Source organism: Zootermopsis nevadensis, unplaced genomic scaffold, assembly GCF_977971745.1.
Source record: "Zootermopsis nevadensis isolate Lab colony 2312 unplaced genomic scaffold, Znev_1.0 Znev_ptg000010l, whole genome shotgun sequence".
In the NCBI taxonomy this organism is placed as follows: domain Eukaryota; kingdom Metazoa; phylum Arthropoda; class Insecta; order Blattodea; family Termopsidae; genus Zootermopsis; species Zootermopsis nevadensis.
This window is the reverse complement of record NW_028259142.1, coordinates 8,539,830-8,665,498: the sequence shown is the minus strand read 5'-3', so window position 1 is coordinate 8,665,498 and position 125,669 is coordinate 8,539,830. Positions and strand designations below refer to the sequence as shown.

Sequence of the window (125,669 nt, the reverse complement as noted above, 5' to 3'; positions counted from 1 at the left end):
TGAATTTAAAATTCTTTATACCTCTTTTTTTTAACTGGCCGCAAAAATAGTTACTTGATGGAATAGGTAAGTATTATACGAAGCAACGCTTAAATTTTCTTATCGTTGTATTCTTTGCTTAAATTGTTCAGTTAATACATAAAATGTCCGAGAATTCTGTCATGTGTAACACAACGTGTACATTGTATAGCCCGTGAATCACACTTACCACTTGCCACTACGTATTAAAGAAATTTCTGCACTTGTAGCTGAACCACGTACTTTGGCCGTCAGCTGAGAACAAACGACGAAGTCCGAAATAATCTTGCTTATATTCAATTTTCTTGTCGCTGAATGAGGGCACTGAATTGTCACTTTTTGTAGTGCTTTGGAAAAGAAGTTATCCAATAATTTCTCCACGGCCACTGTTGTTTTTTTCTTACATTCTGTGTTTTTTCATGCTCACTAGTCGCCTTGTTACTTACTCTCTTAATGACAGTAAACTGAAATACATCGTGCTCATATTTCAGTGTTATGAGCTGGAAGAGTAGGGTAAATCCGGAAGAGATGCAGCGGCAGGAGTGTCATCGCATTCTTTAGTTCGGTGTTTTCCAGTGATCCTTGGCCGATATCAGTACATGTCCTTCTTCAGTGAGCCAAGAAAAATGTTGTGGGTGGACGCATTGAAAATCAGTGCTGTTTTGCAAGAGTTATAATTGATTTTATGCAGTGAATTTGTTAATTTTATGCTCAAAATTGTTTCTATTGTTCATATTATTAGTTCCATTCTAAGTAACTATGAAATCACGATACGTTAGAGGTTTCCAGCGTTATTGGTCTTGATTTCACACGATGTGGCCGCCATGTTGATCATTGGGTAAGGTAAGCAGGAGGGCGCGGCGTCTCTCCCTGAAGATAAGGAGAGTTGCCGCAGGAAATTAAGGGAGAAATGCCGCAGTACCACTTCTAATTTAAAAAAATCATGCATATACATTAAAGAGTACTCAAAAATGCCTGCTATATTGCATTATCTTATATTATCGAGGAAGATTAGACCATTGTTGAAAATATCTAGAAAAACTCAACTGCAAGGAGCCCACTGGCTTCTGTCCTCACTGAAACAGCTAACATAGAGGAAAGGCCAAAGAAACAAAGAGGAAATGCAGTCAAAGAGCAGGGGAAAAAGACAAAGGCGAATAGTCCGAGTACTTCAGGTCTACAAGTTCGGAAAACTTTAAAAAGAATAAATCAATAAAAAATGTTTTAGTCAAGAGACCCCTGAAAATTGTAACACTAACAAGTGCTGTGAGCGCTGGGAAAACTGTTGCAGAAACTGGTTGCATGAGTTCTGCTCTCCGTACAAATTTCATTGACTAACACATAGACTCCAAATTCACTGGTTTACACTTAGACTCTAGCAAACTCTGGAACACTCTTTTTTGAATGTATTTACTTAGTAATTAAAAATTCATTTGAATATTCATTATCTTTTCAATTTTTATTGGTATTCCAATATTTTTTTCCATTTTAATGTTCACATTAATTCATTACTTTGAATGAAGTTCATCAGTTTTTATTTGCATATGTTTCTCTTTGAATTCTAGGATGTTTTCAATGAGCGGAGTCTCTCCCGGCATGTCCGGGAGAGACGACGCAAAGACAACTTCTCTTTATCGCCCTATAGCTCTGAGAATTAATTTGCTTTAGATTTATTGTTTGTGGATTAGTATAATAGAGATCTTAGATATAATATCCCTGAATTTTCAGCCGTTTTGATCTTTTCCGGATTGAGTTAAAACAAATGTTGCAAAAAGTGCGGCATCTCTCCCGGAATTACCATATATTTGAATGTAATTTCATAGTTATACCAGATTTAAATACTTTGTAAAAACTTCGAGGAATTTTTAAGTGCTCTGTCCGTACGGTGATTAGCCCTTTACTGAATTTTAAGCTTAAGAATAGAATTACAAAGGGCAGTTTCTTCTGTGTGTTCCTCGTAGTTGTAGAAGGCAATTACAAGGAATTTTAGTGTTCAAAATGGAAACAACTGACGATTATTCCTCTTCTTCTTCTTCATCTTCAATTCTTTGTTCCTTATTTTTTATACTCATATTTGACTATCATTGAGGTTTCCGACTGACCTGGTCAGCAGGCTTTACTGTATTAAAATTCCAAAATAGTTTGATTTCTCTCTGAAGTCCTTATGTATTTCCCAAGAATTTAGTATAAAGTCATTAAACTAGACTACCAACATTTATATCCAAGGAGGCTCATAACAATAAGTTCGTAAGTATTACAATCTACTGCATAAATTTCTCAGTCGTTAAAATATGTGGTGTGAATCCGATGTATTCCGATTTGCTTGTTATCAACATTAGTTCGAGTTAAGCAAACTTTCATAAGAAAATTACGTTAGACATTTTTATTACCTTAAATAAACAGTATTCTGGAAGACGGCTAATTTTCCGTCTACAGTAAAATTGTTTTCTTTCATTACTTTCTTATTTTGATTAGAGTAGCCACTGATGAAATCTAACTCGCGGCCTTCTGAATACTGGGCTTGTATGCCATTACACTGTATTCCTGTGACCCATGTCTCGTTTCTTTTCATCACTTTATATGCCGTTGTTCCTTTGGGCAAGTCCAACCCCCCAAAAAATAGGACACCCCCTGTCTTTCATCCGCGCTGCTTATTACATACGTTGGCAGTTTCCCCTCATATGTCGAGAACGTCTCCTTCCACAACTCTTGATGTCTCTAGCTGTAGTTTTCACAATTCTTCGTCGCTTTTTCACACTGCACACCTCCTCATCAGGCATTCTTAACATTGCACTAGCAAACATCTCTTGTTTGGTTTATTCCCCGTTATTTTAAAGAGTTCAGCAATCTTAAGAACTAGAAAGTATATATAAACGTAAAGGCGTAAATCAAATAATAACAAGAGGATTAAATAACGTATGTCTTCTGGGTTGGAGCGCCACATTCAGGTTGGTTTCTTCACCTTGAAAACTTTCAGTTCTCCATTCAGATTAGATTCGCGTTTAGCTTCACCCTGACATCGGAGAGCGCTCTTACATCCATAACCAGCCTCACACGAAGCGTATTCCCCGTAACACTTAACACGAATATCTCCGTTTAGCAAACGAACGATAGATGTCTGGCTGTTTTCTTCCAACATTATCTTTAACTTTATAACTTTCCAAGTCGCAGAAAGTGACGGTATCCAATAATTACGCCACTTTTTTGTGGTTGTCAAATTAGTTTCTTACATTGAAGAAAGAATAGAAAGTACAAGTGACTGGAAACAGTGCGCCAACGAAAATATATCTTATGACTCTAAAATTGCAGATCAAGTAAGCGATTTAAGATTTTATAGTGGCTTAGAAAGCCTTGCCTTTACGCCTTCGTCTTCCGAGCGGTCTTCTGCCTCCGAGCTTTGCAACTACAATTGCATAGGCTCTTCTACCCTCCCAGTCAATTTTATAACATTCAAAAAATTTGCTCAAAAACTTGCAGTTTCGAATATAGTTTATTCACGAGCAGAAAGTGTGTTCATTCTCGAACATTACTTTGCACTGAAATTTTTGTTGCAGTTGTAAATCACTTAATAATGCGCTTCCTGACAAGGACGTACCGAATACAACAAATTTAGATTAATAACAACACTTTCGGTCGCAAGACGTTTCTGCGACTGAAAACATCTATTTTAATTAATTGTTTTGTTATAGGAGGCGGTTGGGCACATGTAAGCCTAAATTGGAATTGCCAGGCATAATGTTATGAGTAAGCTAGCTACGTGAAGGTACCTTAAAAGGGTGGGGGATTACTTGTTTAGCGAAAGAAGCATCAATTGCTCAAGAAAGCTCATGAATTACGGAGATGTCATGATGGAATTTTTATATGGTCTCTTGATATGTGATTTTTGTTGGAAATGAAAAATAAGAAGAGCAGATAAGAAACAGTAGAAACATAATGAGGAGACATTATGTCAACGCAGGTTCACGGCAATCGACTTTTAGTATGAAAACGAGACGAGGAACAGGTTCATAAAGCAAGGTCGCTCGAGCAGTTCCTTTGATTGCGCCAGCAGCAGCTGTTTATGCCACCAGAGGCGGGTGAAATCCGGGGTCCAAGTATGGCGACGTATTTTATTTAATTAGTTATCTTAGTTTATTTAACAACGCTTTTTCAGTAGCTGAGACTATGTAGCTTTCTATGAGAGGATGATAGTGAGTAATGAATTCGAAATAATTTGAAAGGAATCGGTCGTGGTCCAATTTATTCCTGCATTTGCCTAGATTAACTGGGGACAGCCACAAAATCACCAGTGAAAATAGCCAGTCTACGGGCCGAGATGTGAACCCGGGGCCTCCTAAATAACACTTGACCACGATGTTCGGCATGATCCAAAAGTTCTACCGGGGTTCCAGTCTTCTTATCGAGGGTGGAACTGCTTTCATGGGCAAATTACTGGTGGAGAATTTGCTTCGGTCCTGCCCAAACCTCAGCAGCGTCTACAAGCTGGTCCGAAGCAAGAAATGTAAGGGCGCCGAATCGCGTCTTGACGACTTCTTCAACGATCCAGTAAGTAAAATCTTCTGTGTCGTATTCCTTCATCTATACAAGGATAAAGCTTGACTACCGACACATCAGATCATGTCATATAAAAATCTCTGGACCATTTCGAGTGCTCACAATCTTCCACAGTTCTCCAGAGTGTAATTAATATTTTTGATTTGTAGTCGAGAGATTACTGAGTCGATTATCGACCGACAACTGTCACGACTGTTTGATACCTCTCTTGAGTGTTCCTATTTTCCATTCTAATACAGAGATAATGTAACGAAATAACAGATTGAAATTTATTTTTCGTTTAGTCCGCCGTTAACAGTTCATAATGAACATTCCATGCATATTTGCACTAATTATTAAAATAACTGATACAGTGTCATTATAGAACTAACCTGCGGGTATTAACGTCCAAATAACGAAAACATGTGCACACACACTAGGAAAAATCGTCCATATTAGCTTTTTCAAAAATTAAAAAATCAAATATTTTCCAAATAACATTTATATAATGAACTCCTTAATAACTGAAATGGCATATAATGAAGCCTCCGAGGCAGTAGGTCCATCTATACCTCTGTAGCAATGTGTAGCAAACAAAGTGAGCCTATACAACTTGTTCTTGATTACGAATACAAAAAAATTAATGCAAGAAATATAAAAAATGCCGATGTGAACCTGTTCACTACAGGTAATCAAATCAAGGCAGCTGCCAATCCGCCACACCCTCGATGGCTTAGTCAATCAGATATCAGGGCAGCCTTCAGAGTGACAATATCCCCAAGTATCGTGGAACGGGCAGAGTTACTTACCAGCGCAGCAATAATTTGAAAACCACTAATAAAATGCACACAGAAATTTGGGCAGGGAGTTGAATGCCAAATGCCCCGAGGTATGGAGCTTCATCCTGAAATTCTTTGAAGGGGATATGGGGGGAAGAAAAAAAGAAGGAAATGAGAGAGAAGAGGGGAAGCTGGAAAGGTAGTGTTTACAAAGATGACATTACATGGTGACCGAAAAGCGGTTTCCTTCATTTTATAAAATAAACAAGTAATTACAGAAATTGACATTGGCGTCCCTCGGATAGCTTAAAACTCAAGAATTATGTAAGCTCTTATTGAAATCAAAGTATACAAACACCACAATTTCTATGAAAAACCTATAACCACACACGGAATTACATGGAGTCATATCTCAGAAGTTATACTTTCATCATCAGGGCAACGAGGCTTCATCGCCCTGATGATGGATGCAGTAAGGATCTCTGAAACGTCCGTAAAGTTCTACCACACATCATGGAGCAAAAACTCAGAAGTCAGCATCTTTAATATAATTCTTTTTTCTCAGGTTAGTGAAGATCTATAAAAAGATCATTAAGTTCTGCAGTGTCTTATCTTACTTCTGTAACCGTAAGTTGAAGATAACAGACAACATTATACAAGGACTGTGTGAGAAAATAAATGAATATGACAAAAAAGTGTTTGACTATGATATTGATGGCCTTGACTGGAATGATTTTTGCTGCAATTGAGCCTGAGGAATCAGGATATACACAATGAAGGAAGACCTCTCCACAGTTGCACAGAATTTCGCAAGTCAAGAATGCGCATTAACCTTTTATAATGCAATGTTCAAGGCACAGTCAAGGAAAGTTTAAGAAGACTTGCTACCTGTGTAGTTCACTTACAATAACAGACCTTTGTACATAATCATATTGCGGTCTGCAGTAGGTATAATTCTGCTTTGCGAACATATTAGAGACGGCATAATTGCACTCAAATTCTTCAGACGGTATTAAATTTAGTATTTATGATGCAGAAAAATGTTCCAAATAGTGATAATAACTGAATCTATATATTATTATTGTTATTTACTTGACTGCAAATGGGTTTTTAACCGGTGGCAGTGGTCCTACAATAAGACACAAAACAATAAGACACAACAAAACATAAGACAACAAAAACAATAAGAAACAACATAACAATGAGACAGAACAAAACAATAAGACACAAAAAACATAAGACAACAAAAACAATAAGAAACAACAGAACAATGAGACAGAACAAAACAATAAGGCACAAAAAAAAACATAAGACAACAAAAACAATAAGAAACAACAGAACAATGAGACATGACAAAACAGTAAGACAAAAAGACATAAGACACAACAAAAACAATAAGACACAAAAAGCATAAGGCACAACAAGAACAATAAGACACAACAAAACAATGAGACACAACAAAACAGTAAGACAAAAAGACATGACACAACAAAAACAATGAGACACAAAAAACATAAGGCACAACAAGAACAATAAGACACAACAAAACAACACACCACACTCAAAATAAAACAACTCATATTATTACAAAACCATATAACCTAAAGTACATAACTTAAAAATTAATACCAACTAGACATAAGACAGTAACAGCAATGAATCACACGTTTCATCAGGACCTTCTCTTCACTTCACTACACTTATGAAGCCTTCCCATCCTCACCCCAATTTACCCCCCTTCACTGCACCCACCCATCTATTCCCTTTACTTCACCTCATTTATCACTTTCCTAACCTTCTTCCTAAACGTACTTGGTTTACAGGAGAGAGTCTCTAAAACCTCAGCAGGTAGCTGGTTCCAGAGTTGGATGGTTCTATTTACAAAAGAATATTTTCCGATATCTGTTCTTTGTTTTCTGCTCCTAATTTTCCGAATATGATCGACCCTGCTCAGGTAGTATGGCCTTTGCAATCTGTCACCTATAGCTTTCCATGCCCGATCTCCCGTGTACGCCTTGAAGAGAGCACATATTCGTGCTATCTTTCTACGCTGTGCCAGGGTTTCCCAGTTCGTATCGCTCCTGTGATATGCAAATTTACATGCTTTATTTTGCACCCGTTCGAACGCATTTATCTGCCTCTCCCTGTAAGGATCCCAGCACGCCGCCCCATATTCCAGAATCGGACGCACTAGTGATGTGTAGGCTAGACTTTTAGTGTTATTATTCCCCTTTTTGAGAACACGCATTGTAAAATGAAGTGCCTTCCAGGCTTTCTTCACCGTATAATGTACTTGATCAGCCCAGCTTAAATCGCTGCTTAAGAGTATTCCCAAGTATTTACAACTGCTCACTTCCGGAATTATGTCATGTGGTCATATTCACACATTCAGTTTTTTTTTGAAAAAAAATTAACTTCTGTTCCTAGAGTGTTACGGAATATGTGATTATGTCACTGAACTTCAGTTTTCAGAAAAAGGAGAACCATAATGCATGTATGCAGAAATGCACTTAACTATATAGTTAGTTTTTTCACTGAATGAATATTATTGCTCTTTATTGACAAAATTATTTTTACTTGAGCCTCCTGAGAATACCACGATGCACATATATTAACCTGTTGAATTTTTAATATAGCACTTGTAAGTCCAGAGATTCCAATTTTGCTTTATGTTAGTGTGTAAGTGGATCAACATGAATCAAATTGAAAACAACACAAAAGTTGTTGTACGTAGCGCATACTCAATTTAATTCAGATGCAGAGTCCTAGTGAGTCCTAAGCTACGATTTATGTACTAAGTTTATGTTTTGTGTTGGTTGCTTGTCAGATTACGCTGGATGCAAATTGGACTAAAGGCTCTTTTTATGATCGTGGAGTTGAAGTTACTTTGGAAAGTATGGAGCATTTTGTAATGAAACAGTTGAAACTTATTTGATCCTGCTCTCTGCATATGAGAGGCAGCACACGCTTATTGGTTTAATGTCATGATGACTCTTAATAATGACTCACATTTATATGTTCATAATACACGTCTACACCAACTCTATCTTATTATTTACAAAAGACTAAAGAATAAATATGTTTTCTGTTTCAGAGAACACTAATTTTCTGAATGAATTTTCAATTTTCCCCTCTGATTACTTTTGTTAGACATTATGGCACATAAATTTCTACAATTGTCAAAAAATGCCGTTATGAATTATAATGTTGAGATATATAATCAATAAATATTGTGTAAGTGTGTGTGGAGTAATAAATAAATTTCCCTTGCTTTTTAAAATAATATAGGGGAGCAAAGAGCAGAACAGGGTATCGGATTTATTTCATCTGTAATGTATTGCGATCTATCGGAACCAGGTGAAATACCATTAGCATATAGAACAGGGTCATGTCATGTCAGTCAGCGCCATTTTGTGGTTACAGTTATTGATACAATCACCCATGTTGGATTTTGCTCCTACATTTTACAAAGTTTTCTCCACTTCCAGTGAGCCCTATTCATTACTCATATCCACTTTGCTGAATGATGCATGTTACAAGTCGTTTTCTTCAAAGTCTTAAAGACAATATTTTTATTTAGTTTCATGATGTCAATTTTGGTGGGACAATCCTAATTTGGAAGAGTATACTCGGGACAGGATGAGGTAGGGCAGAATGGGGTACCCAGAGAAGAGGATCAAACGACAAGTGCCTCTAATGTGGCGATGTCTATTTGCAGTCTGTTGAAGGGTGGATCCTGTATTCGTCTTGCTTGAAATGATCCCATAACTCATGTGCAGGTGTTGATAGTCACGATTATGAAGAGGTGCACAAGTGTGCCGTCTGTGTTAGGCCTAAGTAGATATCAAATATGTAAAATTTTGACATTTGACATTGTAAGCCAAATAATTGTTATATCCTACGTCATATGTATTAGATAATCTGTATCTTCACAACACTTTTCATACATAATATCAAACATAATCCGTCTTGCCCCGGCACGGACAAAATGAAGCAAGTTACATTCCTCTATAAAAATTAATATTTAAAAAACTATAACTCTTAGAACTAAACTAATAACTCATTATATATTTCAAATAGACAATAAATCCGCACAATGTTCCTCCACGTATTTGTCTTTATTATTGTCCTTTCCACATGCCTCCAAAAATTAAGTTTTCTGTTCTGCCCTGGGCTTCCGTACTATGTCATAACCCACTTGAAATAAACACTATTATTCATTGTTGATTCTATATGTTATGTTACATTTAATATTTTTATTATAATTTAGGCATTAACAAACTACACAAACATTTTCTTCAGCTAAAGCTATGTAATTATTTATGTACCGACAAATTATTCCTTGAATAATTTCTAAAGCAGATTTTTAACTCCACATGAAATATAGCAAACAAGATGAGGTGAGACATTTGTTTAGTAGAATAACATGATTACTTTTTCTAGTAATAATATTTACTATTTTGTGACAGTCTTTGTGACGCTGATTGCATAAGTTGACTGAAGCAATGGTCAGTCTGAAGGTCAAAGTGGATAAACATTGGTTAGTAGACATTAGAGTGCAATTTTACAAGCAAAGCAGTATTGATTGTGTTTGACATGTAATGCATAGATGTAAAACGTGTGATTTTCTTGAGCAAGAGGTTCGAATGAGACGCATTTCATATCGCTGCTAAATGATATTGACTCCCAAGATAATAATGTACCATACTAATCCTAGGCTCGATCGATAAGCTTAAATTAAACTTCTCAAGAGACCGCGTCATAGACTCAGATTAAAATGTCTATTAATGTTCGTGACTATGTTACGTGGGTCCTTGTCAACACGGCATGGCGCATCCTCAGGTTGCGGGGAATGAAGGCCACCGGGTAGCTGCAAATTTGTTGAATAAGAAGTTGCAAGCAGCCGAGAAAGAGTGGTCCTGAAATTTTGGGGTTGGGCGTGGGGCTAACAGCTCTTCACCGTAAAAACTTTATTTTGTTAAGAAATTCCTCAAAGCGCCTCGGACTTAACCAATTTGAAAGGACACGAGATTTGAAAGTCGAATATTGGGGAAGCTTCAATGAAGCCAGTAGCGGGAACGTTCATGAAGTGAAACCTATATTTCGTGAAAGTACAACAGTTTAGGTGCGAAGGGGAGGGATATCAAACAGCAGAAAATTATATGTTTTTCTGTGGAAAAGGGAATGTTAATCACAACTTAGGAGCAGGACTTTTCAAACATAATATGATTATTTCAGCAGTTAAAAGCGTAGAGTGTTTTTGTGACATTATGTCTTATGTAACACTAAAGAGTTCTTAGTTTTATCTCATTTTATGGCATATGCATGCCCTAACAGAGGATAAAGACGATGACACAAAGGGCAAATTCTACGAAGAAGAAAACAGGTATTTGGCCAGTTTCCTAGGTAATATTTGAAAATTTTGCTAGAAGATTTCAATGCAAAGATAGATAGGGAACACATTTTTAAACCGATTAATGGATTTAAAACTATACATGACGTTACTAATGATAATGGAGTCAGAGTAGTATATTTTGCAGCTTCAAAAAACCCAGTTGTCAAAAGCACAACAATACCTCACGATGACACTAATAAACATACTCGGACTTGAAAATATCTGATTTGATCGCTTTCATGACGGAGGCAGTATGACCTCTGAATCGTTGGTAAACATCTACCATACTACACAGCGCAACAACCCAGAAAACAGAAATTTTCATACTCACCGCTGTGAAAACCCCAAATCATACATAGGGCTCGTCCTGATTGTGTCACACGTTGTAATTGACAAAGAACAAAACTCCTATAAATCAGATGCCACATCGTTATGAGGACCTTTCTGTGATACCGACCATTTACCTCGTAGTGGCAAAATTAAGGAAGAGACTTTCAGTGAGGAAGCAAAATCTGCTTTTGAGAAACTAAATATTGTAGAAGTTAAGGGAAAGCACTGCACAGAAATCTTCAAAAGATTTCCGGCTTGAGAGAGAAGTTAACAGTTTGGATATTAATAACGCATGGGAAAGTATTAAGATCAATGTCATGACCTCAATCAAGGAGAATCTAGGATATCACAAGCTAAAGCGTAGTAAACAATGGTTTGATGATCAGGGTTCAAACTTGATAGACACGCGGAAGCATGTTAAATTACAACTACTGCGTAAACCAAGCCAAATAAATGGAGATAATCTGTAAAATTCAACACATGAAGCCAGTAGAACATTTCGGAAAAAGAAAACGGATTACCTGAAAAACAAAATTAATGAACTCGAAGCTAATTACAGACAGACAAATATTGTAGATTTATACAGATGCATAAATTAATTTAATAACGGTTAGCAATTTAAAGTTAACATTATCAAGTGATATGAATGGTTATCTGATCGTAGCTTTCCACACTCTTTTGAATAGTTGGACAAATTTCTTTAACTAGATGTTAAATGCCCACGAGGCCATTATATGACGCATATAGATGTACACGCCACTGAGCCATTAGTGCCAGAACCTAGCCTTATCGAAACTGAGACTGGTATTGAGACATTGAAGAAGTACTGGTTAGATTCCGGCCGAATTGATCAAAGCAGAAGGAGAAACGTTGCTCTCCGAGATATGCAAAATTATTTGCTCTTAATGGAATAAGAAGGAAATGCCACAGTAATGGAGGGAATCTATTATTCTACCGATTCATATGAAAAGCGATAAGACTGACTGTAATAATTATCGAGAAATCTCCCTCTCATTACCTGCCTACAAAATTTTATCCCTCATTCTTCTGGCGAGGCTGGCTACACATGGCAATATAATTATTAGGCATCTTCGGTGTGAGTTCTGTCATAATAGATATGCAACCTATGAAATTTTCTTCATTCTCCAGATATTAGAAAAGAAATGGGAGCACAATAGGAAATTACATCAACTATTTACAGACATCAAGAAAGGCCATGTCTCATTTACATCAGCACCTCTTCACAATACTTCACTTTAAATTGGTGAACCTGAGAAGCGATTCAGGCTAATGAAAATGTATTTAAATAACCCCTCTAGCAAAATTCATGTAGACAAACACTTGTCTAACACATTTCCTCTTCAGAGTGGCCTAAGGCTGGGCGCAGACCAATGTAGCAAAGCTGCTTTTGGCAAAAGCGCTTTTGTTGCAACGTGCTAAAACATGCACGATGGAGCTGACCATTGCTAGCTCGTAAAACAAGATATAGCATTTTGTTGTGCGCATGCGCCAGCTGCTGTTCGTCATTTGTTTTCTACAGTGTTGTGTTCTGATCCGTTCTCCAGCTGTAATTTGTCCAGGTCTGTGGTTCAATTCCCGAACGGGCTGAATCTTGAGATGAAGGGTAAACCAGGATTTGGCATATTAATCTGGTTTATATAAACGAAAAAGGTGTGATTAGATGATATTTTAGTGCGCCTTACTTCATCCAAATTTAAGTCATTTTATTAATTTTGGCAATTTTAAATGTATTAAATTGGGAAATAGTGGCGACGCTCAGTCGTGTGAAAGTATCTCCTACCGACATTCCGTCTAACTGGAACGAGACGTAAACAAAGCTTTTGCGCTCACAAAGGTCGTTTCGCGGGGAAAATTTCTCCCAACAATACCACAATAGCACAGCAACATCCTCATCATCTTCAGCCATGACGACGACTGAGGTACAATGAGCAAAAGTGCTTTTGCTTTGATTAGAAGAAAGATGTAGCAAATTGCTTTCAATGGAAGCAAGAACGCTTCTGCATAGAGCACACGTGCTTTTGCCAAAAGCAGCTTTGCTACATTGGACTGCGCCCAGCCTAAGACAACGAGATGCTCGATCGCCGCTGCTTTTCAGTTTTCCTTTAGAATATACCATCAGGAACACCCAAGATAATCAGAGCGGCTTAGAAATGAATGGGACACATCAGGTTTTGGTCTATACTATTGATGTTAATCTGCTGAAAATAATATAAATACTGTAAAAACGAACACAAAACAACTCTCTGGGTGGGATGTTGGTCAATATATAAATACAGAAAAGACAAAATATATATGATGATGTCTCGGCAACACAATCCAGGACAGAATCCGAATACAAGGACAGCTAATGAATCGTTAAAAGATGTGATAAAATTCAAATACTTGAAGACGATACTAAGAACCCAGAATGATATTTATGACGAAACCAAGAGCAAATTAAATTCAGGGAATGCTTAATATCATTCGGTCCAAAATATTCTGCCCTCCCGTCTCATGTAAAAAACTAAATTAAAATATACTTAAATGTAATTTTGCCAGTTGTGGTATATGGGTGAGAAACTTGGTCTCTCACCTTGAGGGAGGAAGGTGGATCATGCACAAAATTGCATGATGATTAGCTTCACGGTTTGTATTTCTCACACGATATCGTAAGGGTGATTAAATGGAGGATGGGGTTGGCGGGACATGAGGCAAGCATGAGTGAGGAGACTGGCGTTCACAGGCTACTATTATGTTTTTCAGCGGAATTGGCGATTGAGTTGAGTTCTGCACTTTGTGAGAGACCAAGCAGCGCAAAGGAGGTCTGCTGATAAGCAGCTAGACCTCAGTCTATAAAAAAACCGTGATAGAAGCATCGGCAGCCGCATTGAGCTGTTGCCAGTTCTTACGTGTACTTTGAGTAATGTTATAACCTTGTCTCCGATGAAGAAGGAAAGCGTGCATTTGCATAGCTAAGCTCGCAAATTAATACACAGTATTCACGAGTATTTTAAGAGAGAGGCCGAAAACAGAGGACCACTCACACTCTTTCCGGAAGTTCAAGATGGAGTTGCTGCGGCGTGTGGTATTGGAAAGCGAACCGACCAAAGAATACTACAAGAAAGTCGCCGTTCTGTCAAGAAATGTGGATCTACTTCGTTTGTTACGCCTAGGAAAATTATAAACGCATGTAAGGAAACAACTTGACTTGATTCTTTTGACTCAGATTTAATTAGAAGAAAGGTATTTGATACATATGCTAAAAAAGAATATCCAACTCTAAAATAACTGAAGGCTAAACTGGAATTTCAGGGATCTATTAGTTCAATGTGGAGGATATTAAAGTCAACAGGGTTTAGATGTAAGGCTAAGACTGATGGCAGAAAAGTTTTGATGGAAAAGACAGATTTTGCAACCGCCAGAATTATTTTTCTGCGCAAAATGCACAACATTAGGTATCCAAGAGCAGAAGCAACAAAGTCCATTATGTTTTATTAGGATGAAACATGGGTTAATCAGAATCATTTTCGAAGCAAAACATGACAAGATTCGAATTATAGGAGTGGTCTACAAGTGCCCATAGAGGAAGATGGAAGAGTAATTGCCTGTCACGTTGGGATATCTTGCTTCCCCGAAGGATGCAAATTAGTTTTGCGGCCCAGGAAGAAGTCCTCAGATCCTTATTACCATACTGATATGAACGCCAGTGATTTTAAGAAATTGTTCTTTCAGTTCTTAAATAAATTAGACGAACTAAATATTCAGAGAGCTGTGATCGTGATAGATAACGCTAGTTACCGATATCGTGTCGTGGTTGGCAGGAAAGAATATTGGATATGACCCGAACCAAACTCGATCTGAACTACTGGGCATGGTGCGATTGACAAAGCCGAAATGTGTGCGTTATGATCTTGATGCTATCGCTCACACTCGTGGTCATACTGTTGTGAGGCTGCCGCAATTGCATTGTCAATATAACCCCATCGAATTGGTATGTTCACAAGTGAAACGTGAGGTAGCTGATAAAAACGCCACTTTCCGGCTTTCAGATGTTGAAATTTTTATGAACATTGCTCTTGACAATATTACAAAAGCTGTTTGGTAGTCTTTTGTTACATCTTGCACCACTCTATGTTCATTCCTCAACTTCTCGGATCTCCGCGTCTCTCTTTTAATGATTCCGTTCTAATTCCCATAAACGTGAGATTTAGCGTGTTCGCCATATTATTATGAACCCATAACATTTTAAGAAATCACACTGGTTCTCTGAAACTTATGTTGTTGTTTTTTGCCGATCTGTCTCCAAGCATCAAATACGTGTCATTGCTTCCGACTCGAACTTCTTAAGATCGTCATCCGGGTACCTGATAACATTTTATACATGAAGGAAGATGCGGCAATTAAAATGTGGAGGACCTACGCGTCATTTGCAATGAAACCAGCTTTAGCTACTGATTAATACTATGAATGTTCGTTCTAATGGGACATGAGAGTTCTTAGAGCCATTTCTTTCTCAGAGGTTTTTCGACGCTAATAATAAAAGAATCTACATCTCCTTTTTCATATTGTTGTTTCTGCCTCCCAGCTCTGTTCCGTCAGCTGTTCTGCTTGCTGAATATAATTTTCCAACAGTGCTAGCGTATGAACATCGCTGACTTCTGGGTTGTAGCTCCGTGTAGTCTGGTAGAAATTTACAGACGTTTCAAAGGTCCTTGCTGCCTCCATCATAAGGACGATGAATGACTCATCGCCCTGATGAGACTTCTACTAGACTACACGGCGCTACAACCCAGAATACAGCCAACTTCAGATTCCCGGTCTTGAAAACCTGAAATCCTACTGCTAGTGTTGCCTGCAGTTGGAAGGAAAACTACATTTTTACCTCTATTCTGAAGTTTTTCGCTGCTGTAATTCAATGTACAGCTTCGACTTTCTGGTGAGAACCTCGTCGAACGTTTGATGTTAAGCAACGTTTCGTCACACTCTACAGTTGCCATTTTCAAGGCGGTTGAAGTGGGCCACTCAACCACAAATGTAATTAAGTGAGCGCTCTTGCGCAAGCCTAAGACAGCGTCTGTTGCTAGGCAACACCGCTCATGCGTTTGAAACGCATTGCTGGAAACGGTAAATAGCCCCTTGAAGCTGTGACGATAATTGGCTCATGTTAACCGGAATTTTGTCATGGTGAAAGGCCTTGACTTTTCAAAGCAGGTGCTACTGCTGCTGATGGGGAGGTTAGCATATCAATCAACTTGGAATTTGTGAAAATTGTTTTTATTGAATTGCTCTGTCAATTTCAAAATAAGTGTTAGGATCGGTGGGAAACTAAATAAAAGAACTATGGACGGAGTCCCACACAAGCGCAAGACAACTTTCCGTGCCAGGAAACGCCATTCCAGCGTGCCAAACGCAATGCCGGTTAACAGAGCCTTGAAACTACAATTTATCTCAAAGTTTTCTAATGCGGCTGAAAACCCATTGTTCGGCAACTCGGGAGGCAAATATTTCGGCCAATGGCTGACTCAGGACACCCGTGAGCAACCGAGAGGAGGGGGTTGACATTAAGCATGCCAGCCGAATTTGTTCCTGTAAAGTCGGCACAACGAGTGGTCCGGGAATTCGGCTAACCTGACTGAGGTTTTCCGTGATTTTTCTCAGTTGTAAGGCAAATGCCAAGGTATAATTTAATTATTGAGGTCTTTAGTCGAAGGGTTTCCCCCCTTAAGTCGCTGAGACCTCCAGGCAAAATCACTGCACCATTTATCTCTGGATTCAAACTCCGGAATGAAATCGAAGAAAAAGTCTCCCGCCAGTAGCCCGTAGTTTTGAAAAGTCAAGGCATTCGACTGCGACAAAATTTTGATAGCGCAAGCGCACGCCAGATTTAGGACGAGGCTCTGTTTAGCTTTTCCTGCGATGCGTTTCGTACGCGGAAATTTTGTGAATCCAGCAAGGGACGATGGGTCGCTTTGTTTATCCGTTCTCAATTTGATGTGAATGTTTTGTCCCGGACGTCGTGCTCCAGTGGTTAGCACTCCTGCTTCGTATTCGGGTGGTACCGGGTTGAAATCTAGGTCCGGAGACCGGATGTCCTGACTGGAATTTTTCGTTGTTTTCCACGGTCACTCCGGGCAAATTCCGGCAGAGAACCCTAAATTATGCCACGAACGCTTCCTTCCACATCCCTTCCAATTCACTATTATCCTCTCATTCCACACTCTATCGTTTGAGCTACTGAAGAAGCATCGTTAATAAACCATACACGAAAATAAAACGCATTGTTACTTACGACCTAAACTCTTTGAAATTACAGCGAACCACGTTTTGAGTTTAATGCCTGGAAATTTTTTACATCGGTAACAAAATACAATTCACTACACTCCTTTGCTTCGAAATATGTTGGTACATTCGATTTGGTGACTTCTTTCAAATAATGTACAACTGGTTAACATACACTATGCTTAGGGGACCATCCACTTGCAAATTAGCTATGAATAGTCTTGAATACCATTCAAGTAATCAACGTCAAGTCACAAAATCTTCCATTCCATCTGCAACTAATACTCCACCCGTCATAAAGACGCTTTTTTGTATGTGTAAAAAGGACAAGACACATTAAGGCCCGTTTCGCACTGTCGACCAGTCGCTGAACGAACAAAACCATCAGTGACCAAACGACTAGACCAGCAGGACGACCAGCGCAGACAGAGGCCTCAGCCTCAGTACTTTGGAAGCAGTCAAGCAGTATGGACGTCGGGGAGATCACTATAATGATAAAAATTCGTCAAACAATTCCACAACCTCTTCCCATTAATTTTTTTCAACACCTTGTTTACATCTTCTCTTAAATCTATAAAAAACTGTCACGAACGCCCCTTTTAACAGCCGTGAACTAACAACGGGTGTGTCCAATACTTCCTATTGCGTTTTTTAAGGATGTATTCATAAACGAAATAGGCAAACACTACACGTCTTCTTCTGTACACATCCATTTTGGTTGCCATCCAATCTAGTACTGGTGAGAGTTTTTCGGCGTGCTCGCAGCGATGACGCTACGTGTGCACTGTCACGGGTTTCCTCGCTGCGAGTTCGCTGCGAGCACGCGCGGCATTTTCCCGCTCGTGTGCATCGAGATTAAGCTCGTACTTAGCTTTTCTACCTAGAGGTCGTTCAGCGACTGGTCGCCGGCGACCGGTCGACAGTGTGAAACGGGCCTTAACTGAGAACGAATTACTCAGTACTTGGCTGTGATTCGAGAAATACTGCAAGAGTTAAAGATGCATTTGATGCAGTAACAACTTTTCATATAATGCAGTGCGGGGTGACTGTTGCTGATCACGTTTTTAGAGCGTGGTGGTACTATAACTGATTGGCAGAAAACGGGTCCATGAGAGCACGTGTAAGAAGCGATCGGGTCTCTCAGATTTCGGGTCCTGCAGACACCAGGTACTGCAGAGACAGGGTAAGGACGGACTGTGCCCGGCCGAGAGAGGATGTTCAAAATTAGGAAGAACTCAACATTTTCAAAAAGAAAATAATTAGAACGTTGCAAACCGTTCCAAAGCGGAAAAAACTACAAAGTTTTCAAAACTTCATACAGTGAAGAAATTGGATGCAATTAGAATGGAAGAAGTATAATTAGCTTTGCTAGATACTGAAGAACAGGAATAACCTATATAGGATGGTGTTAACTGAGAACTCTTCAAATATGAAGGTAAAACCTTAAAACTGAGAATATAAATAAGCACACAAACAACTATTAACACTATAAAAAAGACACTATTGCCATACGCAGTTCAACCTCAAAAGGTCATCATGAGTGGCATCACGGAAATCAGTTCATTTAATTAAATTTCTCGAACTTGATTTATAAAATAAAAAATAAATAGGAAATTTGACGAAAAGTATTATAAGCGACACTGCACCAAATGTTGTTATTCATAGGAATAGACTCTGAAGTTAGCTATTTATCCGGTGATCCGGTGCCGTAGCTGGTCTGCGGCGAGCTGTAGTTGCGTCGTCTATACCTGTGAACTTCAAAACGGTGGGTGAGAGACTATCAGTTGGAATGCGTGGGTATATATAAGCTTGAAATCAGAGTGGCCAACTATTAAAAATTTACTTTCTCCTGTTTAACTCCAGGTTAAATAATACGTTAAAATCTTGAGTGTTTTGTTCGTTAATGATGGCTTTGTGTTTATTACTTTTGTATATATTGTATGAGTCCGGCCGTTACACTAACCTGAGTGAACAGTTTACGTGTTCTCCTGGCTGGAGCCACCTTGAACAACCATCTCTCGTGATAACAAGAGGTCCACTGTCGCCCAACAAATAACCGGAACAAAAACAGATAAAAGAGAGAACGATTACAATGTGATGGATGGGATATGTAGCATGAATGGCGAGTTAGGAAATAAAAAGACTAAGAAGACTTAATTTAAACTATGGACGGAAAGGACCACTAACTAGAAACATAGGTGAAATGATGATATTCGAATGACACTTAGAAGTAGGATATCAGTAACTTTATGATTACATTTATCTTGCTAAGCGGAAGGACCAGTGGGAATATGTCCTGAACACATTAATGGCCGTTTATTCTTTTTATAAAACTAGAAAACAGGGTGTGGAATAGCTGAGCGTTTACTAACTTCACCAGACGTCTAATAAAATTGTGCTTAAATGAATCCTGTAGCAAAATTTGTATAGGTAAATATTTATATGTCTCATTTTCCATTTAGAATGGCCACCGGGGAAGTCCACAATAAGCGAAAGGGTTTGCAAGTTAGTGGGACACATCAGGCATTGATATATGCTAATTATGTTCATTTATTTGGTAACGTTATAAATACAATAATGAGGAGCACACAAGTTTTACTAGAAGCTAATAGGAGGGTGGGCCTAGAAATAAATTCTTCTGCACGTACCAGCCAGGTGGCTTAGGGTACGTACAAGACGGAGCCTAGAAGGTAGCCTAGCAGGTCGCTGGAGGGTAGCATGGCAGAAACAGAGGGCGTACATAGTGACTCTTGTTTCCGGCTTATCATACCAGCTCACTCATTTCAGAGACTGGTATTTGTCGACTATAGTATAACTCAACCGAATGTAAATACTGAAATGCTGAACATGGGAATCGTATTTTACATTTATCTGAACAGAGTTACATAACATTAATGATTGTTAAAAACTCAGATTGCTTGTGGTAAACGGAAATGTAAGCTTACTGAACAACTGAAAACTGTAAAATGAGTCTTAATTTAATCTCAATTTAAACTTTTCGTGTGCGAAGATAACTCTCCACTGTAATCTGTGACCAGAGGGTCGAATTAAACTGGTTCTGTGTGTACTGTTCCAGATGGCTGCGCAGACAATGAATCCGCATGCTGGGTAAATTCGGGAGAAGGGATGCTCGTCGTGTACGTCGGGCTGTTTTTAGGTCTTTCATAAGCAAACGGATGTAACAAGTCTTGAACATTGCACCGAAAATGCAGTTTTCTCCACGACGTAATTTTGCCAACGTGAGGCAGTAAATTTTCGAAAAAGCTTACATTTTCATTGGAAGACTAGTGCTATTTCCTTCCTTTAATTCTTTAAGGTAATCAAGTCTCTGTTGTTCGACGTTTATTAATGCTTCTCCAAGTATTGTTTTGGGCCGCTTGCGATAGTGAAATACGTGGCTCACATTCCACTTGTTCACCAGTAAATTTACTTGCAGATGCTGGCGACACAGGAACCTCTTCCTGTGTCTCTGGACGAAAAGGTTCATCAACAACAAAAGATGCACTGCAGTTGTTAGATTCGCTGTCTGGCTGCGTGGCTTGTAAATTTGCCTGTGAAATTCTATTCTTAATCTGTTCTTTCAGAAAGAGCAGTTGTTTATAATATGGTCATGTTGGCCGTATATTGTTGGAAGCATCTCCTGACTGTGACTGTGGAATTTCGACATGTTCTACACGGAAATAATCCCTTAAATATTTCCACTTCTTTTGTACAGTAACTTCTGTAACAATATATTCAAAATAAATCGAATAAATTTCATTGCCTACGACTGGTGAGCATCGCTGCTTCATGGCGCTCACTTTATTTCCGTCAATCTGACAAAGGATGGACACATTATTGTGAGCTTACTTATCTTTCTTATCTTCTTCTTTTTACTATTTATCTTCCCCTTATAAAAATTTGTGATTAGTCGTTGTCATCAATAAATTACGTCATCAACAATGTCAACTATAAACAAACTCGGCATTGTTGTGGAACACAACAATGCCGAGTACAACACAACAATGCCGAGTAAACAAATAACGCTTCACTACCGAGCCAGTCGCATTATCACTACTCCAGAAGAAGCACGTGGAATCGCATTATTGATAATTTTCTGACAGTTGTCCTAAAACATCAGGAAAGTGAAAGAAGACGTTATCAAGTATTTGAAGTACCTATTCCAACAAGGTAAAGTGATACTCATTCGATATATTATGATTATGATCGATTTTGAGACAGAGATTTGCAAGGGTGGGGCTGGACGTAAAAAGTTGACTGAACAAGAACAGTTGGCCTCTGAACAGCGACGTAAAGAAGTACTACATCAGACCTATTTAAGAAATAAAGAAGAGCGAAGTAAAACTTACATTGATAGACGAGACCATATTAACGACACACGTAGAAAGACTTATTCGGTAAGAACAGAGGAGAAAATAAAACAAGACGCTGAAAAGAAAATTATTAGATATTAAAGTAAATTAGTAATGAAGAACCGAGGAAGACTGCTAATAGCAGCACATTTTATGAACGACGAACATCAACAACATTATCTCGGACCTATGAACTATGAATGTATTCATTGCAAAGCGCTTCACTGGCTCGATGAATCGACTCAACGTTCCAGTAAATCGTTTTATGATTGTTGTGCACATGGAAAGGTTGTGCTTGATTCGTTGCCTGAATATCCTGATGAACTTAGAAAACTCTTTTCTCTTCGACATTTTCGCAACAAATGTCGTGTTTACAACAACATGCTTGCATTCGCATCATTTCAAGCGAATCTCATGGACTTCGGAATTAATCGACCAGGGCCATATTGTTTTAAATTGCATGGCCAAATTTATTATAACATGAATGCGGCATCTTTTCCGAAAGATAATGAGAATTCAACTTTTGGTCAACTGTTCATGATCGACGAAGAAGAAGCCGTCAAACAAAGAATCGAAAATGCACGTCAGAATTCGAAAGGCGACACCAAAGATGACATCAAAGAAGAAATTGTCACGAAATTAACTAATATAATTTCGCGCATTAACGTCCACGCAGAATCCTATCGCATGATGAACTACCAATACAAGCTTGAAAAAGAAAACGCTGAGCGTAACAACGAGTCTGAACCGGAGCTAAACTTGGTTATGTCGATGCTTCCTGGAGACGACAAAAACAGGTACAATCCGAAATGGAGCAATGACGTCGCTGTTGTGTGTCCTAAAGCCGACGACGGTGACATTCCTGATTCGTATATTGTTGTTTACAGTACCAAGGAGCAAAGACTCAGACGTCTTTCGACAATGAATCCATTCGTTGAACCCTTTGTCTATCCCCTTCTGTTTCCTTACGGCACAATGCAATGGCATAAAGACCTGAAACTGAAAGATGCTAAAGTTCTTGATCGTCTAACACGAGGAATGTTCGCTCGCTATAGAATCGCTACTTGCGAAAAGGAATTTAATCCAATCACAAAAAGTGGGAAACTTTTCCAACAATACTTGATTGATACTGAAATTAAACGTGAGAAAGACGTTATCAACTACTTGAGGTATCAACTCCAACAAGGTAAACGTGTAGATAAGTGCAGTAGTTTGAAAGCAAACTTGGAAAAGCTTGCAAAAGAAAAGAAGAAAAAACTCGGGCGCATTAAAGTTTTGAACTCATCGTTCGTTGGATCGCCACGATACATGTTGGAACTGTACCAAGACGCAATGGCAATGGTCGCTGATTTCGGCACGCCGTGTTTGTTCATCACCATTACGACCAATCCTAATTGGAGCGAAATTTGCGAAAATCTCGAACCACACGAAACACCACCAGACAGACCCGAATTCGTTGACAGAGTATTCAAGTTGAAACTCAATCACTTGATGGATTTGCTGACCAAACATTCAGTTATGGGAAAGTCGCTTGCTTACGTGTACACAGTTGAGTTTCAGAAGCGAGGACTTCCGCATGCACATATCCTTTTAAATCTCCAAGAAGGATCAAAAATTAAGACTGATGAAGATGTTGACAAATTCATTTGCTCTGAACTACCAGACCCCGAAACACAACCAAATCTTTACGACTTTGTTACGCGTAACATGATTCATCAATGTAGTCCGTTTTGCATGAAGGGAAATGAGTGTACTAAAGGTTTTCCCAAACAGTATTCTTCTTGCACAATAATCGTCGAAGACGGTTATCCAATCTACAAAAGACAAAATAATGGACGCACTTACTCAGAAAAAAATGGATTTTTTGCAACAAATCAAGACGTTGTTCCATACTGTCCGTATTTGATGCAGGAATTAAACTGTCACATCAATGTTGAGTCTGTATCATCGATTACTTCAGTAAAGTACCTATTCAAATATGCTTTTAAAGGTGGTGATTTGACAAACTATACAATCATCGAAGGAGATGAGCTTCACTACGACGAGATCACCAGCTACCAAGACAGTCGCATGATCACTGCTCCAGAAACAGCACATCGCATTCTTGAGAATGAAATGCACAGGCGCAGTCATGCAATCATACGTCTACCTGTGCATTTGCCGAACGAACAAACCGTCGAATTTGGAGAAGAAGCTTCATACGAAGACATTCGAAAAGCAAATGCCGGTTCAACAATGCTCCTTGAATATTTCGAATTGAACAAACAAGACCAAAACGCACGAAAGTATTATTATTTCGAAATTCAAAAGCACTATACGTGGAGAACAGAAATGAAAGGTATCGATGATGAAGAAGAAAAGGGAGCGTCCACTGTCGAATACGAACAAAAGACGAACTTGAAGAAACAGAAGTCATGGTTTCCACGAAGAGATGGTAAACACACAATCGGACGCGTTTATAGTGTGAGCCCTAGAGATCAAGACACATTCCATCTTTGTGTTCTTTTGATGAATGTGAAAGGCGCAAAAAACTATGAGGACTTAAAGACTTACGACAATGTCACTTACCAAACATTCACAGAAGCATGTTTAGCACGTGGACTAATCGAAGATGACGCTGAATGGAAACGTTGCATGCAAGAAGGTGCGATCTACCAAATGCCTTATCAGCTACGTGTTTTGTTTGTTCAGATTCTAATGCATTGTCACCCATTGCACCCCGAAGAGCTTTTCAATGATTTCATCGATATAATGGCGCAAGACTTTAAAAAACAAGATAAAATTTCTGACTCTGACGCACGTGACAAAGCTCATGCTAATATTAATGAATTGTTAATTATTGAAGGGAAAAGTTTGAAGGACTTTCCAACACTGCCTCAGGAAATTAAAAAATTACAGACAGTAAGTAACAAAGAATTAACTGTTGATGAACACATTGGAATTGGTAGAGAAATGTACAAATCATTGAACAAGAAACAAAAGGAAATCGTTGACATAATACTTAATCATATAGACGGAAAACCAACTGTCAAAAACCCGTACTTCTACATTGATGGTCCAGGAGGATGCGGTAAAACTTACACATATAAAACATTGTACCATTTGTTAGTAGGACGACAAAAGAAAGTCACTACGATGGCTTATACAGGTATCGCAGCAAGTTTGTTGCCTAAAGGAAACACTGTCCACAGAGTAGCCGGGCTGCCCGTTCCTGTTTTGCCTGACTCTAACACCAACATTTCGATAACGGATAACAGAGGAAAAGAATTGATAGACACAGACGTATTTATTTGGGACGAAGCACCAATGGCACCACGGTATTGTATGGATATACTCGATAGAACTTTGCGAGACTTCACACGTTGTAACTTACCCTTTGGAGGTAAAGTTATGTTGCTCGGTGGAGACTTTAGACAGATTTTACCTGTCTTACGCAATTCAAACAAAACGTCAACACTGTATTCAACAATAAAATATTCGACTTTGTGGAAACACTTTAAGGTCACGTCATTGTATGAAAACATGCGCGCCACTCCCCAAGCTATAAAATGGACTAAATTCTTACTCGACCTCGGCGAAGGACGGCTCAACGACCACGACGACATGGTAGAAGTGCCTGAAAACATGGTTTGTACGGACGATTTAGTCGAAAAGATTTGCGGAGGTATCATAAGAAACAATGACATCGAAATGCTCAAAACTACCGCAATCCTTGCTGCAAGAAATTGTGACGTCGACGAAATAAATGAGACAGTTGTTGACTTACTCGACGAAAAGACTGAGCGAATGTACTCGAGCATTGATGGTGTCGAAGACTCAGACAAAGAAAATTTCAGTGAAATGGTGACACCCGAATACTTAAACACTTTGCGACCACGATCACTGCCCCCACATAATTTGCGTCTACGTAAGAACGCTATTGTCATGTTGGTACGTAACTTAAGCGTTTGGGAAGGATTAGTTAACGGAACACATTTATTAGTACAGCAGATGACCAACAACCTCCTTCAATGTATGGTCATAACGGGAGATCATTGCGGGGAAATTGTTTTCATTCCACGTATAAAACTATATTGTGACAGTGAATACCCATTTACTATGTGGAGACGCCAATTCCCCGTAACGCCTGCCTTCGTAATCACTATCAACAAAGCTCAGGGCCAAACGTTCAAAAGAATTGGCATTTATTTGGAACAGGATGCTTTCGCACATGGACAAATCTACGTCGCATTTTCACGTGCACCAAGCGATAATTGTGTATTTGTCTATCTAAAAAAGGGACGAAAAAATAATCTCATTAAAAACGTTGTCTACAGAGAAATATTGAACGAACAGAGTATGAGTTGCAGGAGAACACAGGACATTAAACAAAAAGAAGGAAAGCGAAAAATTGAAATTAATCTTGACGAAATTAAAAGTGAAGCAGTTGAACATGCAGTTAAACGTGTAAAAGTTGAAGGGAATATAAGAACAATAAGTGTTACAGAGGATGAACAGCCTATACGGAGAGTGAGGCAGATTGAAACGACGATTACACGTGAAATTTTACCAACTATCGAACATTTCAAACTCTTGAATGCCAATGGATCAGACTGCTTCTTGAATTCCTCAATAAACATGTTGCATTCAACTACTGCGTTCGTTGAAAGTCTGAAAGAAATGATATTAAATGACTACGAGGGCGACAACAATGGTGCACAACTGATCTACGAGATTGCAAACGCATACAGTCATCCTCAAAACTTACATAATGTCATTTCAATACGACAAAACCTTAAAGAACATTTAAGAAGAGATTTTCAAAGTGTGTCCGAAACAGTTTACAACATATTCGAGGAGTTACCAATTGATATGCAAAACATGTTTGAGTATGAGACGGTGAATACAAAAACATGTAGAAATGGTCATCAACTAGAGGAACGTTATAAAAACCAAATATTGTTCATGAACTTACCACAAACGAACGTGATAAACTTCAAAGACTTATTGGAGTATCAAACCAAAACAGATGTGAACGGAACGTGTACGGAATGTCAACAACACTACATACGTGGAACGACAGAAATTGTTGTTGGTGACCGTCAAAAGTACATGATTTTGGAAATAAATAGATTGACTCTAAATGGACTACGCACATTTGAAATAATGAGAATGAGACAAAACAACCAATTAATGTATGGAAAACATTGGAAATTGCAAAGTGCGGTAGAATTTGTGGACATTAACGGTACTGGAAACGACGGACATTTCAAGGCGTGGCGACGTTATAACGATGAATGGATTATCTTCGACGATAATCGCATTAAAAAATCTAAAAAATTTATCGATAAATGTAAAAGTGTAGCACTCTTATTATTCGAAAAATTCATAGAATACAATATGTTACGTCATTTCTTTACTCTCTTTGTTGTGTTGGTATATTGCCTTCAAAAATTTCCTTCCGTTATTTCTCATAGTATTTTAACAGCAACAATACGTCTTCATCGAATACTAGATCGTAGAAATTTAACTGACTAAGAACAGCGAAGTAAGGAAGTAAAATATCATATTAGAGAATGCGTCCCGAAAGGAGTGCCCTGCTCTAGTACTATAAACATTTGTGATCAGTCGTTGTCTTCAATAAATTACGTCATCAACAATGTCAACAGATATTTGTTTACTCGGCATTGTTGTGGACCACAACAATGCCGATTACAACACAACAATGCCGAGTAAACAAATAACGCTTCATTACCAAGCCAGTCGCATTATCACTGCTCCAGAAGCAGCACGTTGCATTATTAAAAATTGACTGACAGTTGGCCTAAAACATCAGAAAAGTGAAAAAAGAAGTTATCAACTATTTTAAGTACCAAATCCAACAACTGCAACAAGGTAAAGTGATACTAATAATACTACTCATATACTCTATATATTACGATTACGAAAACTATTATGATCGATTTTAAGACGAAGATTTGCAAGGGTGGGGCTGGACGTAGAAAGTTTACTGACCAAGAACAGTTGGCCTCTGAACAGCGACGTAAAGAACTACTACATCAGACCTATTTAAGAAAGAATACTTACAATGATAGACGAGACCATATTAACGACACACGTAGAAAAACTTATTCGGTAAGAACAGAGGAGAAAAGAAAACAAGACTGGTCAAGTGTTTTAACCCCCATTGGGGGGGTAGCTTAGTTTCTTACTCAAGGGTTAATACACTTGAATGAGACACTAAACTAATCCCCCCAAAGGTGGGGTTGGTTTAGTGTGTTACTTAAGATTTTAAAACGCAGCGAACTTTTAGAACACTTGAAACTAACCCCCCCGAATGTAAACTGATACTCATTCGATATATTACGATTACGAAAACTTATGAAAACTGGCCTTATGATCGATTTTAAGACGAAGATTTGCAGGGGTGGGGCTGGACGTAAAAAGTTGACTGAACAAGAACTTTTGACCTCTGAACAGCGACGTAAAGAACTACAACATCAGACATTTAAGAAATAAAGAGAAGCGAAAGAAGACTTACATTGATAAACGAGACCATATTAACATTAAACGTAGAAACACAGACAAAGATTTGCAAGGGTGGGATTGGACGTAGAAAGTTGACTGACCAAGAATAGTTGGCCTCTGAACAGCGACGTAAAAACTTAAACAACAGACCTATTTAACAAATAAAGAAAAGCGAAAGGAGATTTACATTGATAAACGCAGAAAAACTTATTCAACAAGAACAGAAGAGCAGAAGAAAACAAACGAAGACTTGCAAGGGTGTGATTGGAAGTAGATAGTTGACTAACCAAGAACAGTTGGCCTCTGAACATCGACGTAAAGAACTAAAACATCAGACATATTTAACAAATAAAGAAAGGCGAAGGGAGATTTACATTGATAAAAGAAGAAAAACTTATTCAACAAGAGCAGAAGAGCAGAAGAAACAAACGAAGACTTGCAAGGGTGGGGTTGGACGTAGAAAGTGGACTGACCAAGAACTGTTGACCTCTGAACAGCGACGTACAGAACTAAAACATCAGAACTATTTAATAACTAAATAAAAGCGAAAGAAGACTTACATTGATAATCGAGACCATATTAACGACACATGTAGAGAAACAGACGAAGATTTGCAAGGGTGGGATTGGACGTAGAAAGTTGACTGACCAAGAACAGTTGGCCTCTGAACAGCGACGTAAAAACTTAAACAACAGAACTATTTAACAAATAAAGAAAAGCGAAAGGAGAGTTACATTGATAAAAGAAGAAAAACTTATTCAACAAGAACAGAAGAGCAGAAGAAAACAAACGAAGACTTGCAAGGGTGCGTTTGGAAGTAGATAGTTGACTAACCAAGAACAGTTGGCCTCTGAACATCGACGTAAAGAACTAAAATATCAGACATCCTTAACAAGTAAAGAAAAGCGAAGGGAGAGTTACATTGATAAAAGAAGAAAAACTTATTCAACAAGAACAGAAGAGCAGAAGAAAACAAACGAAGACTTGCAAGGGTGGGTTTGGAAGTATATAATTGACTGAACAAGAACTGTTAGTCTCTGAACAGCGACGTAAAGAACTACAACATCAGACATATTTAAGAAATAAAGAAAAGCGAAGTAAGACTTACATTGATAAACGTAGAAAAACTTATTCAATAAGAAGCGAAGGGGAAAAAAGCAGACGAAGATTTGTAAGGGTTGGGTTGGACGTAGATAGATGACTGGCCAAGAAAATTGGCCTCTGAACAGCGATGTAAGGAACTAAAACATCAGACGTACTTAACGAATAAAGAAAGCGTAGGGAGACCTATATTGATAAACGCAGGAAAACGTATTTAACAAGAACACAAGAACAAAAAATCAGACGAAGATTTGAAAGGGTGGGGTTGGACGTAGATAGTTGACTGACCAAGAACTGTTGACCTCTGAACAGCGACGAAAAGAACTAAAACATCGGAACTATTTAACAAATAAAGAAAATCTAAGGAAGACATACATTGATAAACGTAGAAATACTTATTCACCAAGAGTAGAAGAGAAAAAACGAAGATATGTATGCATTGAGTTAGACGTAAAAAGTTGGCTGACCAAGATCAGTTGGCCTGTGAACAGCGAGGTAAAGAACTAAAACATCAGAACTATTTAACAAATGAAGGATAGCGAAGTAAGACTTACATTGATAGAAGTTGAAAAACGTATTCAACAAAAATAGAAGGGGAAAAAAATCAGACGAAAATTTGCAGGGGAGGGGCTGGACGTATAAAGCTGACTGACCAAGAGGAGTTGGCCTCTGAACAGCGACATAAATAAGTAAAAAATCAGATTAGAGAAAGTTCTCCGAATGAGACACTAAATTAACAACCCGAAGGTGGATAGTTTAGTGTCTTACTCAAGATTTTAAAACGCATTCAACCCCCCGAAGGGGGAGTTAGTAAAGTGTTTTAACCCGCCCATTGGGGGGTGAGAGTTAGTTTAGTTTCTTACTCAAGGGTTAAAACACTTGAATGAGACACTAAACAAACCCTTCCGAAGGGGGTTAGTTTAGTGTCTTACTCAAGATTTTAAAACGCAACCAACCCCCCCCCCCCAAAGTGGGGGGGTTTGGTCAAGTGTTTAAACCCCTCCATTCGGGGGGTTAGTTTAGTTTCTTACTCAGGGGTTAAAACACTTAAATGAGACACTAAACTAACCCCCCGAAGGGGATTTAATTTATTAATTAAAAGTGAAACAGTTGAACATGCATTTAAACGTGTAAAAGTTGAAGGGAATATCAGAACAATAAGTCATACAGAGGATGAACAGCCTATACGGAGAGTGAAGCAGAATGAAACGACGATTACACGTGAAATTGTACCAACTATCGAATACTTGAAACTCGAGAATGCCAATGGATCAGACTGATTCTTGATTTCCTCAATAAACATGTTGCATTCAGCTACTGCGTTCGTTGAAAGTCTGAAAGAAATGATATTAAATGACTACGAGGGCGACAACAATGGTGCACAACTGATCTCCGAGATTGCAAACGCATACAGTCATCCTCAAAACTTACATAATGTCATTTCCATACGACAAAACCTTAAAGAACATTTAAGAAGAGATTTTCAAAGTGTGTCCGAAACGATTTACAACATATTCGAGGAATTACCAATTGATATGCAATACATGTTTGAGTATGAGACGGTGAATACAAAAACATGTAGAAATGGTCATCAACTTGAAGAACGTTATAAAAACCAAATATTGTTCATGAACTTACCACAAACGAACGTGATAAACTTCAAAGACTTATTGGAGTATCAAACCAAAACAGATGTGAACGGAACGTGTACGGAATGTCAACAACACTACATACGTGGAACTACAGAAATTGTTGTTGTTGACCGTCAAAAGTACATGATTTTGGAAATAAATAGTTTGACTCTAAATGGACTACGCACATTTGAAATAATGAGAATGAGACAAAACAACCAATTAATGTATGGAAAACATTGGAAATTGCAAAGTGCGGTAGAATTTGTGGACATTAACGGTACTGGAAACGACGGACATTTCAAGGCGTGGCGATGTTATTACGATGAATGGATTATCTTCGACGATAATCACATTACAAAATCTAGGAAATTTATCGATAAATGTAAAAGTGTAACACTCTTATTATTCGAAGAAATCATAGAATAAAAAATGTTACGTCATTTCTTTACTCTCTTTGTTGTGTTCGTATATTGCCTTCAAAAATTCCCTTCCGTTATTTCTCATAGTATTTTAACAGAAACAATACGTCTTCATCGAATAATAGATCGTAGAAAGTTGACTGACTAAGAACAGCGAAGTAAAGAAGTAAAATATCATATTAGAGAATGCGTTCCGAAAGTAGTTTAGTGTCTAACTCAAGATTTTAAAACGCAACCAAATCCCCCAAAGGGGGGGTTTGTGAAGTGTTTAAACCCCCCCATTCGGGGTGTTAGTTTAGTTTCTTAGTCAGGGGTTAAAACACTTGAATGAGTCACTAAACTAACCCCCCGAAGGGGAGTTAGTTTAGCGTGTTACTTAAGATTTCAAAACGCAGAGGTTGGTCAATTGTTTTAACCCTCAATTCGTGGCGGTTAGTTTAGTTTCTTACACAAGGTTGGTGGCGTTTTACAAACTTGACCAACCCTCCCTAGGAGCTCCGAAAGGAGCGCCCTGCTCTAGTATAAAAAAATTTGTGATTAGTCGTTGTCATCAATAAATTACGTCATCAACAATGTCAACTATAAACAAACTCGGCATTGTTGTGGAACACATCAATGCAGAGTACAACACAACAATGCCGAGTAAACAAATAACGCTTCACTACCGAGCCAGTCGCATTATCACTGCTCCAGAAGAAGCACGTGGAATAGCATTATTGATAATTTTCTAACAGTTGTCCTAAAACATCAGGAAAGTGAAAGAAGACGTTATCAAATATTTGAAGTACCTACTCCAACAAGGTAAAGTGGTTAACTGATACGCATTCGATATATTACGATTACGAAAACTATTATGAAAACTGACTTTATGATCGATTTTAAGACGAAGATTTGCTAGGGTGGGGCTGGACGTAAAAAGTGGACTGAACAAGAACTGTTGCTTTCTCAACAGCGACGTAAAGAACTACAACATCAGACATATTTAAGAAATAAAGAAAAGCGAAAAAAGACTTACATTGATAAACGAGACCATATTAACGACACACGTAGAAAAAACAGACGAAGATTTGCAAGGGTGGGATTGGACGTAGAAAGTTGTCTGACCAAAAACAGTTTGCCTCTGAACAGCGACGTAAAAACTCAAACATCAGACATATTTAACAAATTTAACAAATAAAGAAAAGCGAAATAAGACTTACATTGTTAAACGTAGAAAAACGTATTCAATTAGAACAGAAGAGCAGAAGAAAACAAAGGAAGACTTGCAAGGGTGGGTTTTGGGCGTAGAAAGTCGACTGACCAAGAACAGTTGACCTCTGAATAACGACGTAATGTATTAAAACATCAGACCTACTTAATGAGTAAAGAAAAGCGAAGGGTGATTTACATTGATAAACGCAGAAAAACTTATTCAACAAGAACAGAAGAGCAGATGAAAACAAAAGAAGACTTGCAAGGGTGGGGTTGGACGTAAAACGTTGTCTGACCAAAAACAGTTGGCCTCTGAACATCGATGTAAAGAATTAAAACATCAGAACTACTTAACGAGTAAAGAAAAGCGAAGGGAGATTTACATTGATAAACGCAGAAAAACTTATTCAACAAAAACAGAAGAGCAGAAGAAAACAAACGAAGACTTGCAAGGGTGGGATTGGAAGTAGATAGTTGACTAACCATGAACAGGTGGCCTTTGAAAAGCGATGTAAAGAATTAAGACATCAGATCTATTTAACAAATAAGGATAAGCGAAAGAAGACTTACATTGTTAAACGAGACCATATTAACAACACACGTAGAAAAACAGACGAAGATTTGCTAGGGTGTTGTTGGACGTAGAAAGTTGACTAACCAAGAACAGTTGACCTCTGAAAAAGGACGTAAAGAACTAATCCATCAGACCTATTTAACAAATAAAGAAAGACGAAGGGAGAGTTACATTGATAAATATAGAAAAACGTATACAACAAGAACAGAAGAGAAAAGGAAAAAACAGACGAAGATTAGCAATGGAGTTGCTGGACGTAGAATGTTGACTGATCAAGAACAGATGGCCTCTGAACAGCGACGTAAAGAACTAAAACATCAAAACTATTCAACAGAAAACAGAAGAAGAAAAGAAGAAGATTTGCAAGGGTGAGGCTGGACGTACATAGTTGACTAACCAAGAACTGTTGGCCTCTGATCAGCGACGTATAGAACTAATCCATCAGACCTATTTAACAAATAAAGAAAGACGAAGGGAGAGTTACATTGATAAATATAGAAAAACGTATACAACAAGAACAGAAGAGAAAAGGAAAAAACAGACGAAGATTAGCAATGGTGTTGCTGGACGTAGAATGTTGACTGATCAAGAACAGATGGCCTCTGAACAGCGACGTAAAGAACTAAAACATCAGAACTATTCAACAAAAACAAAAGAGAAAAAAAGACTTGCAAGGGTGGGGTTGGACGTAGATAGTTGACTAACCAAGAACTGTTGGCCTCTGATCAGCGACGTAAAGAACTAATCCATCAGACCTATTTAGCAAATAAAGAAAGACGAAGGGAGAGTTACATTGATAAATATAGAAAAACGTATACAACAAGAACAGAAGAGAAAAAGAAAGAAAAGGAAAAAAACAGACGAAGTTTAGCAATGGAGTTGCTGGACGTAGAATGTTGACTGATCAAGAGCAGATGGCCTCTGAACAGCGACGGAAAGAACTAAAACATCAGAACTATTCAACAAAAAACAGAAGAGGAAATAAAAAAGAAGACTTGCAAGGGTGGGGTTGGACGTAGAAATTTGACTAACCAAGAACTGTTGGCATCTGATCAGCGACGTATAGAAGTAAAATATCAGATTACAGGAAGCGCTCCGAAAGGATTAGTAGTCGTTGTCGTCAAAAAATGACGTCATCAACAATATAACCTTATATTTGTTTATACACGGGGGTTAGTTTAGCGTCTTACTCAGGATTTCAAAACGCAAAAAACCCACTTCGGGGGGTTGGTCAAGTGTTTAAACCCCCCATGGGGTGGTTAGTTTAGTTTCTTATTCAGGGGTTAAAACACTTGAATGAGACACTAAACTAACTCCCCTTCAGGACTAACCGAGGTTGGTTGCGTTTTACAAACTTGGCACACACCCCTCTAGGAGCTCCGAAAGGAACGCCCTGCTCTAGTCTCCTTATAAAAATTTGTGGTTAGTCGTTGACATCAATAAATTACGTCATCAACAATGTCAACTATAAACAAACTCGGCATTGTTGTGGAACACAACAATGCCGAGTACAACACAACAATGCCGAAAAAACTAATAACGCTTAGTACCAAGCCAGTCGCATTATCACTGCTCTACAAGCAGCACGTCGCATTCTTGAATATTGATTGACAGTTGGCATAAAACATCAGGAAAGTGAAAGAAGACGTTATCAACTATATGAAGTATCAACTCTAACAACTCCAAGAAGGTAAACTGATACTCATTCGATATGTTATGATTAAGAAAGTATTATGAAAAACTGACTTTATGATTACGAAAGTATTATGAAAACTGACTTTTGATCGATATTAAGACGAAGATTTGCTAGGGTGGGACTGGACGTAAAAAGTTGACTGAACAAGAACTGTTGGCCTCTAAACAGCGACGTAAAGAACTACTACATCAGACCTATTAAAGCGAAAGAAGACTTACATTGATAAACGAGACCATATTAAGAACACATGTAGAAAACTTATTCAACAAATCAGAAGAGCAAAAAACAAACAAACTAAGATTTTCAAGAGTAGGGTTATATGCAGAAAGGTGACTGATCAAAAATTGTTGGCCTCTTATCAGCGAGGTAAAGAACTAAAACATCAGACCTATTTAATAAATAAATAAAAGCGAAGACAGACTTACATTGATAAACGTAGAAAAACTTATTCAACAAAACAGAAGAGCAAACAAAAAACAAACGAAGTTTTGCAAGGTAGGGTTGAACGTAGAAAGTTGACTGATCAAGAACAGTTGGCCTCTGATTAGCGACGTAAAGAACTAAAACATCAGAGCTATTTAACAAATAAAGAAAAGCGAATGGAGACTTACATTGATAAACGCAGAAAATCTTATTCAACAAGAACAGAAGTGTAAAAAACAAATAACGAAGATTTGCAAGTGTGGGGTTGGACGTATAAAGTTGACTGATCAAGAACAGTTGTCCTCTGATTAGCGACGTAAAGAACTAAAACATCAGACCTATTTAACAAATAAAGAAAAGCGAAGGGAGATTTACATTGATAAACGAAAAAGAACGTATTCAACAAGAACAGAAGAGCAGAAGAAAACAAACGAAAACTTGCAAGGGTGGGTTTGGAAGTAGTTAGTTGACTAACCAAGAACAGTTGGCCTCTGAACAGTGACGTAAAGAACTAAAACATAATACCTTCTTAACAAATAAAGAAAAGCGAAGGGGGAAATACTTGCAAGGTTAAGGTTGGGGTTGGACGTAGATAATTGACTAACCAAGAACAGTTGGTCTCTGAACAGCGACGTAAGGAGCTAAAACATCACACCTACTTAACAAGTAAACAAAAGCGAAGGGGGAATTACTTGCAAGCTTAAGGTTGGAGTTGGACGTAGATAGTTGACTAACGAAGAACAGTTGGACTCTGAACAGCGACGTAAAGAACTAAAACATAAGACCTACTTAACAAGTAAAGAAAAACGAAGGGAGATTTACATTGATAAACGTAGAAAAACTTATTTAACAAGAACATAAGAGCAGAAGAAAACAAACGAAAACTTGCAAGGGTGGGTTTGGAAGTAGATAGTTGACTAACCAAGAACAGTTGGCCTCTGAACAGCGACGTAAAGAACTAAAACATAAAACCTACTTAACAAATAAAGAAAAGCGAAGGGGGAATTACTTGCAAGGTTGGGGTTGGACGTAGATAGTTGACTAACCAAGAACTGTTGGCCTCTGTTCAGCGACGTAAAGAAGTAAAATATCAGATTACAAGAAGCGCTCCGAAAGGATTAGTCGTCGTTTTCGTCAAAAAATGACGTCATCAACATAATCACCTTATATTAGTTTATACACGGAATTGTTGTGGAACAACAATGCAGAATAAACAAATAACGCTTAGTAACAAGCCAGTCGCATTATCACTGCTCTATATCGTCTCCGAACAGCGACATTAGACTATTTAAGAAATGAAGAAAAGTGAAAGAAGACGTTACCAACATTAAAAAGGTAATCTGATAATAATAATAATAATATTCATCCAAGTCATACTGTTCTTTATGGGTTAAAACACTTGAATAAGACACTAAATTAACACCCGGAAGGGGGTTCGTTTAGTGTCTTATTCAAGATTTTAAAACGCAACCAATGGGGAGTTAGTCAATTGTTTAAAACCCCCATTTGCGGGTGAGGGTTAGTTTAGTTTCTTAATCAAGGGTTGAAACACTTGAATGAGACATAAACTAACCCTTCCGAAGGGGGGATATTTTAGTGTCTTACTCAAGAATTTAAAACGCAACTAACCCCCCGGAGGGAGGTTCGTTAAGTATTTTAACCAAAATTCGGGGGAGGGGTTAGTTTAGTTTCTTACTCAAGTGATAAAACACTTGCATGAGAAACTTAAATAACCCCCCGAAGGCCAGTTAATTTAGCATGTTACTTAAGATTTCATTACGCAACCTAACCCCTAATGTTTTATCCGTCAATTCGAGGCGGTTAGTTTAGTTTCTTACACAAGGTTGGTTGCGTTTTACAAACATGACCAAACCCCACGTAGGAGCTCCGAAAGGAGCGCCCTGCCCTAGTACTATAAACATTTGTGATTAGTCGTTGTCTTCAACCAATTTGTCTTCAAAAATGACGTCATCAACAATGCCGAGTAAACAAATAACGATTCACAACAAAGAAATCAAAAAATATCAATCCAGTCCCATTATCACTGCTCCAGAAGGAGCACTTAGCATTCTTGAATATTGACTGACAGTTGGCCTAAAACATCAGAAAAGTGAAAGAAGACGTTATCAAGTATTTGAATCTTTACTATAAAAATTTTTGATTAGTCGTTGTCTTCAACCAATCTGTCTTCAAAAAATGACGTCATCAACAATGCCAACAGATATTTGTTTACTCGGCATTGTTGTGGAACACAACAATGCAGAGTAAACAAATAACGCTTCACAACAAAGAAATTAAAAAATATCAAGCCAGTCGCATTATCACTGCTCCAGTAGGAGCACTTAGCATTCTTGAATATTGACTGACAGTTTGCCTAAAACATCAGAAAAATGAAAGAAGACGTTATCAAGTATTTGAAGTACCAACTCCATATATGCTAATAGCAGCACATTTTATGGACGACGAACATCAACAACATTATCTCGGACCTATGAACTATGAATGTATTCATTGCAAAGCTCTTCACTGGCTCGATGAATCGACTCATCGTTCCAGTAAATCGTTTTATGATTGTTGTGCACATGGAAAGGTTGTGCTTGATTCGTTGCCTGAATATCCTGATGAACTTAGAAAACTCTTTTCTCTTCGACATTTTCGCAACAAATGTCATGTTTACAACAACATGATGGCATTCGCATCATTTCAAGCGAATCTCATGGACTTCGGAATTAGTCGACCAGGGCCATATTGTTTTAAATTGCATGGCCATAATTTATTATAACATGAATGCGGCATCTTTTCCGAAAGATAATGAGAATTCAACTTTTGGTCAACTGTTTATGATCGACGAAGAAGAAGCCGTCAAACAAAGAATCGAAAATGCACGTCAGAATTCGAAAGGCGACACCAAAGATGACATCAAAGAAGAAATTGTCACGAAATTAACTAATATAATTTCGCGCATTAACGTCCACGCAGAATCCTATCGCATGATGAACAACCAATACAAGCTTGAAAAAGAAAACGCTGAGCGTAACAACGAGTCTGAACCGGAGCTAAACTTGGTTATGTCGATGCTTCCTGAGGACGACAAAAACAGGTACAATCCGAAATGGAGCAATGACGTCGCTGTTGTGTGTCCTAAAACCGACGACGGTGACATTCCTGATTCGTATATTGTTGTTTACAGTACCAAGGAGCAAAGACTCAGACGTCTTTCGACAATGAATCCATTCGTTGAACCCTTCGTCTATCCCCTTCTGTTTCCTTACGGCACAATGCAATGGCATAAAGATCTGAAACTGAAAGATGCTAAAGTTCTTGATCGTCTAACACGAGGATTGTTCGCTCGCTATAGAATCGCTACTCGCGAAAAGGAATTTAATCCAATCACAAAAAGTGGGAAACTTTTCCAACAATACTTGGTTGATACTGAAATTAAACGTGAGAATGACGTTATCAACTACTTGAGGTATCAACTCCAACAAGGTAAACGTGTAGATAAGTGCAGTAGTTTGAAAGCAAACTTGGAAAAGCTTGCAAAAGAAAAGAAGAAAAAACTCGGGCGCATTAAAGTTTTGAACTCATCGTTCGTTGGATCGCCACGATACATGTTGGAACTGTGCCAAGACGCAATGGCAATGGTCGCTGCTTTCGGCACGCCGTGTTTGTTCATCACCATTACGACCAATAATAATTGGCGTGAAATTCGAGAAAATCTCGAACCACATGAAACACCACCAGACAGACCCGACTTCGTTGACAGAGTATTCAAGTTGAAACTCAAACACTTGATGGATTTGCTGACCAAACATTCAGTTATGGGAAAGTCGCTTGCTTACGTGTACACAGTTGAGTTTCAGAAGCGAGGACTTCCGCATGCACATATCCTTTTAAATCTCCAAGAAGGATCAAAAATTAAGACTGATGAAGATGTTGACAAATTCATTTGCGCTGAACTACCAGACCCCGAAACACAAACAAATCTTTACGACATTGTTACGCGTAACATGATTCATCAATGTAGTCCGCGTTGCATGAAGGGAAATGAGTGTACTAAATGTTTCCCAAACAGTATTCTCCTTGCACAGTAATCGTTGAAGACGGTTATCCAATCTACAAACGACAAAATAATGGACGCACTTACTCAGCAAAAAATGGATTTGTTGCAACAAATCAAGACGTTGTTCCATACTGTCCGTATTTGATGCAGGAATTAAACTGTCACATCAATGTTGAGTCTGTATCATCGATTTCTTCAGTAAAGTACCTATTCAAATATGCTTTTAAAGGTGGTGATTTGACAAACTATACAATCATCAAAGGAGATGAGCTTCACTACGACGAGATCACCAGCTACCAAGACAATCGCATGATCACTGCTCCAGAAGCAGCACATCGCATTTTTGATAATGAAATGCACAGGCGCAGTCATGCAATCATACGCCTACCTGTGCATTTGCCGAACGAACAAACCGTCGAATTTGGAGAAGAAGCAACATACGAAGACATTCGAAAAGCAATTGCCGGTTCAACAATGCTCCTTGAATATTTCGAATTGAACAAACGGGACCAAAACGCACGAAAGTATTATTATTTCGAAATTCCAAAGCACTATACGTGGAGAGCAGAAATGAAAGGTATCGATGATGAAGAAGAAAAAGGAGCGTCCACTGTTGAATACGAACAAAAGACGAACTTGAAGAAACAGAAGTCATGGTTTCTACGAAGAGATGGTAAACACACAATCGGACGCGTTTATACTCTAAGCCCTAGAGATCAAGAAACATTCCATCTTCGTGTTCTTTTGATGAATGTGAAAGGCGCAGAAAACTATGAGGACTTAAAGACTTACGACACTGTCACTTACCAAACATTCACAGAAGCCTGTTTAGCACGTGGACTGATCGAAGATGACGCTGAATGGAAACGTTGCATGCAAGAAGGTGCGATGTACCAAATGCCTTATCAGCTACGTGTTTTGTTTGTTCAGATTCTAATGCATTGTCACCCATTGCACCCCGAAGAGCTATTCAATGATTTCATCGATATAATGGCGCAAAACTTTAAAAAACAAGATAAAATTTCTGACTCTGACGCACGTGACAAAGCTCATGCTAATATTAATGAATTGTTAATTATTGAAGGGAAAAGTTTGAAGGACTTTCCAACACTGCCTCAGGAAATTAAAAAATTACAGACAGTAAGTAACAAAGGATTAACTGTTGATGGACACATTGGAATTGGTGGAGAAATGTACAAATCATTGAACAAGAAACAAAAGGAAATCGTTGACATAATACTTAATCATATAGACGAAAAAACAACTGTCAAAAACCCGTACTTCTACATTGATGGTCCAGGAGGATGCGGTAAAACTTACTCATATAAAACATTGTACCATTTGTTAGTAGGACGACAAAAGAAAGTCACTACGATGGCTTATACAGGTATCGCAGCAAGTTTGTTGCCTAAAGGAAACACTGTACACAGAGTAGCCGGGCTGCCCGTTCCTGTTTTGCCTGACTCTAACACCAACATTTTGATAACGGATAACAGAGGAAAAGAATTGATAGATACAGACGTATTTATTTGGGACGAAGCACCAATGGCACCACGGTATTGTATGGATGTACTCGATAGAACTTTGCGAGACTTCACACGTTGTAACTTACCCTTTGGAGGTAAAGTTATGTTGCTCGGTGGAGACTTTAGACAGATTTTACCTGTCTTACGCAATTCAAACAAAACGTCAACACTGTATTCAACAATAAAATATTCGCCTTTGTGGAAACACTTTAAGGTCACGTCATTGTATGAAAATATGCGCGCCACACCTTAAGCTATAAAATGGACTAAATTCTTACTCGACCTCGGCGAAGGACGCCTCAACGACCACGACGATATGGTAGAAGTGCCTGAAAACATGGTTTGTACGGACGATTTAGTCGAAAAGATTCGCGGAGATATAAGAAACAATGAAATCGAAATGCTCAAAACTACCGCAATCCTTGCTGCAAGAAATTGTGACGTCGACGAAATATATGAGAGAGTTGTTGACTTACTAGACGAAAAGACTGAGTGAATCTACTCGAGCATAGATGGTGTCGAAGACTCGGACAAAGAAAAGTTCAGTGAAATGGTGACACCCGAATACTTAAACACTTTGCGACCACGATCACTGCCCCCACATAATTTGCGTCTACGTAAGAACGCTATTGTCATGTTGGTACATAACTTAAGCGTTTGGGAAAGATTAGTTAACGGAACACGTTTATTAGTACAGCAGATGACCAACAACCTCCTTCAATGTATGGTCATAACGGGAGATCATTGCGGGGAAATTGTTTTCATTCCACGTATAAAACTATATTGTGACAGCGAATACCCATTTACTATGTGGAGACGCCAATTCCCCGTAACGCCCGCCTTCGTAATCACTATCAACAAAGCTCAGGGCCAAACGTTCAAAAGAATTGGCATTTATTTGGAACAGGATGCTTTCGCACATGGACAAATCTACGTCGCATTTTCACGTGCACCAAGCGATAATTGTGTATTTGGTTATCTAAAAAAGGGACGAATAAATAATCTCATTAAAAACGTTGGCTATAGAGAAATATTGAACGAACAGAGTATGAGTGACAGGAGAACACAAGACATTAAAATAAAAGAAGGAAAGCGAAAACTTGAAATTAATCTTGACGAAATTAAAAGTGAAACAGTTGAACATGCAGTTAAACGTGTAAAAGTTGAAGGGCATATAAGAACAATAAGTCATACAGAGGATGAACAGCCTATACGGAGAGTGAATCAGAATGAAACGACGATTACACGTGAAATTGTACCAACTATCGAACACTTGAAACTCGAGAATGCCAATGAATCAGACTGCTTCTTGATTTCCTCAATAAACATGTTGCATTCAGCTACTGCGTTCGTTGAAAGTCTGAAAGAAATGATATTAAATGACTACGAGGGCGACAACAATGGTGCAGAACTGATCTCCGAGATTGCAAACGCATACAGTCATCCTCAAAACTTACATAATGTCATTTCAATACGACAAAAACTTAAAGAACATTTAAGAAGAGGTTTTCAAAGTGTGTCCGAAACGATTTACAACATATTCGAGGAATTACCAATTGAAATGCGAAACATGTTTGAGTATGAGACGGTGAATACAAAAACATGTAGAAATGGTCATCAAGTTGAAGAACGTTATATAAACCAAATATTGTTCATGAACTTACCACAAACGAACGTGATAAACTTCAGAGACTTATTGGAGTATCAAACCAAAACAGATGTGAACGGAACGTATACGGAATGTCAACAACACTACATACGTGGAACGACAGATATTGTTGTTTTTGACCGTCAAAAGTACATGATTTTGGAAATAAATAGATTGACTCTAAATGGACTACGCACATTTGAAATAATGAGAATGAGACAAAACAACCAATTAATGTATGGAAAACATTGGAAATTGCAAAGTGCGGTAGATTTTGTGGACATTAACGGTACTGGAAACGACGGACATTTTAAGGCGTGGCGACGTTATAACGATGAATGGATTATCTTCGACGATAATCACATTACAAAATCTAGAAAATTTATCGATAAATGTAAAAGTGTAACACTCTTATTATTCGAAAAAATCATAGAAAAAAATGTTACGTCATTTGTTTACTCTATTTTGTTGTGTTGTTATATTGCCTTCAAAAATTCCCTTCCGTATTTTCTCATAGTATTTTGACAGAAACAATACGTCTTCATCGAATAATATATCGTAGAAAGTTGACAGACCAAGAACAGCGAAGTAAAGAAGTAAAATATCAGATTAGAGAATGCGCTCCGGAAAGAGCGCCCTGCTCTAGTGAATATAAAAGTTTGTGATTAGTCGTTATCGTCAATAAATTACGTCATCAACAATATCAACTGATATTTATTTACTCGTCATTGTTGTGGAACACATCAATGCCGAATACAACACAACAATGCAGAGTAAACAAATAACTCTTCACAACAAAGAAATCAAAAACTATCAACCCAGTTGCATTATCACTGCTCTAGAAGCAGCACATCGCATTCTTGAATATTGACTAACAGTTGGCCTAAAACAACAGAAAAGTGAAAGAAAAAGTTATCGAGTATTTGAAGTACCAACTTCAACAACTCCTACAAGGTAAACTGATACTCATTCCATATATTACGATTACGAAGGTATTATTTAAACTGACTTTTGATCGATTTTAAGAAGAAGATTTGCAGGGGTGGGGCTGAACGTAAGTAGTTGACTGAACAAGAACTGTTGGTCTCTGAACAGCGACGTAAATAACTACAACATCAGGCCTATTTAAGAAATATAGAAAAACGAAAGAAGACTTACATTGATAAACGTAGGAAATCTTATTCAGCAGGAACAGAAGAGCAAAAAACAAACAAACGATGATTTGCAAGGGTGGGTTGGACGTAGATAGATGACTGACCAAGAAAATTGGCCTCTGAACAGCGATGTAAAGAACTAAAACATCAGACGTACTTAACAAATAAAGAAAGCGAAGGGAGACCTATATTGATAAACGCAAGAAAACATATTTAACAAGAACACCAGAACAAAAAATCAGATGAAGTTTTGAAAGGGTGGGGTTGGACGTAGATAGATGACTGACCAAGAAAATTGGCCTCTGAACAGCGATGTAAAGAACTAAAACATCAGACGATCTTAACATATAAAGAAAGCGAAGGGAGACCTATATTGATAAACGCAGGAAAACGTATTTAACAAGAACACAAGAACAAAAAATCAGATGAAGATTTGAAAGGGTGTGGTTTCGGCGTAGATAGATGACTGACCAAGAAATTTGGCCTCTGAACAGCGATGTAAAGAACTAAAACATCAGACGTACTCAACAAATAAAGAAAGCTAAGGGAGACCTATATTGATAAACGCAGGAAAACGTATTTAACAAGAACACAAAAACAAAAAATCAGATGAAGATTTGCAAGGGTGAGGTAGGACGTAGATAGATGACTGACCAAGAAAATTGGCCTCTGAACAGCGATGTAAAGAACTAAAACATCAGACGTACTCAACAATTAAAGAAAGCGAAGAGAGACCTATATTGATAAACGCAGGAAAACGTATTTAACAAGAACACAAGAACAAAAAATCAGATGAAGATTTGCAAGGGTGAGGTTGGACGTAGATAGATAACTGACCAAGAAAATCAGCCTCTGAACAGCGATGTAAAGGACTAAAACATCAGAAATATTTAACAAATGAAGGAAAGCGAAGTAAGACTTACATTGATAAAAGTAGAAAAACGTATTTAACAAGAACAGAAGGGGAAAAAATCAGACGAAGATTTGAAAGGGTGGGGTTGGAAATAGAAAGCTGACTGACCAAGAACAGTTGGCCTCTGAATAGCGACGTAAAAAAGTAAAAAATCAGATTAGAGAAAGCTCTCCGAATAAGACACTAAATTAACACCCCGAAGCGGGATAGTTTAGTGTCTTACTAAGAATTTAAAACGCAACCAGTGTTTAAAACCCCATTCGGGGGGTTAGTTTAGTTTCTTACTCAGGGGTTAAGACACTTGAATATGACACTAAACTAACCCCCCCGAAGGGGAGTTAGTTTAGCGTGTTACTTAAGATTTCAAAACGCAATTGGTCAATTGTTTTAACCCTTAATTCGGGGCGGTTAGTTTAGTTTCTTACACAAGGTTGGTGGCGTTTTAGAAACTTGAACAACTCTCCCTAGGAGCTCCGAAAGGAGCGCCCTGCTCTAGTATGATTTATTTGCTGTTGGTATTCATTTCGGCTATGATTTCATTCCACAGTTTTAATATTACAGATCTACTCTGGTGGTTGGAGTGTGGAGTGTGCGTGATTCCATATAGGTGGTCTGCAAGTCGCAAAGGCGATCAGTTTTTCCAAGTACATTTTGCACGAAATTCTTAACTGACATACAAAATTCATTACCCGCATGGAATACAAATCGCACTGTGGTGCTCTGCGCATGCGTGACTTCCGAGCTGGTCGCTTCAAGCGGCCAAACGAATGAAAGTTTTCATTCTTGCGGTGACCACGAGCTGGCAAGCAACCGGCCGGATTCATTCATATTTAAATTACACTGTTTCATTGTTCATGCAAGGCAACAATCTAGTTTAACAGCGACCTTCTCGGCTCCGTTTTGTACGCACCCTTACTGAAGAAAACGCAAACGTTTAGAGAACTATGATAGTCATCGTCCACAGGTACTGTATTTGTAGGAGTTGTCGGTGTTTTCTTAATTAAGCCACCTTACACGCCTGGTAGCTCGAGGGGAATTTATTATACTTAGCCACCGTGAAAGCTTAAAATCATAAATAAATATAAGTTGGTAATCCGCAAGCAGACAGGCATGCAAAAGAAATTCAGGATGGCTAATAAATCCTTTGAAAATGTGGCAAACTTAAAATATTTGGGAACAACAATAACAAATGAAAATGATATTCACGAGGAAATTAGGAAGAGGGTAAATTCAGAAAATGCTTGTTACTATTCAGTTCAAGATATTTTGTCTTCCTGTCTGATTCTGAAGAACCGACAGTTTGAAACATGTAAAGTAATTCGTGTGTGTTTTAAACTGGCGTGAAACATTGATTTTAACTCTCAGGGAGGAACATAGATTGCGGGTTTTCGAGAATGAGATGTTTAGTACGATATTTGGGTCTAGGAGGAAAGAAGATTGGGTACGGCGAAAACTGCATAATGATGAGCTTAAAACTTTGCAGTCTTCCCCATTATATTCAGGGTGATGAAGTCAAGAAAAATTACTTGTTGGGGCATGTGACGTGCATGGATGAGGCAAAGGTGTTCACCGGATTTTGATCGAGAAGCCTGAAGAGAGAAGACCGCTGAGACCACGTAGATGTAGATGGGCTGATAATATCAAGCGAGATGTATGGGAGATAGGAGTTGAAGAGGATTTGATTTTGTTGGCCCAGAACAGGGACCAGTGCTCCACTTGGGCTCCAGTAACACGGCGGTATTGATACAAATTTCAATCTGTACAAATGGCGGTTAGATGTTTAGACGAATTGGAGAGTGGAATTTAAAGATAACCTTGATTTATATCCAATGTCGTGAAGTACGTAGCTTTTGAAAACTAGTTGAAAGCCGAATTGATGTCTGCTATTGGCACAAATTCAATCTCGATGCGCTCATTAAGAGCACTAAAACGACCACTGCTCTATAAGTCTGATCTGGTTTCGGGACAAGAAACTTAGTACTTGTGTATCGCGATGAGGAGGGTTCAATAACTTCCACATCCAAGAGTTGTTTGATTCGTTTTCTCAGAAATTGCATTTTAGTAGGGACTAAACAGCATTGTTTTAACCTCACTGGTTTGGAATCCGTTAGGAGAATATGGTATTCTAGTAAGTGGGTCAGTCCTAGCTTCTGACTCAGCACGTCAGGGTACAGACCAATAAAGCCTGACAAAAACCTACGGTGGATGGACGAAAGCTGCCCCAAATTAAAATACTTTTCGGAGAATTTCACCGGTTGAGTGATCCCCTGCAACGCAAAATCCGATCTTGACATTGAACAAAACAGGACGTATGCATCCGGCGCGAAATGAAAATGACACCTGAGTTTCACAACATCCAGTACGAGACCAGTATTTATAAAATAATTCGTTCCCGAAAATAAGGGGAACAACTAACTTTTTTATTACCAGAAAGGGGAATTTCCACGAGTAACTTCGGACCTTCACCGACAAAATGCTTCACCGAGCACTTCCCTAAGTTTCCTAGAGGCAGAAGCACACATATACATGATATTAGACATTTTTAGATTAGGAATCACTTCCTGCATTCTATTTCTTTGTCAAGGAAGAAGTATGTGCCTGCTTCATCGATTGGAAGAAGGCTTTCGATCGAGTAAAATGGAAGAAATTAATGAGGATCCTACAGAGAATTGAAATTGATTGGAGAGACAGAAGACTAATCAAAAACCTGTACATGCAGCAAAAAGTCAAAGTGAGACTGGATTCAGGAGACACCAACAGCGTTGAGATTGGTAGAGGTGTAAGACAGGGATGCTGCTTATCACCAATTCTTTTTAACCTGTACGGGGAATGGCTTGCCAAGGAAGCTCTGGAGGGAACAGGAGACTTCAAAATTGGAGGAAGAGTGATAAAGACTGTAAAGTATGCAGACGAATTAGTAGTATTGGCGAAGGAAGAGGAGGAATTACAGAACATGATGGATAAGTTAGTGGAAAAAGGTAGAGAGTATGGAATGGAAATCAACATTGAAAAATCAAAGGTAATGAGGAAAGCACCGAGAGCAGAACCATTGAACGTTGTAATTGGAAACCAACAGATGGAGAATGTGGAGCATTTCAAGTACTTGGGAAGCATAGTCACGACGGACGCTCTGTGCACCAAGGAAGTAAAAGCAAGGATAGCCATGGCCAAGGCAGCTTTCGTCAAGAAGAGGATACTTCTCACTAGCAAGTTGGGCTTGGAGATGAAGAAGAAACTAGTGAAGTGTTACGTATGGAGTGTCGCGCTGTATGGAGCAGAGACTTGGACACTCAGGAAGAAGGAACAGAAATACCTGGAGAGATTTGAAATGTGGTGTTGGAGAAGAATAGAGAAGATCAGGTAGACGGATCGAGTGACCAATGAAGGAGTATTGAGGAGAGTCAACGAGCAAAGAAGCATTCTGCAGGCGATTACACGAAAGAAAGCTAACTGGCTGGGACATATTATGAGAAGGAATGGATTACTGAGTGATATCACCGAAGGCCAGGTTGAAGGAAAGAGAGGACTAGGAAGAAGATTGATACAGCTAACCGACGACCTTAAACAAGGAAAGAAGATGACGTTCCAGGAATTAAAGCGAGAAGCCGGGAATAGGGACAACTGGAGAGCTCTTTTTGGGCAGAGCAATGGACCTGTCGTAACACAGAACACTTAATAATAATAATAACACAACATTCAGCATGGTGTGCATTGCAAGACCCATCAGCACATGGGTTCGACCGAGATCGCGATATTTAACGCTCCTGCTGTGACCCCCTCCTGAATTCTACTAAAGGTTTGTAAACAAATCAAAGACCTATACGATCCAAAGTCTAACACAGCCGGAAGCAAATGATTAGCCTCTTGAACCTGGATGCGGGACGTCTGGAAGGTAGACTCGCCCACTATACTTCGATTAGGATCCTCTAGTCATTACGAAACTCCCGGAGTCTGGGTCACAGGCCTGGTTGTCTGGCAATCACTCAGCCTCTTACGACAGTGTTTCTTATGGCCGTTTCACACTGTCGACCGGTGGTTGACGACCAGTCGCTGAACGACCACTAGGTAGAAAAGTTAAGTATGAGCTTACACACGAGGGCGACCACTACCAATGACAGCCGTCGACCAACAAGCATTGAGCGACGCAAGGGATACATAGATGGCAATCACGTGTTCACATTGCGAGCGACTCATTCAGCGACCAGAGCTCAGAGAGGTGACATATCCAATGTTTCTTGTTTTCTCTCGTCTTGTTCATGTCACTCAAGTGTCAACATGTATCATGAGTTTTGATACTGAAAGATTTATTTCGGCCGTAGAGTCACGAAGAGTCATTTCGGACCTTGCAAGTCCCGATTATGCAAACAGGGAGTTGAAAAAAATTAATGGGAAGAGGTTGTGGAATTGTTTGACGAATTTTTATCATTATAGTGATCTCCTCGACGTCCATACTTCTTGACTGCTTCCAAAGTACTGAGGCTGAGGCCTCTGTCTGCGCTGGTCGTCCTGCTGGTCTCTTCGTTTGGTCACTGATGGTTTTGGTCGTTCAGCGACTGGTCGACAGTGTGAAACGGGCCTTAATGTGTTGTCCTTTTTACACACAAAAAAAGCGTCTTTGTGACGGGTGGAGTATTTGTTGCAGATGAAATGGAAGATTTTGTGACTTGACGTTGATTACTAACACCAAAATGGACACCCGGAGAGGAAACAAGAGTTGTCACGCCCCTAGGCCTCAATTGATCAGAAAAGCTAATATTTTGATCATGGAAACATGGATGGTATAAAGCTTCTAGACTGTATGGTCTGAAAAACAAGACGGAATTATTGCGTGGAATTCAGTCCCTTCTGAATATTTGCCAGAAATTCCTTTTCCAACACAGACAGTTTTTTATATAAACGCTGCGTCCTTTATACTACTAACATATGCGTAGAAACATTCGTCTTTCCTCTGAAGATGGCCAAACGGATCCCGTCTTAAGGAGTCGAAGATCCGTTTTAGAAAAAAATTTCTTTCGCATGAAATTTACCAAAGGTCAAATCGGAACTTAACGCTGCATTACGGGTAAATAATTTCAAAAAGTGTCCTGTTTGGGATTTGAAACAAACTACGAATTTTGATTACAGTTCACAAAATATCCAAAAAACATTGATTTTCAGACCTTCCACTACAGGTAATTCCTGTAACAGCCTCTCAATTGGATGAGCAATTCAATTCTAAAGGGCTTTGACGACGGTAGTTTACACTTAAAGTTATTTATTTTCAGGACTTTTTCTATTAATAATTTTAAAATTCACGACGTTTCGGAGGCTTGTTCTGTCTTCGTCTACAGGTGAGAGGTACCTACGCTGTTGGGTCCCTTAGAAAGAGCTAGTCCAATGACAGAAAATTGCTCTTTCTAAGAGACCAAACAGAGTAGGTACCTCTCACCTGACAACGGAGGCAGAACCAGCCTCCGAAACGTCGTGAATTTTAAAAAAATGACCATTGATAAAGATAAACAAATAATTTTAAGTGGATGAGCAAGCTAAGTAAGCACGGAAAAATTGAAGGGGGTAGATGAAATAGAACCCACTAATGGAGGAAGCGGAAAATAAGGAGTGAAGGCTGGAATAAAACACCTGGGCTGGACTGCACACCAGTCGCAGTACTTACAACAGGTAGTGGCACAGAGACGGTGGTAAGATAGATAGCTAGCCTCGGTTGCTGATCGTCGATTCGCTGAATTACAAAATGGGGCACTGAAATTTTAGTGGAATGTCAAGAAGCAAACACACACATTATCTTACGCTCGGTCTCTGCTAAATGAGCTAAATGCTCTCCAATAACAGGCAGGAAAAGACAATCGGGTGGAGGACCCAAAGTCTTCAAATGGGACAAACGTTCAGTCAAATGCCTGACCCGAGTCCGTATTTAGATATAGGTTATACCAAAAAGCCTGCAAATTCTTACACTTTATATGAGATGGTCCACCAAAGTCCTTGTAAGTTAACTTCTCCCAAGTTCTCGAACTTAATAGGCATAGCTACCGACATAACGGAACGAAATATTTTTCTGAGCAAATGCAAATCTCCATCACTCTGAATCCCTCGGGTACGCAGTACGTACTCGACCTCCTCATTTATCAAGTAATTAGGGTTCATAATAAAATAATATGGGGACAATAACTTCAGTACATATATGATTTCAAAACAAGTAAAAATGTAACCTAACAACCCACCACTGGGATATAGGCCAAGCACGTTTCACATATAAAAGAGGCTTCCATAATTTAAACATGCATAAACATAATAAAATACGCTCTGCTACATCTTCTATGTGCATTTGTCAACTATGTGTATAGTTGTGGATCAACCAATAAGGAAAAGGCACAAGATCATAAAATATTTAATTTAATATATTATCATACACTAAGAAATATACACAAGAGATAATAAAAGAGATAAACAAAATATACGCCTGAGCGAGTTCCACTGTAAGACGCACACAGTTTTATAAGATAAATAAAGAACTTTCTGCAGCGAGCGCCCCCACAGGCGGACCAACAGCAGAGAGCTAAACGCCACAGAATCAAAACGGAATTTAGATACACAGGCTAAATCCGAATTTCAAGAAGTGTGCGGTGCAAAATCCTGTATATCTATGGTCATCGAAGTTACAGGACAACACAGTCCTAAGAAGTGGACGGAAAAGGTAGAGGGGTAGGGGTAAGAACAACTGCGTATGGCCACAGGTCATATTCAGAAGATTCGTATTTTGATAGTCACTTTATTAGCAGTAACATTTTCGTTACTGCTGCCCGTGGAACACATCAATTTTAATACTAGTTTAGGGCAGAAGTTAATCTCCCATCGGTTGCCCTTGGGTGACGTCTGTCAGCTCTCGTTCGGGACAAGTGTCTAAATATTTGCCGGACTAAGGGGTTCCCCACACCTGCAAATTTCGATTGATATCTCTCAGTCAGTGCCGTAATATGGTCGGCAAAGAGCGGGATCCCCAAACCCTCATGAACATGCCTGTTACTAACGTACAAAGGCTCGTTATTAGCAATGCGAAGACCCTTTGTTTCCAACTCTTGCAGCATCCGAACGTGGCTAAAAGCAGATGACTTCCAGATCGGTAATGCGTAATCCATCATGGGATGGATGAGCTGCTTATAGAGCAGCACACTGTTCCTGAAGCTCAGGCAACTTCTCCTATTAAGGATCAGGCCTAGCACACCCAACCGTTGCGCCGCCTTCTTTCCCACCTGGTTTACGTGCACCGGCCGGGTAATCCGGGCGTAGAGTTTGACCCCCAGATACTGCGCTCTTTTGACCAATTTTATCGGCCGTCCGAGAAAGTACACCGCTCCGAGATGTAGGATTCGACTCCCAGTCTTAATGAAGAGAACGGCGGTGCTCTTCGAGCCGTTGATGACGAACTTGCAGGTCCAGAGTCACAGGTCCAGTCCACCAAGGTTGGTCTCAAGATACCCAACGAGAAGCGTTGGACTAAGGGATGTGTCTACGAGAGCTATGTCATCCGCGTAATGCGCCAACTCGACATGACGGGAAGGTGTTGGTATGTCGTTGACATGCAGACTGAAGAGCACAGGGGAGACGAGTCCGCCCTGTACAACTCCGGCCCGCATGGTACGACGTGTGCACGTGGCCGACTGGGAAATTTGGAATGTCCGGCAAGCGAGGTAGGATGAGGTGGTTTTCACCAGGTAAGACGGGAAGTTGAGGACGGTCAGCTTGTATAGGAGGCCTTCGACCCAGAGTCTATCAAAGGCTTTGGTCACATACAGAAAAACCGCGCCGGTTAACAGCCTCTCGTCAGAGTTCCTGTTGCCCCTTTAAACGAGGCGAGCCAGCTGCATCGTCGTGCTGTGTCTGGGTCGAAACCCAAACTACTTGCCGCGCAGCAGCCTGCGTTCGTACACCTCGTGTAGGACCCTTGTTAATAGGAACTTCTCACAGAACTTGCCGACCTTGTCAAGAAGACTAATGGATCCGTGGGAAGAAGGTAGCGTGGGGTCCTTCCCAGGTTTCAGGATGGATATCAAGCGAACGTGTTTCCATGTCGAGGAGAGGTGCTGCCTGCGGAGGACCGCGTTGAACACTTTCGTGAGAAAGGTTATCGCGCGCCGTGAAATATGTCTGAGGACCGTGTTCGGTATACCGATAGTGCCCGGAGACTTGCCAAACTTTGATGGACTGAATGACCTCCGAGGGATTGGTTTATTTCAGATTACTTGCGGGGGCATACGCGTAAGCTCGCATAACCTCGTCAACCATGTCAATAACAGCCGGGTCCGACTGGTTGTCCACCGGCTTGAACTAAACCTCAAGGTTATCGGCCAGGGCTTCTGCCTTCTCGGAGTTCGAGAGAGCCAGTACTCGCGGCAATAGCAAGGGGGGCGACGGTGTAGGGACTCGCATAACCCGCTTAGTCATCTTCCAAAGCGACTGGTCCCCGCATTCCAAGGATTAGATCGTGTCACTCCACTGTTGGGTTCTACACTCGTTGAGCCGATAGGTCACAGACCTCTGGAGTCGGTTAATCTGGGCCTGAGAGCGGGGTTCCTCGTGACCTGCCAGCGCCTCATCAGCCGATTCTTCAGGCGTATTTCATCCTGAATACTAGCGGACAGAGGCGGTCGCCTGTCTAAGCGGGGTCAACTCTTCGATGCACTTGTTGATTGCCTCCTCGTCCTTTACCATGGGATTCCTCGGGAGTCTGCTTTCGAGGCAAGCCCGGAATAAACCCAAGTCCATTCTCGCGAAGTCCGGGCAGTTAGTTAGGTTTTAAAAGGATGACCGGCACGTGATGTCGATGAGGACGGGCAGATGATCTGAGCTGAGTGCAGGGCAGACAGTCACATACACCGGTAGGACGAAGTCATTGATGAGTACAATATCAAGGACGTCGGGGTTTCCGTTGTATGTGTAGGGAGCCGTGGATGGAGAGTCCGGCCCTTAGATCAAACAGGATTCTCTGTTGGCATAATCCCGCAGGAGCGAACCGCTCGCAGAATTTAGTCTACAATTCCAGTCCGTGTGCTACGCTTTGAGTTCTCCAGCCAATAGGACCGGGATACCCCCGCTCAAGCATTCGGTCAAGTCCGACTCAATCCAGGGCCGCGTGGGCGAGAGGTATGCCACCACGAGCTCCACTTTCCTGGTTGCCAGCACCAGGTGAATGGCGGTTGACTCCAGTTGCTGTAGAGCGGAGATCGGCGCAGGGAAATGATTTATGCCCTGCGGAATATAACGGTTTTGAGGACGGCTCGCGGACGGGTCTCCCCTGGTGGAAGAGAAGAGGCCGCGGCAAGAAGAAGACGTGTTAACTCGACGCAGGCTATTGTCGGGAGGTTCTCCAGATCTCTGATTTCCTGGAGCGGGGCCTGAACCTTAGGTGGGATGGTGCTAGTCTTCTTTGAAGCGGGTGCGTTGGAATTCGCCTTCGGCACTACAGGACAAGCGGGATTAGCATTGCCGTACTAAGGGACAGCCGGCCGCTCCGCCCGTCCAAAAGCGCCGGACGGCGTTGGAGTGGGTTTCTTCGTAGCCTTTGCTTTGTTGACGCGGCTACCACGGACCACGTGGTTCCCGCTAGGTCCCAGGTTCTCCTGTTCGGTAGTAGGCTTAGCTGGCGCCGATGAGGGCGCTGGCAGGCGTGTGGAGACGCCATCCTCTCGACCGCATTCCCTTCTCGCACCCTTTGCAGCGGCCGCCTTCTCTTCTTTCCTCTTACTGCAAACTCTGTAATTTGCAGTGTGGTTGCCTCCGCAGCTGCAGCACTTCAGCTGCTGCTTGGGGGTAGCACACTACCAAGATGGGTGGGTGTCACCGCAGGCCACGCACCTGGGTGCATAGCAGCAGTTCCGCTGTGCGTGGCCGAAGCGTTGGCACCTCTTGCACTGCATGGGCCCCTTCGGTGCGACGCACGTTTCCATCTTGACCCACAGGCCGCACATCTCTTTTAGAGCACGCACCTTTGTCATTTCATTTCCTTCCTTTGCGCTGCGGTTCTCCAACACCACCAAATGCAGTCAGCAGGAAGCAGAGTCAGTCGAGCACAGCAGATCTCCCTCTCTGTACTGTAACCGTCCATACATTAGAGTTCTGTGGAGCAACGCTGCAAGGGCGAGCTGACCAACAGAGTGGGGATTTAAATTCCGCAGTGCTTGGAGAGGAGTGGTGATTGCATCTGAATGGCCATTTAAATTTTGCTCTAAAACACTTTATTTATCATAACGTTTGAATTATATAACATATAATTATCAATTGTTCACCCTCTTAAAAGATGGTTTATACTATCAGCGTAAAATATGAACATCCTGTGTGTGAGCAATGGAAGAAGTCGATTAGACGTTGATTTTTGTATGTCAGTTCTTGAAACGTCATCAAAACACAACACTACACGAATAAATAGATTCTATCCTTTTCTAGTGGTTCCTGCACATGACGCAATGTCTTTGAGGCATTGAATTTCTTTCCTGTGTCAATAATACGCGGGAGTAAACATGGTTGCGCCAGCTGATAATCTGACAGCGAACTGAAGGCCACATATATGCATCATACTTAGCAGTTATAACCGTCTCTTTCTAAGAACTCTTCTGATTATAGACTTCTGAGTATAGGCGTGCAAAAATTTTGTTATTTTGGACACACCGATAAATGACAACGGCATATCTATATATATATATATATATATATATATATATATATTATGGAGCTCCTTGACCGTTTCAGATATTTTTTTCCTCTCTTGTTCGCTGCAGTAGTTATCGCTGTCATTTGAGACTGAGAGCATGATTACCTTCCCTCCACAAACAAACACCACAGTGTTGAGTGGAAGATTGCGTAACCTCTTAGGTCACGCATTCATACACAAACTAGCCATTACAGATCCAAGAATGCGACGTTGCCACTACATGATCAGAAAGAGCATTTTTTCCACACCAGATCAACTATAAACATCATATATCAGTCGTTATTGTTTCCATACTTATGGGCTTTTGAAATTAGGCTTACAGCCGAACGTCAATGAACGTCGATCAGTAGACCTGGATTTAAATGCCAGAACGTCCCGAGACGTCGACCCAATGCGAAGAGTTAAAAACAAAGAAACGGTTGCGTTGAGTGTGAAATTAGGGGGAGGACTCACATGTGGTCCTTTTTTGGGGGGGAATGAACCAGCAGCAAGCAGTGGTGTTCGGTAAGGGTGGCTGGGCAGTCGTGAGGTGTGGTGGAAAGTTTCTTGAAGGAGGTTAAGATCTTATAAAGTTGTGTAACAAGGAAAACACATAATAAAGGTATAATTGGATTAACAGTGAATCATTGTCTCTCCGTTACACATCCGATCCCCATGTACGACCCTGAGCACCCGACCTAGCCGAGGCAAACGACTAACCAAGGACGGTTATAGTACCAACCAACCAACCAACCAAAAAGCTAACTGAAGACGGTGTCCTGCTCAAGCGCAAAAATCGTCCCTTGCTGGGTAACACCATTCCTGCGTACGAAACGCATTGCTGGAAATGGTAAACAGAGCCTTATAACTAAAAACTAACATTTTTGCTAACGCTAACAGGGTTCCGTCGTGGCGGGAGCCTCTACCATTCAAACTATGGCCTGTTGCTGCTGATGGGAGATTATCCCGTCAGGCAACTTTTCCAAAGAATTTAGTTGGTTGGTTCTCTGAGGTTTGAACCCAGGGTGGGAGGGGCCGTTTCGGCTTAAGGCCTCTGCGGCTGGGGAGGGAGATCACTTCAGCTGAGAGCTCCGTGATCGGGGGGTGGCGGGCCGTGCCCCCAATTAGTTATACCCTGGCATTCGCCTTACAAAAGCACGGAAAACCTCAGTCAGGGTAGCCGACTGGACAGACCACTCGTTGCGCCTAGTTGGCCGTCTTTTGGGGACAGCCTCAGCTGGCGTGCTGAACTTCAGTCCCCCTCGGTTTCCCTTGGGTGACCTTCCCTCTCTGTGGCCAAAATGGTCCATTTTATACCGTAAGCCCCCTTAATTTTACACAACCAAAATTCCCAGCTTTACCCAAAAGGAAATGTAACCTCAACTCCTATTGGTGTGGGTCCAGGTTAGGTTTGAAATACCTCCTTCTTTTCAGAAAATCCTCAGGGAGTCCCTCCAACACTTTCACTTCCAAATGGTCATCGCTAACTAGCGGCAAAACCCACTTAGGCTAAAAGCAGGTAATTCAGATACAATGGAATATCCAAGTCCAGGAACTCGGAAGACCTCTGCGTTCCCATGTACTTCAAATACCGCTTCATCACTCAGTATCGGCTGTCCATAGTCGATCCCAAGCTTACAATAGTTCTGTATGAAAATAAAATAAGCCGCCACGGTGGTCTAGTGGTCAGAACGCTAATCTTGTAATCCTGGGGTCCCAGGTTCAATTCCCGGTAGTGCTCAGATTTATAACTTGTGTTGGGCAAGGCATCACAGAATTTTCCTCTGGGGGCTTGCCCGGTTTCTCCGTGGCATCCCAACAATTACTCCACTCACACTCACACAGAAGAAGGCAATGGCAAACCACTTCTGGATCATCTGCCAAGAATGTATATATATGAACATGTCCCTGACAACCAGATGAGGATGGAAGGAACCTGTTCATAATATATGGACCTGTCGTCAGACAGAACAATAAAAATAAAAATAAATAAAATACACAGGAATCATAAACTAAGAAAAGAGAAGCAGGACAATAATTGGATAATACAAAACCTTATTACCTAGCAGACAAAAGTTGGGTTTCTGACAAGTATAAAAAGAAAAATAGCATAACCCGGCAAGGTGATTAATGAGCGGTAACAGATGGGACAAGAGGTGTACAACGGATAAAGGTCGGGATGCCTGAAAAGAGAAGACCGCCGGGCTATTTAGATGTACATATGGGAGGATAAAATACAGCGGTATCTATAGAAGGTATTAGTTGAAGGCGACTGGATTTTGTTGGCCCAGAACAGAGACCGGTGGAGGGCTTTAATTATTTCGATGATGAAACTTCGCGATTCATAAGCCATTTAATTAGTTAGATACTTATTCATAATTGTAAATGATGAAAGTTTATACAAGATAGGTGTTAACAACAGCCTGCTTTTTGACGTTTGATGTGATTGCTATCACAGAACCAGGTTTAGGATATCGGCTTAAAAATTTAAAAATAATATATTCAATCATACAAATAGTATCTGGTATAAGAACACTTGTTTACCCGGAGAACTTATGTAAGGGGCGCTAATTTTTTAAAGATAACATCTTTGCTGTGAACGGAATGAATAAATATCGTAATATTTGCAGTTTTTAAGCTGGTGTGACCAGAAAATGTTTCTTTTTGGGTTGTTGTGCCGTGTAGTCTTATAGGAGTTTACAGACGTTTCAGAAGGCGATGAGGTAGGCAGCAAGACTTTTGAAACGTCATTAAACGTCTACCAGACTACACGGTTCAACACCCAGGAGACAGTCAACTTTCGAATAGATATCTATATGAGTTTCGTTTTTATACATGATTTTATATGCATGAGTAATCTTAACATATGTGAAAAATCTAAAGCCCTACATATATATTTCTAACGGCTTATAACGATAGTGAGGTGTTTTTATTACTTTTTCCATGTCAGTATTTTAATTAAATCCATACCAGTTGGTTCTACGCCTGTCTTCAATTGGGTAAACAAAATATACTTTGTTGTTCACAGAGATAATGGCTGAGAGTTGCTACCCCACGGCACCCAACACAGTGCGGTGTTGTCCTACCATCTGAAGACACATTTGTGAACCAACTAACGAAACACTGTGATTGTAATTGAACAACATTTTGGCCGTGGATAACATCCAAACGAAGACTTATATATGCTTTCTTACTTAGGTTGCAGTGGTAGTTAAAGTAAGAAACATCTTATGCCCGTTAAGCGGTATAACAAGCAGGCATTTGTCGTAGTTGCTCGAATTTCACATTGTAAAATGACGTCATCCACTCGCCATATGTTGTAACGCATTTCTTCCATATTACAGACAAAATGTGTCAATGAGAGGAATAACTAGGGTTTTTAGTAGATACACACAAACGTTCATGCATGTACGAACACACACACTTACTTCAGCTGTTAAATAACAAGCTAAGAATACTTAGCTTAGCAACAACATGAGGAAATAGGAATACACATATTAAAATAATATAAAAACTTCTATATGTTGTTTCAAGTAAAGGATTCAGTTCAAGGAACTTCAAACTCTAGTCAACCATAAATTTTGTTCTGTATAAAGTCAGTTGTATTCTAATAGACGGTCCGCATTAACACCAGCGTATTTGAATTTTGTAATAGGAAATGTGATATTGTTAAATATGGACACAGTCATAAAGTAATTGTACCTGATTGAAAACCTAACATACTTATGTTGTAACGGGGCAAACTTTGCTTTGATGTCCGTGCGCTCACTCCACTTCTATTGTTGGTAATTTATAATAGTTAGACATTCATGACTTGTGACATGTGGTAGTTCCTGATTTCTGGATTCTGTTATTGGTGATGTCTGGCATCTGTTTGCCATGTATGACTTGCAAGATTAATGAGTTTCACAAATCCCAAATGTTACATTCTTTGAAAGTGTTTTTGTACTTTATTTATTCTTTTGAACGAAGGCCGCGTGGGCAGGTCATGATATCGTTTTCTTAATTTTAGTATTGTGGAGTTGCCCTTAAGAGAGTATACATGGTGCATATGTATAGAGACTGACACAGCTGTTGAGTTTTGTGTGAAAGCAGGTGTACAGCCTAGAGGCACGGCTATTCATTCTCTATGAAATGGTTTAATAAAGTAGACGCCAGTGAATGAGAAGTTTTGCTACACATGATTTGTATTCTTTATTAGAAAATATTTTAATTCTGCATAACTATATATCAGAAGGACTTTTTGTGACAGAGAGTCTGGAAGGAACTGTTGTACTGGACGGACGTATAGACTTCAGAACTTTTTATATGCCTGTGTGATCTGTTTTCGATCAAGCGACCCTTGGGTCGAATACACTGAGAAGCAGAGTAATCCGGTTCTAAGAGCTGGAACGGTTATAATGGATAATATACGTTCTAATGTATCATATAACTTCTAAAACATGCAGTTATCGGGTCTGACTCAATCAACAAACAGTTCTTTGAATGGAATCTTCTTGGAGACGTTCGAAACAATTCTGTGTACTATGCTGCCTAAGGTGTAGAACATAGGCTTGCCAAGGTCATCAATGACGAGCTGCCAGTTTTCATTCAGAAATTTGTTCATGTTGTCACCTGTAAAGACAGAAATATCAGCAACTGACTTCTCTCTGTTTTTACAAACCGGCCTATTTCATTAATTACATAATTGCTATAATATGATTAACCCTTAATTATATTAGTTAACTAAGTCCTCATTTTGCATTTGAACAAATAATATAGATCTTTCGTTAAATAAAATGAGTTAAAACTGCAGAACAGAATGCTAAATCAAAACACCCAAAGCCATGTATGTGTTTTCTTCCCACCATTAATATATGTCTGGGTGTCTATGTGGTACAGTTAGATCATTACAATAAACATTGACTGGGAATTTAGTAACGAAACACAGTTACTTCGAACATGACGTCCAAGTACAAGCTACCATTACCTCAAAACACCATTATTGTTTTTTGAAAGATTTTTCTCAGTCGAAGGACCACATACATTTAAATAATGATTCGGTTCACATAGGCTGTATTTCCTGTAGTATATCGCGTCCATTTCCAACCCTAAATTGTCAGTATGATGTTTTTCATTCTGTTATGTCTTCCTCTTCGTGCTTTTTTCATTGCTCTTGTTGTCTAGACTCGTTCTTGTTCTGTATTATCTCTCCCCCTTTCCCACTCTTTATCAGCTCACTTGTTCCTGTTCAAAATATTCGTTTTGATTTCAGTTAAAAAGAGTATCCCATGGATTCATTCCCTGTATTAGCTTGAAAGACGTTCCGCAGTTGAATTGGAATTCCCTAATTAAATTTATATATGCTGTCATAGTTATAAGTATGTTCTAGTTCAATATATAGGACCTCACCTAGAAATTTATTTCCGTTGAAAAGGTTTTCTAAGTGCAGTTTCATCAACTTCAAATTGTAATCCACGTCATAAGCTTGCGGAATCACGTACACTTCACCATCCTGTAATGTGGTCAGGGTGTAGTTTGTTGAATAATTGCCACTGAGCCCATCTGGGAAAAAAGAACTTTATTAACAAAAACAGATATTGTAGGCATTTAAAAAGCCTATTAATTAATTCTATGGTTAAGGATCTCCTTATGCTCATCAAGAAGTTGAATCGTTGGTTATTAATGAAATTGTTCAAGTTCAGAAATTAAAAATTAGATGAAAATATAATTAGTGTGAATAAGTAAGAGCCTGAATGGAAGTGATCGTGATCAATTTGACATTTCTGTCCTGTATTCCTTTGGACAGAATGAGGAGGATAGAGGTCGCCAAGCCTTTTTCGGTGATGGGAAACTAGGATAAGCTTAGAATTTGTATCCTGAGTGATATTAATAGAGAATAAAAGTGTTCTGAGTTGATTAAATTACTAATATTTTTATATATCTTCTACTGTTTTAACAAGACCTTTTAAAAACTTTGGGAGTCCTCCATCTCACAAAAATAAGCCAGCTAAAAGTAGGTTACCTGAGTAATTTCCTCAGGACTGTCATTAAAATATCTTTAAACTAAGAGCAGTTTAGAAAAGAAATAAAGATAAAAAGTGATCTTCTTAACACGCACACCACGTACGTACATAGGACCACCGATTGAGAGATATTGATTTGTGTTATTACCGCTCTTCATTAGAACAACCACCAGCATTTTTAAGCCAGCCCATTTCTTTGGAACCAAGGCTTATAACAACTTTTCCCCTTATTTGAAGTTCTTTAGTCAGCTTTTGGTATAGATTTCTTGAAATCGCATTTCACAATTAACTTCTCTCTTACTTTATTCGTCCTACATAGAGCAGGCGCGAGGTGTAGGCAAGCATGGCTGCTGCTGAGGGCCTAGCGACTGATATTATTTCTAATTCCTGCGCCGTATTACGTAAGTCGTTATTGTACTAATAGAATCGAGGTATTGATGCGCCTGACCGCCACGGTGGTGGCTGCTCCGGTTTCTCCGTGGCATCTGAACAATTACTCCATACTCCATACACACAGAAGAAGGCAATGGCAAACCACTTCTGTATCACCTGCCTAAAAAACATATATGAACAGGTCCCAGACCCAGAAAATAATGGAAGGATCCTGTTCATAATATATCGCCAAACTCCTTTAAAGGAGGCGGCATAATTAAGAAGAAGATTAATGCGCTTTATGCGATTCTTATACAAATGTCCCAGGTCATTGTTGTTATTTTGGTAATTTATGCACTCAATTTATGCTATGAAATTTTGGCACAACAGTGACTTTCAGTCACTGTTCTTAGGTAATATTTGCACTGATGTGATCCCATGTCCCGTTGTTGCTTCACTGGAAACTTTGGATCCTATTGTTTCTTAGTAGTGGGTTTCATCAATGGCACTTTCGGTTTCAGAGTTTAGAAAGCGCTTCAGACAGACGGACCACAAGAAATTTCATTTGCATGAAAGCATGGTATATTCCAAGATGGAGTCTCGATATTTTGCTAGAAATGCAGTAGCACATCGGTCATATTAACCACATCTTTTTTTGAATTTCAAATCCGGATGCTTCGGAGAACTAGCAACATGTGTTTGTCAGCGGCAGTGAGAATAGCGGTAGGTACATAAAATCACACTGGCAGCAAAAGGAAATATTGTATTCGAGAGTTAAGGAAGTTCCTGTGACGTAGACAACCTAGTAGGCAAGTAATGATTTGCGGGCGAGTAACACCTTGTACCTGAGTGGAGAACGTTGGTATTTTGTAGAACGATATTTCTCGCACCTCTTTGCCACCATTCGCTGACTATAGTATCCTCATTTAATTATTTGTTTTATAAAGCTCACTTTAATAACTTACAGCGTTTTAAAGTATTCCCAGCTAAGTTTACATCAATTTAGAATAAGCACGACGTTTTTCGGTCTGCTAGAAGTGCTGTACACTTAATTCTCGCGTACATTATATACTAGTAACACTAACCAAAGGAGGCTTCATAGAGTCCTTTGCCATATATCGGCAGTCCTACCAACGTCCCAGCCATTGAGTAATTTCCATTCAGCACAGCATGCGGAATTAGGAACGAAACTCGGATGATCTGCTTCTCGAAGTCAATGCTGTTGACAGAAAGACAGACGGTGGTCGTTAGGAAAATACCTCACAAGTAGTAGTAAAATTGGAAAAGTAATTTTTACAACTGAAAATTATATAGTAACTGGTATAGCACTGATTACACATGGGTTTTTCATGACAAGAATTACAGGTAAATAGCCAATTCTAACGTATCCATTAATTTCAGCCATACATTTCCACATTACAATGGCTAAAATTGAAGCCGTGGTTGTTTCTGAAAACTCCGATTCCAAGAAAATGTCAATATGAAAAACGCCTACCAATTTCTAAGGCCAAACATGACAAAAAACTTTTTATTCAACCATTCTCAAGATTTCTTTGCAGTTACCAATCACTATCACAAAGAGCTTTTTCTCCACCACAGTACAATTATTTCAATTTTCCGCAATTCCTTTCTGCAAATATAAATCTTTAAGTTCAACAATTTCTCCATTCTTAATAATAATGTTTGGGGAATTAATAATGTTAAATATTTTTTAAAATCTTCTTTCTGGAAATTTTTTGGCATTTCTTTAAAGGCCAAAACTTTCTCATTCTTAACTTTGTTAAGTTTCAATCATGATATCGCTAATATGGTTTTTTATTATATTTAGAAAAGGGTACCATCACCAACGAAAATTCTATATTGAAAAATAAGAAAGAAACACATCAAGGACATGTAATTTTTCAACTATCGCAATTAGAATGCCTGTTGTTAAGTGCAATATGAAATACGCACTTGATTTTAAAGCTTAACATTTTTCAAAGCAGAATGTAATTATGCATTTAACATATACTAGTGCCACCAAAAAACTTTTACTTGTAAATATTTAGAGTTTGATGTTAAAAAATAGATACTTCACGGCAATTTGACATACCCAATTTTGTAGTCTTTGCCAAACGGGAAAGAACGAGATTCAAGATAAAAAAATTCAGTGAGTTTGAACACTGTAATGTGAGGGACATTCATTTAGAAATAATAGAGTCGGTGAACTTCGATATCGCAAATAATGTGTTTCTAAAAATGTACGAATCTTGTATTTCTTTCTAGAGGGTCGGGTGAGACGGTGATGGAAAATTTATTGATATTCCACATGAATTAAAGATTTGCGACTTATGTATGTTATGGAAACCAGCAAACCTAGAACAGTAACAGTGGGTGACAGGACGATTGTAACTATATTGGATGTGGTGAAAAGAAAATTATAGAAGAATGTTAAAAAAGAGAGAAATTTTATTTTAATGACAATTATTTTCAAAATAGTTTTTTTCCCAATTCCTCGAGTTTTTCTTTGAGGGAAGAGCATTTTATCCCAAATACTGAAAGACCGTGTCAGTTTACTTTAGTTACTGCTTTGGTGAACTCATTAAATTCAAAGGAAGTGTTATTAAGGAGACAAAAATATAACACACAGTTAGTGTCTGCATAAGCTGATTTAATATTTGATGATATTCAAGGAAATATTGTATAGCTCGACAGGTAAAGCTTTTCTTTAAACCGACATTCGTGTATTTCCATGAAATATCCAACATTGTAAAAGTCAGAAGTCTTACCAGAATAGGTGTTAAACGCAGCAGGTATTTTTGCGTTTGATGCAACTCCTAAGATACTAGTAGATTTCGGATAACCGCTTTCAAGTCCTAAGTTAGGATATTCATTCACGTAAATGGCATTTTGTATGAAAAACAGAATTTTGCCAGAAGATCTTTGATTACGTGGCAAAAGTAATAACCAATCAGCAATAAGTTGTGGTTTATTATATGTAGCTGACTGAATATTTACTACCCGAAATCATTTTTATCGCTCCCGGTGATCTAGTGATAGCGTGCTTGTAACTGAACACAAGGTTTGCGGGTTCAAACCCGTCCGAGGTCGAAGGATTCTTAAGGGTGATAAAAATCCGTTGTACATGATTGGGAAGTAAAGCAGGCTGTCCCCTGTCGAATATTTACGGCATGTAAATGAACCTAACGAGCATGAACGAGATGTTTCGTAAGCAAATTTAAGCGACAAATTTCCAACCATATATCTGGTCAATCTTCCAAAACGTCCCCACCAAATGTCTAAAATAGATCAGTCAGCCCCGGAAGGAGACGCCTATATTCTACGTAGGAGAAAAACGTGTATAAGAAGAAAGAAGAATAAACTCTTTTATTGTGAAATTCTTACATAAGGTGATTGACGATTAAAGGCATTTGACATTGTTTATTAGACCACGTATTGGTTCCGGAGGCAGACTTTCAATTTTAAACTGGTTGTCCATTTAGCTCAAATATTATCTTAATGCAATTACTTTTTTTAAATTGTACACTACAAGTCTAATATATATATATATATATATATACAAGGTGATTCTAAAAGGACTTTACAAGTTTGAAAATGTATAGAAATGTAATCACAAAGCTTACAGAATCGGTTGAGGTGTCATTTTTTAGCAAAACAAATCAAGTTTGATTCACGTTGTGCTCTAGTATCAAATTCCGTCAGCGCGAGCGCAAGCGGCAGTGCATTTTGAAATAACTACTTTCACAGGTGCGGAACGCTCGCTTTGTGCTTTGATTTGAAGAACCCATATCTGCGACAATGGTTTAACGGAATTTTCGCACCCAGTATGGCAAGGATCCTCGCAGTAGTCCTAGAATTTACTCTTGGCACAAGAATTTTGTTGCGACTGGTTGTTCTGTTCGCCATGACAAATCTCCAGGTCGCCCGCGTGTTTCTGATGCTGTCGTGGGACGAGTGAGGGAGAGCTTTGTCCGTATCCCTGCGAAATCAGCGATACGTGCGTCTCGTGAGACTGGCATTCCACAACCGACCGTTTGGCGCGTGTTACGAAAACGTTTGCACTTAAAACCGTACAGATTTACCATTGTGCAAGATAAAGTGGCTCGTTAGGAATTCTGTGCAGAACTTTTGCATCGGATAGGAGAAGACGAAACATTACTGGACTACATAATCTTTAGTGATGAATCGAAATTTAATGTCAGTGATAAGGTGAACACCTGCAACTGCAAGATTTGGGGCAGCGAAAATCCACGTACATCTCTGGAACATGTTCGTGACAGCCCAAAGGTGAATGTGTTTTGTGCCATTAGCACAGTTCTTTTTCCATGAGAGAACCATCAACGGTATCGTGTATCTGGATATGCTCGAAAATTTTCTCATACCACAATTAGACGAAGATGATCAAGAAGGACGCATTCACTTCCAGCAAGACGACGGACCACCTCACTACCTCACTACCTCCGGTATTTCCTGAATAACCGTTTCCCAGGTCGGTGGATTGGTCGAACAGGGCCGATAGCATGGCCACCTCGTTCTCCAGATTTAACACCTCTCGAATTAAGATCGTGTGTTTGTTACACACTTGCCTGCCAGTCCCACTGAGCTCAAAGCTCGAATCACCGCCGCAGTTTGCAGAAGTGACACCGGATATGCTGTATCGTGTTTGGCAAGAAATTGATTTCAGGTGGGATGTCTGCCGTATCACCAGTAGCAGTCACATCGAACCAAAATGACTGTTTGAGGTTACACGTGATTTATTTTGCTATAAAATGACACCTGAACCGATTCTGTAAGCCTTCTAAATAAATTTCTATATACTTTCAAATTTGTAAAGTCCTTTTAGGATCACTCTGTATTATCATTTGAGTGAGATATTTCTAAAGCATGCTTTATTTCATGCAATAAAACAGAAAATAAGTTTATTTGATGTTTTGGGGTTTTATCATCAATATCTAGATTCCAATCTTCAACAGAATCAATATTAATTTCTACTGGTGCCGAACTGAACCCGACATTTTGTTTTCCATTGCAAGTTTGTGAATTTTCTCATTCCTAAGTTCTTCTAATTTTTTTTGCTTCAATTACTCTTACTGAAATAGCTGCAGCACCTCTAGCTAAAGAACTAATTACGCCTAACGCAGCTAGAATAGCTGGAATCGTAAAAATAAATCCACCAATATGTTCTCTATGGATGTTTATAATTTTCTTAAACTGGATATATGTTAGTTTCAACGACATTCCAGTTTCTTTACCAGTGTTTTTATCATTCTCTTCACTTTGTTTATCTGTTAAAACGCAATATATTATGAGCTGTTTTAGTTTATTATGTCCGATTTTGAATGTAAATTATTTTAGTTTCTTTTTTATTATAAGGAATCAACTTTTAAAAACCTAAACCCCCATCCAATTTTCAGTTTCTTGTTTATAGCAAGTTACGTTGCAAGAGCTTGAATTACTTCTTTAAAAACGATGTTTGTTTACTAAAGACTCTACCCCAGGCATTGTATTCTAAAATTATGTCAGCTTCAGGTCTCAATTCTAGATCCTTATAATCTCTGTAAGCTACATCATACACTCTTGCAGCATTATCTAACGGATGTATCCCCTAGTCACATCTTTCTAATCTTTCATTTAATTTGGGACCAGGGCCTAGAAAATTGTATCTGGCAACAATAAGTTTGTTGTGAACAGCATTGATGTTATCGTTAACAAATCCTTTCCATACATTTCTATCCAGAATCTTGGTGGTAACCTATATATAATTTTAATTTAATAACATATTCTTACTATCGTTTATCGGTAGCAGAACCAACGTCATTATACTCGTGATAATATATAAACCCATCAGCATCCGCTGGTTTGTAAAGTAGACTGGATCAACTTGTTTCTGTTCCTTAAGTGTGTACTCAATTTCGGTTTCTTTACTTCGTGTCGCATTGATTACAGGTTGCTGACGAAATTTGTTTGTTAATAAATACCTTCTCTCTCTTGCTATGTAGCCTCGAGACATGTTACAAGGTAATCCTGTAACTTAATATTTTCTTAGTATTCATTATTTAAAAAAATATATTCATTGTGTAAAATGAAAAACGTAACTACTACAGAAGCGGGTACTGGAAATACCGAAACGACTAAGAACGGTAAAATATTTCGTAAAGGTATCTGCAATATATGCGGTAAGACTAAACGTCAATTCGTGAGTGACGGTACTGCACCGCGCAGTAAAATAATTATGTATGACAAAGGAAAAGAAAGGAAAAGATAGTTAACGAACTTCATAAACCGATAAGGAAAAATTACCCTACAAGAGCTAATATTACAAAAGTATAGACGGCATGCTAATTTGGTTGAAATCACAGGAATTAATGGATTCAAGTACATGTTAACAACAACCGACACGTTTTTAAACTAAAAGTTAAATCCTGACAGAGTATCGTAAAAGCTTCCGAAAATCATTTTAATGAGCGGAAAACCATATTTAAATAAATAAAGGATGGAGTTTTACAACAAACCAGTTTCTGAATTAATGAACAAGTGTGACATAAACCAATGTTCAACATTTAGTAACAAAAAAGCTGCAATCTGCGAAAGATTCAATAGGACAATCAATGAGAAAATGTGGAAAACTTTTTCTGTTCAGTGTAGTATAAAATGGTTTGACATCCTTCTAAAATTGTTTAGTGATTGTCGTAACAAAAAGCACCGAACGGTAGGAATAAAACCTGTAGAGTTCACAGATTCAAAATTTGTAAAATTTGCTTAGGAAACACTTTATGAACCTATAAATTAAAGTTCAGATTTGCAGGCAATGTTCGAATTAGTAAAGTAAATAGTTTATTTGAAAGCGGCTACACACCAATCCGGTCAACGTATTTGTTTGGTGTACACGAAGTCATTTCTTCTATTCAGCCAACATATTGAATAAACAATTTAAAAGGTTAAATATTTAAAGGTTTATTTTGCGAACCAGATATTTAAAAAAGAAAATACAGTGGTATCTACTTGATTATCAAAGTTCTGATAAAATCTGAAGATAAAAATTTAAAAACCATTTTCCAGGCACTTTGGCTTATTTCGTAGTAAAGCTTAGGTTCTAGGACTTTTCCTTTCGAGGTTGACTTATAGAAGTACTTTATACCTTTTGCCGGGTTCCCTACTTGATTCGTGACTGCTGATACAGTAAATTCACAGTTTCCCAGTATATCAACTGGGAATTCCCTTTTCCACCATCTTGTGACACACAGTGTTGCATTTAGGGTTCTGTTTGTTGGTAACACAGACATGGTTATTTCCATTTCCCTCACTTCCATTCAGAGGCTGCCCCATCGAGAAATTACCGAACTCCAGTTGTTGTTTTTTGTGGGGTTAGATGGAATTCCGTCGTTAGTAATTAAGAGTTGTTCTGGTATTTTTACTCCCTTGTTAACCTATATCTTTAATCTAAGCTTCCTTCTCCACCCTTGATAGACTTGTGGTTTTGTACAGTGCTCTAGTCTGTTCTAAAATTGAGTATGCATTCGTTGTTTGGAACTCTATCACTAACACTGACTCCTGTAAGATAGAAAGGATTGAAAGGAAATTTGTAGCTCTATGTCACACTTGATTTTTAATGGCGTGTATGCTTATAATTATGAAGATATTTTAGTCAGACTAAATTTAAGGAGGAGGCTTCTGAATGCGCTTTCCCTCATTAATGATTTTAAAGGCAAAATTAGTTGCTCATCGGTATACGATACAGTTAGTCCCCGCATATCCACTAGGTTTATCAGAGACTACTCTACCTTTACTGTACAACGTAATTTCAAGACTAGTCCCTTTGCCAGATGCGTTTCTGTTGCCAATTCAGTCTGTATGAACATCGACATCTTTAACAAAGATTGTATTTTGCTTACCGATATCAATCAAGTTTCTAAATAATTAAAATTGTTAACAGTGAAATCAAGGCACTTATAATATTCAAAATACTTCATTTTGTCCATATTTTATGGTATTTAATCTTGTAAGTTTTTTCTAGTTTTTCTTTTTTTTCCTTTTTTTTAGTATTAATGAATTGAATTATTATATTAGTTAGGCATATTATTTAGCTCATTTACTTGTGAATTATCACTCAATAAAGGAATTGAATTAAATTATTATTAATATGGTAAATTTATATGTTTAGTTTCATTTGTTTGATTTAGTATTTTAAATATTTTACTTTTATTTTTATCGAAAAGAATGTAATTATTGTATTATACATCATCCTGTACTGTTGTTCAGTGCTTGACTGTTATTGGTATTATCCGGCTGCTGTCAGGCACTTAAATAAACGAATTGAATTGAATCAACGATTTATTATTTTTAGCTTTACGTTAAACCACATATATAATCGTATATTTGGCTTGTGATCTTAAGCTTTCACGGCGACTATGTGTTTTAATGAAGAAAACACCTTACAGGGCTGGTAGCCTTTAAAGAATTCGTTATGTACAGTAGATTCCGATTAATTGGGCCATCTGTTAATCGGGGCAGCCGTTAATTTGGGACAAATCTTAATGAACAAAACAAATCGAGAACGTTACCTGAATTTTCTTCGCTTATTTGGGACACCAAGCCGTTTAATCTGGACTATTTCTGTGCAGATCGACGGGAACGAAGACAGGTGGCGCAGAGAAAGAAATATATGTAAAATGGTGGCTGCTTCATGCTTGAAACAACAGAATAATTTGTACATAAACTTTCTGAAACTGACACAACGGAATTGACAATAGATACGCAGAGGCTTTCAAAACTCTTCAGCCATCGTTAATGTTGGTCATTTAAAAAACTGTTTGTTTGTTAAAACTGCTACTAAATTAGTCCTATTGTTGGAGACAGTTTCACATTTTACTCAGTTTTCTGTGACAGTATCTATCTCTGGTGAGGTATTTGACACTGCTTTTTCATGTGAATTATTTCAACATCAGGTTTAATTTTTGTGGTTGTACCCTTCAAAGATTTCAAAAATAAGATACGGCCTGTAGTATCCGTCACCAAATTGAATGCTTCAGTGCCGCAAAGTACGTCACATGTCTACCCCGCATTTCTAAGTGATCAATAGAGTAATATTTTTCTCTACTACGCTGCGAGTGCTGCGATGTAGTGACTCGCCTGTGATACCGTATTCGTGTTACAGCGCTGTACTATTTCTTGTAGCCTCGAAGCACGCAATTCGATAACAGCTGTTGTTGTTTTCATTTGATGATTATTATTAAGCTTATCAGTTGTTCACACCAACAGGTACTACGAAACACTCCCAACATGACAAGGCGGTCTCTTTGACCTAAGCTGTCATAGAGTTACTAAAAGCATACGCACGACGCTCAGAAAACATCTGTGGACCTGTTGACAAGCCCTGGTATAGCCAAAGAACAGATATTTCTGAAGTGTGTAGGAAGATTTGAAAGGAAAGTAATCTCTAGATATTTATTCATTTACTCTTCAGTGTACAATTCAAATTTTACCTGAAATCTTCAATAACGGCATCCTTTACTCCCGCGATAGTGAAATTGCTGGAAGATGCGTTTATACCGGAGTATGTCAGAACAAGGTTCTCGACCACTAGTGGATCCAAGACAGGGATGTCATACTTCTGATCTCCTGAGAAATGAACAATCATCTTGAAACAGATAGAGTAAAACCCCTCAAGTTGGTCACCCCTATATACTGGACACCCCTTTATATTGGACACTTTTAATTGGAACCGGCGAATATCTTTTAATTTTACATGTACACAGTACCCTATAACTTGGACGCTCCTTTATCCTGGAACTTGAACACCCCTTTTGTTGTAAGTTGGACAGGTTCATGCACTTAGCTTTAATGCTTTTCAGGGAAACGTTCTCAGTTACATGTTTTGTTATTTTAAATTTCTGACTGATGAATGCCTCCTCTCTGGATGATTAACTTATGGACATTGAACCCATCATTGGAATGCATTGCAAGTGTTTAACTATTCTTTTGCTGAACCCCTAACTGGACTATAGTATTGCAGAAGACACAACTTTAACTCCATCAGTACTGTGCTTGCATTTGAGTTCAGCTATGGGATAGTAAAAATTGGTGGAATTAACTTTAGAAAATATTATTGAGTCTGGGTTGTAATGTGCAATGCATGAGAGTGGGCTTTAGAAGATTATTATTAATACCATTGTCTTAATAGATGATCTAGCTTGGTTATTTGATTTTGTATATCTTTAACGTTTTACATTTATATTAGAATTCCTAGGTGGATTATTTGTTTTTATTTATATTTCCTCATTTATTTTTCTTTGTGTATAATATTGTATAAATTTTGGGCTTGCCTGTATTTGGCTGTTATATTTAATTCAAGTAACCCTACAGTAGTTAGTGTATGTAAGTAAATAGATTATATTGTCATTAGAACACAGTCTGATTTTTCTCTTTCCCTCTATTTTGGACACCTCTGTAAGTTGGACACATTTTCGTATAACCCCAAGTGTCCAACTTAGAGGGGCTTCACTGTATCAGCGACCTCGACATCTACGAATAATTGCTAAATATTCCTCACGCACAAAACTACATTCGTAGGTCACGAACTAGAAGCTTGGTCCAAGTAACTTACCGAGGCCAGTTGTAATCCTGCCAACTTAACTACAAATTGTGACGAAAAGAAGCACGGGTAGGGACACACATATGACAGCTGTACTAAGTATATACACTTTTACATATGCTGAATAAACAATCCAAATTTATTATATAAATACATATGAAAAATTTAAACCATCATTAAATTTAATACAGCAACGACATTTTTCGTATTCTGCTGCAATGTGTTTGAAAGACTAAGTATAATCTAATCTTTCGCTCTAAAAAACAATTATTTGCATTTATTATGACGTATATAACTGAATCCATATTGGGAAGTAATCTGAAATATAGTGTTTCATAATGATAACTGCAGCTGGGAAGTGTTGCAGTGTAACTCACCTTTGATAATTCTCGGAATAGCAGCTCTACCATTCTTTAGGGCGCATTCATTGAACTTCGGATCACTTCTAGAACATGGCTTAATGTAGTCCGCTGAAAAGAATTCAGCATAACAAACATCTGCTCAAGAACATGCCGATAACAAACTTTCCTTCACTGTTCATCGTTCTCGTATATTTTAAATGGGGCTGTTTCTCTGATGGTTTGTGAAGAGGAGACTCTGGAGCAGAATGAAGACTCTCTCAAAACATCGCAGTGTGGGGGCGCTATAGTGGTACTGTGGGACGCAGCGGTACAAACTGAAATAGCGTTGTTAAATGCAGGCGTGTACACTGAATGCGTAACTTCTGAGACGGAGCTTGAGAAATTACAACAAGTCTTTTACGGTTTTGAAAAAGAAGACTAAAAATATATGAGAAACACACTTAAAGTCTGAACAAAGATTAGCTTAAAGTAGAGACAAGAAGGAAGAATAAACTTATTTCCAGCTTTATTCCGAAAAGGAGCCTTCAACTATATTACCAATGTTTGTGGCATTTTGCAAATATATCGCCCGGCCTTTATGTGGAAGTCGTAGTAGTAAAAGAACGACTTAATGTTTCAGTTAAACTACCGGTACCACTCTGTTATGTAAGTCAGTAGCTTTTGGAAGCGCTCAAACGCCTGCCCAATGAGTACCGGAGTCCTACGCAATTTCGCGAATTCTATTCGATGAATTTTAAGGGTTTAGAAGCACCTCAAGAAACTTCTTTCTTTAGTGTAATGCAAAAGATTATTTTATAAGCTGAACTGCTTTTTCTTAGTCGTTAAAAATGCTATTTAAATAATTAAATATCGACAGGTTCTTGTCATGGCTGTCATAGGAAATGTAGTGTACCTCACTATGAACAAAATTGCTATAATATAAACAATTAATATATTTATAATGAAGATGGCTGTCTTCTGGATTGTAGCGTAGTAATAGTGCTGATAATTGAGGCAGCAAGTACTTGTGAATCTTCGGAAGAATTCTAACAGACTTCACGGAACTACAACTCGAAAGGCACCCATTTTCGTAGGTGCAGTTGTAAGAACCTCAAATCCTTCACCACATGCTGGAATACGTAACGAAGTCCATATTTCATAGTCCATAGTCATTCTGAAAATCCGAAAATTTTCAGCTAGTCAAATTATTTGTCTTTATGGGACCCAAAGGTCCGTAATCGTGGTCATTGTAACCCGCCACCGACTCTAACCTGATAGTTAAATCCAGTTTATGCAGTCAAACTATATTTTTTTATTTACTTTTTCTTCTGTGCCTAGATCTCTCAAATGGTGTTTTGTCCTGATTTTTTTAAACAAAAATGTAGATCGTCTTTTTCTCATGCCATCCCTCCATGTTATATGTTTGCTGTACTGAGCTTGAGTTATTTAATAGATCTAACACTATTAGCTTTGTAGTTCATGAACAGGTAAAAGTGAAGTAAAGCTTTCCTGCTACACAACATCTAGGTGTTTGCGGGGAGTGGAGGTACAGCTATAACTATTTCTTGACCTCGGTACTAGGGGCGGTGAGGTTGTCAGCATCACTCCCCGGCCGCGCTTTACTCCTGGGAAAGAACCCCAATCCCATTGGACAGGAGGCTGGGTGGGCCCCAGAGCTGGTCTGAACGTAGAGGCTAGAGGAAAAATCCTCTGCCCCCGTCGGGGATCGAATGCCAGACACCCAGCCCATTAATGAACAAGTATTTAGAAATAATGAATGATGCGTATACTTATCACACTGAAAAATAAAAAAATATTTTCTTTGATATTAAAGAAGTACTTGCAGGAACTAAATATTATGAACGTGGGGGCATACTATACATTTTCATAAAACACTCTTCGCCTGCCCACGGAATATTATGTAAAAAGCGCTAAAATCTGCATAGAGGACGATTATTTGGAATCAGATGTGCTCTCCGCAAGTAATCGTATGGATGCAATTGCTCTTCTTAAAGTACTTCGAAGAATCTTGATTCGGATAGACCGAATCCTTGTGTGATATCGCGCGAGCTTCTCCACGGCTGTCAATTCACAGCTGCAAGTATGACGTCTTCATTGGGTGTTATCCGTGCAGTCTGTTCTTCTGGCTATGGTAGGGTAACCCAGACAGAAGAGTCCCTGGTCCTCCAGTTTGGGGGTTAAGCGCAGGGCCAACAACCCAGCCTCGTAAAAAAGGTTAATGTTGAGAATAATTTGATGAATGAAGCCAGACTCTCCTCACGAAGACGAACCTTAGCAAGGAACAAGGATAAAAATATGGTACTAAATATTGGAACGTGGAATGTGCGCACTTTGTTACAAGCAGGAGCGACGAATGGTATAGCTGATGAAATTATGAAAAAAGAAATGAAAATTGTTGCTATACAAGAAATTAGATGGAAAAGTAAAGTAAAGTAAAGTTTGTCCCACTATACGCCTTGTAGGCGTTTGGGGTGAGTGGAGGTATAGCTCCTCTCTTCCTTGACCTCGGCACTAGATGGGGGTGAGTGGTCAGCATCACGCCCGGCCGGCTTTACCCCCGGGAAAGGACCCCTGTACCCATTACATACCCAGAGCCGGTCTGGACGCAGAGGCTAGAGGAAAAATCCTATGCCCCCGTCGGGGATCGAACCCCGGCCGTCCAGTCCATAGCTAGTCACTATACTGACTGAGCTATCCCGGCTCATAGATGGAAAAGTAAAAGAGCAATTAATAAGGCAAAATTCTCCATATATTATTCTGGGAAATACGATAGACAAGGAGGATGTGGAATAGGATTTATTGTTACCAGACAAATGCGTAAAGCTGTGCTGGCCTTTACGCCAGTAAGTGAAAGAATATGTACACTTAGAGTAAAAGGGAAATTCCATAATATAACCCTTGTTAATGTCTATGCACCAATCGAGGGGACAGAAGAGGTGGCAGTAGATGGGTTTTATGATGAATTGCAGTCTGTATGTGATAAAATTTCGAAACATGACATGATAAAAGTACTTGGTGATTATAATGCGAAGCTTGGGAAAGAAGAAGTCTATGTCAAACTATTTGGAAGGAATAGTCTACATGAAGAAACCAATAATAATGGCCTAAGAGTAGCACAATTTGCAGCTGCAAATAATTTAAGGGTCATGAGGACATACTTCCCAAGGAAAGGTATTCATAAGGGTACTTGGAAAATTCGTGTAACAAATAATTTTAATCAAATAGATCATATATTGGTATCTAGGAGATGGACGACAGAAGTGGAAAATTTGCGCACATTCCGAGGGGAAAATTCTGATTTGGACCATTATTTAGTTGGGTTTAGAATGAAGCCAAAAATATGTATGGTTATGAAAGGGAAAATGGGAAAAATTGTAAGATGTTATGTAGAGATATTAGAAGATAACGGCACAGTACAGGAGTATCAATATAATTTAAACTTAGAATTACAAAAGATAGAAAAAGGGCCTAATATTGAAGATGAATGGAACTGCATAAAGAATGCCATTTTTAAATACAGCACATATAACTGTTGGAGATACAAGGAGATCAAGAAATGAAGATTGCTGTGATGATGAATGTAGATTTGTCGTGGAATAGAAGATGCAAGCTAGAATGAAATATTTACAAAGAAATACGAGAGCTAATAGAAATATTTGTAATGAAAAACGGATATTTGCGAACAGAATATGTAGAAAGAAGAAAAGAGAAGCGTTAGGAAGAAAAAATCGACAGTATGATAGAACACCATCGTAGAAATGAAAGTAGAAAATTTCATAAGGAGCTTAAATAAGTAACACAAGAATACAGACCGAAAGCTGTAGCATGTAAAGAAAGTCAAGGGAATTTATTGACAGAGAACCGTGATATTGTTAATAGATGGAAAGAGTATTTTAGTGGTATCCTGACCGGAAATATAATCGAGACAGAGCAGCCGACATAATATACTGTGTATAATTATATTGAAGATCCTATGTTTGAAGAAGTACAAAAAGTAATCAAATGTCTGAAAAATGGTAAAGCACCCGGAAGTGATGGGATTACTGCTGAAACCTAATAAAAAAAGGGGGAGTCAAGTTATGGGAGAGAATACATTATCTGATATTGTTGATCTGGAAAGAAGAAAAGATTCCAGAGAAATGGACCCTAGGAGTAATACAACCTATACCTAAAAATGGAGATAGAATTGAGTGTACCAATTATATAGGAATTACACTTCTGAATGTAATATATAAAATCTTGTCAAGTATTTTATATAATAGAATGATTGTATATGTAGAAGAGATGTTAGGTGAGTACCAGTGCGGCTTTAGAGCAGATAGATCAACGATAGACGAGATATTTGGATTGAGACAGATTCAGGAGGAAGCCTATGAATATAATATTGACTTACATAACTTATATGTTGACTTCAGACAAGCATTTGATAGTCTCAATAGGGACCAAATGTTAAACGATATTCTCCTACTAAGGATACCATCTAAATACGTCAGGCTCATTAAAATATTGTTGAAAGACTCCAAGGAGTAGTAAGAGTAGGTGGTGAGCTAACTAAACCATTTAATGTTAATATGGGAGTTAGACAAGTAGACGCTTTCTCAACAATACTTTTCAACCTGACGCTGGAAGCATCTATTCGGAAACTTGAGATCTCATGACATATAGGCATAAAATCAATACAAGTGAGTGCGTATGCAGATGATATAGCTATTATTAGCAGAAATAAAGCTGCACTGGAAGAAACAGTATTAAAATTGATAGGAGAAACACAATTAACGGGGCTAAAAATAAATGAAATGAAAACAAAATACGTATGAAAGTTACAAGAACAGCAAGAAATATCACAAATAAATTGAGAATAGGACATTACAATTTTGAACAAATGCAGAATTTTAATTACCTGGGTTCACAGATTAATACTAAAATTCAGTAAGTAATGAAATAAAAGCACGTATTGTGAATGGTAATAGATGTTATTATGCCTATCAGAATTTGATGAAATCTAAAATACTGGAGAGGCAACTTAAACTGAGAATCTATAAAGTTCTGATAAGACCAGTAACTGGAAGAGTGATGGAATGGAGACCGATAGGAAGAAGGATGAGAGGAAGACCACGGAAACGATGGATAGACGACGTGGAGGAGGATGTGAGGACGATGGGAGTGAGAGGATGGAGAAGAATTGTAAATGATAGGACAGAATGGAAAAAAAATCATCGAACAAGCTAATACCCACACATGGTTATAACGCTATAAGAAAAAGAAGAAGAAGAAGAGTGTGTAACCATATTGACGGTGACGTTCATCTCGAAAACTAAGCGTCCCAGGATTAATGTTATTTAACATTCTGCACTTATTTTTTGTGACACTATGGACTCCATGTGCGTGAATTTCATTTCACTTTGTGTAATATAGAAATTAGGTATCGGGTAATATATTAAAGAAATATCATTTCATCTGAAGCAATTCGTGTGGTTCGAACCACATAAAATGGTGATAAAACCTACACGTCAGTCGAATGAAAGACATTTTCTTCCAGAAATAACTATTCTAATGTCCTGCATTCGTATCGAGGAAAGTACGCAAAACTTCCTTTATTACAGCTAAAATTGTTTATCGTTTTACTTCAAGTTTCAAGTTACAGTGAAGGAAGATTTTGTTGGTGGCAGGGAATTAACTTTAAAATAGTGGATACATATTGGCATCAAACCCCTAGAAGTTCTATCCTGATTAAATAAGAAAACCGGACTGAAAAGTATAGATAAGTGCAGGCTTCTTTAGTGGCATCGTTATTGTCTGTCTTAATTTTGTGTTTACGTAATGCGTTGTAAATCCAGTAGACATTGTTGGCAGTATATAGAGAGACGTTAAACGAATAATGTTATTAAAACTGACACATGGTAATTATCATCATCACAGCGTGTGGTTTACAGCCTTCTGGCCGTTTCTTGCATCCTAGTCACTTAGGATTCTTTGCCCTTTTTTCAGAGTAGCAGGTGGTGAGACTGCTGCCTCCCACTTGAAGATAAATACCACTATAATAGAAACGTTTTGCATTTAGTTTAATGAAATGCTGTTCACAGAGACGAAAATTCAATTATTCCCTTTTATAGAGTGACCAGCGTGTCATATTTTGTTCCAATGTGTCAGAGGATTCAAAATAGAAACTTGGATGAAATCTTTGTTGTTGTAAAATATAATAGATACAAAAAATAAAATCATGAAGCTGTCTCAAAAAACACCTACACATTTTAACTTCGGCATAAGATGCGGGTCAGCATTACGTCCTGGACTTACTTCATCCCCGGGAAAGTACTCCGGTACTGAATGCTTGTAAACGTATCTTGCTCCAAAGAATTATTTAATCATTCAGTCATTTGGTTTGATAGGTTTTATGTGATTACTGACAAGAGTGAAAATTCTTCCAGTAGAAATATTATCATTATAAAAATTCCATTAATAAGTTTCATTTGAAGTACTCACTATACATTAATCTAAATATACTGACTTTATTGTAACTTACGTAGGTTGAGTGCTTTAGCGCCGATGATCACAAGGTAGAATGCGAAGATCGTTTCAGCCTTTGTCATGGTGAAGAATTCTTCCAATGTCATGAAGGACAAAGCGCTCCTCTCATATATACTTTTAAACCGGGTCACCTTCATTAAAATATGAAAAAAAGACTTCGTCGTTGTAGCAAAACTGGTTGTTACAATAATTTAGATTCCAATCATGGAAATAATTTTTGGTGTATATAACTATCGTGGCTCTTAGTGTTATATTAGCATTCACCATTAGCAGGCTCGCTTGTGCCGTAAATTGCGTATACTTAATTTTGAAGTTCCACAAAGTTGATATGTCTGTAATGCTTCAAATTTAGAAAAAGTTTAAAACGACATTTATTTTATGATATGACTCAATAAAATTTACAGTGGTTTATAATTCAACCACAAAATAGAAGACCAAACTCAGGATTCGTGTTTTGTCATGTTATTGTTAATTTTACAGGAACAAACCTTGCCAAATTAGCATATTTAATAAATTCTATGATAATGCAAGCAGTTTTACTACGGGGAATTTCGATAGATGATTATATGCCTGCAAATATTGCCGTCGTTCTGTCGTATATATATAATTCCGAACAGCAAAATCCATTTTCATCTAGACTCAAATCCGCGGCAGAGTTTTCTGGTTAATTTCATTTTGCGTTCTGCCCAAGAATCCCTTAGAAGGTTTGCCATGGCAACTATTATAACTATGTATGCACACGAATTAAGAAACTTATTGGCAGCCAAGGCAGAACTTTAATATATCGGGATTCATTCGGAATAAGAGAAAGTCGGGCTTAGTTGGTTTATGGGTAACATATCTGAAGGTAAATTTCGGATTTAAGCTGGGTAAGGCCAATGGTTCTCGAGTCAACAGAGCAAACCTCTAATTTTAGATGCAATTTCACTAACGTGGGTGTACAACAGGCAGTCAGACAATACCCATTTGAATTCTAGTGTTTAGGTCCAGTGGGCGGCATTATAACATCAGGGTGATGAATGTGCCATGACTTTCATGTGAGGATGATACAGGTTTAAAACTCGAACCGCCTACGTTGCTCATGTCGAGGAATAGAAAGAACTCTGTAGTATAAAAATGAAATAATAATATTTGAATATGTGTACTTTACTTAATGATGCTGTTAATACAGATCAGACTATATGTTGTATAGTCAAAGGGTGGGATGATTAATAAAAGACGAATTGGAAAGTATATGAGAAGAGGATATTGTGGCCTATTTCAGTGTATCATCTAAGAACGTTCTGGAGATAATGGGAAAAACCAGACCTCAAGCAAGATAAAACTATCTGCGGGTCGATATTTGAGCCCGGAGGTCCTCATTATGAAACATGAACACAATCATTTCTGTAATTTTGTTGAAGGAAAAATACATTCGCCTCTTTATTGTTCCCGACTCTTCGTTTAAACATTAACTGGTGAAAACAAAAGATTGCTTAGGGTTTCGCGTTGCCAAATATCCCGGGATTTCTCGTCGGCGTAGTTCAGCGTGGACTAGGACAAAATGTTTTAGACCAGGTAATTGAAGTATACCCTTTCAGCTAACGTTTCCTATACATAAAGAAAAATGGTGTTTGAGATAACAGTACACGCATTTCTTGTATCTCGCCTTTCTAACAACTTTCGAACCGCCTGACAGTTAATAATAAATCTTGTAATCATGAAATTATAGGTCACCAAACATTAAATTTTACACGTTAAGAAATACAGTAAAACCCCTCTAGTTGGACACCCCTATATCCTGGACACCCCTCTATATTGGACACTTTTCATTGGAACCGGCGAATATCCTATAATTTTACATGTCCACAATACCCTATATCTTGGAAACCCCTCTATCCTGGAACTTGGTCACCCCTTTTTGTTTAAGTTGGACAGGTTCGTGCACTTAGCTTCAATGATTTTATGGGAAACGTTTACAGTTAGTATTTTGTTATTTTGAATTTCTGACTGATGAATGCCTTCTACCTGAAGATTAGCTTATGGTTGAGGGTGTGAGACATTGGAATGCAGTGAAAGTCTATAGTTATTCTTTTGTTGAACCCTTCACTGGACTACAGTACGTATTGCTGTTACAGTTTTAACTTTGTCAGTACAATACAATCCCACTATAACGCGGGTCGCGGGGGATAGGGGTAAACCCGCGTTATAGAGAAACCGCGTTATTACGGGAGTGCATCAGAAAAATAGTACGTACTGTACGGTACGTACAGTATTGATAGACTATCGCCATTTAAGAGTATACATACTTATTTCACTATGCTACGATTGATTTTTACGGAAAAAGTAATAAATAATTAATTTGTCTTGACATTTTAATATAATTTTGAGTTGTGTGTGAAGGATAATTGATGAACGTTTTTTTTCTTTTTCGCTGCACTATGGGGGACATGAGGTACCCGTGTTATATCTGGAACCGCGGTATAGCGAACCGCGTTATAGAGGGGTTGTACTGTACTGTGCTTGTAACTGAGTTAAACAGTGTTAACATAAATTACAGTAGTTAGATTATGTAAGTAAATAGATTACATTGTCGGTAAACGTAAAGTATTCCCTTCCAGTTTAATTTAGTGAAAACAAAATTTGTAAAAATTTAATTTACTCTTTTGATTTTTCTTATCAATAATTTCCTTTTTTGGGAAGGGCTCCATAATACTCTACAATTACCACATTGTCATTACACCACAATTTGAAAGGATGATTTTCTCCTTTCCCTCTATCCTGGACACCTCTGTAAGTTGGACACATTATCGTGGAACCGCAAGTGTCCAAGTTAGAGAGGTTGTGTAGCTGTTGTCCGACACGCATAATTTACGATAATCCTTAAACGACGTATTTAACTACAATGTAGGAACATATGAGGTTATGTAGCGTTTGAAGAAAGGCGCAAAGAGATGGGATGCCAAGTTATTAAGTTGTTATTTCGAACTATTTATCAATCAATCAATCAATCAATTAATCTATTTGTCCCTTTAACCCCTAAGTGGAGCATAGGGTATCGACGAACTTCCGCCACCGGACTCTATTCTGCGCCATGGCCTTGATCTCCAGCCAGGTCTTCCCTCCCTTTTCAATGTCTTCGACCTCTACACTCAGCTTCCAAGTGTTATTCGGCCTGCCTTTGCGTCTCGTGCCTTGCGGGTTCCATTCTAGGACTTGTCTGGCGATATTGTGCGTGTCGTGACGCAGCGTGTGCGCGATCAACCTCCTCTTCCTGTGGCGCACCTCGATGTCGGTGGGTGTTTGTTTCGTCTTTCTCAACAGCTCCTCGTTCGAGACGACCTGCAGCCACCATTTCATCAAAATGTTCCTCAGACTCCTGTTGACAAACGTCTGAAGGCTCCTGGTTAGTAGTTTGTTTGTCTTCCACATTTCTCCGCCATAGAGTAGGACGGACTTGACATTGGTATTAAAGATGCTCATCTTCGTGCTGATGTGGTGCCCTTGTGATCTCCAGATCGGTCTCAGCATCGCGAACGCGCCTTTGGCTTTGCTGATCCTGTTCCTGATGTCCTCCGCAGTTCCCCCACCTGTGGTGACAATGCTCCCCAGGTAGCAGATCTGGTAGACTTGTTCTATCTCCTGGTTGTCCAAGAAAAATCGTACGTTTTTCTGGTTCTTGAAACCCATCTCTTTGGTCTTCTTGGCGTTAATCTTGAGCCAGGCATCCGTTGCTTCGACTTTGAGGTCATTAATTATGGGAAAGGGGAATTGCAAAAATCTACGAGAAAATAAATTCGGTGAGATTCGTTTCTGGATCCGACTTTGTCACAAACATAGTTTAAGTGCAACTACGAGTGAGACGTGAAGATAGTAGAAACTTTAGGAAAAAGGAAAGGCAATACCTGAAAGGCAAATTTGTTGAATTTGAAACGAATAATAAGGAAAAAATATCACTGACCTGTACAATGAAATTGATAAATTTAAGAAAGGATATCAACTTCAGACTAATTTTGTAAAGGATTATAATGGAAATTTGTTTCCAGATCCAATAAAAATTGTGAATAAGTGGAAAAATTTCTTCAGTCATCTCTTAAATGTTCATGAGACTGATGTTGCTGAACAGATTAAATGAACATACAACTGAACTGTCAGTGAAAGTACCTAGTTTAGAGGAAGTTGAACTAGCCATTGGGAAGTTTAAAATATATAAATATTCATGTATTGATCAGATTCCAGCAGAATTAATTAAAGCAGATGACAACGGGTTTTATATGATGATCCATAAGCTTGTAATTTTAATTTAGCATAAGGAAGAGATGCCACAACAATGGAAAAAACCCATAATTATTCCTATTCATAAGAAGGGAGACAAGGCTGAGTGTCGTAATTATCGCGGAAATTCTCTGCTATCAACCTCATACAAAACATTGTTCTTTCAAAGATTAACTCCATATGCGAATGAAATTGTTGGAGATCATCAGTGTGGGTTCAGACTAAACAGATCAACAATGGATCAGATCTTTGCATTCTACAGATATTAGAGGAAAAATGGGAGTTCAGAGACACCGTACATCAATTACTTATAGATTTCAAAAAAGCCTATGACTCTGCGTAAAGATAAGTGTCGTATCACATTCTTATTGAATTATAAGTGCCAAAGAAACTAGCGAGTCTAATAAAAATGTGCTTAAATGCAAACTGTAGCAAAATTAATGTATGGAAATATTTATCTGAGTCATTCTTCATCAAGAACGGTCTAAAACAATGAGATGCTTTGTCTGCATTGCTCTTTAACTTTGAGCAAGAATATGCCATCAGAAAAGTCCAAGATAGGCAGGAGGGTTTCTTTATTGAATGGGACACTTCAACAATTGGCATATGTTGATGTTAATTAATTGGGGGACGACATAAATACAATAAAGAGGAATGCAGAAGTTTTACTAGAGGCTAGTAGACCGGTGGGGTTAGAAGTAAATTCAGAAAAAACTAAGTACATGTTAGTATCTCGTCGTCACCAGAGAGGCGGGTATAAGTATCCTTTGAAAGTGTTACGAAGTTCAAATATTTGGGAACAACAATAACAAATTTAAATGATACACATGAGGAAGTTAGGAGGAGACAAAATTCCGGAAAAGCTTGCTACTTCTCAATTCAAAATATTTTGTCTTTCCGTCTGATTTCTAAGAACCTGAAAATTAAAGTATACAAAACAATAATCTTGCCTGTTGTTTTGTATGGGTGCGAAACATGGTCTTTCACTCAGAGGGAGGAACACAGATTGCAGGTGTTTGAGAATAGGGTGTTGAGGAGGATATTTGGGCCTAAGAGGAAAGCCCCTCAGGGGGTTGCTAGTCCCCCATCGGGCGCCTCCCCAGGTTACGGATAGGGGAATGCTTCCCAGATATGGGTGGTACCGGGGAAATCAAATACCCGGGGCGGACAAAAACTAGCATAGTGGAGGGCAGCAGCGACCACTATTACCAACTTGAAGCGTAAAGGAAATGATCCTGGACCGGTTCGAGGCTGGATTACCACAAGCATGGCTGGAGCAGCTTTAATGGTTGTGGTACTGCGATGTGGAAAGCAAATGGAAAAACTACCACATTACTTTTTTCCAGAACAGCTTCTGCCCAACAGGAGCAGTCACAATGTGCATAATGCTTTCTCCAGAGACAAAACAATCCGGAGGTTAAACTAGTCCTCCATTCGGATCTCCGGGCGAGGACTGTCTCGGGAGAAGGTATCAGGCAGGAGAATTCTTTTAGGAAATTCAACATAGGAACGTGGAACGTCAGGACACTACAACAGGGAGGAAAACTGGAAAATCTGAAGATCGAAATGGATAAAAATAATGTGTGCATTGTGGGTGTCAGTGAAGTTCGATGGAGGGATCAAGGTGATTTCGAGTGTGGAAACTATCATATGTACTATTCGGGAGGTGAGAGTGCTGAAAGAGGTGTTGCAATAGTGATGCAGAAATGGATCAAGAAAAGTGTAATCAAAGTGCAAGCGTGTAGTGACAGACTGATGTATATCAAGTTGAATGCAGAACCATTGGATATTCTGATAATGCAGGTGTACATGCCAACATCGGATCATGACGATGAAGAAGTGGAAATAATATATGAGAAGATAGAAGAAATCATCAGGACAGAAGGAAGAGGGAAAGTGCAAACCATAATAATGGGAGACTGGAACAGTGTCGTGGGGAAAGGAACAGAAAACAACATTGTCGGCCCTCATGGACTGGGAATAAGGAATAGGAGAGGGGACATGATGGTTGACTTCTGCCGAAGAAATGGACTGGTAATCACCAACACCTGGTTCAAGAAGCATCACAGGAGATTGTATACGTGGAAAAGCCCAGGAGACAGGAGAAGATACCAGATAGACTATATTATTATTATTATTTATTATTGACTGCAAATGGGTTTATACCCGGTGGCAGTGTCCTACAATAACATACAAAACAATGAGACAGAACAGAACAATGAGATACATCAACACAATGAGACAGAACAAAACAATAAACAAAAGGACACAACAAAAACAATAAGACACAATAAACAATGAGATACATCAACACAGAGACAGAACAAAACAATAAACAAAAGGACACAACAAAAACAATATGACACCCAAACAATGGGATACATCAACACAATGAGACACAACAAAACAATAAACAAAGGACACAACAAAAACAATAAGACACAATAAACAATGAGATACATCAACACAGAGACAGAACAAAACAATAAACAAAAGGACACAACAAAAACAATATGACACACAAACAATGGGATACATCAACACAATGAGACACAACAAAACAATAAACAAAGGACACAACAAAAACCATAAGACACAACATACAATGAGATACATCAACACAGAGACAGAACAAAACAATAAAAAAGGACACAACAAAAACAACACATCCCACTCAAAATCAACCAACTCATAAATTACAAAACCATCCAACCTCAAGTACTTAACTTAAAAAAAAGAACTTAATACCACCTAGACATAAGACAATAACTGTAATGTATTACAAACGTCATGAACTGATGCACTCACACAACAATACAATGAGACACAACAATACAACATACCACACTCAAAATAAAACATCTGACACAATAGTGAAGCAACGATTTAGGAATAGCGTAAAGGATGTGACAACAGTGCCATCAGCGGACATCGACTCAGATCATAATATGTTAGTTGCAAACGTCAGCACCAGAATGAAGAAAATCAGGAGAAGGGGGGTGAGGAAGAAGAGTTGGGACCTGGAGAACCTGAAGAGCGCGCGAGACGAAGTAAGAGAAGAATTGGAAGGAAAATTAAGTGAAAGTGAAGGCGAAAGCGTTGAAGAGGAATGGACAAATGTCAAGAAGTGCCTAACAGTGACATTAGAAGAAAAGGTTGGTCGGATGAAGAGGATACCAAGGAAGGCATGGATTACACAGGTTATGCTCGATAAGATGGGGGAGAAGAGGAGATGGAAGAATATCAACAGTGAAGAGGGAAGACAGAAATATCGAAGACTGAACAACGAACTGAGAAGAGAAACAGACAAGGCGAGAGAAGATTACATCAACAAAGTATGTGATGAGATAATGACACTCCAGAGAATTGGAAGATACGATTTGATGTATGCAAAGGCAAAAGAACTAGGATGGAAAGAGAACAAAGGAATTCGAACACAGGAAATAGAAGACCCATCAGGAAAGATAGCCAGTGACCAGAATGAAGTTAAAGCTGTGTGGGAAAATTATATTGAAGAGCTCTATGACAAGGCCAACCGACTGGATGAGAAGGAGATGGAATTGGAGCCAGAAGAAGACGTAGAGGAGGTCGACAAAGGTCCAGAGATACTGAAGAGCGAAGTAGAGAGGGCCATAAAGGATATGAGAAGAAGAAAAGCTATGGGAGATGATGAAATCCCATCGGACCTATTGAAAGAACTTGGAGAGAAAGGAGTGAAGGTTCTTACTAGACTCGCTAACAAGATATACACCTCCGGTGAGTGGCCCAAGGACTTTCTGGAAGTAACAATGATTCCATTACAGAAGAAAAAGAATTCCAAGAAGTGCGGCGATTACAGGACCATCAGCCTAATCTCACATGCGGCGAAGATAATGACGAGAATACTGACTAAAAGACTAGAAAAGAAGATAGAGGAAGTGATGGGAGACGACCAATTTGGATTCAGGAGAGGAAGAGGAACCAAAGATGCCATCGGAGTTATGAGAATAATTTCAGAGAGAGTTCTCGATGTCAAGGAAGAAGTATGTGCCTGCTTCATCGACTGGAAGAAGGCTTTCGATCGAGTAAAATGGAAGAAATTAATGAGGATCCTACAGAGAATTGGAATTGATTGGAGAGATAGAAGATTAATCAAAAACCTGTACATGCAGCAAAAAGTCAAAGTGAGACTGGATTCAGGAGACACCAACAGCGTTGAGATAGGTAGAGGTGTAAGACAGGGATGCTGCTTATCACCAATTCTTTTTAACCTGTACGGGGAATGGCTTGCCAAGGAAGCTCTGGAGGGAACAGGAGACTTCAAAATTGGAGGAAGAGTGATAACAACTGTAAAATATGCAGACTTAGTAGTATTGGCGAAGGAAGAGGAGGAATTACATAACATGATGGACAAGTTAGTGGAAACAGACAGAGAGTATGGAATGGAAATCAACATTGAAAAATCAAAGGTAATGAGGATAGCACCGAGAGCAGAACCATTGAACGTTGTAATTGGAAACCAACAGATGGAGAATGTGGAGCATTTCAAGTACTTGGGAAGCATAGTCACGACGGACGCCCTATGCACCAAGGAAGTAAAAGCAAGGATAGCCATAGCCAAGGCAGCTTTTGTCAAGAAGAGGATACTTCTCACTAGCAAGTTGGGCTTGGAGATGAAGAAGAAACTAGTGAAGTGTTACGTATGGAGTGTCGCGCTGTATGGAGCAAAGACTTGGACACTCAGGAAGAAGGAACAGAAATACCTGGAGAGTTTTGAAATGTGGTGTTGGAGAAGAATAGAGAAGATCAGGTGGACGGATCGAGTGACCAACGAAGAAGTATTGAGGAGAGTCAACTAGCAAAGAAGCATTCTGCAGGCGATTACACGAAGGAAAGCTAACTGGCTGGGACATATTATGAGAAGAAATGGATTAATGAGTGATATCACCGAAGGTAAGGTTGAAGGAAAGAGAGGACTAGGAAGAAGATTGATACAGCTAACCGACGACCTTAAACAAGGAAAGAAGATGACTTTCCAGGAATTAAAGCGAGAAGCCGAGAATAGGGACAACTGGAGAGCTCTTTTTGGGCAGAGCAATGGACCTGTCGTAAAACAGAACACTTAATAATAACAATAAGAGGGAAGACGATGGGGCGTGGAGAAAACTGCACAATGATGAGCTTAAAAATCTGTACTTCTCCCCCAATATTGTCAGGGTGATTAAGTCTAGAAGAATGAGATGGGCTGGGCATGTAGCGCGCATGGATGGGACAACAGGTGTGCACCGGGTACTGGTTGGGAAACCTGAAGGGAAGAGACCGCTTGGGAGACCTAGACGTTGATGGGAGGATAATATTAGGCGGGATCTATGGGAGATTGGAGTTGAGGGAGACTGGATTATGCTGGCCTGGGACAAGGTCCGGTGGAGGACTTTGGTTAATTCAGTGATAAAACTTCGGGTTCGGTAACCCATCTAGTTAGTTAGTTAGTTTATCTTGCGAACAAAGAATGGCCTGAGAATGCTAGAAATAGATATTCTATGTAAGATCTTTTGCTATCATTTAAACCACATCAGGAAATGATCGGCATCTGTACTACCATTCTCATGCCTAAGCCGGTACAGACCTTTACCTTAAATTGTAGTGTATGATTTTATGGGAGTCTCTGGGGTTAAATTAAGTGCAGCACTGGGTACAAAAATGTGTGACGCGCACCAAAGTTGTGAGTACAAAATAGAGAGTGGAACATATAAAATAATAGGAATATAGCATCAACATTTAAAATAGAGGTGTTAAAGCTCAGATTAGAAATCGCCGGGACTTCAGTTTGTCAGAATTCTCTGACAGTACTGGAGAAGTGTGTACAGTTTAAATTCTCTTTGATTAAAGAATGGGTTTATGGTTTATGCGCCTTTGCGAACAAACCACTAAAATTCTTAGACCGAAAATGAATAAAATCTCGGAAACAGCTAACTTAATGAAAGGAGCAAAGTTACTTTTAGGCATATTTCAGATTTAATATTAAATTGCTCAAAATAAATTCCCACACCATTGGAGAGACATTGTTGCTGCTAATAGCGAACAAAATTTATGACTGAGCATGATAAAATATAAGTCCAAGCACTTAAAGCAGATTTCATTCTGTTGTTGTTATTAATATTATTATTATTAAGCGACAAATTGAATTAATGTGAGAAGATGTCAATTAACAAATGATAATCGCATTTAAATGTAGTAGAATATTTTCACCCCAAATCGATACATCAACAGACCTCAGCGATTGTGAAATGAAGAAAATATTCTTTAATATTTCATGTTCCGTCGATCGCTCATATAACGGAATGCAGGAATCAATACGGTCAAGGCTATGAATTTATCAGTTCGTTCCGTATCTGTGCTTGTGGAAATTGCAGATTTTATAAGTTGTAAGACAGGCTTTCATGCCTAAGTAAGTGAAGTTACTCGTCACGCAAGCTTTATACATACCATAAAATATATCGTGGCTTTATAATCACAAAACTCTCAATCAAGAAAAGATACTGTGCTATAAAAGGCCGCAGATGTCAAGAATCGTTTTAACTCTCTTCTATATGTAATATTGCGCAAGGAAATACAGGCAGACCACAAATAATTTCTGTTGCGGTAGAAGGATATGCGGTTATCAAGACATTAATTTTGCAAAGAACTAACTAAGCTGAAAAATAATATATCGAATTTTTTATATACATCTTTGATCATAATTGCCCTGCTGTGCCATATTTATCAGATAGGGGAGCCCAGGGTATGGCAGGGAACTTAATTTTTTGAGGCATGTGGAAGGGACAAAAATAAAAATAAAAACATGGAGGAAACTTGTGTGGATTTATTGTCTATTTGAAATTTATAATGAGTTATTAGTTTAGTTCTAAGAGTTGTAGTTTTAATATAAATTTTTATAGAAGAATATAACTTTCCCCATTTTGCCCCGTACCAGCTGCAAGACAGAATATGGTTTTTATATATTTGAAAATTTGTAAGAACACACGGATTATCTAATAATTATGACGTAGGATATAAAAATGATTTGGCATACAATGTAAAATGTCGTAACTTTACACATTTGAAAAGTACTTGGGCGTAAAGCAGACAGCTCACAAGCGCACCTTTTCATAATCGTGACTACCAACACCTGCATATGAGATATGGGCCCATTTCAAGCAAGATGAACACTGGATCCTCCCTTCAATAGACTGCGATTAACGTCTCCACTTTACAGCCACTTGTCATTTGATCTTCTTCTCTGGGTACCCAATTTTGCCCTACCCCATCCTGCCCCGAGTATATTATTTCAAATTAGGATTGTCCCACCAAAAATGACATCATGAAAATGAATAAAATTATTGTGGTTAAGACGTTCAATAAAACACCTTGTAACATGCATCATTCAGCAAAGTGGGTATGAGTAATGGATAGGGCTCACTGGAAGTGGAGAAAAATTTGTAAAATGTAGGAGCAAAATCCAGCATAGGTGATTATTTCGGAAACTGTAACCACAAAATGGCGCTGACTGACATGACATGACATGACCCTGTGCTGTATGCTAATGGTTTTTCACCCGGTCCCGATAGATCGCAACGCTTTGCAGACGAAATAAAGCCGATACGCTGTTCTGGCCCGTGGCCCCGTTATGCCCTGGTCTCCGCTATATTTGTTAAGTTCAACGTACCCAACACCTATATAAATATTCAAGTGATACAATTTTAAGGTTTTTTTTAAAAACTTTCGTTATTCGTCAACACTACTCTGTGAAAAATCAATTGTTAAATTAGCAGCAAAAAATTTTTGTCTACAGGAAAAGATTGTGAATTCATATAAATTAATCCTTAGTTCCTTCAAAGTCCCACTGGTGTTTGAAGGTAGTTTTAAAAGACGTTTCAATACCGATCTCTTTCGTAGCACTAACAGGATCAAAGTCCTTCTGCATTTGGAGTAGGTTAGAAGATAATTTATTTAACCTACTATAAAATCACTGTGATCCGTAATGGAATTTGGCTGCGATATAGACTATCTTTTAAAACTAATTTTGAAGCTCAGTAATATTTTCCTGATTTTTAAATGAGCATCCGAGACGAATACGTGAAACTCTCACAACTAACCATCGACTAATTACCACACCTTAGCACGACATACCTGTGTGAAAAGTTTTTATCAGTGGCAACAAATACGTCAAGGTGCCGTAATAAACTCTATCTTGTACAGTCACTATGAATTTCTATATAAAGCAATCACAATAGGACGATTCACCTAGTCCCAAATTCTAGGTACTGTTTAGTTTGTATGATATGAAATGTTCACGGCGAGTAAGTATGTTAAATTCTTCTCGGCCTACCAGCTGTGTAATGCAGTCCTCGACCTCAGGATAATGACAGTACCTTGAGGACGAGGAAGAAGATGGTTCTCCAAATTGTAACGGTCCAAATTACATTTGCAGAGTTAATTTAATCATGTTATTTAATTTCTTGTTATTTTATTAATCTACATTTTTTATAAATTTCTTTTCAAAATTTAAATTTTGTAACTTCAATATGTCGAAATTCAGTTTCGACTTTATGGTTCATTGTCACTCAGGAGACGAATGTCACTGGGCAATGCATTGTATGGTGTGAGTGAGGAAATTTTAAAGAGGTAATTAGACGCAAGAACTGTATTGAAGTACCTACGTCACTGGGTTTTGAATATTTCGAAACAGGAACAGGTTTGGCATTCTATAACAAACTTTGAATATAGTCACACGCAAACTTTCAAGTCTAATACAATTCTGAAATCATCTTCTTGCAGCTAGAGCCAGTTATTATCTGTATCATTCGCAAGTAAATAAATAGTGTGAAATATTCAGCAATAGCGGCAGCCTCTAGTTGTCGGCAGTTACCTGCCGTAAACACTACGGAGTGTCTACCGAGGAGCCAAACTCCTATCACCGAGCGGTTATAAAACGTTGGTGTTGTCTTCAGTAAGCAACTTTATAGGGTTGGTAGCCCGATAATAATTTATTATAGTTTATAATCTAACTGTAAAAGAATATGTTTCTTGTAAACAATTATGCTTTCTGTCTCCAGAAATAGTATGCGCTCTTTGCTTTCAGTCTTATAATGTTATTTTTACGTATTTTTTTGATTTTAAAACGATTACCATTGTGACGCATTGTATTCCTATCATAGAAAACGGATATTTCGTTTAGAACATATTTCGAATTTTGTGTACTCTATAGAATACACATTCCAAGTTTTGGTTAGCAGTTTTGATTTGGTTTACAAATTCTAAATTTTCAACCAAAAGTTTGAGACCTGTGGAAGGTTTACTAAAATAGCATGGTGGTCTTAAATTTTTGGTTGACACTGTATATTCTTTTATGTATAGATTGCTCCGTCTAAGAACAATTTTTTTAAAGAAAACATTTTTACACAAAGTTTTGAGATATTTATAGAAACAAATATGGGTCTACTCATTGTTCCCTGTGTTACGAAATTCACATACAGTACAATTATTTATGTGTTACACAATTTATCAGTGTCTTTGTTGTTTTTGACTCAATGTTTACAGTGCGAACAATAAAAGTGTCATATTTAAAAAATGAACATTTTCTGTTGAATTGCTTTCTTCTTTAAATTATTGGGATGTCTGAGAACTCCATTACCTTAACTTTATTACTTTTGTCTTTTACTCAGAATATTAAGCAACAAATTGCTACATTACGTCAGTACTGAGTGTTACGTGACATTTGTAAGTGAAGCAGCAACTTTAAAGCATTACAGATGTTGGAAGATCGCCAATAAACTCAGCCCTCTTCATGTTCGAGTATCGGTAATAACACGTACCAGGTCCCCAGAACATCAGCTGGGATAAATGGAGGTAGACGAGACTGCGAAGGATATTTTAGAAGTTCGTGGGTTTGCCGCCTAATAACAGACGTTTAGTTCAATGAGCTAATAGAATTCTATCAATAAGTGTTGTGTAAATGGAAAATTTCTTTTTTGCTTCCAGGCAGTGTAATAAATCAAATATCGGTAAAATTGATTAATATCTATTACAGTGTACAATAAGATGAAACGTTGCAGCAACCTCCTAATTTGTCCCTTCCTTCATTTACAATCCGCATTTTTGGTGCGCCGACACCCCTGAGGAGCGAGATCTCATGCTGTTGTCGATTCCTTTGCGATATTTATCTGCGCCCATCTGCCTCTAATAAACAACTAATCAAAAAGGCTAATAATAAAGTTCTTTCATTGCCCAAGGTTAACGCTAATTACAAACACGAGATATGCAGGTGGCTAGGAACCTTTCCACGTTAATTAAAATCAGCAAAAAACATCACGAATGACAGCCATTACTGGTTCTACTACCGCCAGTAATTATTCTTCTTAAGTTTCACAAATAGTTCTTTGCTTTATAAAGTTTTTACAACATATTAACATACATGGAAGCAGGAAAGACAACTTATATATTTATGTGCTAGTAATTGACTCAAATATCCCCAGATACATCCTAAAATGGTGTCTCTTAAGTGCACGAGGCCGCTTAAATTACAGTTACCTCCTCTTCTCAAGAGGTTGCTGTGTCCCCTTAAAATGCTTGCTGATTTAATGGAATGGTACCATAGAAAGTTAATTTTCATTCCACTCCTGTCGGCTTGAAAATACCTTCTCTCTCTGATTTCGCATTGCAATTTACTAACAGTATGTTATGTTGTGAGTAGAATGTCGATCAAATACTACCCTATTTGCTCATAAAGTTACATTATGTATCACGACTTTTATCTTAAGGTGGGGTATGCACAATAAGAATAGTAAATAAGCTGTGCAATAATAGTTTAAACGGAATAAGGAAATCTGTGGAACTCTAGGCAAAATGGTTTTCATGTAAAGGCTGATACGCAAAGAATAGTCCAATTAGTGTTTAAATAGTTTTCAAAACATAAAATAAAATCCCTTTTAATTTTGGGTGTTATTCAGACAAATACTGGAAAACTCTTTGTAGCCTCGTTTTGTACGTCTGTCTGTAGCATCCATTAATCCAGATATTGTTTTCTGAGGTCTTTCGAAATATAGGTTATGCCATGTGAAATTTGGTATGCCATTCAAGGCTACTAAAGACTAGTAATTTTCAATTTTATACAATCGCTAACACCAACACGACGGTTTCTTGATATATTGAGGTGGGAGGATTATGCTCCACCATGTCTCCCCTACACATGATCGTCTGTGACTGATGACACAATTGTCCTTAACACTATGGATCAGTCATCACATACGTTGGAACAGTGACGACTCCATCGCCCATTCTGCCATCTATCACTTGGCATTCGAACTAATCCTGTTGCAATTTTTCTTTGTCTTGGCTACGTAGCATAATACATTGATCCAGCATAACATAACAAAGTCGAATTTGTTAAGGAAAGTAATCGCTATATCCTCATAGTAGGGGCAAAATCTAGTTTGTTTAGAAAAGAGGTGTTCTTATTTCTCTTAATAATGACTAATTGCGTTATAATAGGCTCTTGTGCATTAGTCTGTGAAAGTATCACTACCACATATTAAGAAAAAAATATACATAGTTCGTCAAAATATGTTTACAAACTTTGTGTTCGTGTTCCTGAATAAAAATAAGAAATAATGTTTCTATAAACATGTGGTCGCGAAAGTTTCATTTTCCAAAGAAAAAGAAAAATTAAGATTCAATGCACACCTTTATTTCAAAATATAAAGACAGGAATGTTTCTTTATAACAGATGCTCTAATGTTGCTCCTCCATTCTCCACACATACCCGAGCACGACGTACACAAGACTGACGAATTCGTTCGTACACACCAGGGTTTCCTCAAATCATGTGGCATGCATTCTGCACACGTTCCCACAGGTCGTCTTCATGGTTAATGCGTGTTGCATGAACGACGGACTTCAAGTGATCCCACAGATAAAAGTCCAATGGAGTCAGATCTGGTCACCTCGGTGACCATACTACTGGGTCACAGCGTCGAATCCGTCGCTGAGGGGATTGTTCATATTGAGATGATCTCTAACACGACGGGAGAAGTGTGCTGTGGCTCCGTCGTGCATAAACCACATTTGTCTTCTTGTATTCAATGGTACATAATCAAGGAGACATGGCAATAAGCATGTCGACAATAATTCCTGCCCAAAAATTAATTGAAGAATTATTTCTTATTTTTGTTCCTGGAACACGCCACGAAGTTTATAAACTACTTATGACTGAACATGTATATTTATAAACATATATATGTAAACACACACACTGATTTTATTTCTTAATTGGAAAGAAATTTGCGGCAATTACTTTCTTTAGGTGAAATGCTTTTCTCTAAAACTGTTGTGTGTTTTCAATGGTACAAAACCATCAACAGAAATTATTCCGCTAAGTTTATTACACAGTCTCTCTCAGCCCATATCCTAAGAAATGGTCTTGTCTGTCTTTTACTCTTTCCTTGAATCACTGCTAACAACTCCTGTAAATAACCTTATTTTTTCGATATATTCACGTAATATATATGTTTTATTATTCTCTTTAACATGTATAAGAAACAACTTCCGGTCGCTTATGCAATTAACTGTAGAATTATTGCCAGTTTGCATAACAGCTTTCAACATAAGGTCAGTGTATCTGAGTTCACTGTACTCTCGTTATTGAAGATGAATAGGATTCTCGGGCTGTTATTTTTAAAAACACTATTAGAAAATTTAAGTTTTGTTTAGTTTGAAATGTCCTTTTTATAAATTCCACAAATTTCTGCGTGTTACATTATTTCGCCCCATATCGAAACAGACTTTGGTTTCTTCTTTACAACCTTTTTAATTTCACTAAACTTTTTAATCAATTGGTATAGATTGGTGCTCCATTTTTATTACTTACTTTTGTTATGTTCTTTTACATCGTATTGTTCTTAATCACCGTAGTGCAAAAAACATATCGTAATACTGTTCATTATCTGAGGTAGATTTGTTTCTTTATTGCTTTCATAACCCCATATATTTTTATTGTTTATAAAAATCTGTCTGTGAATTTAACAGCGAAATCTTCAAAAACATGCAATTAATTTTGTTCCTTTTTTCTACTGTATCTTCTTTCTTGATATCTACGATAGAGTAATTTATTTCTTTTCTAGTGTTTCTGGTCTCTTGTACTGAAAACAAAAGCCGGTTAGTTGGATTATATTTTTTGTGGCACTCATCTTATTCAACTTTTGTAATGCCGCGGATATCAAAGCATTCAGAGGCAAACTAAAACGTCTTCACTAGTAACCCCATTAAATCGTTTCCTTAGCTGAAATTATTTGGTGCTTTAAAAGTTCTCTAAGTTATTATAAATGTTTGGACTAATATTAGTGTTCTGCTTATGTTGTTTGCGAAGTCCGTTTTGTTTATAAATACATTCCTTTCCTACAATACAGCTTTGAATCGTTTTACAAAATCATTATGTACTTTATAATTTATGTATACTTTTTGCTAATTGATTTTTAGTAATATTTTCTCTGTGCTTATTACAAAAATATTTATCTACTATTACTTTTCTGAACATTGTTTACCAACATGTTGGCCTTCGTTACAAGCATGCGTAGAAATTCTATTGATATATGATGTTTCATTAGATAGCGTTTCGTGTAATGGTTTCTTCAGATTAATCATAGCTATCTTAAAGGTTAAATTTTGAAAGTGTCAAATGTTGTTGTGTCCATCATATTGCAGCAATTCATTTACAAAAATTTCTGGATGATATGCATTGACTGCTTTAGTAAACAAAAATATTTTGTTATTTAAAATTTTCATTACTTTACCGCAAAGTATTTTGGAACGTGGCGTGGTTTAAAGATGGCTGTCTTCTGGGTTGTTGCAACGTGTTGTGTAGTAGAATTTTACCGACGTTTCAGAGGTCCTTGCTGTCTCCATGGCCAGAAGACAGTCATCTTCAGACTCACCATCGTGATGATCTCAAATCCTACGTGACATGATTTATTTAGTTATTACAGAATATTTTTTCCGATTTACTTTTATTTCTTTTTTCCTTTCATCATTCTTTTACGGACCAAAATTTTTCGATTCTAGTGGCGTTTTCTAGAACCCATACCAAATTGAAAGAATGTAAACAACTGATAATTTAAGACAGTCTGCCTGTATTCTTTCTGAGAGTCGTAAAATCTCTGCGTGTAGCAGTGGCATATTTATTTTTAATTTGTGTTTCATAATTCATGTTTATTAAAAATACATGGATATTCATTAAATCAGGTTAATTATAAAAGTAAGGTCCCAAACCACATTATTATTATTTTCAAGGACATTATTTGTTTCTCTTCTTATGGACAGTATTATACAAAACTGAAAGTATGTAATCAATAGGAAATTCAAAGTATTCCGCGTGAAATTATTCCTCAAATCGTGTAGTTTCTTTATTTGTTATCGTTTATCTTTTAATTTTTAAATCGATTGTTTTTAAATATACGGAAACCTTTGAACCAATTTAATTAAAACGATGATTCGCGGTTATAAAATACTTCCAGTTTTTGTATTGTTGTCAGTTCATTCCTCAACAACTGCTGAAATCGTTATAAAACAACAGAGGATCTTACATATGGAATGAAGGAATCAGACGACTTTCTAAAATTATTTGGTGGTGATTATTAAAAGCTTTTTAACATTATAGTGGAAAAATACATTTTACCAATTGAACCATATTCCGCCTATTTCGATAAAAAGAATATTACAGATCTACTGTTTGAAAACTACCTTATCAACGTAGATAGAAAAAGAGGTTGGGCCGTTAAAGAAGCGCAGTATTTCATATTTAGCTTATAACTGAAAACACTTTACAAGATGTTACCTTTTAAAAATTTTATCACCAAAGATTGCGAAATTATTCACATCATTGGTTTAGAATATATTTGAAAAGAAAATAGGCACGGAAATGTTACCAGGGATGAAATTTTTGGGAAAGTAGTTAATTAAAGTAAAGAAAATTAGAGGCGGAAGTTGCGAACGGGACGAATAACAAATTTCGTTTGAATAATCCACAAAGAAATACCGAAAAATCTTAATAAAATTGAACAAACTCCCAGGAAAAAATTATGTTATTTTATTCTGAAATTGTTTCGGTAAAATAAAGGAAAAATTCGGATTTGAATTTATGGTGATATATATATATATATATATATATATATATGAAAATGTTCCGGTGATGTGGGGTTGAGGAACAATATATGCAAGACAGTGATTGAGGTGTGGAATTTGTATTGGATTCTTTTTAAAAATGAGGGAGATCAGTTCAGCAATCAGATGTCCACATCTCTCAATTCAGTCTTTCCCTTTGGCACTACGAGGATTAATTATGATAAATAAGAGTAGTATGCTATTAACGAAACTTACTATATATATATATGAATAAAACTGCCATAAGGAAAGTAATATAGTTGTATGGAGTTCAGATGTGTACTATGTATGTTTCTAAGGTTTAAACGATATCTGTACATATATTTATAGACTTCTTCATGCCCACAACTATTTACATTAATTTTCTCGCGGAAGTCTGTGTACTATAAATCCCAGATTGATGATTATTTGGTTAATTATTTGCGCTAAAAGAACAGATATTCATATGGGTGTCACACATGAGGAGAATTTTAAAGCTCGTAACACATAGGGCGGTTAATACGGTTCCATGACAAAACCGCACACGAAAATTGCGCACAGAAAGAAGCACACTGTCATAAATGCTCACACTAAAATTACTCACACAGAAAAATGCTCACAAGGACAAATGCTCACACTGACGAATGCACACACTGATAAATGCTCACACTGACAAATGATCACACGTACGAATGCTCACATGAACGAATGCTCATATTCACAATACTATAAAGTAATCAGCCGCGCAAGCTGGTTACCGTAGTAAACCGACGTTTCGGGAAAAAACCCTGAAGATGCGGACAGAGTTTGTTCCCGAAACGTCGGTTTAGTATGATAACAATCAGCCGCGATAACTGGTTATCCTAGTAAACCGACGTTTCGGGAACAAATTCAATACAATCTTCTCGGACAATCAGCCGCGTTAACTGGATACCGTAGTTAACGGACGTTTCTGGAACATATTCCGTAGTAAATTTTTACTGATAAATGCTCACACTGACAAATGCACACACGTACGAATGCTCACATGGACGAATGGCCATATTCACAATACTATAAGTAATCAGAAGCGTTAACTGCTTACCGTAGTTATGTTTTTATTCCATAACTATGTTTCGAAAGAAATTTGAAATGTACACAACCTAAATTTCTATTGGTGATAGAAGAGAAAGTATTGGGTGCAGTGGAAGCATGAGATTTTATTTTAAATAAATTGTGTTGTAGTTCGCATTTAATTGATACTGTAATTACCTTACCCCAAGGCAAATTAATAACAGAGTTTGAGTTTCTGGAAAGGGCGCAGAAATATGCTACGTTAGAAAAAAATCCTCCATTTAGCCTGAAAGCTAATTAAAAAATTATTAGTAGCGTCAGAGGTGTTTATTATAATATTAACGATATATCATACCGAAAGATGAGCTAAAGTTGCCATTGCCGTTTATAGGCAGGGCTACCAACTTTCCAGATATCTCGTACGATCCGCGGAATGTAAGTGTTGGCATTTGAAACTGGAGGCTAATGGTCAGCTTTTCTAAGTCAACTCTGCGGCAGAGACATATAAATATTAGTGAGAACAGTTAATGTCAGCTTTCTATTCTATTCTACTCTGTGTTAACAGAACCCGCAGTTTAACACCACTAATACTAAATCTAGTCACCAGACCGAGTTCTTCCAACACCTATTACCAATAAAATATTTCCAATATCTATCTTAGTCTCATCATCTATCTTATTATTCATTCGATAGACGTTTAAGAAGATTCTATATGAATTAATGTGTTTCTAAACTTAGCCGCAGGTCATAACCTAACTACATTTGCGAATATTACAATAGTGGGTGACTTCATGGCGGTGGCAAGCTAACCTGGTGGTGGTCGTAGCGGCCGCGCGGTCTGAGGAGTGGAACTCGTGCGCTTGGGTTCGAATCCCACTCAAGGCACGGATGTCTGTCCGCGTGTTTCTGTGTCGTGCTGTCCTGTGTTCAGATAGGAGCCTTGCGACGGACTGATCACTTATCCAAGGAGTCCTACAATTCGCTTTAATAGATCAAGAAACCTCCGAAAGGAAGCCACTATGATCTACACATCAGCGAAAAGTGTATAAAAGAGAATGTGAATTGTTCAGTTACTTTATCCTCCTTAGGTATGAATTTATATTCTTACCTCAGAGTGAAAGATCATTTTTGACACATGAAATGGTAAAGCTTTCCTTTGCACGCCCTAACATTTGCCGTTCAGAGTATTAGACGGTGTGATCTCAGTTTTTAAACTGATAATTACAAGCATTTGAGGAATTTAATCCTGTTTTAGTTGCACTTTTTTAGTCGTCAATCCTAGGATTAGTTGGCACCACATTACGGGGATTTACATGCGAAGATCCCACGGTCGCCTAGCCTAGCGTGGCCAGTCTTAATAAACCAGACAGGAAGAGGAGGACGGACAAATATCCGTGCATTGAGAAAAACTTCAACCCACGATCGCAGCGGCCAGGCGCACGGGGATCATGCCTCAGACTGCGTGGATTATTTGCATTATAAAATTGAAAATTGTAACCAGGTACACAAAATGTTGAGCACACTTAAATTAGTTACTGCGTATATAAACTTCATAAATATATTTAATATCCCTTTAATTGATTTACTCATGACTAAATTGATAACGTCCAATAGGAAGGTGATATAAATGACGTTTGCTTGACGTCCGATAGTTTATAGGCGCTCAATATCATCCTGATCACTGTTTAGTGATTGAAAAGTACGTAAAACCTTATAATAAAGTAAATAAGCAACTCAAAATTTGATATGGATATATATTCTCAAGAAAGTAAATGATGCAGAATTTAAGGAACGATATCTGATCGACATCTCAAAATAGGTTGCATCTTTGGAACACTTGGATGATAATGTGGACATCCGTAGCACTTATGAAAAGGTTAAAGAGAAAATAACACTTTTAGTTAATGCAAATGTAAGCTGCAATGACTTAAACGCGTACAAACACAGTTTTGGTGGAGAATGGAACAATATCAGAATCGTTACATAATGTAATGTTTTTGTATTAGCGGTATTGAATCATCGAGTATATTACGAGAGTGTTAGTTGTAAACTGGAAGCCTATTTTTCTGTTAACTGCCTGTCATTGGGTTTCAGTTGTAATAAGCCTCTCGGATTAATAGCTGGATAAATGTGTAAGTCATTTAGCCTAATTACCTCACGTCCTGCAGGACAGCTTCCTTGGCTCCTTCGATGGTGAAGTTCCGAGCAGCGATTGTAATTCCTGAATCCCGGACTACTACTTCTTCGACAAGGACTGGATCTACGACAGGCACGCCATACTTCGGGTCGCCTAAAAATCAGTGTCTTATTTACAATGAGCATTTATAATTAATGTGAAACTAGCCACATAAAAAATTCTCAAGTTACCAGAACATGATTATGTTGATTTTCCTTTAAACATCCTTTAATTGGCTGAATGAACTTCCTATTACGGTCTTCTAATAAAATCACAGTGTCGAGTCGCGTTTTGTCTTTGCATCATGATCGTTATTCTCTAGGTGTCCAAAATCACAGTCTCCTCCTTATATTTTCAGGTCGGCAGGCTGCTTATTGAAACATTTCTCACATCTTTAATGTATAGCCTGTTAGTGTCAAACATTATTTTGGAAAAAAATACAAAAGGCTACAGTGGCTTCTATAGTACAATGGAGAGAATGAGACAGTCACCTTTGAGAAGTCTAGGAATAGCCTCTCTGCCGTGCTTCAGCGCGCAGTCGCTGAACTTTGGGTCATTTTTGGAACAGGGTTTAATATAGTCGGCTGAAATGAAGTAAAATATGAAGATAGTTGATTTATAAGTTTGAACAAAGTTAGCACACAGTAGGTGTTATTAACGTAACTTATGTTTCTACATAATCGTTCACTAAATGATGATTACTCTGAACTGCATGTGTGAATGAGAGTTTCTTGTTTCAGAATGATGGTTTAACGTTCAATTTTACCGAGACATCATAAATTTGTAGAGATGGTGCATTTAAGTAACATGGGAACGTGTTGATAAAGCCTTGTAATTAATGTTTTTTGACGAATCTGTTTCCAATTTAGGCAAGGAGGTTTCCTACCCACAGCCTCCAAGAGAATGTTGCGGTAGTTCCTTAAAACAGTCACAACCGTTTCCAAACTGCCATCATATCATCCCACTAATACATTTCTGCAGCTTGACGCTACAGAGCGTTTAAAATTGAAACAGCGCAGTTAAATGAACCGACAATTCGCCACGTTCAGAGGTCATAAGGATGCATCATTATTCCTTCAGATATGCTGGAGAGATAATATTACGTGTATGCCTGCTGACAGAAGTACGGAACCTACACTGGTTTCTTGACAATTATTGCAAAGCTTGACAGTTTTCTGAAAGTTAAGAAGAACGTAACTGGAAATACATATTAAATTTACAGAGTTTCCACTTACGTTCACATTTTTATTTTAAATGCGCCTAGCCCTCAGTCTTACATAACCACCCTCATCGTAAATACCGTAAGCTAACACATAGCTAAACGTAAAGAAATCTAATCCAACCTAATCTGACCCAGATTCGTCTGGACCCTATGAGACATATTGCCTCTCTTGGGGCTCTCTTACACTGGTTAACCTGCACTCCATAAGAGCATCGCCGTCCCTGTTGGGCACGTGGCCCCACAAAAGCGATTTCCACATGGGGTTTGCTTCCAGCCTTGGACCTTGGTCACATTGGCTATTAAAGTTCTATTGGTTAACCCGTCTTAGTGATCACTTTGTTTACCTTGGTTACTATAGTTACAAATGTTATCTTAGTTGCCAAGGTTGCCTTAGTTTTATGGTCACCATCTTATTTTTATTTTGGTTGCTACAGGTATATCCAAAAGACTTTACCATAAAAGTAGGATTAACTTAATGACTTCAGTAATTCAGTGCAGTCAGTGATAGGAAATCCTTTGGAGAAAATTGAAATATGAAACTTAATGAACAGTACTAACATACTTATCCACAATTGACTGATGTAATATGATCCATAAATAATTACCAGCTGAAACGCTATTTCCTTAAATCAAATTTTAGTCATAACTGTCATTGATTATCGTATAGACCAGCGGTCGCCGAACTGAGAAATGAATCGCACTGAAAAGTAGTCATGTTGACCTTGCTAAGAAATAGACCGGTCGTACTCCCTCTCCTTCTAAAAGTACGATAAACACGACGCGGTGCAAGTTGATTGCATCTGCTTGGAAATTTGTCTCTGAACATTCGCTTGGAAGCCATGAGTGAGGCTGGAGAATTAAGTTGGAGGATACGAATCAGATAGAAAGATTCAGGGTTCTGTAAACATAATACGGCACTGAAGGTTTTGGGAAGAAATTAAAATAGTAAGGGCAGTTTTATTCGTGGTTTATCTTAAAAGTGATGCTGACAGAATTGTTAAAGATGACGGGTATATACAGTATGAAACTTCAATTATTTGCACGTAGTTGATTTTCATTGTCTTTTTGGGTACTGATGAATACTAACTGTGACGCGTTTAACCTTGCTGCTCCACTGCAGAATTCATAAATGAAAAAAACCGATTTCAAATCCGATTTTATGCTTAACGAAAGAACAATAGTTCTGTATGGCGATGCCTGTTTGACCCAGATGATAGTTTATTACTTTTTGGGATATTAAATAAAATAAAAGAACCAAAAGAGATTTTGTGCAGGTTGCCTGTCGCCTTCGGGAAAACACGACAGACAGACGATCTCATAATATTTTTTTATCTCACGTTCAAAATTAATTTCACCTCGTCCATGTTAAGTACGTTCTTTTGTTCGAAAGCGTTCTTACCAGTTTGCGCATCCAATAGAAAAACTAAATTTTATTCGATTCGGATCGGTTCTGTTCGGTTACTTTCCATGTAGTGTTCCGGCCGCTCGGCTTCACAATACGTTTGAAATCGCAACGTATCGCTAATTTATGGGACAGAACTCTAGGCAACCGACTGGATTCGAAAAATACATTTATGCTACAATTCCGTCCCGTTTGCTCCCTGTCGATTATTTTTGTTTTATACTACACTGAACTAGCTCTTAAGGAAATGTCACATTTATTTAAATATTTTAATTACGCTCTTAAAATTTTAAGTATGTATGAGGGAAAAGCTTGATCTAATGATACCCCGAGGGTCTGAATTAAGCCTTCTATTACGAAACCATTCAGAAGTGACTGGAGGCCATTATTGCGTAACAGTGAAAACAAGTCAATGACACATTATTGCTCAAAGGTGACCTAGGAAGGGATTACCGTAGCAATAGTTTACGTTACGTTACGTGACGTGATAAGCACATATGGATTTTCACTGTACTCCAAAGAGAACGTCTTTCAAATCTTATTTCCGTTCATTGATCCCAATTATTCCGATATTTCGATCAGCTGGTCAAAGATTATGAATGGAAAGCGCCTGGGGAGAAAATAGAAACTGCTGATGTTATGATTTAATATAATTTATAATTTAATATTGATATATTGAAAGAAAAATATATGACAACTGACCTCAGATGCTGTGGATCCTTCTGATTAGATAGCAGTTAATATGAGCTTGTTGTGTATGTTTAAGGTATTAAGAATTTTCCTTTAAAAGAAATTTTGTTAATTATAGTCCTTTTTATGAACGTGCTAACTCAACCGCAACCAAAGTCAAATACGGAGTTAGAACAAGAATAGAAACTAAATACAAAGAACAGAAAAGTATAGAAAAGAGCGAAAAGAAAAGAAAACACAGGTCATTCCGAAAGTTGTATACACAAAACCATTATAGTATACATCAGTTTTGTGAGGGGGGCACCTGAAAATAAATACAGTTTAGACATATTATTCTGTCAAGAAAGTGTTATAAAATTAAACATAATTTTTGTCAAAAATGTCAAAAATTTGTATATACAATTACCAGCAGCGATGCACGTAGACGAAGGACAGTCTCATTGCACTGTTCTCGCTGAAAGTAGAAACAATTTCTCTTAGACATACGAATATTAATAGTGTCCATGATGGATGTTATTTATTTTGCTCTTGGAAACATTAATAAAAATAAAACATCGATATGTCACTGAAAATGAAATCATAATCGCGTAAGACGTCCTACTAAAAAAATAAAAAAAAACTGAATAAACTTCTTTATACTTTCTAAATTGGAGTCGGTTGTTATGAAATTTTTTCATACTTAACTCATGCTCATTAAGCCTTAAATTCCTTTTGCTTCGTAATGAACTTGTTCTAACAGTACCTCAGAAATTTTAATTGAACTTATTTTTTTGAAAACAATTCAGAAATTAATGCTGGAAGATGATTTTGCTAGTTTATTTCAGTTCGATTCTGTTCGGCTCGATGTACGAGTGGTGTATGTCGCCCCTAAGAATTGGACCAATTGGCTGTATGTATGTATGTATGTAAGTAAGTATGAATGTGTGTGTATATGTGTATATATATATATATATATATATATATATATATATATATATGGGAGATCAGGGCAGAACGGGGAACTAAATATTTGTAGGCATGTGGAAGAGAGTTAAGAATTAAATATTTAAATTTTCTTAAGACCTCACACATAGCAGCAAATCAAACACTGAGCGAACAGGGCGGAGTTTTGGAATGAGAATATTTTTTAATTCGATTCGAACTGGTTCGGCTTAAGCTGCAAAACTCAGTCGTAACTGTATCAGTGTAAGTTCGACGTACAATACATTGAACATATATATATATAAATTTTTTGTGTTGGAGTCAGAATATTTACAGACCGTTCTATCAATTGCATTGAAAATTATAATATTTAAGGAAGAAACAAAACATGTCCAACTACTGTGGCATTATTTTGTCAAAATTTGTAAAACAAAATTGGGTTTAATTTGTACACATTCTTGTAGACTTTTAACAGAGACAGTGCAGGGTGTAATATAATTATAATTAAACACTGTGGTGTACGTATATAAATAAAGTCGAATTTTCTATTTCTATTAGCAGTGCCATCTCTTGTCCAATATTTGTGTTCCTTAAGGGAAAAACAAAATAGGCGAAAGTTGTATTGGGCCCCAAGTACTCTCGAGGACGATTAATCGTTAGCTCGAATGCAGAAGTAAACAGAATTCCTTAAAAAGCTTCTTAGAACCGAAAATTTTATGGTTTTACGATAAACTCATTTGACAGACAGACACATTCTATCCACACATATCTGCTGATAAACAGTCTCATGAATTTGGGTAGTAGTTAAAGTACGTATTATCTCTGTGAAATATGTACAACTTTTGTCTTAATTGGACAATATAACATCAACGAAATCACACATAAAATGCTACTTACATTGAAGGTATTTCAGAAAAAATATTTTGATGTCATCAATATACATAAATTTCCGTCTACAAAACCTTTATTATTGTAGTTGTATTCGGACTATACATTTCAGTTTTAATTGGTGCTTGACTTTTATGTCTGGTTCTATCCATACACAAGGGCACACCATCAATGCTTCGCCGCTGGCGTCAGACGAGTCTGGATAATCTACGTTGGCCAAGACCGATATCTAATGACTGCCGATGTGTACACATATCATTCCTTCATTATTACACATACATTTACGTTTTGATCACATTATGCTCTTTCAGGAAAATATTAACAAAGAGAAAATTAAGAGACAAGGTACCACGCAAGTTAATGCGTAACAGAGTAATCAAGACGCTGTTGCGGATTAACTTGCGTGGTATCTTTGGTTTGGATGAGCGAATCTCCGGGACGAAGAGCGAGCGAAGGACGCAGGAGAAGCAATGTAGTGTTGACAGCTGGGCTGATTATTTATGGTCTTGCAAATGCTGAATAAAATAAACCAAGTGGGTTAATCAAATGCAGATGCAAAGGCTAAACACGCATTAGAATTTTAAACAGCATTCGTATTTTTCTTATACTAGAATGGGATATTCTGCTTTTGACAAATAATCGTTTGCACTTATTTTGACGCGTATAATTGAATCCGCGCTGAGGAAACCTGCGTTGAAGGAGAATTTATCTAAGTACAACGAATTTCTTCTTTCATTTTGTTATCACTGCTTGTAGAATATTTAAAAGTACGATTTTGAAAACAAGCAGAATAACACAAACAACACGTCAAATTTCATCCAGATTCGTCCAGTAGTTCTCAAGTTTAATCGACTGAAAAGACGGACGGACAGACATGACGAGCCCATTATTGGCAAGCACTTCGTGCAAAGAACGCATAAAAAGCAACACGTAAGTCCAAGACGTATTTTAGCAAGGTGCTTAAGCATGATGTGCATATCACCTGCTAATGTTAATATTGAATATTATTTAATTCACGAAAAGGAAGATGGAATAGTAAGGTTGAAACATGTAATATGAATATATATATATATATATATATATCCGGTTTAACAATGTTTCTACATTTTTCCGGTATCCAACTTTATCGTTGGCTCGAACTATAGACATTCAGCAGGACTCCTTGGACGAGGGATCGGCCCGTCGCAAAGCCTCTACCTGTACACAGGACAGCACAATACACATTCTTAATGTACACGAGGATGCAATCCCTGAGAATAATTCTCAAGATACTCTTGTTTAATTTGATCCGTCATTTTATGTATCGTTTTGTAGGTAATGAGAATGAATACCAAACTGAAATTTGAACCGCATTTACAAACCGTGATTTCAAGGTTCATTTTGCCACCACTTCTGTACAGAGCGACCAACGACAAGAAATTATTTCAAACGTTCAATAATGTTCACTTATTGGCATACTACAACATGCCATCTATTCAAAATGCCTATATAAAATTTTTTGTATACGTACAATACGAATACATTTTTTTGTGTTCTATGGGAACGTATCGACTTAACTCGGTCATGGTACAGACGTCAGAAGTAGGTATACTTACTGCCCACTTACACGAAAACACGTTAATACTTACTGTTAGTGTAAACGTGTTTCAAACACGAGAAAACTTTGTGCAATTTCGAACCTATTTTTAAAATATGTTGAAACTGTAAATGAACGAATTTCTATCTGGTTCTATTTTAAAAGTAAGTTATTTTAGGGAGGGATATAAGTACGGCAGCCTTTACGTTTTACGCTTTAGTTGTACATCAGTAGCAGGCCGTGGAGAAACACCCTACGTTGAGTGAAACTAATTTTAGGACAAATAATATATTTTGTCTTAGAAGAAAGGAGAGTTTGTCAGCGAAAAATTAATGAATCCTTTAACCAAACAAGCAACATAGTGAGTCGGCTTATGAGAGAACTAGTTGTATACCTGCAGGCAGAAAGTGTGTTTGATGTAAGGAAGTGTTCTCTGAAGTGTAATCTGGTGGTTGCGTGCATTTGCGTGTGTATCATATCAGTAAAGTAACACTTTGATTTTTATGATACCGTTTATATTTAAATTATAGAAATGGTAAAATCATAAATGCCAGGACTTAATTCGTTTTAGAACCTACCTGGCATATGGACTAGGGGTTTGAGTATTCCCCACCTCCAACGCATTTTAAATAGAGCGTTTATTTATAAAGTATTCAATACAGGTGTAAGTAATGATTTATTTGTATTAATCCTATAAACGTACGGAAAGAAAATTGTAAACTGGGTTATACTCACAGAAATATCCACATTCTATTAAACGGATTTTAAACTTCCTGTTATCCGCATAAACTTTGTCCGTGTTTCCGTTTTTAACGAAACCTCGGAAAATGAATAGTCCTAGTCAGAAGTTAACAGAATTTGCAGCCGTCATAGAATGCTGTGGTCTGTCGGGGTAGACGCAATCTCTCTTTTTTAACAAATTGGAAGTTACTAAGTGACCAATACTGTAAACAACAATTAATTTGTATATATTTATTTATTTATGACGAAAAGGATTTGAGCTGTTCACGGCGGTGACTACGAAGTTGGCTATCTACTTACTTGCTGCTCACTTGATTTCGCAACTAGTAGTTCAGAATATACACGTTTACAGTCGAATATGGGACGATGAATCAATTGTCAGTGATACTGAAGGATGTGGTATTGACCTTATTTTAATGATTTGTCCGGTATTTTCCTGCACGAATTGTCGACAACCACTAAGAAACTCGGTCAGAATATTTTGTTCCTGTGCCGGGGCTTGAACAAAGTGTTATTGGTTATGAAGCAGGAACGCTAATTACTTAACCGAGACTTTCAGTTATTGCTGTGATACAGTTTCTTATAGATAAATGACGGTTAAAGGTGTCCTTTAACCTACGCATTACTTCATAAAAACGCGTGAAAGTTCTTCTTTCTTGGCCTGAGTTTTAGATAAGTTTCAAGTGATAATCTTCACGTCCAGGCCGCTTTATCTCCAGTAGCCACAGAATATGAATGATATAGAATTGGTGGCGAAAGGCAAATACAAAACATAGTCACGGATGATTCATATTTTAACAATTTTATGTTACTTACGTAATTTTAGAGCGCCAACGCTGAAGATTTCAGTGCAGGCTACGTAGAGATTGCAAAGCTGCATGATTAATGATTTAACTTCACTTAAATAATCACAAAACATAAGAAATTCCAACATTTATATAGACACAAGCATTGGATGACCTTGGTAAAAGTCCCTCCCTACGAGTATGTAATACAGCTCGGTGCGTGATGCGTATATTTTACCGTGAAAGTGCTGAAGATGGAGAATGACATTGCACTAGCTTGAATAAAATTAAGTGTAACTCTATCCTGTACAAAATGCATTCGGTTAGTGAAGGGGTGGCACAAAATAACTGGCCGGTCACAGTGACCACGCCAACTCAGACGTGGTTCTCGTGCACTTGGACACTGTGACCGTGGGTTTGAATCCCATTCAAGGAATGGATGTTTGTCCGCCTCTTTCTATGTTGTGTTATTCTGTGACCAGTTGGGGGCCTTGCGATAGGCTGATCACTTGTCCTACCGAATATCTAAATAGATCAACAAACCTCCGAAAGGAGACCCCTGTGCTCCACATCAGAACGAAATGACTATGGGTGATATGCAAATTGAGTATTTTGTTCAAACCTCTTTCATATACCTATGTGATATATGGTGACCTCATGATCATTTTTGACATTCTTTTTATCTCTTCGGTTTTAAAATCATTTAATAAGTTATTTTCTTATCAGAAATCTGTATTTGTATCTATTCTCTTCATTGCGAACTATGTTTGTATTCCAGCGTGAGTAGTGATTTGATAATCACGAATATCACGCTACCCACGACCAGAGCCAGAAGAATCCTACTGATTAAAATGTGTACACGTGTTTCCGCCTTCTTCGGAGTAAAAATGATAATCTACCAAACCCTAAAGGATAGTCACATTCTGATTGCCTGATAACTGAATTATTTACAAGTTAACCGACTGTCTGCATGGCTTGTTATATGCGTTGTTCCCTGACCGACGTGAAATTATCCGACATTTATCCTATTTCGTTGGAATCTAAAGGTGTATCACCGTTATCAAAAAATTCCCACAAAAACGATAGACACCCCAATTTAGATTTTTGATTTTCTGAGCAAACAAACGTCGCAGTCCAGTAATTAGAACTCGTACTTTGTATTTCATATGACCCAGATTAAAATCTACATTTCCTGACCATCTACCCCGGCTGAAGTCATTCTTGGTTTTCTTCAGTCCTTCCAGGACATTGACAGGTTCACACCTTAGCCACATCTTCCTTCCGTATCCTTTGTCATTCATTATTCCCTGCTCTCCATATCACTGGATGAATTTATATACGTCGTTAAGTAAACAAAGTCATCCCGAGCTCCAAAATTGATGAACTGTAATTCCTGTCATCCATTTACCATATTGAAGGTTTCTTAACATTCGAAAAGTTCGAGAAGTTGTACCAAGCCCTTCTTATGTAACGAGGCGTTATTGTTCCAGTGCCCCTCCATTAAGGTACAGGAAAAATCCTCCTTGTCGTATTTATGTTGCCATTTCACGCCTTGGCAATGACACACCTCTGTATCATTACTACATGGTTGGAAAAATGAATAAAATAAACTTTTTACATCCTTGCGTATTGAAATGCCATAATTACTTTACATGTGCTAAATTTATAATGTAGAATAACCTGATTTACATTCTTCAGCTTTAAAAAAGAGCTTGTTAAATACATTTCTCGACCGTTGGAATCTTTCATACCAGTTATGTTAAATTCTAAACCGGAAGACCTTGCCGCGTTATTCTTATTTGGAAATTATTTCATTTAAATTTTTGTTTTAATAAGTATCCCGGAATTGTTATTATATAATCAATTTGTAGGCTTGTTTAATCTATGACAGGCTTCGTCAAAAATTCTAAATCTTTTTAATTATTGATTTTGCTTTCACCTATTTATCTTAATCTGACCCATATACAGCGTGTATACTTTAAATGTATGCCACTTTAACATTGCTCTTGAATCAAAAGCCACAACAATGAAAGATAAACGTGTAAGACTTGAGGTTCTCACAGCGGTGAGTATGAAGATTTCCGTCTTCTGGATTGTTGCGCTGTGTAGTCTGGTAGGTGTTAACCAACGTTTTAGAGGTCATACTGCCTCCGTCATCAGGGCGATGATGACGGAGGCAGTATGACCTCTGAAACGTTCGTTAACATCGACCAGACTACACAGCGCAACAACCCAGAAGACGGAAATCTTCAAAGATAAACGTATTTGTACAAGGAATATGATCAAGTTAATAAGTAGTGCCACTTGAGTTTCCACATCTTCCCACCTGAAGAAAAACCCTCACGGTTATTAAAATGGCATATCACGTAAAAAAGCTACATGTGAATTGTGTTGTCATGAGTGTAGGTAGTATAAATTATTAAGCAGGATGGCTGGATTTGTAAAGGAAAGAGACCCGTAGACGATCAAGCACTGAGGCTCAGGTGGATCGAGATCGTGCGGCTTTCGTTCACAATTCTTGTAAATAAACCAGGCATCTTGCCTTACAATTAAACATTCCACACGCAACAGTGCACATGGTTTTGAGGAAACGTTTGCAACTTAAACGTTATATGTGTGAGCTGTAACAACAATTAAATACCCAATACAAAGAAATTCGCTAAACAATTCTGTCTAACTTTCTTTCAAGAGCTTCGAATTCTTTACAGACAAACTTGTCTTCATCGATGGAGCCACGTTTCATTTATTGGAAAAAGTTAATCGGCATTACCTGAGACTTTGGGGGAGCAGCAGTCATCACGATGTTATTGAATATACGAGAGACATTACAAAGTTGAATGTGTTTTGAGCTTTGTCCCAAGAAAATAAAATTGCCGAAAGTTCTGTGACTGCCATAATGTACCTAGAAATGTTAGAGGAATTTCATACGCCTGCTTTGGAAGAAGAGGGTTCCGATGGTATGCCTTTCCAAGAAGACGGAGAAATTTCCAAAATTCAAAGGGAAAGCGACGGACTTCGTAAAACTAAACTTTCCAGAAAAATGGACTGGTAGAAGCGGGACTAACACTTGGCATCCTCTTTCATCTGACCTCAATCGCCTTAATTCTTTCAGTTTTGGCTACATCAAGTATGCTGTGTACGTGCTAACATTGACCACCTCTTTGCCGGAAAGATAACGTGTGCATTAGCTACAATTACCGTCGACTCGCTTCTTCAATTGTGAATTGAAATTGAACGCCGTAATGATAGCTGCTGGGCCACTCAGTGTACATCCGTAAATAAAGGTCACAAAAACTTTATCTTATACAGAGTGAGTCAGAAATATGTTTGGAAAATTTAAGGGCATGTTGTTGGAACCAAAACATTAAGAATAATTCACATGAACATGGGGTCGGTAATGCTTCCTTAGCAAGATACCACTGAATTGCTCTTCAAATGCCACTCTACTGAACTTTGGACTTTCATCCCTTCTATTAATTCAGATAACAGAATATCAGGAACGAGTGGTGTTAGTGCGACGTCACCACATTTTGATTGCATATCTGTTGATGTTTCAGAAAAAAGAAAGTCTACGATTTAGTTTACAAGTGCTCTAGTCTGCTAGATGGAGGTTTGAAGAATTGGGTGACATCCGTCTAACATCTGGCGAAATGGTACGCAACGCAAGAGCATCGCGTAGCCTTTATGCAGAAAAATTTGCTAACAGACGCTTGTCATCAGAACCCACATTTAATTCTGTGGATCGTCGTGCCAGTGAAACGGGATCACTAAGCCGGACAATCATGTCGTAGGTTTAACCCTTTCGGTGGTTATGGAGGACACAGTTGAAGCAAGTCCACATTCCGGTACTCGCCGGATTGCTGCTGGGAAGAACCACTTCTTACTCTAACGTGTCACGAAATTTAGCCGTTCCGGCTACATGCTTTCCACCATCAGCCAGTCAATCACTTGTCCTGTCTGATCGTCCTACTCGTCTACAGTTCTGTCAGTGTTTATTTGGCCAGCAGGCAAGAGATCCTATGTTCAGCGTTTGCGTGTTATTCAGACGAAGCAGTATTTACGAAGGACGGCGTATTTTTCACAACGAACACAAATGGGCTATACAAAGTCCATACGCAACAAGGGAATCTCACGTTCAGAGTAAGTTTTCCGTTAGCTTGTGGCGGGAATTGTCCGTCTCACGTTTCACGGTCGTCATATGTTTCCGGCACGCCTTACAGGACAGGTTTATGTGCGATTCCTGCTTCTCGACGACGTTTTACTTGAAATTTGCGGACGATTGTGGTACATGAACGATGGGGCTTCGGCTCATTTCAGCCGTGTAGTCAGAGGTTTCCTGGATGAACATTACCCACAGCGATGGATTGGGCGAGGATGTCCCGTGGCGTGGCCGCCGCAATCTCCGGACCTGACTTGGACTTTTACCTATGGGGTCATTTAAAGTCCCTGGTGTATATAATTTCATTTAACACACAATCGTGTATAGTATATTGAAATTAAACAAAATTTACGTTGCCTATATTCGCGGCAACGCCACGGTGGTCTAGGGGTTAGAACGCTGGCCTCGTAATCCTGGGATCTCGGGTTCGATTCCCGGCGGTGCCCGAATTTATAACTTGTGTTGGGCAAGGCCGTGGTCTAGGCAACACGGAGGTTTCCTCCGGGGGCTTCTCCGGTTTCTCCGTGGCATCCCAAAATTTACTCCATTCACACACAGAAGAAGGCAATGGCAAACCACTTCTGGATCATCTGTCAAGAACGTATATGAACAGGTCCCAGTCCGAGAAAAGGATAGAAGGATCCTGTTCATATGGACCTGTCGTCAGACAGAACACTAAATATATAATATAATATTCGCGACATTTTAAGAAAATCGGAAATCTTTCAAACTTTTTCAAATTCACAGCCTCGTATCTTTTTGAGTTTTTGAGATACACACTTGGAGGTCAGAATGGGTTGTAACATATACACTCCTCTTCAAAACAACACTTGGGTCACTCGGATCAGATAATTAGTCTCTGAGATATCATTCCGTTTATGGACACGTGTCGAATCCGGAAAGTCGAAAATCGTGGGTTCAATTTGCGCGTGCGCAGTTCGCGACGTCAGACGGCCACGAATGTCGGAGCGGTACTGGCACAAACGTCTAACCCTCCTCTTTAAAACGAGACTAATATGGCGGCGCTATGTCTATTTTTAGCCGAGGTATTGAAGTTTGAAATTACTTCGACAGAAACTGTCGCTCATTTGGGCGCGATTGCCTCCCCAAACCAGGCATCGATTTTAAAGACGTTTTCACGTCAAAAATAATTATTTAATCCGTTAATGGCTACATACCAATGGAAAGAAGCTTAACACATATCGCTTAAACGATCTCCTAGAAATTACAATGAAGACACGTTCCAAGATTAGAAAGAGTGAATCAGAAAGACTGAATTTGCCTCATGTGTGTTCCCTACTAACTTGTTATGTCTTGTATTATATGACCATGAGAACGAGGATGACGATGGTTCTCGATACGCTGATGTTTTCGCCATTAAACCACCTAACACGGATGGTAGCCCGAGAAATATTAATTATATTGTTCTGTCGTCTCCGATGTTATTAGTATTATAACATGTTCAAATATTAAAACTGTATCCAACGAAGTCTGAAGCAAATCATAATGCCTAGTGATGTCGCTGGCATGCATGATAAACAACGACACATATTTACGATTGATATTCACGAATGCTTCTTTCTTAAGTTCTGGGTATTGACAGGAATGATTGTGGAAAATTAATTAAGATGAATCTGACATAAAATTAAATTCTGTGTAAAATAATAGTAAAATTGCATTACTGCAATTATTTTTTATTTTAATAATTTAGAAAGCATTATAATAACCATATGCATAGCAACGAATATTATATTATCATCTTAAAGTTCCACAAAAACCGATTTAAATGGAAAGTTCCCTTACCAATGGTAGATTTAATATTTGTTGTAAATAATGCAGTTAAAAACATGATAGACTAGCTTAACGAAGAAACATTCTCGATGTAGTTAGATTTTTACTTATTTACTTACATAGTAGCTGACATTATAAATCAACACTTTTTAACACCTTAATGTTAAATTCTTAAATAATGCGAGCACATTACTAAAATAAATACAATGAAAATACTTTATATAGGGACTGAAATAAAAACAACCCAAATACAGCCTATACGTACACGAAATATCAAGGAGGATTGTGTTTCTCTATAATAAATGGAAAGGGGAAAGTGTGGACAGTTAAGTTGTGTGAGTACTTAAAGTGTTTGTACTTATTTTACCTTCAGTGTACTTAACTTGTTATGGGCCTTTTGGAAATAATGTTGGTTTCCGCTGACACTGAAAACACAGAAATTACACATTTATACTTGAATTTAATGAGAATTCGTATAAACAAATTTAAATAAAATCCTTCCATAATGTGTCATCCGATGCATGATTACAAAAAATACAGGCGTCATGAAATTACCTAGGTATCTTGAGGGATAAGAAAACAAAGAGATTTTTTAACTTTGTTTAGTCTGATAGTGGAGTATTATTTAAATAGAACTTTCAAAGTGTGCAACCTAGATTTTAATAGGAAACTATACCAATCTCTTACCACAGCTATTCAGTTCAGTTGAAGGCGTTTCCAATATATCCTGGAAGAGATTGAGTTCAGAACCAGGACGCCTGGTGAGTCATATTGAATATGCTGCACTTTCCAAAACGTACAAACAAATTAAAATACTATAACTGTATAAGGACGTAAGTGGTATCCACTGTATGAAGATACTGAGATAGCCTTTGTTCAAAACCGAGGGCAATCATGATAAATTTTATTTTCAAGAATGCTACTTTAGAAGACAAATACTGTAACTCTTCTATTACTAAAAAACTTGGAGGAAACATGCCTGCACGGTATAGCCTTACATATAACTCATTACTTGAAATAACACATATTGAGCTAGATTCCTACATTTTTCATTGGAAAAACTAAGGCGCATGAGCCAAAGTTATTCCATTGTTCCTTTTTTTGCCGAGAATCGACTGTTTCGTTGTCCATTTTTGCATTTTTTTTTAGCTAGTCCATAGAACTGTAAAGTTTCCTAATACACTTTGACGGTTCTAACTAGGTATCTCAGTCAGTGTAGTGTCTGACTTTCGACCTCACGGCCAGGGGTCAATCCCCGACTGGGACAGAATATTCTTCCTCTAACTTTGAGGTCAACCCAGCCTCCTGCCCAATGGGTACCGTGGTCTTTCCCGGGGTAAAGCGCGGCCGGAACGTGAAGCTTAGCAATCACCACTATCTTATGCCGAGGTTAAAAATGTGTAGGAATTATACACCTCTCCCAGAAGCGCCCAGGTGACGTATAGCGGGATAACACTTTTTGGAACATAGTCGTTCTTACGAAGACGACAATGTTAGAGCTGATCCATAAATTCTCGACCTTTTATAGATAAGAGGGCTCATTTCTGTGTTGAAAGGAGACCGCCATTAAATCATATATTAAATAAGATTAATCAATTCCACTCTCGAACAATTACTGTCAGGTCTTCCAAGTAGTGGACTTTCCCTTCACATATTCCTGATACATACTTCTTATGACTGCGATGTGGTTACCAAGGGAAAGTTTGTTCTTTGTATTTCCCTAGTAGTAATATTTTAAAACTGAAAAGTGTTCTCCTAGCGTTATTATTAACATTACGTTACTAGTTTTATTTATGTCGCATTATTTTGAGCAACTCAGTAATTAGTACACAAACACCATGTGCGTATAATTTACCTTATATGCTTATTTTGTTTCGCTATCAAATTTTATATTTGTAGGAATAATAGTATTTGCACTTTCTTTCAACGACTACACCTTTTAACCCATATTTCTGTCAACTGCTATAACATGTTAGCAGATTATTTTTGCATTAGTTAGCATAATGGACAACAGATATATTAAATTATATTACAAATAGCAGGAATTAATTGCGGTTTCTTGCTTTGAAATCTCGACTTATACAATTGATTCTTATTAGAAAATTTAATCATTATTAGCTTGTGAATCACAACATCGATTGCATGTGACTGTCGCATTTATAATAATTTTACCTTCTTTTCTTCTGTAAACGCAAATAATACAAGACCAATTTTTAATAGTCAGCTCACATTTCGCTTTGTACTTAGTTCTCGACTGTCGACCGACTTAAACTAACCACCAAACAATCAACCATCCAAACAAGAAGCTAAGCACGGAGTAATTATGCGCGCGCAAAAAGTCGTCACTAGCTGGGTTAAACTATGTATGCGCACAAAATGCACTGCTTAAATTTCATACTATGCCCTAAAACTGTAACTGGGGGTAAGTTTGCACTAACGGTTTTTTGTTTTTGGCTGAAATATTGACGTAATCAGAATATAACGTGTTGCTCCTGATGGGAGGATGATCCCATCAGGAATTTGCCCTTTGCGAGATGACATCGTAGAGATGCCTAGAAGTTGAATTCTGGAAAATTGAGATCGGTTTGATTGACAACTTCACTGTTTGTGGTAGGCGGGGTGTGCCCCTTTTCAGTTATATACTGGAATTTGTCATATAACTAAGGAAAAGCGTGGATAAACCTAGTCTCGGTTGCCAAGTAGCATTAGACACTGCACGTTGCGTCGACGTGGCCAACTGTTTGGTAACCTAGGCCGACCTACTGATAATCTGTCTTCCCGGGTTGAATGCGGACGACTTCAAACAGTCATTGGTAGACACACGTGCCTTCCAAATCGTTAAAAATAGGCGTTCCGGGCATCAGCAAACATTGAGTTGGTGCTCTCATGTAATGTTGTAGGCGAAAATTAGAATATCCAAATCCTCGTGAATTTGCCGACCACTAACCTGCCACTATGAATCACGATGCCAAGACACTTGAATTGCAGCAGTTCGAACTTCCGAACATGGCTGCGAGCAGAAGATTTTTATTTCGGGCATCTATAGTACATTACAAGACGAATGAACTACATATAAGGCACACACCGTTTCCGAAGGACATATCACATTCCTTTGGACCGATCAGCGAAACAACGAGATTGCATCTCCTTCCTGAAATCCAGTTAAATTATCTAGGCAGTCAAACGGGTCTTCAGCTGGTCACTAGACGCCTTCGGTTGTCTGCGTAATGATATGTGTATTTGACGTCCCTCAGTTACTCGGTCAAAGAAGGATTTTTGTCGAGGAAGCCCAGTATGACAGATTTCAGGGCATACGTAGCTCTCCCCGAACACCTTGTTGCCTGTGGTCTTGTTGATTGTTGCTCTGGAAGCTAGCTTTAAAATGGAGAGCATCTCTTTTATTAATCTCTGATGCTTCTAAACAACCTTCCACAGGTACTTTTCAACCGTCTTCACATATCGTTCAACGATGTCTTCTGACTAGGGTAAAGAGAGGTGGCCGATGTCTTGATTACAACCAGACGCTGAACAGACACGAAGTTCTGGCCCTGAAAACTTTGGAGCTCTCTTGGACCTCGATGTGGCAGAAGACGCTTTTTACCAAAACATGTGACAGTTCAACTGGTTCACTAATTTTTCGCAAATCTTCCAGTACCAAATTTAATTAAAGTCGTATTATTCGTTCTCGAGTTTATTAATTTGGAAGATGATTACGTGTTACGTCGCACCAGGTGCACGTTAAGTCACTGTTCTCACCAGATTTAAAGCATGAAGATCATTGAAACAATGTTTCGTAACTAAATTCCTACATCAATGAAAACAACTTCTCTCCATTACAAAGATGGAATGGTTATTGCTGATTAGGGATGCCTTTAATATTTATAATTGGAGTCATGCTAAATCTATAAATATAATCTTTGGGCAAGATCCGCAGTTAATACGTTTTAAGCACACGATACATATAATTACCAAAGTGCTTTGAAAGTTGTGTTTCTGTTACCTTGAACGGGATTAGGGACTGCGTATTCGCTTTTATTTTCAATTTTTTAGCTGTTAAGCTTTTCGAACATCGGCATAAAGCATTATATAAAGTTAGTGTGGAGAGGGAAATTTCATGAGCTATACACGTGTCTCTATTTCTGTTTGGTAATGTGTATATATATATATATATATATATATATATATATATAGATATATATATATCCAAGATAATGTGAACAATGTCATTGACAAGGAGAGCGTGTTTTTTTCCGTGTTCAAGACATATTTTCGTTTTGAGTTGCTGTTTCTTTCGCGAAATTGTACGTTATTTTCAGAATGTACATGAGATTAATACAGGAAGTCTGGTCACGTCTGTTAGACTGTCCGTCTAGTTATTATTATGAATCATATCGAAAGCCACTAGACGGATTCGGATAAAATTTGGTATGGACTTTTGCCAATGAGGAAACCTCTAAAACCATACTTGTGAATTTCCTATAATCGCTAATACACACATGACAAACTTGTGAGATGTGACCGACACTAGTGCCACTTGCAACATGGACTTTTAGGGATGAACGGTCAAAACTTCGAAAATCTTAAAGATTTGGAGTAATTTTTTGTATAATGTAAAATAACAGTCGGCTGCATGAAAGAGGGGGAAATTTTGACTTGGTCTTGATTCGATCATGTGACAACATGTCTACAAATTCACTATGCTAACATCGACTTAGCGTGGCTTGTGACATACTTAAAGAAGACTATATGATTTGTGTGGTAGGAAACAGGAGTTGTCTAAGTAAATGACCGCATTTCAACCTGCGTTAGCGTTCTGAATGGGCCAGAATTTTATAAATACCAGTCCCGACCGGAGGAGCATTTGCCTGTATCCCAGAGCTTATCTTCAAATATGTTGCTTCCACCCTACCTAAGCCCGACGTCCATTTATTCGATCTATTTACAATTAGCGCCGCTTTTCATATTATAATATTTTATAAATGTACAGAATTTGCAAAGATCGTGTATGTGCATTCCAGTATGGATTGCAAGTGAAATCCTGTCTTTTCCTGTCTTGTCTGCACGATTCGTGTAAATTACAACATTATATAATATTCTAGGATCGTGTCTCTGTTGTACCATCGAATTTAGTTCCCAAGAATGTTAATGGGAAATTTTACAACCGGGCTTTCTAACCTGCTTATTATTTGGGAGGTCCCGTATTCAATTCTCGGCCCGGAGATCGGATATATTGACTGAGGTTTCTTGTAGTTTTATTCTGTCTCTCCAAGCATAGTCAGTAATATTAACTTAAATTAGGCCACGACCGTTTCCTGCAACATTATTTCCAATTTATTAATCACTGTTATCCTCTCATCTGATGCTTCATAATTTACATACCTAAAGCGTCGTTAAATAACATTCTTCTTCTTCTTCTTCTTCTTCTGTAGTACTACGGTCCTTTCAGTGTAGCCTTGGCTTCTCTTGCGATCGATGCCCAGCTTTTCTTCTCCAGCCTCTTACACCCACCCGTTTAAGATGAGACTCCACGTCTTCGATCCACCGGAGTTTCGGTCTTCCTTTCTTTAATTTGCCAGGAGGTTTACTATTGATGATCATCTTGCATCCTCTATCATCACTCATATGGAGTACGTATATGTTCAAGCCATTCTATTCTTCTTGCCTTTATTAGAGCTACAATATCTGAGCTTTTGAACAGCTCCTCCAGCTCGATATTCATTCTAATTCTCCATAGGCCATTGTCACATATTGCACCAAAAATCTGCCTTAAAATTTTCCTTTCCCAGGACATAAGCATTCTTTCAGCTAGAGATGTTAAAGTCCAGCATTCAGATCCGTATAGTACTATAGGTAGTATTATAGTAGTGTATAACCGCACTTTAAGGTTTTGATTGATATACCTTTTCCTGAGAACTTGACCTAGAGCGTAGTAGCATTTGTTACCCGCAGCAATTATTGCTTTTATTTATGTGAGGATGTCATTACAGCTTGTGATCAAGGAGCCTGGGTATTTGAAAGACTCCACCCTTTCAAATTCCTTCCCAGCAATCTCTACAGCCCCAAGCTCATTGGCTCCGCTCGTCTTGTTCACCATGGACTTGCTTTTGGTGTTGTTAATCTCAAGGCCTACTTTTTTGGCTGCAGTAATTATCTCTTCCACTGGTTCTGTGAGGTACTTCATGCTTCTTCCCAGCGCCACCAAATCATCTGCGTATGCGAGTATCTGACTGGTTCTATTAAAGATGTATCCTCCAGGGTTTGTTTTGATTGCTCTAATTACCTTTTCTAGACAAATGTTAAATAGGTGTGTAGACAGAGGGTCGCCCTGTCGTAAGCCCGCCACTGTTTCAAAGCTGTCAGAGACCCTACCTTGTATTTTCACATTATTGCAAGTATTTGTCAGGGTCATTTTCACCAATCGTACTAACTTTGCAGGAAATCCGAATTATCTAATTATTCTATTAGTTCATTTCTATCTATTCTATCGTAGGCCTGTTTGAAGTCGATATATAGTTGATGTACTTTGATGTTTCGTTCGCATATCTTCTCCAGTGTAGTTCTAAGGCAATGTATTTGGCCAATTGTTGATCGGTTTTTCCTAAAACCACTCTGGTAGTCTCCTAAACACTCTTCAACATGAAGCTCCAGGCTATGCTGCACAAATTTTATAGGTGACGTTGAGGAGTGAGATCCCTCGGTAATTCCCGCAGTCTAACTTGTTGCGTTTTTTGTATATTGGGCAGATAATTGCTGTATGCCATTCTTCAGGCATGGTCTTCGTCTTCCACACCAATTCACATAAAGAGTGTATGTGTTTCCACAGCGTTCTAGCACCGTATTTAATCAACTCGGCTGAGATAGAGTCTTCCCCAGGAGAACGATTTAATTTCAACGCTCTTATTGTTGCAGTTACTTCTTGTAAATGAGGTGGATTGATTTCCCTTTCTGGTCCACAGTATATTTTTCCTTCTTCTTGTGTTGGTGTTCATTCTCCTGGGTTGATCAGCTTCTCAAAGTACTTCTTCCAAGTGTTAAGGGCACTCGCTTCATCCGCTACCAATTCTCCATCCTTGTTTCTGCACATAGATGTTCTTGGTTGGAAGCCGCCTCTCATCTGTCTTACACTTTCATAACACTTTCGTACCTCGCCTCTTCTGAACCTATTTTGTGCTTGTTCTAGTTGTTCCTCTTCATATTGACGTTCCTTCCTTCTGCGTAAGTTCTTTGCCTGTTTCCTTACTTCCTTGCATGCCTGTACATTTGATCTTGTACTTCTTTGTAGTATCTTCTTACGTACTTCATTTCTTTTTTCCAGGGATATTCGACAATCGTCATCATACCAGTTATTCCTCTTTTTTTTTGTATATTCCCAGCGTATTTTCAGCTACTGCTTTCTTGATCTTGTTCCACCTCCCTTTAAACCCGTATTTGTCCTCTGCTCCCACTGCTATCTCCAAGGTGCCAAAGCCTGGTTTTCCCCTCATCTCAAGGTTGAAGTCTCACAAGTCTTGTATATAAAAAGGAGCAATTTAAGGTAGCACTAAAAAGGTACTTAATTACACACTCCTCTTACACCGTCAATGAATTTATGTTGTTTACAAATAAGTGATAAATTTTCTTCTGAGTTTAATGGGTAGATTTATTTATAACTTATCATTTCTTTAGGTGAAACCTTTGTTTGTATCATGTGAAATTTATATAAAAGTATGAATTGTACTTTATAATATGTATTGAATTATTATTATTATGACCTTTTCCACATCCTATTGTCATCTGACTGTCTTATGGACCCATGGAATGTAAAAAATATGTATGTATGTATGTTCAGCCAGTTCGGGAATCGAACCACGAACCTGGACTGGCAAAACTTCGACTTCTCACTTAGAATTATCACTTGGTATATTTTGGAACCTTAATTAGAAAACTTCACAAATACAACTAAATGTAAAATTTCGAATCTACAAAGAGCCATGCAAGTGATTTATAGCTTGACTGAGGTATTTTATAAATGCATCATTTACCACCGATTGTTATCTGTAACCTTAGTGTAGCAAGTGATGAATAAATAGTGGCAATTATCTCGATAACAATCTTGTGTTATTATTAGCTGCTACGAACGGACCGTTAACACCACCCGAGGTACAGAGTTCACCTACCGACGAGCTGGGACACAACAACCGTATTTACCCAGAGATACCACAACTCGATCACCTGCTCCCAAACTTAAACAAACACATAGATGGCCCTGGGAGCAGATGTAGTTCAACATCCATTTACAGACAGCTACAGCTCAACAGTGTTTAACCAGCGGCACATTCGAAGCTGAACAGTGGACAGTTACAATAGAGACAAACATTCCTGTCGCTGCAGCAAGCTTGAAGGCTCTAATAGCCGTCCGCTTATGCAACCCATATTAACTGTGCTGTTCTGGCCCATGATGCACTAGGACAAATTAACATATCAGTCTGTACACTATTATGTTTAAAATACGTATTGTTTATTATGTCATGAGATGTACGAAGCAGCACTTATGTGCTGAACTTCGCAATTACAGTCTGTAAATGTTTGTATGAGATACGTAGACTCCAGTGTCTGTTCAAATCGAAACGTTTCTGGAACTCATCCAGAATATAATAATAATAATACGAGGAATTATGGCGCAGTTCCCTTCAAGGTTTCGCTTTGACCATAACCTTGTCCTTCGAAAAGTAAAAGTATTAAAGTTTAACAGAACCTTGTGTGTACCCACGCATTACTTTAGATCGTAAGCATCTGTCTTCTCATGATTGCCAAGGACTACATACTTGTGTCTCCTCCAAGTCACAATCATTTAAACAGATGGCTTAATTCCTTAGATGCAGAAGGACAACTATTGTTCAGAGTGATCGAAAAATCTCTTAACGCTTTCATGACACATGACCCATTTGTTAAAAAACAACGAATTAAAAAAAACAAATGCATTGTCTTGTTAAATGTTGGAAATGTCCACCGCGTTCAGTGAGTCATGAAATCATTCTTTACTTTATGTCAAAAGCACCCTCGTGAAGAGTTTCTGCAGTGATGTGTGAAATGCACAATTCAATATTTTGTCTCAGATCATAGGCCGGTATTATTTATTGTGATGTATCATGTTTTATAATAATGTAGCATTAATTTATCGACGTTGCACGCAGAGCAATTAATATGGATGTTATTTCTAATGCTTAAGGATCCACTAATTTCCACTAGGAGTTCGGGTATTTTTATTACTTGATCGGAAAAATAAAATATAAATGTATCAGTAGATGATGAAGGAGAGTTATATCAACGAGTTCTCAGGGTAAACATTTGTGAAGGTAGAAATAAAATTATACTTAATTATTATATACAGAATATGAGGATCGCATGGCGGTGAGTGCAATGATGCTGTCTTAAGTGTTGTAGCGCCGCATAGTATGGTAGAAGTTTACACGGCACTACAAGCCAGAAGAGAGCCATCTTTTATTATGGTATGATACAGTGGGACAGGTTTCGTTTATGGTGGCAAATCTTTGGGTTCCATAATAGACAGTTTTATAAAACTTATTATGTACAAAATATAGCCAGTTTGATGGTTTGTTAATCTATCACTGAGTCAGGCAGAGAAGCATTTAGATAAGCATCGTACTTAATCACCACGTCACGAAGACTTGTGGAGGAACGTAGATAAAGCTCCGTTCGGTGTTAGATCTAGGTGTGGTGTTGATGGTCATGTAGCTCTCATGGGAGAGCCGAGAATGCATACAAAGTTCTAGTTGAAAACATAAAG

The 125,669-nt window shown here is 38.2% G+C and overlaps 7 protein-coding genes across 10 annotated transcripts; 4 read left to right on the top strand and 3 right to left on the bottom strand.

Moving 5' to 3' along the window:
• Positions 1-4,074: 4,074 nt before the first annotated feature.
• Positions 4,075-5,878, top strand: LOC147874218 (putative fatty acyl-CoA reductase CG5065). Its single transcript, XM_087346079.1, has 2 exons — positions 4,075-4,563; positions 5,768-5,878. The coding sequence occupies exons 1-2, from the start codon at positions 4,372-4,374 to the stop codon at positions 5,789-5,791; spliced, it is 216 nt and encodes a 71-aa protein (XP_087202205.1). The 5' UTR covers positions 4,075-4,371; the 3' UTR covers positions 5,792-5,878.
• An 8,465-nt stretch (positions 5,879-14,343) lies between these two features.
• On the top strand, positions 14,344-15,540 carry LOC147874217 (uncharacterized; the record flags this gene model as incomplete). Its single annotated transcript, XM_087346071.1, has 2 exons — positions 14,344-14,526; positions 14,840-15,540. Coding segments are annotated over 2 exons (504 nt in total), but the record flags the coding sequence as incomplete, so codon positions are not given.
• Positions 15,541-38,014: 22,474 nt separating this feature from the next.
• Positions 38,015-54,506, top strand: LOC147874216 (uncharacterized). Its single transcript, XM_087346070.1, has 5 exons — positions 38,015-39,236; positions 39,323-40,850; positions 51,911-52,096; positions 53,536-53,715; positions 54,296-54,506. Exons 1-5 carry the CDS (start codon positions 38,015-38,017, stop codon positions 54,504-54,506), a joined length of 3,327 nt encoding a protein of 1,108 aa, XP_087202196.1.
• A 4,868-nt stretch (positions 54,507-59,374) lies between these two features.
• LOC147874215 (protein takeout-like) lies at positions 59,375-79,182 on the bottom strand. Its single transcript, XM_087346456.1, has 6 exons — positions 79,070-79,182; positions 72,562-72,654; positions 71,076-71,211; positions 62,679-62,812; positions 60,608-60,760; positions 59,375-59,830 (listed from the first exon to the last, which is right to left on the bottom strand). The coding sequence occupies exons 1-6, from the start codon at positions 79,158-79,160 to the stop codon at positions 59,679-59,681; spliced, it is 759 nt and encodes a 252-aa protein (XP_087202582.1). The 5' UTR covers positions 79,161-79,182; the 3' UTR covers positions 59,375-59,678.
• A 2,910-nt stretch (positions 79,183-82,092) lies between these two features.
• Positions 82,093-82,743, bottom strand: LOC147874214 (uncharacterized). The gene has a single exon (XM_087346069.1). It carries the CDS (start codon positions 82,741-82,743, stop codon positions 82,093-82,095), a length of 651 nt encoding a protein of 216 aa, XP_087202195.1.
• A 2,151-nt stretch (positions 82,744-84,894) lies between these two features.
• On the top strand, positions 84,895-93,336 carry LOC147874213 (protein CFDP2-like). The gene is made up of 3 exons (XM_087346068.1): positions 84,895-85,403; positions 86,219-86,822; positions 93,328-93,336. The coding sequence occupies exons 1-3, from the start codon at positions 84,895-84,897 to the stop codon at positions 93,334-93,336; spliced, it is 1,122 nt and encodes a 373-aa protein (XP_087202194.1).
• A 1,674-nt stretch (positions 93,337-95,010) lies between these two features.
• LOC147874212 (protein takeout-like) lies at positions 95,011-110,042 on the bottom strand. Of its 4 annotated transcripts, XR_015534508.1 has the most exons (6): positions 109,964-110,036; positions 102,199-102,291; positions 101,686-101,821; positions 99,887-100,020; positions 97,134-97,294; positions 95,011-96,482 (listed from the first exon to the last, which is right to left on the bottom strand). XR_015534508.1 is itself a non-coding variant. In XM_087346455.1 (5 exons), exons 1-5 carry the CDS (start codon positions 110,025-110,027, stop codon positions 97,212-97,214), a joined length of 510 nt encoding a protein of 169 aa, XP_087202581.1. In that variant the 5' UTR covers positions 110,028-110,036; the 3' UTR covers positions 95,011-97,211. The 4 variants fall into 4 exon arrangements, 1 of the variants encoding a protein (XP_087202581.1); XR_015534510.1 differs by lacking the exon at positions 99,887-100,020 and adding an exon at positions 105,428-105,475 and having other exon boundaries at positions 95,011-97,294; positions 109,964-110,042; XR_015534509.1 differs by adding an exon at positions 100,342-100,555 and having other exon boundaries at positions 95,011-100,020.
• Positions 110,043-125,669: the final 15,627 nt, after the last annotated feature.

Coding starts and splice junctions, on each gene's coding strand:
- LOC147874218 (XM_087346079.1), top strand. CDS start 4,372: ATGTTCGGCATGATCCAAAAGTTCTACCGGGGTTCCAGTCTTCTTATC. Junction 4,564..5,767: donor ACGACTTCTTCAACGATCCA/GTAAGTAAAATC, acceptor TTTCATCATCAG/GGCAACGAGGCTTCATCGCC.
- LOC147874216 (XM_087346070.1), top strand. CDS start 38,015: ATGAATGCGGCATCTTTTCCGAAAGATAATGAGAATTCAACTTTTGGT. Junction 40,851..51,910: donor GAAGCACCAATGGCACCACG/GTATTGTATGGA, acceptor TTCGACTCCCAG/TCTTAATGAAGAGAACGGCG. Junction 52,097..53,535: donor GACATGACGGGAAGGTGTTG/GTATGTCGTTGA, acceptor ATAATCCCGCAG/GAGCGAACCGCTCGCAGAAT.
- LOC147874215 (XM_087346456.1), bottom strand. CDS start 79,160: ATGACATTGGAAGAATTCTTCACCATGACAAAGGCTGAAACGATCTTC. Junction 71,212..72,561: donor TATTCCGAGAATTATCAAAG/GTGAGTTACACT, acceptor TTCATTTCTCAG/GAGATCAGAAGTATGACATC. Junction 60,761..62,678: donor ACTCTATGAAGCCTCCTTTG/GTTAGTGTTACT, acceptor CTTTTTTCCCAG/ATGGGCTCAGTGGCAATTAT.
- LOC147874214 (XM_087346069.1), bottom strand. CDS start 82,743: ATGGGTTTCAAGAACCAGAAAAACGTACGATTTTTCTTGGACAACCAG.
- LOC147874213 (XM_087346068.1), top strand. CDS start 84,895: ATGGATAAAAATAATGTGTGCATTGTGGGTGTCAGTGAAGTTCGATGG. Junction 85,404..86,218: donor AAGAAGCATCACAGGAGATT/GTATACGTGGAA, acceptor GCAACGATTTAG/GAATAGCGTAAAGGATGTGA.
- LOC147874212 (XM_087346455.1), bottom strand. CDS start 110,027: ATGCAGCTTTGCAATCTCTACGTAGCCTGCACTGAAATCTTCAGCGTT. Junction 101,822..102,198: donor TATTCCTAGACTTCTCAAAG/GTGACTGTCTCA, acceptor ACTGATTTTTAG/GCGACCCGAAGTATGGCGTG. Junction 100,021..101,685: donor GCTGTCCTGCAGGACGTGAG/GTAATTAGGCTA, acceptor TCTCTGCCGCAG/AGTTGACTTAGAAAAGCTGA.